The sequence below is a fragment of the Chanos chanos genome, chromosome 1, assembly GCF_902362185.1.
Source record: "Chanos chanos chromosome 1, fChaCha1.1, whole genome shotgun sequence".
NCBI lineage: Eukaryota > Metazoa > Chordata > Actinopteri > Gonorynchiformes > Chanidae > Chanos > Chanos chanos.
Window position 1 is genome coordinate 36,389,711 of NC_044495.1, and position 115,386 is coordinate 36,505,096.

A 115,386-nucleotide genomic window follows, 5' to 3' on the forward strand; every position below is an offset into this window, starting at 1 on the left:
AACCATACTGTCCTCTGCTAACAGAGACATTACTGGGTCTTACACACCTGCAGTGCACTACAGTGGCCCCTGAGCCTGGGGTTCTGTTGATGTAATCCCTGACGGTCCTTACAAACTGGATGAGAGACTGCGTGGTCTCCGGCACACCGTGGTCTGGCCAGACCGTGTAGTGGAACTGACGCACCACTCTGGAATAGCCCAGCTGGTCCTCCTGTCGAGACAAGGATGAAAAGCCCATTAACACAAGTACCTGTAATACAGCTGGAGAAGCAGTCAGTGCGGTTTTTGGTCTTTTATGGTTTTAGATCCTGGTTCAGCCGTATGTGAATGCGTCGATCACGCCATGTATGTCAGTCAATGAAAGATATCAGGACTCACGCTACAGATCTTGAATTCTCGGATCGTCCATTCTGGGAGTACAGACTCTGACTGCATCTGCACAATGAGGTCTCCGTAATACAGAGGATCCTGGTCAAACGGCCAGTAGTGGTCACATTTCACCTGTGTCAGACAGAAACATACCCACACAGTCAGTCTTCATGTCAGTCATAATACGCACTGATCAGCACTGTTTCACAGAGAACAAACCGTCTCTCTGTGGTTCTCCACTCACCCTCCCTTTCTCCACACACTGTGTCACCATGACAATATTGTGGACGTTCTGCTCCCAAACCATTTTCCAGAAGTCATCTTTGGTGCCGGGTAAGGGACCCTGAGTGGCAATGTACTCACGCCTGAAGTTGTTACCCTGACATATAATTTGGAAATGAAAAACATGGTGATCAAAATAAAGGCAGGCCAGATTTTTTTTTATTTAACTGATCAAAGGGGATTCTCTTTGAACGATGCAAAAAAATGAACTCAAATTATTCTGGAGATTTATTCTTACAGGAATGTAGCTGGCATTGATATAGTCAGAACAAGGGTCATCGTCCACGTAAGACAACTTCACTCTTGTTGAGTCATCTGAGACAGAGAAACAGGAGGATACAAAAGGCCTGTGACTGACTGGTAAAAAACTAATAAACATAAACAGTTCATTCCTTAATGCAAAACACATCCACTGTATAACTCTCTTCAACAAAAGTAACCTACAAAATCATCCCACATTACTGTTAGACTGTACTGCGTTTGGTGGGCAGACTTACACGGTAGTATGTTGTTGTAACGGTTCTTCCCTCTGTTCTCAGGCAGTAGGGCTGTGTCCAGTGGCTGGTTCCGACCCACGTCCTTCAAGTCCTGAAAGAAGTAAAGCCATTGTTGTCAAGACCTTGGACGAAACACAAAACATCTCACAAGACACAGGCTCTTGAAGAGAACATCCATACCTCAAACTCTTCAGAGAGAAGGTAGTTAGAGTCTGCTTGTAGTTTGGTGAGGTGAGCTTCAAACTGCACAATTTTGATGGGGCTTTAAGATGAAATATAAATGAATAAATAAAAACAATACAATACAGAAATGTGATGTTAAGAATAAAATAAAAATTAAGTGGAGGGGGCGAAGGACAGATGTTTACCTTGAAATGCGACGATTGCTGAAACACAGGGAATGATCAAAATTAATCAAAATACTTGTTTTCTCAAATACAAGATCATGCAATAAAATTTACAATATGTGTGAAGCTACAAAACAGCCAAGCAAATGATATCATTTACAGTGATTGTCAAATGTGCAAAAGTCTTCCGCGTACTGAGACTGCACCACACTGATCCACAAATACTGCCTTACAATTTACAATTTACAATTTACAATTTACAATTTGGTATTTGGCAGATGCTTTTAGACGCTTTCATCATTTGTGAACGATGAATAAGCTATTTACAGGAGGAGAGAGTGTGGGAAGTGCTGCAGGGTTGTTTAAGTGAAACCACATGAAAGAATAATGAGAGAACCCCTTATGGAGAGAGAAAGTGCTCTTACCCTCTGACACCCATGTGAGTGGCTGACGTAGGTCTCTCCCTCCTCACGTTCATCCTGACCACTGGCTCCTGAACACTATAATGATAACAGAGAAAGAGAGAGAGAGAGACTTACTGATGAGCTGTCAAACACGGCACACACCTTTAACAGAACACACAATGAAGAAAAGGGGTATAGATCTAGATTACAGGGGGGATGTGCATACAGAGGGTGGTGTTGCTGTGTAATGTACTCTCCCCATACACAGTGTTAAGCATTTTTAAGGAAGGTGCTCCTAAATAGGCTGTGGCACAGGGACTCACACTTTGCGGGCTTTCTGTCTGCAAATGAGCAACACGGCCACGCCCACCATGGTGACGATCAGGAACAGGCCAGCGCTGACCCCCTCAATGACCCCACTGAGAGGCTCTGTAAAGACACAGACACACAACGACACACAGATGAGACTTTCTACAACCCGATAATTCTGTTTCATACTGTTATCACTCCTGTATTAAAAAAAAACCTCTTGCACAGTGGCCCAGTAAACAGTAAATAAGCTGGGGGTATCATTTTAAAAACGCGATGTGTGTTTTCTAAAGGCACACATCATATCACACCTGCTTCAGTCACCAGAGGGAGGGACAGGAATGTGTCCGTATACAGCGGGGCAGAAACCTCCCCCTGTTCCTCATCGTAGAGCTGAGTGAAAGCACGTACACTAAGCCTGAGAGACACAAACATTATCAGCATCAAAACAGATACAGTTATTGCTGCCCCTAGTCGGGGTCCTCCCGACACAGCATCCATGAGGAAATCCAGAAATAACCACATGACCTGGACAAATAAACAAAAAACAATCAAAAACAAAACCAAAAAAACAAATATGTTCATTTTTAGAGAATGGCGTACTAGCTGCAATAGTGCTAAAAAAAAAAGAAAAAAAAAGCTTCATTTACACAACACAATGTTGGCTGATAGAAAAATACAAACCTGTTTTATTTTTGTTTTTGTTTTTTAACAATATTTGACCCTCTAATCATTTTATGACTTATAGTCCAGGTGTTAATTCCAGTAGTTAGTTTTTTCACTACAGCTGAAATCAAAATGAAATGCTTTCAGAAAAACAGATTAGCTCTCTGATATGGATAAACCATGATCTACCCTGCCATTGTTTACCTTGTGTGGGGATTACAGACAGTTTTGCCATGGTAGCTGCTTTATGAGACAAATGAAACCTGTGTTTTCTTGTGATCCTTTTCAAGTCACTGTCTTACAGTCTTCTGGGTCTGTTCTGACATGTTTTTTCATAACTGTCTGATAATGTGCCATCCACTGACAAATGATCTCTAACAGCTGAAAATGTCTTTTTCCAAAAACTACCATGTCAAAGCCTCTTATGCAGAAAGTCATTCAGGTCTTAAACTCTGCACTGCTCTGATGATAATAATGAACTGGTTCTCATCCTCCAAGATTTAGAGAGGCTTTTAGCAGTATGAGTTACAAAAATACTTTATATCATCTTCAACACTGACTGCTCTGTCTTATAATCGGTCTTGTTTGTGACTTGTATGCAACACATACATAAACAACACATAATATAACGAATAACAGACCAACAGAACAAACCTAGAGCATTATGACATCAGCGTTAAACCAAAGGAGAGTCCATGCTGAGTCCTGTCATTTTACCTGTATGCAGTCTTAGGTTTCAGTGGTCCATCACAGAAGACGGTCTGATCCTGGGTCAGGTCCTTGACTGTTTTCTGATCGGGACATTTTCCTCCCAAGCTGTCCATCCCGGAGCCCAGGTTGATATCAAAGCTCTGCATGCTGTTATCAGGACCCTCCAGACAGTTACTGGGGAGGTAGCTGGTCTGGTAGACTTTCACAGAACTGTTGGACTTGTAGTCCATGTAAGAGGGCAGTGGGTGATTCTGTAGGGGCTGCAGGTTTTCCTTGTCTGCACAGAGTCATATATTGGCGAAAAGATGCTTAATCCAACCAAAAACACAGAATACTGCTCAAAATGATTAATTTAATTTAATTACATTTTATGCATTCTTTCCTGAGTGACTGGACACCATATTCCTCTCAGCAAATATTTACAGTACTTCATACAGAACATGCTAGAGGATGACATCGTTTGGCATACCGTCAGACTCAGTCACTACGACGGTGAAGAATTTCACTGCTCCGTTGATGTCGCTGAACCAGCTGCAGTTAAATTTGAAGGAAATTGTGGATTTGGTGATTTTAGCTGCTTTGTCATTGACTCGAGTAGTAAGGGAAGGAATAGGGGGTCCTGCAGGAGAAACACAGCACTATGTGATCACATGATTCACATAATTCTTATCTTTGTTTAGTTCTGAGGTGTCGTATCCTGATGCATCTCTTGAGGGACAGTGCACGCTTGGGTTATCTTATGACTTTCACTGAGTGACTTGAGAGTCCTTTCACTGAGTTTAGAAAGCCTTGATGAGTAGATAAATGAAAGTTTAGCCTAAAAACCTGCAGATACACCATGCTACCAAAAACTGGAACAGGGTTTTATTTGGTGATACTAAGCGGATGGTAGTTAAATCTTGCTTTGGATTAGCATTTATTGGCAGTGGCTCCAACTCATGTACTAACTTTCTCAAAGTTACTCTTCTTTTCGTATCTGTTCAGTTAAAACAGCTTTAAAAAAACACTCACGATCGATCATGGTGATGACGCTCTCCTTCACAGCCTCACTGGTCATGCTGTCGGAGATAACCTTGACTGACACAGTGTATCGCTTGTGAGGCTCCAGCTGGGTGATGTGATACACGGTGCTCTCCCGACCCGTGCGTCGTGAGTACACCAGTGTGCGAGAGTCTTGCCTGTAGCACTCGATGGTGTAGGAGTCAAAGTCAGCCTCCGGGGTGCTCCACGAGCAGGAGATGGCTGTGGAGCTCTGTGGCCGACAGTGTAGACTCTGGATACGCTGAGGCTCTGGAGAAGAAAGACGTCACATGAAACTATTTTAAAACGCTGTTTAAAAGACCTACTTAGGGGTCGTCAGCCACGTCTCAGGGCTGATTGTCCTAAAAGTATTTAATCCGATGATGCAACTTAACCCAGAGTTAACTAATGAGTTATTTTGATTGGATCACAAAAAAGTGTGAACTGGGAAGTAGGTGAAATCAAAACTAGCTGTGAGAAGGAAATACACGACTGTTTTAGAGCACATTCAAAGTCTAGACCACTGTGGAAGTGCACTGACTTGTCCTGATGCTTTTGTAGATGGGTAGACTGTAGGTCGTGTGTTCTCCTCCAGTTCCACTGACAGTACGCAGACTGAAGTTGTAGAGTCGACCTGGGTACATGCCATTGAGGAGGCGGCTGCCAGACGTACGAGTGTGATAGGGGTTAAACACTGACAATTGGTCATTTGGGACCCACTGCAGGTCAAAGTCATCATAGTCAGTGCCAGCGGGCCCACTCCAGGTGATCTCCAGAGATGTGTTGGTGACGCCACCAAAGGAGAGCGATGCTGGTGCCAGGGGGTCTGTGCGGAAGTCAACACATATTGTACAAAAATGGGCAGGAACTGATTTGGTGTACTTATACTTACTTATACACAATTAGCACTTGCTTTTGTAGTAAAACAACTGTAAATTTATTCCAGAAGTGCTGTGCAATACATTAAGTCTGTGTGGAAGGGTCAATTCATCCATACATGCAGTCTTAGGAGACTGAGAACAAAAGCCATAACAGCATAAGTTATATTGTGTAGTGTTTTAATGACTTCAAGTATTTTCCTACAGATCTCATGAATAGAGGCTGCTATAACACTCTATTTCTATTAGATGCATTGATAACGTAAATCATTCTTCTACTTTTGCAAAGAAATCTCTCACCGGTCCGGCCTTTTGTGGTTGCCAGGTTGGTCAGATCTCCACTGCGGGTGAGGATTTTGACATTGTAAATGCGCCCTGGCACCAAATCCTGGAAGGTATGTTCTCTGCTCTCTGGCCCCAGCGTCTGCTCTGCCTGTGGGGAGTCATCTGGATTGTAAAGTGCCAGGGAATAGCTGCTAACCTCACCTACCGCCCACTCCCAGCTGACCCACAGACTGTTAGTCCTGTTCCTGCTCTTAGCCTGCAAGGAAGTCACTGCAGCTGGGACTGAACACAAACACAGAAACAAACAAGATTTGTATTTCCATTAGAAGTGATGTTCATAAAAATGCATCATGTGGTGTCATTTTAAATATTATTGCCTACGTGAATAATGTATTGTAAATGCAGCACCTGTTTTATAAGTAGTTATAAGCTTTACTGACTACATTATAACTCTTTAACTGCTCTGTCAGCCCATAATAATAAAGCATATCATAACACTTCTGGCTAATGCTGCTAATAATGACTACACTTGTTTATAAATGAACACTAAGGCACAACAATTGGCTTTAAACGAAGTCCTGCCATATACTAAATTAGTTTTCTGACGGACCAGTGTAGGCTACAGCATAAAACTGAACATCCAAAATGCTTAAAACCAAACAGGTTCCTTCCTGAAGAGGGCCAAATGACTGGCCGTGTAAATGGCTGACTTCTGAGACTTTTGTCACTAATTATAACCGTGTGCTGTCAATCAGCTTTTAGAGACTTATAAACTGTTTCAGAGGTGATCTGAAAACCCTGCAGACACATCAAGCCTTATGTCAGGGGCTGTATACGTATCACATAAGGTATCAAGAACAGTACCTGATGCAAGGACATTGGAAAGAAACTACGTATGTCCTTAATAGAGCAATAATGTAAGAACTCACCAGTCCTGGCCCAAATAGATGAGTCATTGGTTTGTTCACCACTGCGGGTCAGAACTACCATCTTGTAGGCGGCACCGGGCCGCAAGTTTTGGAAGGAGGATTCCCGCATGCTTGCCTCCCCGTTTTTGCGGTCGTGCAGAGTTTCATCAGCTTTGTAAAGGAAGATCTCATAACTATCAAATTCGCCCTCTGGTGGCGCCCAGCGGAAAGACAGACTGGTGGTGCTATTGCTCTTGACAGATAAATCATTCACAGTGGCTGGACCTGCGGCCAAAGAAAAAGACACTCTCACAGTTCTGTTCGTGTCATTCCTGCAACAGTGGGCCATACAAACGTTTTCTCCAACCATACACAAAAACATCTGCCAGAACTTCCCTAAAGAGTAGAAATAGTCAGTTCCACAATCATCTGCAATTAGAAAGAAAACAACAACAGGGATCTGGATCTCAAGGTGGAGGGTAGTTTAGCACCTGGCAATGAATTACATCAGATCGAATTAAGGGATCAAACTACGAGGAGCATACTGCTTAGGATCAATATCCAACAGGAATACAAGCTATGGCTTTAAACTCTACCAACAGATTCCAAAAATTCCACCAATGGCCCACCCATCCAAAGCCACAGTATCAGCACTGCTTTTTTAAACGGGTGGATGTTACATACATGTTCTCCCCTCAGTGGCAGCTGGTTCACTGAGGACCCCTCCACTGACAGTCTGGACCAGAACACGGTACTTCTTCCCTGGGATGAGCTGGTTAAAGCGGTGTTGGGTGGAGTCAGCGGGCTGGGTGGTGTTGGTGACCAGTGCACCTCTGTCGTCCTGCAGCAGGAGGCTGTAGCCGTCATATATACCACGACCACTCTGCCAGCTCACCTCCAAACTGCAGGTGCTGTGTTTGTTATCAGCATGTAGAGCAGTCACCGAGGAGGGAACTGACAGAGACAGGGGGAGAGGTAAAGAAAAGTGGGTATTTTATGAGACAACAAATCCATAGTTAGATAAGGTTTGGGTCAGGTTTGAATAAAATGGAGAGAAACATTGCAAACGGATTTCTCTGTATGTGTAACTTTTCCATACTGTTTTAGTGATTTTTTTTAACACATTTACAATGTTCTTTGTTTTAAAGGCTTAGAACGAGCCCCTATTTAAAGTTTGAATTTGAAGAGGAAACAACAGGTCCTATAGGCAGTGCTTATCCCACCACAGAAGTGCTTACAAGTTGCTGAGATGTTATATAATTATCCTCCCACCACAGAATCATTAAAGGGTTTTTGGTGAGCCAAAAGTAAAAAATAACTTGAATTTTCCATCCATATCCATTGTTCCTCACCTGTCCTGCCTGTGGCCGTGCTGTTGTTGTCCAGAGAGCCACTGATTGACTGGACGGTAATGTTGTACTCCTGACCGGGCTGCAGGTCCTGGAAACTCAACTCACTGACGTGCTTAGGGACCTGTCTGGTGTCAAGAACTCGACCCATTCGAGACAAGGACACTGAGTAACCGTCCACATCCCCCTGTCCGGGAGTCCAGTTGATCTTCAGGCTTGTGCTCTGTCCCTCATTGCTGACATGGATATTCTTTACTTTGCTGGGCACTAAAGAATAAAGTACAAACTTACTACATTTGACAGTAAATTACCTTGTAATAAGATTATTGCAATAAAAAATGTAAACTTCTAATAAGATGGTAATAAAGGTGGACTTGGTCATAATGTTGATCTAATACTGACATACTATATACATGTTCAGTGTTACATTATCAGAATAAGTCTTAAACCTCCAATGAACTTCCACAAGAGAGTAAAGAATACAGTGGTTCATTTTGTTAGTCAAAGGGAGATATAAGAATAGAACAACACTGATTTAAAAAGAATCTTTAAACACAGTGATTCATTGTTACATTTTCTTTCTAGCCCCTGTGTGAAGGTTACCTGTCCTTCCTTCAATGAACTCTGTCCTGAGGTTGGGCCCACTGAAGGTGGAAACAACAATCTTGTAAAGACGTCCAGGCGTGAGAGAGGAGAGGACGTACTCTCCTGTAGTGCTGCTCAAGGAGATGGGAGGGAACACTTTCATATCATTAAAAAGGAGCTGCACCTCATAGTGATCCACGTCTCCTAGAACAGGAGACCAGGTCACCCGCAGCTCCTCTGTGCCCCTGCTTGCCAGAGAGAGTGACCTCACTCCTGCTGGGACTAAGGAACAGAAAACAAAACAGGGACATGGATGTTATCCATGGTGTCAGCCAGATACAGTCAGAGTTTCAGAAAGAGAAGCTATTTATTCATTTCATGAGTTAAAATGTATGCCATTTCTCCAAGCAGAGTCCTGACCACGTTGTGTGATGGTTATTCAAAGGTATAACCATCGGGTGACTTCGTAATGATATGGTTTATGTTATTTGGCTCGGTCCTCCTTCAGTTCAGATGACGGACGTTAAGAATCGAATGGCTGACAAACTTAAGGGGAATAGAAAGAAAACTGATAAACTTTTTATCACGCACATGTTCTCCCATGAGTGCTCACGCTGGACTCGTACTTTCCGCTCCAGGTGCTGACGATGACAGTGTAGAGACGACCTGGCACCAGTCCGTTAAACACACACTCGTTCTGATGCTTAGGCACAGTCTGGTTCTGGTGGAAGATGTTGTTGTGTTTGATGGCCACCTGATAATAGTCAAAATCTCCTGCTGCATGTTGCCAGTACACTTTCAGGTAGTCGTCTCGTGCAGAGTGGATCGCTGTCGGGTTCTGCACAGTGGAGGGTTCTACAGATACAGAGTAAAGGAGAATTGGACGTTTACCATCTGCACACTTGACCAATTTCTTGTGACAACAGACCGTGTATGCCGTTTTATAATCTAAACCATTCTAGTCTAGAGAAAGGAGTCTCAGTTGCGAAGGAAGCTCAGATATCAGAAAACATTTGGTGTTAAGAGTTTAGGACCTGACTATTTCCTGACTATCTAATAGTTGGTTTTTTCTTCTAAGTTCATCTCTGTGTGTTGTGTCAAGAACACCTGAGTATTCATAAAATTCCACACAGAGTCGGGTTACGTATTGTTATCAAAACAGGATGACATCATCTTTGGTCATAGTACAGTGATTTATCTGCTTATCATTTAACAGTTTTATTAAATACTTCCTTCAAACAGTGTACCAAAATATGGGAAAGGGCAGACAACAGATGAATGAGGCCTACGTGTACGCTCCTGAACCACAGTGTGGTTCTCGTAGTCTCCGCTGCGGGACGTAATGGAGATGTTGTAAAGGCGCCCAGACACCAAAGACTTAAAGACACACTCGGGGCTGGACTTGGACACGGTCAGAGTGTGGACAGTTTTCTCATGGTCACGCAAGGCCACTGAGTAACTGTCAACATCGCCTTCAGCTGGTCGCCAAGAAACACTGAGGAAATCCATACGGCCATTGTTACTGACTGTCACCTCCCTAACAGCAGCAGGCACTAGGAGAAAAAAGAGAGGTGTGGGAGGGGGGGGGGGGGGTTATTGCCCAGTTATATAACAGAGAAACAGTAACCCATTACACTAAAAACCATTTTAATAATGTAAATATCATACATTTAACAGAATTACACATTTTTCATTGTTTTTCTTTTGTACATCCTATTGAAACACTTCTCTCTGCATCTCACTGAATGACTACTTATCAGAGAAGTTTGAACTGCAGGTTGTCAGGTCAGGAGTGATTTTAAACTTTTCTTCACCAGCATGTCCTACTTCATCTCTTTTTTCTGAGTTCCAGTGTGAAAATTCGGAGAGAAATATTTCAGGTACATCATAAGATCTTTGTTGATTTTTTTTTGGATATTCTACTTTCTTATAATATAAAATATTTTCCTCAAAGCTACATGTCACTCTTTGTAAAACTTGAGAGTTGAGCACAGACATAATTGTCAACTCAAAATAGTATAACATCCTTCCTTAAAAAACAACGGCCCAAACAGGAAGTCTTCATACAAAAAGACCTTGGCATTCCTGCTGCATACTCAGGGCTTCCTGAAAATTCCACGAACATTCCAGTTGCACTAGATAAGACTATTTTGGAATATTACCTTCTCAAAGCCCTAAACTTTCATTGCGTCTGAAAGTTTCTCTGTTTTTATGTTGAATCATTATTTCCAGTAAGATTGACATTACTAGAGATGTTTAAAGATTAGTGATTAGCATTTTTTTTTTCCAGAATGATCCGTTTCTGCCATCTTTATTTACCTGTGCGCCCTTCAGCCACAGTTTGTCTGGACGACTGGCCACTACTAACAGTGGTGACCACAACCCTGTAAAGGGCGCCAGGCTTCAGGGCCTGGAAGTAATAGGAAGACGTGTCTGTCGACACACTCTCGTTCTTGATGACGATGCTATCGTGGATGAGGAGCACCCTGTAGGAGTCGACGTCCCCTGGCGCTCCCTCCCAGCTGGTCAACAGGCTGTCTGTGCGGCCTTGGTTATTCACCTGTAGCTTGGTAACCTGTGCTGGCACTTAACATGCACACAAACATGTAACATTAGTTACGTACCTTATTTATGCATTTATGCACATCACATACACATCAGTGATTCATTTAATGAGTGCAGACTGCAAACGTCAAACAAACATCTTCAAGGAAGTCATCGTAGCCTGCATTCATCAAAGACATTAACACCCTCTGGCTAACAAACTCAAATACAGCTCTCATAGTAGTGTAACACTGCTTATTAATGATGTTTATACATTAAATTTACTCTGTGACATACCTGTTATGTCTACACACTGATTTGCAGTGCTGTCAAGGCTCTGTAGTGATTTATCCCTGTGTAATGCCTGAATCTTACAGTGTGGATTGATTGCTTTGGACTGGCAGTGACTGGAGTAAAAATCGGACGAGTTAACATTTCAGCCTTGTCAAGGTGCGTTTACTGAAAACTTGACATTGCTAATGTAACAATGCTGAGAGCAGTTTTACGAGACATCAGTCATGCAGTGATGTTCTGAACAGTTCTGTGATTTCTGCATTGTGATGATCTGTTTGTGACAATCTTTAGTGCAATTAAAGAGCCATGGAGCAGTGACTCTGTAAGCATGTGGTTTAGAGAGATAACTGCAGCGGCCCTAACATCAACCCAAGGGAGCTGATTTTGAATTTAACACAGATCTCAAATCTAAGATTATCCTCCTCAGGGCTTAGTGAGGTAGAGTACAGTACTACAAATTTTCTTCTTACATTGGTAAAACAGACAAAAAATCTATTTCACAACAAAAGAGGTGAATGAAGCCAAAGGCAGGTCAGCAGGAGAGCACTAATTCTGCTAAAGTGTCCTTAACTTTATAGTTGAGTGACCATTGTTGTCCACGATTACCCTCTGTTTTCAGAGACAGGTAACCGCAATAAATTCTAGACGTTTCTGGCCAGTTTAAAAACATGCAATGTAACGAGACAGCTGGTAAACAGAATTAACCTCTAACAAGAACATTACAAGATCTTTCGCTGGAAAATTTGGAAAACATGGTGGGTTTGGCACTGGTCAAGATTCTGCTAGTTCCAAAAAAACACTACAACAAAACTTACTGATCTTTCAAAAAGAGGCAAAACTTAAGATATCTGGCTGGCAGTCAGCAATAGAGGATAAAACGTTACACATTGTAAAGCTGATGATATACATGTCCAAGTGTGGCTACCATATGGCCTACACAGTGGACAAAGAGAGTGTCTTCCCTTTGAAGGTGTCCATCCGTATTGTTCTTTAAAAAAAAAAAAAAGTGCAAGGCTTTGAGAGAGGTACAGGGTCTCAGTCTGTTCAGTCCCAAACAAACAGTGACACACACACATACACACACACACACGCACGCACACACACACACACACACACACACACACACACACTCTCTATAGAAACCAGCTCTATGTAAAGGGAAACAGCTGCCTTTTTGCTGCTGTGCTGTTGGATACCTCTTTTGTTTACCATCATAGTAACCAATACAATAATGCTACGTGACTGGATGTGGGTGTGTGTGTGAGTGAGTGTGTGTGTGTCTGGGCGGAGTGTTGACTCACTGGTGTGTCCTGTGACTGAGATGGAGCTGTTCAGCTCCCCACTGTTGGTTGTCACGACGATAGTGTATCGGTGACCTGGCGTAAGAACGTTGAAAGTACATTCTCTCATGTCCCTGACTGGTGTTCTCGTGGCCACGACTTTGTCTCCGTCCTTCAGGACCACCGTGTAGCCATCCCACTCTCCAAACGGATGGCTCCACAGGGCACTCAGGGACGTCTCATCACTGTGACGGATGTGCAGCTGCTGGACGGGCCGTGGAGCTGACAGAGACAGAAAAAGAGAAAGAAACACACATAAGACGAGCAATGAAAGACCTGTTTGATAAAACAGTTTAGATTGTATTTTGGTATGCACTTACACTTTTAAGGCATGCTTCCCTTTTATCAAAAGTGGGTTTCATTAGGAAAACACAGAGAAGGGAAAAACTTTGACGAGGAAAGGGAAAATAAGTCTTCATAACTCGCCTCCAGTATGGTGGTCATTTTCAACTGCACAGTGTTACTGTGTTTACCGCACTGTTATGACAGAGTTGTAACCATAGTGACTGTATCTTATGAAAAAATACACAATAGGGATAATCGAATAGGAATTTTAAGTTAGATCAGGTAATGACATTTCCACAAACGTAAAGCGCTCAGTACCTAATCGTGCCTGGCAGTATTCCGTGTTGTGGAGTGAACCGCTCTCCACGGTCACAGCTGCCGTATACAGCCTTCCAGGGACAAGGCCCAGGTTACTGAAGGTGTGATACCGCACTATCCGGCTCACTGTGCTGTTTACTAGCGCGGAGGAGCCGTTGAACAACAGGACACGATAGGAATTCCATTCACCCTTAGGAGGATTCCACGACATCCTCAAACTCCTCTGATCATTTAACCCCACCAGCTTCAACTGGCTCACCTTTCCTGGCACTGGTGAGAGAAATTCAAAGTAATCATGGAAGTGATGTGAGATGGGGAAACAGGACAAAATTCAGTTTAGTACATCTTTCCTCTCATTAGTTGTCGCCATGAGACACCTCATATGCAAGATTCAAAAGATTCTATGGAGTATGTATATGTGAGTGGCGTTTACATATTCATAATATATATATATTTCATTTACATACTCATAACATGCACATGTGAGTCTAACTCACATATTCATATCATTCCTATATATACACATGTAGTGTGTAATAATTCACAGCTGTTAGGAGTACAACTCGCCTGTCCTGCCTGTAGCTTTCCTTTCTGTGATAAGCCCGCCACTCTTGGTCTTGACTGACACTTGATAGGACCGACCAGGTGTCAGTCCACTGAAGAGAAAATCAGAGGCATTGGAGGAGAGGGTGAAGGTGTGCCTAGGAGAAGACACGGACACAAGGTAGGCATCAACACCCCCCATGGCAGCAGTCCAGGTGGCCCTCAGTGTATCCTGACTACCATTGTTCTGCAGACTCAGCTCTGACACAGGGGCAGGTTCTAGGAGTAGGTGGAGGAAAAAAAAGTTTAATGGATTTGTCGTGATGCTTTATATTTTTGTATATAATTTAGACAATAACTACCTTTGTTAGTGCAATAAAACCTCTCTACAGTCTTTTACCGCTTGTCTTTACTCTGTATAGCACCAGACCTGTAATTAAACCCGTAAATAGTAAGGAAACACTTATCTAGTCTATTAGTAAGACCTGAACTGTATTGACTGCAAATTAGCAGTTGACAGATCTATCAGCCAATAGAGAAAAACTGCCCACACAGTTAGTATTGCATTTGTAAACTGTCTGCCAGACAAACAAGATCTGAATAAAGCTGGAGGGTATTGCATGTTCATTGTGGACTCTTCTCTGGATCTTACATCTAAACATTAAAGCAATTAGAAACAAAGGACTGAAGAAAACGGGAAGCAAGAGAGGTTACTCAGAGGGCACTGGCTATGATGGTTGAGAGAAGACCTTACTGGGGGTAGAAAAAAAAGGAGGGGGTGGGTGGGGCATGTCTGCTCCCCAGGATGCCTCACTTTGTCAAGAGGAGGGGCAGGGAGTGGACAGAGGCTGAAAATAATCTGGAAACAATGATAAACATGGTGGATAATGGTGGCGTTGGTGGTGGGGAGTGGTGGAAAATCAAACAAAGAGCAGGCCAGAGCAGAGAGTGTATTTGGCCAGACGTGTTCCTCTGGAGCCCAGTGGGACCTGACACCTGCAACTCAACCCAATGAGACAGAGAGAGAAGGCAAGGCGTGCCAACTTTCCCTCGATACAATCCCGTCCAGCCTGGCAGAGGGTATACTGGAGACAGTGCATATCTTGCCTGCCTCTTTTTCCACGTGTCCAGATAAACTAATGCCAGCAACTTATACGAAGAGAGGAACTCTGAACTGAACTGAACTAACAGTTAAAAGTTCTTGCTCAGTAATGAACATGCTGACGAACTTTAGAAATCTTTTTTTTTTTTCATGTGCAAAAAGTGAACCATGTCACTGTCACTGAATGTCACTGAAAACTAATTTTAGTATTCATAATTATAACCACATAGTCATCGACAAAAAGCTGAAAGAACGTTACCTGTCCAAACTTCTTTAGAGACTTGTGTTTGTTTCCCTCCAGCCTCAGTTATGACCACAGCTTTGTACAAAGTTCCTGGGATCATGCTATAGATGGTGTGGGATGTGACATTACTTTCTAGGGTGATGTTTTGAATGTGGGCTCTCTGGTCACTCAGCATCACCCAAAAACGCTCTACCCTCCCTGGGCCTGGCTGCCAGGAAAGCTGCAGGGTGGTGGAGGAGGCAGAGAGCTGTAGGCCAACTACAGCAGATGGAGCTTCAAAAACAAACATTAAGGAACATGTAAGAACAAAATATCTGGAAAGACATGACACACTCAAAATACTGAATACTGGGACCGGGTATAAGAGCAAAAGTTTTCCTTCAAGAATTGTTTGACAAATTAATTCCAAATCCTTGGAAATTAATTTGAGAGTAACAGCTTCAGCCATCCAGAATAACCATCTGGCTACAGCTGAAGGACAAAAGACACACACATTGGTGCAATGTGTACAGGTAGTCAAGGATGTTCAAGGCCTTGTTGAATATTAAATCTCTTCCAACAATAAAGCATCCATGTGTATTACTATAATTACTGCACAATAACTGTATAATTTGGCCGAACATGAACACTAGATGTGTCATTATACACCGTTCATTTTCTATTACGTGAGAACTTAAAAAAAGCCAACCACCCCGGTTTCCTCCCAGGCAGTCCAGCAGACAGTGCACATGTCTGGACCAGCATCCTGTTAGTTAAGTTGCTGAATCGCAGAAATCTCCAACACAAAAGTGCATCAGTGACTCACTGACAACAACTGTTGTCACAGTTGCTTTACCCTGACAATCAGAGATGTAATGTTTGTTTTTTTTTTTTCAATTTAACAGAAAGGTTATTACAAGTAATACCATTATGTAACTTCTTTAGGTCCTGAGAGAGAAATCCAGAGGTTCTGAGAACGGTGAGTAATGAGTATGACAGTGAGGTAAAGATTTACCTAAAGCCACAGAGTCTAGGACAGCTCTCGAGGTTTTGTTGCCAGCAACAGCCACTAGACGTAGGTCATAGAGGGTGCCAGGGGTAAGGGCAGTGAAGCCTGAGTAGGGGGCAGCGGTGCCCATGACCCGTGTACTCTGGGTGTTGCCAGTCACATTGTCCCTCAGGGTGAGCTCATACCAGTCCACACGCCCACGAGAACGAGCCCACATCACCCGCAGCCCAGGAGAACCAGCCTCATCTGGCTTAACCACAAGTCCTGCAGGCTTCTCCACTTCTACGAACAGACAAAACAGATACGTTTGGGACCCTGTGAGGTGATACGGTTAGCATGTCATAGCATTTGCGCTTGGTAAACCTGGCAGCACAAACTCATGCAGTCCCATAAAGACAAATTCTTAGTGGAAAATACAGATGCATGTTAAAGATGTCATACTATTCAGAGTCAAAAAAGGAGCCCTGGAGGTCTGGATTTCCTTTCTTTGTGCTGTGTCGAAGAGCAGTGATGGCCAAGATCAGGAGGCAAGATTAGATTGTTTTTGGTTCTTTGGAGAATGGAGCTCTTCTGTGGGAGTCTGCATGCATCTCTAGGGAGCAGGATACTTAAGGAAATGGGACAGAAAGACCAAACTCTGGAAAACTACATACTGGGGTGAGTGGCAAACCCTACGGCTCACTATTGAACCCTGACCCCTCCCTAATGGCTTCCTCCCCTGAGACTTATTCAGAGCAAACTGTCCAATCACATGTCAGGACCTCAAGAACATCTTTAACCTTAGAGGAAAGCCACTTCAAGGTTTCTGGCTTGACTCTGTCACCATAAGACTTAATTGCTCAGTTCAGAACTCAGATAGACATGGTAAGAGTTTAAGACACATCTCTATGTTGCTGTTATGCAACAGTTATATTTATTACAACAAGACATTTTGATCTGTTGATCCTATGACAATATGTAAGAAAATTACACACATCATGACCTAAAACAAATGATTATTTATAATTTTACAATATAATGCAAATTACTCTCATTAGCAATGCTCAGTTACATCGATTTATCATTCAACTGGCATTGTAGGAGTAACTGCGGGAAACATATCAATTTCAAACCCTCGCTGCGGAAAGTTCCAGGACACACACGATCAGAAAGGTTTGCGTGCCTCGAATGCAAGGTTCATGCTTGAACTCTTTATCTATTCTATCTGCCTCACCAAACAAAACATCGCAGCCTTCTGTATCCGTTAGAACAAAGTAACAATGAGAGGCGGAAATGGCCAGGGAAAGGGAGATCTTTCTGGAAACAAACACTTAAGATTAGATGCCCCTTATTGTTGGTGACTTCTGCTCTAGCACATCAGTGTCCATGACTGTATGCACACTTTCTACCTTTACCACAGATCAAGAAGAGAATACTTAAAATGAAGACAAACAAACATTAACATTCAACCTGTCGTAACAGATTTTCATCAGCTTTGCTGATTTTACTGAAAAAGTGAATATATGAGAGAGAATATTTCAGGGGAAACCCCCCACCCCCACCAAACAAAGGTCAAAATTAAAATTGTCTATGATCCACTCAGATGTGGTAATTTCATTTATCCTTATGACCAAAATTTTCCTAAATTTAAAGTTAAATGATTAGACGATTCATCGTAGATGATTCCTCTCTTTGATTCATAACCCATGATGTCATGCAATAAAAATATATTCCTACAGGACAGTCTTGAGACGCCTGTCAGATGACAGCATCAGTATTTTATGGAGTAAGACCACCACTTAAAAATTAGGCCAATGTTAAGTAATATTATAGACTGGATACTACAAATATTCTTGACGGAAATATTGGGCAACGTCTTGGACTCAAATCTCAGGGAAACCAGGTTAAAATACATTAATTCGACAACAGAGTATTTAAAACTTATAAACTTTGACAACAAAGTAATTCAAAAATTTGTGTAAGTCATTCTTAAAATCACATCATACTCCATAAGAATATACGGATCATTATTGCAACCCTATCATGGTACATTACAGTCCTGACATGTTTGAGGTAGTGATGTGATGTGATGTGATGTGATAAGAAGGAAAACCGTCAGCTCAAGCTTTTCAGCCTTTTTTTAGTGTCAACTATTAAGAAACAGTAGCCTGCTGTCTGAACTACGAACGTGTCCTACCTGTTTGCAGTGATATGTTGATTCGTTCCCCATCAGTATTCGAAATTATCGCCAGATGATATAAGGTTCCCGGTGTCAGATCCGTTATTGTGCAGGTAAAACTGTTGGTGTATTTTCCCTTTTGAGTACAGTTCGTCATATGAGAATCCCTCGCTCGATTAACCACAAAGAAGTTGCACAATTCGCCAGGTGTCAAAAAGTTCACTTGGGCATAATCCGTTTCTGCGCGCACTTGTGTTAAATTCACCAAACACCTCACAGCCTCGGTGGTTTCGGGCTTAAGAGGGAAAAGAGAAAAGAATAAAATCATTACCGAGTCTAAACAGATACATCCGAATGAATGGGACAGACTTACCTGCGCATGTGTCCATGTGACAAAGAGAATAAAATAAGCAAATGTCCATTCCAACATCTCGGGCTCATCCAAATTTGGTTTTGTTTCATATAGTGTATCGTTAAAGTACAATTCATCCAACGGGTTATCACCATGTTTTTTCGTCAAAGGTAAATCAGTCGCATTTTTAACCCTTGTATTTAAAGAGACGAGATGATATTTCTTAAATTCCACAAGTCAATCACGAAAATCGGGTACATCGGTGGCATATTAGGGATGATGCGGGGAGAACGTGTAACCTTCCACTCTTTGGATTCCCACGCTTCCATTCCGCTGCTGTAAACGGGTCTCTGTCTCCTGCCTCCTCTCGCACACTTCCTCAATCAACTCTATTCTCCTGAATTGTCAAGCGCTGGCTATGCGATTAATAAATGACACGAGTGCGTCCAAGTAACTCTGACAGGATGACAGCATCGAAAATTCGATACTGGACAACGTCACTTTTCTAAATATTTATAGTGGAGGTCATTGACCTACCAACAAGACCTGTCCTCGTACATTTGCATCATAAATTAAAACTTTCACTTAAATCAGTGACACTAGCACACGCAGTCCTTCAAACTCCTCAGACACCCCACCCTTCTTTCCTTCCTGCAGTAGACTTTCTCTGTTGCACAATATCTTAGATTTAATCGTGGATTTGTTTTAGCAGCTGATACTAGGCCAATATATGGGATACAACAGTCTATTTTCTCATTTACAAACACAAAAAGGTACCCAGACAAAGCCATTCAAAATTCGTCAGCACTCTTGTTCAGCTGAACAAGAGGTTCAAAGACATTAAGTTGGGTAGTCTCTTTTAACACTATGTAAGTCTATCTCCGTCATTAACAGTATATATCAAATATATTCACAACATATATAACATTGTCAATCAAGCTAGTAATGCTTTGTATGTGTCAAAATTAAACAGCCATTCTCTCACTTTATGTTTTGCAAAGGCATAACATTTGTGTGTAACTTTGCTACATCAGGATAAATAGTACAAAAAAATTCTAAACATCTTTTTTTCTCTTATGTATTCTTGCAGTATTTGCCTCAAAATCATGGATGGCATACTCTGCATAGAGAGATGGCTGTGGTAATATTTAGAGACAACTAAAAGCAACAACTATAAACCACACACATTTCAACAAGATTTCACTAAATTTTTGTTTGAATTTCTGTTAACCTCCAGTGCATGTAATGAATAGCCTTGTTTGCCACCTAAGTTGAAGAACAAGCCAACATTACAATTTCATGCTCCACAGTGAAATGTTGTTACAGACAAGACAATAATGATTCACCCTACAGAGTCAAAGGATTACATAAAGAGAATGTGTACTCAGCAATGCCCATTTAAAGTGCCTGATAAACCATTAAAACAGACTTACTTGTTTACTCACTGTAAAAATTACTGTAAGAGATACTAGCAGTAGTTGGCACAACGCAGGGAGACCCACTAGTGAAACTCACCTGTAAAGTAGTGAAGACTGTTGTAGGAATCGTTGTTGATTCTGTTGTTACAGTTGTTGTGGTAGTTGGGAGAGTTGTAGTTGTGGTTGAAGCCACAGTGGTTGTAGTTGCAGGAGCAGTGGTTGTCACTGTGGCAGTAGTGGTTGGCATTAACACAGTGGTGGTTGGGGTAAAATGAGTGGTCAGAACTGGGGTGGTTGTGACTGGTGTAACAGTTGTTGTTTGAGTTGGAGAGGTTGTGGTAGCAGCTGTTGTTGTGGCAGAATAGATGATTCTTGCTGTAGTGGTTTCTCTAGTTGTGGAAAGTTCAACAAGATTTATGGTTGGGGATGTTTTTGTTCTGATAAGTCCAATACTCTTTTTAATAGGCAATAGTATGGAAGAATTTTGAGTTTCTGTGGTTACTGCTGGAGCTGTAACTGTGGTTGCAGCAACTGCATAGGTGTTTGTCCAATTAACAGGAGGGTTTGAGAGATTTTGTGCCACAGTGTTTTTTGAAATTTCAGCCTTTGTGGGATCTACAACAGAAGTGGTTGCAAAAGTTTCAACTGACTCTGCTGGTTCAGTGAAGGAATCATCTGTCATTCCACCATCTGAAGTGGCTACGGTGGCAACCACAACTGTGGTTTCGAGAGCTACACCCGATGCTCCTTGACTGCTCTGTGAGGTATGGGAAAGCACTGCAGACTCTGACAGCTCCCCTGTTGAACTCAATGTCTCATAGGGGACACTCTGACCTTCATGAGGGGTTTGGGAGGCTGCTGAAGCTTCAGAGGTAGTATGGGCATCCATAATCATTTCTGTAGAGAGTTCAGTAACAGTGCTGTCTGTTATATGCAAGTGGCTACTGGTGTTTTCTGGACCAGGTGTGGAAGATGTTGACCTGGTTGTGAGAATTTTCCTGTCATGAATAGTTGTCTTTGTGGTGACAGGAGTCACTACGCTTGATTTTAAACCAGTGGTGGCTGTCCTCTTGGTCCTGGTTTTGACTGTATTACTGGTGTGAGTGACCACTCTGTTGTTGGTAGTGACAGGCACCCTCAGCGTAGTGATTTGTTCACTGGTTCTGTAAGTTTTCTGGGTCTCTGTTAAATTTGTATTCATAATTGTAAAAGAAGTTCTTGCTGCAGTGCTTGTCAGCGATGCAGGTACATGTGTGGTGGAAAATGTTTTGACTGTTGAAATTTCTGTTGTTAGACCTGTAAAAAGAAAGAAAGAAAGAAAGAAAGAAAGAAAGGGATTATTTAGATCTTACCATGGCAAAATGACTCAAACAAATCACACTTAAAAAGAAGCAGGAACAGAATCCAATGGCCTCTCAGCTTCAGATGGTGTCTGATAATATTTGACAACAAATATACATATATGTATATAATAGGTGTCATATTCATTGTCACTATTTGAAGTTGTATGACATTTATAAGATCAACTTTCACCAAATTTGTGTTTCAAGATATTTTCCCTGTATTGCATAGAGTGAGTTTCCTATCTTACTACTATGAATCGCAACGCTGCTCTCACTGGTCTGCCCAAAATTCATATGATACCAACTGTGCAGTAAAGGAGTTAGAGACATGACATCCCAGTCAAGTTTTTAAGGTTTTTTTGTTTTCCTCAGTTTGGATATCATATTAATGTGACAGCTGTTGAAATGTTGTCCTTAAAAGGTAATGAGCCTTCATGGGAGCAATCCATTTGTAATCAGACAGTTGTCACAGGAAGAATCTCTGCTTATGATACTCCTGTGATGGTTGACAGAATGAAAGGCCATGCACACAGCGCGAGGGATATTAACACTGAAAAGTATCATCCCCTGATTTTGTGTACAGAATGGTCAGAAAAGCCAAAGGGTTAGACATTTTTTATTTGTTTGTACTTTGTTGGCTGAAATGTTACCCGTTTCTCTTCTCCCCATGTTTGTTATGCGTGTTCGCATTACAATTTATGGTTTAGTAACACATTAAAAATGATAACACAATAATGCTTTTTTTCAGCCACATTGTTAGGAATGCTAAGAAGATAGAAAGAGGGGTTGCTTAGCGTGTTTGTCTCTTTATTTTATCTATCTGGATAGTTTTTAGAGGATTTTATCAGATTTTAAGAAGAGCTTAGCACAATTTACTTTGTACTCAGGTGTGATCAAATGCCATGCGATTTGTACCCATAACAGGACCAACCTAAAGATTTAATGGCAGAGGCTCTTGACAGGGCCAAGGTGTGGCGTTTAAGGCCCAAGCTAAGAGTCAACTGCACAAATAGGTATGTTGCTCAGTTTAAAATGATAACTCACCTTTGCTAGAACAGAGAGAGGACATCACAACTCTCCCATCAGGGTCGATTTTGTACTCCGTCCAGTTGGAATACTTCTGATCGAACCGAACCACAACTCTCTGGCCTTGTTTCTTCAGGAACATTGGCCATTTCGCCAAACCGAAAGTCCCCTTTTTGTCATGACATTTCCACGCGGGTGCGGTGTCACAGTCGTTTAGTGTGGCCAAACGCGCGTGGCGGGGCAGTGCGCTGCTCGTGTTGACCCACAAACACTTGGACGACTCCAAGTGCAAAAGTCTCATGTCGCTAGTCCAGCTCCATTGCTGGAGGGGACTGGTGAAATTACATGTGCCGACGATGACCACGCTGTTGTGCCTCGACAGACATAATCTTTTACTTGCGTGTGCGATAAGGAACCCATCTAGATTCAAAACATAACGCACCAGTGGACAAATCAGTGACGACTTAGAGTAACTGAATGAGCATCTGAAAGTAACTTTACAGATCAGACAGAGGCGAAGGACACAAAGACGTGATGATATACATTATTGCGGCCTCATATTATGATGATTTTATATCAAAGACTGGTCAGCTACAGCATAAATGATTGGTGTTAAATGGTATGTTGTTAATAGCACCCATGGTCTTGACGATACCATTATCAAGAACATTGAATAAATCGTCTTTGAACGAACTTGAGTAGACGCGTTCATGACAGAAATTATTTTACATATTCATATATTTTATATCATATTTCTTTCATCTTATGCCGCGCAATAATGTACAGATGGCTATGTCAAACTATTCAAACTTTACAGCCGTTACGCACCGATTGGTAGGCTAAACAGGATAAGTAACCGTTATCATTTCACTAATGTGGCAACATAAAAATTCAACATTTACACAACATCCAAGAATTTAAGTTTTTTCCCCCTCAAATACTTACTTGTTATCGAAAAATGCAGCAATATTAGCAGAACGAAAAGCAAGATATCCATTTTACTTGAACCAGAATCTGGTGTTCAGTGTATTCAGATGAGCAAGCCGAGGCGTCAAGGGGAAATGCGCTTTCAGAGGAGGAAAAAGTCAGTGACCAGCGCTTCCTTCTATTCAGTTGTTTTGCAGTTTCGTAGTAATGTCCCCGAAAATGGTGGTCATCCTTGCTGGAAACGCTCCCTCTTCGGAAATACCGAAGAGCATCGCAGATGGTCAAATGAAAATACTCAACACGTAACTTGAGGTGTCAGACAGAGGTAACCGATGTGCAGTTTATGAAACCGATACCAAAATTTTGTCAGTGGAAGAAAAAGAGGTCATTTTCAGGAAAATAAAGCAAACTTATGTTTATTTGAAATAGTCACTTAATCGTGCCGTCAACTAGGACATTGCATCACACAACAGCATTGTGCAATACAGAGACCTTTATTATACACAATCTAATGTAATAAACAAACATGGAAAAGTCAATCAGCAAACTCACATAAAAACTTTTAACTTAACATATTCACACATTCAAATATTATTTCTCCTTGTGCAGAGCAGGATTATGATGAGGTATTTAAATGAGCATCTTTAATGGCCTCTGTACAAGAGAAGTGTAGTGAAATGTGTTGTACTCTGTGCAAGCTATGGCCCAGTAAACTCATTTTGGTCATATGCTTCACTGCTCCCTCACACTGAAGAGAGTGGATCATTTAAAGTGTTTTCTAAAATTCATTCAACAATGGAATAATCATGGGAAGTGAGACAAAGAGGAACACAGAGAGTGACAGAGAGAGAGAGAGAGAGAGAGAAAGAGAGAGAGAGAAAGAGAGAGAGAGAGAGAGAGAGACAGAGAGTGAGAGAGAGAGAGAGAGAGAGAGAGAGAGAGGACACGCAAGGATTCCTTAGATTCAGAGAGGTTTAGCTATGCACTTCTGCTCTTTCCTGTCTTTATCTTCAGGATGAGGCTCTTGTGAAGGGTGATGGAGCAGAGCTCAGTCATCTACTCCCCCACAAGGGCCTTACCCCTGCGGAACACCTCCCCATCATCCTGTAGTTGTGTGTCGAGAAAGCTGGAGGATATGAACCAGGAGAGCCCACTCACTCACTCAATCACTCGCTCAGAGCAGGAGGCATCTCCACCCTGTTAACATCCTCCTGCTCCTGCCCCTGACACCCTCACGGCTTTGCCATTGCAACAGCCTGACAAAATGCAGCCAGTTTTTAATTGACAGCAGTCTAACAGAACCATAGCAGGTTTCAGGGACTTTTTCCATACATACAAAAAAATATATAAAAGATTTTGTGAGACAGATCAAAATGGTGCCTTCCAGTAAATTTGTGGACAGAGAAAATAAACTATATATATATGTGTGTGTGTGTGTGTGTGTGTGTGTGTGTGTGTGTGTGTGTGTGTGTGATTTTCACTACAGTGCAGACCATTTTGTAGTTGTGGAAACAACTTTGATCAAGCATGCCAACATCTAAAATCTAATGAGTGCGAGCCATTTAACTTGATCATGCAGGAAAAACACTCTCTGAGTCTTCAGTTTTATATCGTAGTCTTGAGTTATTGTAGCCACAGTAGAGCAGTAATCTTGATATAAACTTTTGAACAAGCTATATTGTTTCAAAGGTGGATTCTTTGCCCCTGGATTTTGTAAACGTGCCTGGTAGTTCTAAAATGACGACACACAGCGACACACCTTCTCCTGCTGTTGAGCTGGTTCTGTTTGTCCAGGTGAAGTCAAGCTCTCTGTAATCAGTTCTCATCAAACTCTGCAAGAAAGTTCTCTGGACCCGTTTCAGTTTCCAACAATCCGTCTTGCTTTTCATGAGCTATTTTATGTGCCCTTTCCTCCCGTTTCCTGTCTTCTTATTTGACTGGTCAAGTCCCCAAAGTCCTGCCAGTGTTTTCTGTCTACACTTCATCTTCTCTGCCCAATCCGTGCCACTCATCCAGACTCATTTAGGAGGAAGGAAACTGCCGAGAGCCAAGGTACTCATTAGGCAATCAGAGCGTGAGGAGACATAAAACGTTTAAACATATGCTTCCTCACACTGGCAACAAACAAAGTAAGAACCACGTGACGATACTTGGCAGCACAGTGTGTCTCCTATCAACTTTCTTAACACCCTTAAACCTCAGCTCTAAACTCTCACTCACAGGTCATATCTGAGGTAATATCTAACATCTGAGGAATTCTGGAATGGCAGAAGACACAGAAAACACAAAATGGCACCAGAGTGATACATTCGGAATCACAACATTTACAGGAAGCAAATACTATGTCAGATGCAAATAACACAGCACATATATTACCCTGGTTTCTTATAGGAGTTCCTGCCAAACAATATGTCTCATTATAGCTTCATTCTCCAAGTACTTTTTTTTGTTTTGTTTTGTTTTGTTTTTCTTGGTCCATCCTAGGTGTCAAGGGAAAGGAGGGAAATCTTTCTCCAGCACGGGAGGGGTGACTTGAATGATTCATAGTAATCTAGTCCTATCTCAGTATCACAGTCTCTTCAGGCCAGCGGACACACAGTTGAAGAAGTGAGAGAAACCCAGAAACATCCATTTCTATAACTGTTCAGCATCATGCGTTGTCATCGGCCCAATGAATCCATGAATTCGATAGTCCATATATTTTAAAACATGATCAAATCCATTAAATGTAGTTGAGAAGAGGTCTGTAATCCTCATCAGACGTGGTCTTCACAAACGCTCTCGAAACCATCCCACCAATTTAATTTCAAATCAACACTTACTTCTCTTCCCCTACCGTCAACTCTGAAGACATTTCCAAGTTATGAGGAACAGACAGACGCAAATCTAACGAAACTATAAATATTGTAAATACACTCCGACATGGTAACCAATGACTGGCCTCTCACAATAACCATAGCCATTGACCAATGGCCTCACTCCTTGTCCCAGCCATAGTATGTCCTCAGTGCATGCCTGTAACAGTACTTTCTTCATTGTTCTCCATCTTCAAGGTGGAGAAACTCCCAGCAGCCCAGTCCCACGGGTTTAATAAATACAGGGTGGGTGTTGATATTGGTGTAGACCCAACAAGAGTTTGGGCGTTCCCTCCAACGCCTATGAGAGTGCACTGAATCCATACTACAGTTGTATTTTTAGCGCCTGTGTTCTTGGTAATGCCCACCATTGTCTTAAGAAGTACAAAAATGAGGCAAGAACAAAACTGTTGAACTTGATAAATGAGTTTCATTGTTCATCATTCAAACTGCAGGTTCTTGGACTGCTTTGACACACTGTTGCCTCTTCATCCCTCACAAGATTATGTTTGTCTCGCCTGAGTTTATGTTTGCCTCACCTTTTGTCAGTTTTGTCCATATTGTGTATGGACAACATGAAACAACGTGGAATAAAGGAACAACATGTCAGAAACCTTACACACAGAAATCTCACTCTTCCTTCTTTACTGTCCCATCAGTATTATCCGTGCACTCAGTATTGCATTTCTAAGAAAGATCTTCTTAACTCTCTTTAAACTGAGTGACAGCTCTCAACCGGACAGTTAAAAAAAGATGCATTAAGACACTTACAGCAGAAATTACTAATCCCCTGTTATACACACAGGAAACCCACATTGACAACTGTTAGGCTTATGCATGAGCTGCGTTCTGACCTTACCTGAGACTGTTTCTCAAAAAATTCAGGAGGAGGAAACTACACCCACCACAGGAAGACTCACAATGTCAAACTCAACAAAACCCAGTCGTGCTAAGTCTATTCCTTAAAGACTGATCATGTGAAAAGAAAAAAAAAATCAACATGAAAGGTGGTGGCTGGCTCAACACTGAACTAATAAATGTTCTCCCATATGTCAGTGTCAGATTGGTACTTCTCTCTCTATTCATCAGTTTTGAAAAGCAAGGATCATAGCAAATTCTTCTGTTTCTGAAGTTTCTGTTATGTTTCTGAAACTGTTCTGTTTCTAAAAAGAGCTTTCAAAAAAATAACCTACATTGCACATTTTTACATTTCTAGAGAAAGAAAGGTGTTTTTTTTTCTTTCTGACTGATTGCTTAAGGACAGAGGCCTGCCTCTACTTTTTTGGTTTGGATCTTGAAATTAAGGTATGTGAATAAATAATAAACACCAAGGATCTGCATGGAGCATGCATCTACATGTAATCTTTTAAACATTTAAATGATCTGTATCTCTTGACCCCCAAGAGATACAAAAAAATTTTTTTAAATTCTAATGCAAGATGTTTTCATTATGGTTTTCGTGGAGTAATGATGTAATTCCCTCAACTTCCGCTAGATGTCCACTCCGCAGCATCCACAGAGAGGTTTTGACACGCTGCATTTTTTTAAACCTTCAGAAGCTGTCCCAAAAAAGTACCTCTTCTCCAAAAGTGGGATCAAATTTAAATTTTCCCCGGAAAAGCATTACTCGCTACTTGAATCATGTCATTTGATTTTGTTTCATGATTATCTTAACATTACCCTGTTAGAGAAACAAAGCAAGATTCACAGCGCCTAGGGAGTTGACACAGATCAGTCACTTAGGACTAGAACTATGACTACATCTATAGAACTAGAGCTCCAAATCCAGCATTTAAGGACGAAACACGTTTGACAATTATATGATGTATAATAATATAATTACTTTATACCACTCATGCACAGACAAAATGATCTCTTCTCACTCAAGTCCCTGTAATATTAGCACTACTGTCCTAATGACCTTAAAAGAACCTTTTAAAACCTTTTAAATGGAAAATTCCACCTCAATTCCACTGCTACAAAATGCCATATTACTAATTTCCAACAAGTGGTTGCGGCTAAAGACATAAAAAGAAGCCAATAAAGAGTGGCAAGCATTTCATGCCATTTATACACACATCTCATGAAATGAATTGCCTCTTATCAAACTCTCACTCCCTTTTATCGACTTTCTCTCCTTTTCTCTAGAAATTAATTGTCCCGTACTGCACACACAGGAAACATACACTGACAACTGCTACACTTATGCATGAGCTGCATTCTGACCTTACCTGAAACTGTTTTTCAGCACATTTAAGAGGAGGAAGTTACACCCACCACAGGAAGACCTGGTCCATAACCCGGTGACTATGAGGCCATGAATAATACGGATAAGTATTAAAGTTTCATGAGAGCGGGTTGACATCCACACCCACACAGATACGTAGAAGTGTATGAGTTTAAGTATGATACACTGAGGTATCTATATAATACAGTGTGGTGAAGTATTTGTTACTGATTGTACAACTGTTCATAACCATCTGCATGCTATCAATTCCATAGAACAGGATCATTTTGAGGTGCGTAGTTTTGTCATTTAAAAAAAAAATCATGTCGACAAGGCATCCCAGTTTCTGTGGTTTTGAAGTAGCTGATGCTAAGGCAAGGAACCCACTTGAATAGTTTTGGAATACTTCAATATGACTAATGTGGCAATATCTCCCTACAGGATCAGCTTAACAACAATAGACTTAAATAGAAGAGAATGTGACAACCCTGCAATAGCAGTTTGGCTGTCCCATCTACAGTCTCATGTCACGTCCATAAATTCTTTTGGGTCAGTACCCCTTTGATGTGAAGTCAGGATGCAGAGAAAGGGGGAAATGCATCTGGAAATGAGCTGGAGGAAGATGCACGAACAAACGTTTAAGCTCTGAAGTTGTGGTTGACGATGAATGAAATACATTAACCGGAACCTTCCTTAGCCTGCCTGCCTAATTACATAATCAAAAAAAAAAAACCCAGTACTGACAGGGGACAGACTGTTCCTTTGGAAAACCTTTTTCTTTTTTTTTCCTCCAGCGACCTTTTGTGGGGGGGAGCACACCTACTTTCACATGTAATGACCTTGACCTCCGTCCTCGCGGCACAACTATGGCGTAATAAAATACTTCCTTTGCTGTCTAATACTCCGACTGGGTTTGGCCACCAGCACTCTCACAGGAAACCTCCTGTCCTCCTGCAATCAGTGGCTTCCTCACTCGCTCTCAACCTGTGGCCTGGAGGCCTTGACTTCAAATGAAGGAGTCTGTCCCCAGAAGCCTGGGAGACGTTGGGAGTAAATGTATGCGTCACGTACTCCTCATAATGATTCCGCAGGTTAAGAACACGCCACATTGTTGAATAACACGGAAGATTTTTACACCCCCCTTAAACCGGCGTTGTGAGGATGTGTTTCACATAAACTTAAACTATCTATGAGTTTGTGCTAGCTGGAAAGGGCCACCACATTGTGTTGCGTAAGCTGTTTTTGTTCCGTATTGGTGCAGTGGTGTAATGTGTGGCAGAATTTCTGGGCATGACAGTGAGAAATTGTTTTTCTTTTGCCAAGTGAGAATATGATTTCCAGGTGTTAGCGATGTTAGAATGAGTTTTTGGGAGGATGGCGTGAGAGTATGGATGGATGGCAGGTCACAAAGAACATGGGATGTGGATGGGATGCCAGGACTCCACTGTAAGCTTGAAAGATGAGCATTCTGAAACCAAATGTACATACTTTTCCTCTTGTATAAATCAAGCAGTGGTACTTTGATTCTGAGAAACTCAAAATAAAAGTATAGAATAGTATAGTGGATAAACTGTACTTTAGCATTAACTGTCACATTGTATATCCCTGTAGATGTTTTTCTATGCTATAATACTCAGAGGGTGAAATGTACATCTCCTTCCCCTTTCTTGGATTGAAAATGGGATCAGATTTTGCATGGTTTGGATGTATGTTTTCAGGAGTACAGTGATGATTTATGTAAACAGTCTTTAGTATGTATATTATTCACACTTATCCGCACAAATGCATTTATAGGGGCAGTTGAAAACAGCAGTCTCTTGTGAAAAGTGTGACATGGCACGTGTTAATGGGTATAAAATAACTCCGAAACAAACTCTTTTCAACCCCATGAAATTTTACCCTGGAAAATGAACAGTCAAAAATGACTTGTTTTGCTTGCACACTACCATTGTCACATGTGTTGCTCATTAAAAAAAATCATATAAACCTGAATGTTTTTACAAACCCTTTTTTCTCATGTGCTATAAACGGCACTGTGAGATTAATTGCACATAACCAGATTCTTGGACTAAACTGTCTAATGAGACTATGTGATGTGTTCTGGCAGAAAGAGGAGGAAGGACTCCAGTATTCAGCGCACTCTGAAGACCTGGACAACTTACAGCATCCTGCTCCAGGAAGAGAGCTGACATGTAAGCCAACCCACCCTTTCCCCTTTAATCAGGAAGGCTTGCCCAGGCCAGTGGCCAGGGCCGGATAAAACTTATAAATATAATGGAGGCTCTGACTTAGTTTCTCTTGTTTCGCCCGTCTGACTAAAACTCTCTCCCTCTCTGGTAGACTGGAAATGACTATGGTCTATCAACAAACACAACATCAAGTCTGCAAGAGGCCCTCTTACTGGTCTAGTAAACCCAGTAAGATTAAACCAGTAAGAGGCCTTCTAACTTCATAACAATAAACCCAGTAAGATAAGCCTGGTAAGAGGTCCTCCAACTTCATAATAATAAACCCAGTAAGAGGCGCAAATGTCTATCCAGGCATGGACTGTTCTATTTGGTGGTTTTGAAAAGCGAGTGTTATTGCAAACTGCGTTTGATTTTGAAACAGAAAAGTGCTTGTCTCTCTCTGAGACCTCTCTGATCTAATTAATTGTCCTGGTCCTAAAGCTGTCTCAGCATTTTATCTTTGACCGCAGAACTTAATAACTGTGTGAACACAAAGCCTTTTTGGAGCTACATAAGAAATAGAAAAAAAAATTAAATGATCTCTTACTTTTGAGTAAAAACATGGAAATTTTGAAAATCAAAACCAGACAGTTTTCATAGTGGTTTTGGGGAAGTATGATGTAATCCCATCAGATTCCACTAGATGTCAACACAGAGAGGCTGAATTGTGTATGGGTTCAGTATTTTTTTTTTTTGTATAACTCCGAGATGTTGGCGAGAGAAGGGAGAATATTATGTGTAAGATCAAGTGCATCATTAGATATTATCCCGTAATCTTCTGATGATTACTTTTCTCACAAAAAGATATTACCTGGCTATATATTTAAATATACATATATATATATATATATATATATATATATATATATATATATATATATCTGAAAGAAAGAACTGACACACATAAGTCAAAGCAGCGCTACAGAATAGTTTATTACTGAGGAAAAACTAGAAAGATCCTGACAAAAAAAGTGTCCCGTTTGATTAACAGTGTGAGGTTGATCATAGCAAGGGTCCTCAGTCTAGTTCATATCTCCTCAGCCTACAGGGTTTTTCACTTCAGAGAGACAAATCTCACAAGGGGCTCCGTGGTAACTACAAACTACGTAAGCAAATATCTGCTTTGGGGTATGAGTATAGGAACATCTTCGACTAATAATTAAAACGGACCAGCTTATAAAGCCATATATTTATTGACAGACTCTATTGATAGACTATTGTGCAATCCATTCAGTGCTAAAAAAAAAAAAAAAAAAAGCCACAGAACCGTGGAACTGTCGCGCAAGTGAGCCAGTGTGAAATATATCGGCTGCAATTCGGTGACAACCTGAGTCTTTCCAATAAAATACCATCAGATGGCGGTAAAATACCAATGTTTAGTCAGTTAAGGTCCTATCCATGAAGTTAGAAGTGTTTTTAAATCTCTACCGGTATCATGTTTCTGTTTCAATAATTTGCATATTCATAAGATTGCTTATGAAGTCCCAACTACGAGAGAACTGAAAATACGCCATCCTCCTCATATTAAATTAAGACACTCATCATTTTTACAATAGTCATCTCTCTTTATTGGCAACATTAGTGGTACATGTTCGCAGGCTTCTTCTTTTCATGTGATCAGAAGCCTACTTGTCTACATCAACACACAAAGTACCACTAGGGTGGTGTTGACAGCGTGTGACGTCAATGAACGCGTCGTGTAGGTACTACGATGGGTTAAAAGTTGTAACGACACGTGGGTATCAAACTAGCCTGGGGTGTTCTCTAAAACAGAAGTACACAACGCTGACACCAACGTGCGCACTGCATCTTGAAGTCACAAGAATTATTCCTTAAGTGAAGAAACATGAAGATTTATTTTTGCACATTGTTACTTACTAATTATTTACTGCAAGGTATAGAAACAGATGACACTGCACGGATGGAGTTCCAGGTGCCTGACTGCCCATCCAGCTGCAGTTGCGACAGAGATGGCACGTTCCTGCGCGTGGACTGCGCCAATCGCGGGCTCACGAGTTTACCAGCAAATCTCAGCATCTTCACTTCGTACCTGTGAGTGTCCGATTCAAATGTCACCTTGCTCTGAGTGGTTTTCGTTCATTTTTCAAAAAACGTGAACAGTTTCAAAAGCATTATTGATTGTTTCGAAATTATATCGCAAATATAGTATTCTTTGAAATGCACTGATTTGTTTTTACAGTTAGTTATTATCTTTCATATTACGCATCGAGTATTCCAAGGCGTCTGCAATTGTACAGTGTAATATAATGTAGTGCAATGTAATACCTGTGTAGGTATGTATTGCTACATTGCAGTCTGATAGTAAGTGATGAAAATACTTAAGTGGTCATGCGTAGCTCACTGCAGATCCATACATGTAAGAGACTTTGTACTTGTAATGTTTTTGCATTCTTGTAATGTGGTTATCAGATACGTACGTAGTTGGGACAGCTGGCACAAACCTGAATGAACACACTTAGAAGTAAGCTGTGTGTTGCTATACTGCATGTTCCTCAGAGGTGACCCCCCCCCCCCCCTTCACACACACACACACACACACAGCCCCCCCAAACACTGATAGACATACATAGTTGAGGGAGCAGGGTGCATTCATTCTCATGTTATATAGAGTGTAGCAGCAGGAAATGAGTCCAAAGAGAAAACATGTGCTTCTGTGTTGCTCTTCATGTAATTTTTGACTGTGATTACTGTGGGATTCGTAACTGGAACTCTCTGTCCATGCTGCTACTGGTTTGGTAGTATTAAGATGGGTTTTGGTGCACAGGTGACATGAGCTGATCCCACATTTTCTGAAAACCCAAATGACGGTGGATATTCTATATAACATTCTGAAAGTTCATCTTCCATTGCAAAAATACTCACTGATATTCAAAGATGTATGCCATAAGAAGTGAAATGATGCTCAGATACGATGCTGATTTATGACATACCTTTAAAAGGGAGTAAGGCCAACCAGTGGAAGCTAGAGAGTGACTGTTGTCATGTAACCCATTGTATGTGTGTTGCACGTCAAATGTCCTATGCTGGTAAATGATTACACCACACAACAGAGACATGATTTTCACTGAAAATTCTTCATGCTTTATTGAACAGTATTTGACATATTTCATGTCAGCTTAGCGATGCACATGTTGTATGTATTCATTATGTAAGTTGGTTTAGATGAAAGCATCTGACAAGTGAATAAATATAAATGTAATGTAAATGTTGCTTTTTTTCAAATTTTGATTTTGGACATCACAGAGCACCACTTTGATTTCCACCACAAGGTTAAATGCCCCATTGAAATTTGAAGATGTAATGCTTTTTCTTTTCATTCATTTAAGTTACAATACAATATATGAAATGAATCATCACTTTTAGATAAACTGTATTGATATTAGAAGTCGTTACATGCAGCTATTCCAGAGAAGCATCCCTATGTAGTGATTTTTTCTTTGTCTCAAGCTAAAACAAGTCGTGCCTGAGCTAGTCTGACAATGATGGATGCATTTGGAGCTTTTAGGGCCCAGTGCCATCCACCTGGTCCATTCTCCATCCATCTGTTAGTCGTCCAATGGACAGGTGACTCTGCTTTACCCATTAGATGTCCTTACCAATCCATTAGCAATGTTTAGTTACACTGGGAAAAAGGGGAACAATACTAGCGAGAGCAAATACGGTTTGTTTAATGGAGATCAAGTCCCCAGTGGGGAAAAAACCCAAGGCCCAGCGGGTCGATTATCGCTAAAGAAACACTGTCACTCTTTTCCTTCCCATTTGTTCTCATGATTAATGGGACTACAGCGAGAAGTAAACATGACCTAGATGAGCCACTAGCTGGGCTACAATGTCAGTGTTAGCAGCTGTGTGAACTTCAACATAGCTTCTACATTTAAATATTGGAATCTTTCTTTTGTACGGTCGAAAGATCCTGCTCTCTGTATGAGAAACGCAACTGGCAATGTGTCTACGTCTGAGGAGAAATCTTTGGTTTGGTACGGATATAGCCAACTTCATCCACGTACAGGTCTATGAAGTATTTGAAGGTCATTTGAATCACAGTGTGTATCTCTCTGAGCTTGCTGCGACTGTGAACTGGTTCTTCTGGATATCATAAGTGCCACTTACTGAATTGGAATTTTTATTAAGACAAACGTAATCTTCTCCGCACCTTTCACTAACTCAGTCACGAGGTGAACTGGGCCAGAAAGAATAAAAAAAAATACACACATATTACTCTTAACTGCATCTGTATGGCTACAGGTCTGAATCTTAGTAATCAAATATAATCACTTGTCTTTGTGCATATCGTACATAAATTTTTGTGTGATCAAAAAATTGTTTGAATTCTTGAACTCAACGTGCTGCAGAGGTAACATGTTTTGTGGCTGTCAGACACACTTTTGCACACTTTTGCAACTATAAAATTGTCTCTGATTTTAGAAAGATTCAATCTCTAAAATATTTGAAGTACAGCAGTCAACACAGGGAAATGAAACCCAGAGCTATATGAACCATACAAAGGAGAGTGATATTAATTCCAGTATATGTGGTGTAAAAATGAAACACACAGTGTAGACAGGCAATGGAAAGCCTATGCCTCTATATGTCCACGTGCTGAAGAATGGCTCTTCCTGTTCGGATAACTGAGTGAAAGAAAAAGAAATCCAAGCTATCACATCATAAAAAGAGGTCTTTAACTCTTTCTTATTCTCAGAGCACTGAACAGAATCTGTGAGATTTCCTTCGGAAATACTGTAGATTCTTGACATTCATGCCAAGCAAATGGTTAAACCAGCTTGTGAGGAACAGGGGGTCTTTGTGAGGGTCGAGAGGGACAAGGGAAGGTTCTGCAGAAACATGTGTGTCTGTGCATGCGTGCGTGTGTGTGCCTGTGTGTGTGTGTAAGTGTGTGTATGCGTGTCTACGTGTCTGTGTTTGCATGTGTGACAGAACAATAAAGAAAGGAATAAATCATCGCTGTATGATCTAGCAGTAGGTAAGACATGTTGCATATAGCCTGTTTCTGTTCAATTCAAAATCTCAGAAAACCTCTTTAACAAATGCTCCACTTTATGAATAAGTATCTTAGTTTACAAACATACTTTTTGTCAATATACTGTCTATGATGCTATTGATTTTGTGGTACCAGATTTAGAAAAAAAAAACCTCTGTAATGATTGACAGTTCACTGTGCTGAACCTAATGGTTCTGTCAAACATCCATGGCAGTGATGTGGCAGAAAGGGTTAACTGAGCAGAGCAGCTTTGTTCAGGGCAGTAGGTTGCATGCTTGGCATCACGACACCCTGCTAATCTCGTTCTCAACTATGCACCGCCAAGGACGGCACGGGGGATTATGGCCTTTGATCAACACTTCACTCACTGTCGATTAGCCATGGGCTAAAATGGCATTAACAAATCTCTACTTGCATTTGACACCACGCTACAGCCTGACAACCTTCAGCCAGGCAGACTGGGATGGCTCCATAATTTTAAAGTACCACACTTTTTCATACAAATGTTTTATTTATTATCTCTCTGTAATTTTCTCCATGAAGGTTAAGTACTACTACAGCTACTACTACTATTACTACTACTACTACTATTAATAATAATAATAAAGAATGCTCTCTCAACAAGAGGTGCTGATTTCAGAAATTACTTGGCAAAATTAGGCAAAGGAGCTGCTTTTTTTAATCAAACAAAATTTTGGCCAAGATGCCTTTGTCTGGATGTGTTCACAAAAGACGAAGAGACCTAGCATGATACCATGTGTCACATAAACCATACCATTCATAGAGTGATATCACCACGCTCCCCAAATGTTAGTGTGTTTTTCCGTTTGTTTCAGCTCGATATTTCTTCACAATACACCGGTGTAATAATTGTTCATTGCCGAGTCTGAAGAGGACATTGGTATTCGGCAGAAATGGTGGTTCATGAGAATGTCAAGCGCCTGCAAACATCAAGCACCTCTAAACATCAGTATTTGTTATCCCTATTGGCAGAGATAGCATTAAGATTTTATCTTTATATATTTATAACACTGTAATGTTCATATATCTCCAATTTCTGTTAGTCTTTGGAGGTGATTCCAGTAGCACGTACACATACACATGTACATACATGCAAAAAAAAAAAAAATTTAAGGACAAACATTTTCAGGGTTGGATACAGTTTCAGTGAAATAGCCATCCATCCTCACAGACAGCTAAGCCCAGGGTTGTTGAAGCATGTCCTCAGGCCCTGTGGCTGAACAGGAAGTGTAGCTGTAGAATGAATGTATGGAATGAACAGCTGGAGAGCCCAGTTGTGGTGTTACATGTTAACAGGCTGCCTCTGTTCTGTCTCTCCTCGCCACAGGGATCTCAGCATGAACAACCTCATGACGCTGCCTGATAATGCCTTCTCCAACCTGAACTTCCTGGAAGAGCTGTGAGTATCACTTTAAAGTGTACACACACACACACACACACACACACATACACACACACACACAGAAAATACTAGATGTATGAATTAGTATATGAAATAGTCTTACCTCAATTTGAGCTGTCTCAAACTCTGTTGTAAAACACATCACACACACACACACACACACACACACAGAGAAAGAGAGAGAGAGAGAGAGAGAGACTCCATCTAGCAGAGCCACTGAAAACAGGGATCACCCATCAGAGACCACAGTATGAGGTGCGGAACTTAAAGCCCAAACATCCACATCTATCAGGCAGGGGATGTGTTACTGCAGAGTGCAGAGTTCACCTCATCTTAAATCTCAGCCCACAAAACTATTACATTATGTCCCCTGAGATTACTCTTCTGGCTAGGACACATTAACAGTGGCTTAGCTGCAATACGTTACATTAGAGAGAGCAGCTGCCAGCTAAAGTTCTGTAGTGAGTTAATTACGTCATTCTCATTCTCTGGGATCTATGAGATACTCACTAAAGGGGCAGAGGCCCTAAAAGGGTGTATAATGGAGGGGCTTTGCTACTAGCCTAACCTAAGAATGACCATTTTTGTCCGAAGGGCTTAAACCACAGTTTTAACGACTTATCACAACAAAATTTAAATAAATGAGAAGTTGCCTTTTAATGTGGTTGAGTGGTGTGTGTGTGTGTCTGTGTGTGTATGTGAGTGTGTGTGTGCCTGAGAGAGAGAGAGAGAGAGAAACAGGGATCAGTTTGTCCCCAATATACAGGGTAACAGAACCGGGATTGAGCCAAAACCTCTAAAAATGTTAAAATTAGATCGTTCTCTTCACTTTTCTCTCCAATAAACACCCTGTTAAGCATTTATGAGAGCGTTTAAATAAAATTCAGGATATTAAAATCTGGAGAGAACTGGCAAAAGTTACCCATAATAGATGAAGTGTGTCATTTGACCAAAGTCACGTGTGGTAATATTGTTTGAATGGAGAAGAGTCCTAGTTTTGTAGTGTTCATCCTATTCACAGCTTACACGTTTGTCAAGTCCAGAATGCTACGAGAACATTTAGTATTGCCGAAAGCACCTAAGAGTTCCTCAGCAATCAGTGACTAATCTATGTTTTGACAGTTTGAGGAGTGTTGAGGACAAATTATAACATGAGTTTCCTTCACACCCTGAGCAGTGTCTCTGTGGCTTGTCTGTAATTGTCATTTCTGTGGATGTTTCCCCCACCAGACGCCTTGCTGGTAATGGCCTGACTCACATGTCTGAAAATGGCTTCTCTGGCCTCCACAATCTCAAAGTGTTGTGAGTACCCATGCCCTGTGCATCCAAACAAACGTACACATATATGGACCAATAACCAATTTTAAAATATATGCTCCTGTTTTGAAATTATGTGACATGTAAACCAGAGTTGTGTCTTTACGTGTCAACCATCTTTTTTCACTTGAGGTACACTGTGAACAGTAAAAAAAAATCATTTAGTTTAAATTGGATATTTCTCCATCATGTATTTTACTGCATTTAGAAGTAGCTCTGGAAAGATGGGAAAGATCAATAATTATTCATTATTCAGCGGTTTCAAAGTTATTTTAATTTTACCTACCTGCTGTCACATTTAACAGCAAAGCTATGATTTGTTGACATTTCTCATTAAGGTTTTCTCCAATCAAAATACCATACTGGGTCATGCCTCCATACATGTCTTAAATTTCACCATGTAGCACACCTCCCTTTGAACTAATGAAACTGCATAATGAATTCCATATGGATAAGGGATCCTCCTTTGATGTTGAGCTCTATTTCTGTGTTTTGTTTTCTTCTATGTTTTTTTTTAATCTTTTGGTCTTACAATCATATCCTCATACAACTGCCCAGTCTTCTGTTATCTAACATTCAAATAAATACCCATATTAATGGAGACAGGATATATTTGAAGTAAGTACTTCAAGTCACTGTTTAACATGGAAGGAATATAATGCATAGGATGTTAATGTTAGCTTCCTCCTTTGGGTCTGATTAAAGCAACAGTGAAAGACCTGAGTTCACTGTTCACCGAACTCAGTAAGATTACAGGGAGCACATACAGGAGAACCCAATGTGGTCTCTCTCTCTCTCTCTCTCTTTCTCTCTCTCTCTCTTTCTGTGGGCTGAAATGTCTCAAGCCATGTCTGCTTTCCATCTGTATCTGCTTATTTCAGAAAACAGGTGGCTTTAAACCCAAGAAGATAAACTTAGAGATTTTTTTTTTTTTGTAAATTTGAATTGACTTGAATTTAAGTCTTATGACAACGCTGATTTACAGGTGTAGCAACATAATCAACAACCCTTGTTCATAAACAGCAAACTTTAAGCAATAAGTAAAAATAGAAACATAAAAAAAAACCATGTATTCATACTTGTGTGTACTATTCGTTGAATGAGGTGGCTGTGCTCCAGTCTGTGTTCATCTGATTTGTTTAGAATGCTTCAAAACAACCGGCTCACCCAAGTCCCAGGTGAAGCCCTTCGAAGACTGAAGAAACTCCAGTCATTGTGAGTATGGTGATGGTGGCTGTTTTCTCCTTTAATCATGTTTGTGTACCTCTGGAATGAGTGGGACACCTCAGCACCTGTGTGATTTATATTTGTATAAGTGCCCTGTCCCTACATTAAACAAAATGATTATTCTTCTTTCTGTGGTGTGTGTTTCTGTCAATAAAGCTGCGATAGTGATATTAGGTTCATTTGAGCACCTGTGTTGTGACTTGTTAACTTCAAACCACACTGATTAGGGTCAATCAACAAAATTATTTTGAGGATACCTTGTAATCTTTACCAGATGGGAAAGTAATTAAGAAGTAGTTCCTGTCTGGCGACGGTTCAGGCACTCAATGTAAATTTAAAGTAATCTACCAGCACCAGAAACATCCATCTCTCCTCAATGGAACTCACTATACTCCCGGCTCCCTGCAAACACACAGGGGAGGGGCCAGGTGAGATCCAGCATCTAACGCTAACAGCACTGAGAGCCTGTAACAACCAATCAGTGACAGCTGATATTTCCAACAGTGTGAAGTGTTTCCTATATATATATTCCTCACTTCCTTTATATATTTTGGCTCCCAGCTGCTGAAGACCACAGTGTATTGACAAACATGTTGTAACCATTATTTGATACTGTACTAAATTTTCAAGCGTTGCCCCCCCCCCACCACCACCACCTGCCCAGCACTAATGAGGCCACAAATAAACAGCATGTCTGTAAGTAAACGTGTCCGCCCCCACCCCGGTGTGTTCAAGCATTGTGTCCAAAATCCATTTGAATTTTAATAGCATGGAGGAGCAGCCACCTGTGCCACCTCCAGGACTGCTCTCCAGACAGGTTTACTTATAAAGACACGACCACTCCATTTGAGAATTATAATAAAAGCATGTTAGTGAAAAATGTTGAAGTTTCTATAATTTTTCACTGAATATCTGCATTATAACTAGTCTCAGACCAGATGGACATTTTTTCTTTATAGACAGTTGTCTAATTACTTTAAATGGAAATGCTGAGAAATATAAATTGTCAATGGCAGTTCTGTGGTAAAATCTCTCGTTCTGTACATCAGTCATATGAATTATATTGTGTTTTGCATCATAAATGATATAGAATGAGACCAAAAGACAGAGGTGGTTTTTGGGGGTTTTTTTGCTTTGTTTCTTTTTGTTTGTTTTTTTATCCCCCAATTTGTATTGACTTCACTTTTGAAAGAAAGCTCAAACTCAGCTGAATATAATATCAGTTGGAATAGATGAGGATACTGTGGTTTAGAGTTTATGAAGCCCTGTGGTATATGACGGTGAAATGAGGTTGGCGTTGTGTAGAAAAACCAGATATGTTTTTCCCTGAGGCTGGAAACAGGATGACTTATTGCATACTACAATATCTTCATCAGATCACCATGGAAATGTAACATGAAACAGAAAATTAATCAATTCTCATTTTCTTCATCAGCGCGCTACCCTTCAAAAGACAGAAAAAATATGAAACTGGGACAGGATGAGTTGACCAGAAAAAAAAAAAAAGGAAAAATTATATTTGAATTTCATATTTAATTGTTCTGAGTAACATATCAATGTTTTTGGTGAGAATGCTTCAAAGATTTTTTTTCTTAATCATTTATTTTGATTAAACTGGAAATACAATAGTTTTTTTCAGGACAGACATTTGTATCTTGTATAGATGATCTTGCTTGTACTGTGATTTGGTTTTGAACCGTTTGCTTTGATTGAAGTGTAGACAATGGAGATCCAGTTGGACTGAGAACTGCCCTCTGTGTGGAACAGCATAATTTAGGTGTGGTTTTGTGCCTAGTGCCTGATGAATAGGATGTGCGTATGAGAATCTCCGTTAAAGGATTAAAGTCCATGTAGCCTCTGCATTTAACCCATCCTAACACCACTGAGCACACACTATGAGCTAGGAGCAGGGGGCAGCTGCTGCCAGCAGTCTTTTTGCCAGTGCCTTTGGTCAAGGTCACTGACAGGAGTACTAATCCTAGCATGCATGTCTTTGTGGTGGGAAGAAACCGGAGCACCTGGAGGAAACCCATGCAAACACGGGGAGAACATGCATTCTCCACACAGAAAGGTGGGATGGACATGATTCGAACCCAGGGCCCTCTTGCTGTGAGGCAACAGCACTAACCACTAAGCCATTGTGAAGCCCACTTGTAACTTGTCGAGATGGTTCTGCTTCAGAGCCGTCATTAAATGATCAGGAAATTGAGAAAATCTGTCACAACCATGTTTGGAGAGTCTTGGGTCCGTTAGAAATCAGATGCTTATCACTAAACATAGGATGTTTCTCCTCACAATGTACCAACGTCTGGTTGACAGGAGTTTGGATGCCAACCACATTAGTGTTGTACCACCAGACTGTTTTGAGGGGCTCTCATCTCTACGCCATTTGTGGATGGATGACAATGTTCTGTCCGATATCCCGGTCCAGGCTTTGGGCAGTCTGACCTCTTTGCAGGCTGTTACCTTTGCTCTCAACAGGATCAGCCACATCCCAGACTCTGCCTTCGCCAACCTCTCTAGTCTGGTTGTCCTGTAAGTTACGCAAGTCTCTTTTTAACCTATGGTTGCCCATCTTTTTTATCGTTAAGAGAAAGACAGTATTCATTAAGTTTGATACATGTTTTGTCTACTCAGACATCTCCATAACAACAGAATCCACTCCCTTGGAGAAAGATGCTTTGAGGGTTTGGAGAGCCTGGAAACTCTGTGAGTCAGTCACTGTCTTGTTTTTCTGGTTTTGATCTTGACCGTGGTTTGAAATTTGGCTTTCACTGGTTTGCTCATCAAGGTGCAGCCAAAATTTTTTCATGTTCATCCTCCTCTGCATCTTTATCACCCTCACCCACTCACTTACTCACACACTGAAAACATTCAAATCAAGAGCCAAACACTGTTGGTACAAGTTTATGTTTTTACAAGAAGTTATTGTTGTAGTGTTTTAAAGCAGTCTGTAGTTGTTTACAGTAAAGTAAACACAGAATAGGCTGAGCTGTCAAAGAAAGAAAATATAACAAACAGTTCAGTAAAAACAACTGCTGAATTAACTTTGTAATTAGCATTACTTGGTGTGAAAGTATTTTTAATGCATCCTTTATTTAACTTTTACACATGCAAACATGCATATAGTCCTAGTAAGTGCCTGTACCTGGCCAGTACTTTAAGAAACAACAATCAACACACAAGACATATGCCAAACGAACACCGTTTAGAATGTGCTTGATTTTTGGCGTTCAACTATCAAAGACAAAATCATGTGTGAAAAATGGTCATAGAAGAATAGGCTTACGGTACTGTTGTGAGTAAACACAATTAAACTTTAATTGAAATCCTTTTGTTTTCAATGAATCACAGTGAGGTCATTTAATAGTCTTCTTGTGGTCGGTAGCAGTGCGTTCTTCTGCGTTGACATTATGGGAGTCTGAGAAGCATCAAGGTGAACCATGATGACTGCAGCACTTGAACCACTGGTACCCTTGGAAAGTTTGAGCATCCATAACTGAAAGCATGTGTAGATCAATGGCTGATGAGGATGATGCAGTAGTAAGCCAATGTTTTTCATTAGTCAACCCACAAAAGGATTTCCTAATTGACACCACTGTTTGGAAACAATCATGTCCTCGTATTTTTTTGGGTTTTTTTGTTTTTTTTCTCTGTTAAAAAAAAAGAGAAAGAAAAGAAAAGAAAACGAACTCTCCCTTTTATGTTTGCTTATTCTTGATCGGTTGTTATTCATTTGGTGTTACATAACCCGGAGCAAAAGAAGTCACCCATTTTTCACGATGTACACTGCATGACAGGAAGATATGTCTATGCTGCTGCTTTGTGTCCTCTCAGTAAATTGTGGTTACTAATGCAAAACTGTATGGGAAACAAACTATCTGGGATGTGGATGTCTGTGTGTTCTGTCAGGCTGTAACCAAGCTAAATTATTGCAGGCAGATTTACGTTACCTAATGTTTACAAACAGGAAGCTCTCTTAAGGGACAGCATATGTGCATTCTGGGTGGAGAGCACTGGGATTCTGTTTGAGACCCTACTTGACTTTTCTCCTGAGGAGGTTTTGTGTTTAAAGGAGCTCTCCTTTTCTCATTGGTGTGTATGTTAGTAGAATCACAGATTAATGCTCCTCACCCTAACGCTAAGCATAACCATAACCAAAATCATTTGGGCTCTTTTTGTTTTAAAAATATCAGGTCTATCTGAGTTTAAAAACATTTAAATTTGTAGGGTCATGCAAAATTTGGCAATAGTTGGCTTTTTCAAGTATTTTTAATTCTCAGTGCTCTGGTCCCCACAGAAACACATACGTACACACCTAAAGTAATTTGGTTCTTAAAGTTTCTGTCTAGTTTTAATTTAAACGTGTGTGCACATGATTCAGGTGAGGTAAACATTGTTAATCTGATTTTTGGTGAGTTGTGTGAACTCTTCTCAGGGAATTCTTGTGGTTCATGTCATAAACAGCTTGTCCCAGAACCTCTTCACATTAAAATCAATTCAATTTGTTCATTGTTTACTGGATTTTGATTAAATTATATATTTTCTTCTAACACAGGGATCTAAACTACAATAACCTTGTGGAGTTTCCTGTGGCAATCAGAGATCTGACTAGTCTCAAAGAGCTGTAAGCCCTAGCACTGCTGTCAAATGTATACACACATAGATGGTACCTTCTATCACACACTGTGTAACTCTACCACTCTGCATAATACATACATTCTGAGTATAATGTTGTTGTTTTAACATTCTGTGTTCTAGCGGTCTCCAAAGCAACAATATTAAATCCATTCCAGAAAATGGCTTCATCGGAAACCCTTCACTCCTGACAATGTAGGTCATTTAAACGTCACTGCACTGCACACCGGCCTGAATCTCTTTCTCTCTCTCTCTCTCTCTCTCTCTCTCTCTCTCTCTCTCTCACACACACACACACACACACACACACACACACACTCACACACATACATACATACACACAAACAAGAATCCAAACTTTGCTAAAAAAAAAAAATTGTCTTTTGAACAGGTCTCTTTGTAATAACCCCGTACAGTATGTTGAGGAATCAGCGTTTCAGCATTTGCCAAAGCTGCAGACACTGTAAGTGTCAAATGCTGCACTGAGTTATTTTTTCATCTGTCCCAAAAGACTGTCATGAAAAATAACTGCTTTTATTTGTTTGTAACAAGGTTATTCAGTGGAGCCACAGAACTCGTAGAGTTTCCAGATCTGACAGGACTGTGGAGCCTAGAGAGTCTGTAAGTGCTGATTGCTGACGCTGTACCCTTAAAACCATTTTTTTGTGCCCAGCAAAATACATAGAAACCTCATTAGTGGTATTGACAACCACCATTAACTATGATATTTGTTATATGATATTGTAGTTTGACTTCTGATGCTGTTATGTTTTTATTAAAATGCAACACGCTGTTAATAAAGCAATTATGTTCATGGACTGTTTCAAAAATCTCAAAGCCTCTCTGTTAATCTTTAATTGTTTTCAGAACTATCACATCAGCAAGCATTGCATCACTGCCTGATACCATCTGTGACAAATTACCTCTTCTACAAGTGCTGTAAGTGGTTTTGCGTTTTTTTCCCCCACTTCATCACTTTTATAGCTTTTGATGAAACATAATAAAGCATTTGCACAGAAATTGATTAATTTAAAGTATCCCTAGATATAACATTGTTTTATCCTATAGGGATCTGTCTTACAACTTGATTCAGCATCTACCCAGCTTCCAAGGCTGTGAGAGCATGGAGAGAATGTAAGTATTTTATTTCTTTTGTATTTGATCCAGCACTCTCCAGGCCTGTTAGGTACAAATTAAGATCCAGCACTCTCCAGGCCTGTTAGGTACAGTTTGTGACACAACAATTTGTGACTGAAGTACTGTTGGACACTCTGAAAAAAAAATGGTAATTGCTCCACAGTGATTTGCATCACAACGAAATACGAGAAATATCAGCAGGCACTTTCCAGGATTTAACTGCACTCCAATCCCTGTGAGTAAGTCTGAGAAACTTCAAGCCATTCATAGAGATTGCTTTCTCTTTGCGCATGTAGCACATTGCAAATCTGATATATGTTACATCTATGTGGTGGTAATACTGTTGTACCTCATCGTTTCTTCACAGGGACTTGGCATGGAATAAGATTCAGTCAGTACACCCCCTCGCCCTTTCCAATCTCCCCTCATTAATCAAACTGTGAGCAGCGTGTTTTCTCACTCTGGGTCGATCTGGGACTCTGGAATTAATAATAGTGGTAGTGGCGTGTGTGTGAGCCAACGGTAATATTCTAAAAGTCCTGCAATACATCACACAGTTAACAGCCCCTGTGATTAGCTTGTCTCTTTCGTCGTCTAGAGACCTGACGTCCAATGGGTTGTCCTCTCTTCCTGTGACTGGCCTGTCTGGACTCCTACATCTGAGACTGGGAGGAAATATGGATCTTCAAGAGCTCCTGTCCTCAGAGACATTTCCCAAACTCAGGTAGAGAAAACAAAAGCAGGGCAAATAGTAAACTTTTCTAGATCACACCAGCATTCTAATTCACTGGAGGCTCTCGGTTAAAGTTTCTGCATAGCCTGGACAGCAATTTTATGCTATCTACTAATTATTTGCCATGATAGAAATAATGATTAAGGTAATGCAACATGAATCATTGGTGGGACACATATCTGTTAGTTTTATGACTTGCTCAAAACTACAGAAAGTTTGGCTCAAAGCTTTATGTATTTTTTAAAGGTTATATGCTGACATAGGCAGTTTGTGTTGTTTTTGGTTAATTTTCAGAGTGGTGGAGATGCCGCATGCATACCAATGCTGCCCATTTTTATTCTGTAAAAAGTCATCTCCTACTAGTATTACAAAAGCAGTCATCAACAGCAGTCACAGTCGAAAGGAAACCAATCTCAGATCCATCCAAGGTATTATACTCCACACAACCAGTATTTTAGTATCGAAAGACTGAGGTGAACAGGTTTCAGAATTCACTGTCTCATTAATTAACCAAGAGATATCCATGACTTACTGGTCTTCAGTAAAATATCAAAGGCTTTTAGATGGCTGTCATTCTAAGCTCTAACTTAGCTACATCTGTACTCTGGTTCTGTATGAGGATGAAAGAAATGCACAAATGATCAGAGGAAACTCTAAATGTGTTCAGGTGACCATGATTCCAGAGACTTGTTCCCTCAACTTGAAGGAGACCTTTCTGTCCAGTGTTTCCCAACTCCAGGTACAGTTACTTGTAGTGATATAATACTACAAAACAGACACATCTAACATATATGGATCTTTTAACTGTAAAAAGTCTCTGATGTATGAGTCCAGACCAGCACTTTCAATTCTATCATACTAATTGCTAAACTTGAGGATTTTGGATTCTATCATTTATAATTGATCCTCATGCTGAACCCCTAGGCCCTTTTCAGACCTGCGACACTCTATTTGGGAGCTGGCTCATTCGCACTGGAGTGTGGACCTTAGTGGTCTTGTCCCTGGCGTGCAACACTTTGGTGGTTCTGACCATTATTACGTCTCCCACGTGTAAGACCCCTGCCAAGTACCTCATCAGCTTACTCTCTTCAGCCAATGCCATGACAGGTCTCTCCAGTGGGGTCTTGGCTCTGATGGATGCCATTAGCCTGGGTAGTTTCATGGAAGACAGCGCTTTTTGGAGGAACAATCTATGCAGGGTCACTGCCTTTCTTTCAGTCATGTCCTCTGAGGCTGCCATCTTCCTCCTGACGGCTTCTGCCCTGGAACAAGGCTTCTCCATCTGCTTCTCAAAGAGGTCGGAGATGTTCTGGAAGCCTGTCTCCGCCCTGTGTTTCCTCCTGGCCGCTACAGTAGCGTTTTTGCCAATGAGTGAATATGGAACCTTCTCCTCCTCCTCCTCCTCGTCCTCCCTCTGCTTACCCCTGCCCTTCATCCAGCACTCCAGCCAGGGTTTCAGTGTTGCCCTGGTGCTCATCAACTCTGGCTGCTATTTAGTCATGACAGTGGGTTATGTTCAGACATACTGCAGCCAGGAGAGGGGCTGGCTGGATGACTGTATGGACTGCTCCCTGATCAAGCACATCGACAGGCTCCTCTTCACCAACTGCCTGCTCTTCATTCCAGTGGCCCTCCTGTCCCTCTGTTCCATGTTAGGACTTTCCTGGGTGAGCACGGAGGTGATGAAGGTAGTTGTATTGTTGGTGGTACCTTTGCCTTCGTGCCTGAACCCTTTGTTGTACATACTGCTGAACCTCCATTTCAAAAAGGATTTTAACCAGGTTTTAAGGCGTTTTCACTCTCTTAAGAGCTGCTTAAGTCCCTGCCAGGCTTCTGCTAACTCAGATGATATTGAGAAACAGTCATGCAATTCCACACAAGTTCTGGTGACCTCCGTTACCATGTGCAAATCGAAGGATACTAGGGTGTCTCAGCAGACCAGTGCATGTTCTCGTAAAGCACAGACGGGCATTGTTAGTTTACAAACATGACTGTAAGCTTCTGCAAACAGACATTACCTTCTTTTGGAGATTTCAGGTTTATGCCAGGTTTTGCCATGTGATCCTGCATATAAAGGGATTGCCCAGAGCCAATGGGAAGCAATCAAGGCTTTAGTGCAGCGAATCAGGAGTGAATCTGTCAGCATGACAAGCACTTTTGGACTTGCACTAATAGAAAATGAATGGATATGAAGGGATGGACTGCTTATTATCACAGAGTTTCCTATACCAAAATTTTAACTGATTTCACATTTTCTTGAAATCAATAAAACCATTATATTGTGCTTTTCAAGGCTCTAAGATGAACATTATAATTCAAACATTGAATATTTATTGCCCTCTTAATGAGTTCATCTTCAGTTTGTTTTGGTGTAGTTTACACTGCCAGTCATATATTTTGATGTACATTGAATCAATTTTTTTCCTGTACATGAATACACCACATATCCTAATCTCAACCTATACTCAAAACAGAGTAAAATGTGTCCAGTAAATATACTCTGGCTGGGCACATTTAAATGAGGTACTTTAATGTGACTAAAACAGGGGCAGGATACTCTGGCTTGACCTACTGTATGTACCAGCTGTGAGAAAATCACGTCATATACACCACTGTCGTAGGATATCTGCAGTCTTTAGTGCTGGCAGGCACTTCTTTATTTGTCTATTCCCAACATTACATTTTTCCATCATTTTGGGATGTAAATTCGCAATTTAAAACATATTGCATGCACATTTGCAGTCATCATAAGTGAAATAATTGTATTGTATGATTTATATCCAAAGTTTTACTGAGGAGTTTGTGTTCATTGGCTGTATGTTGAAATGTGATTCTGTGTGACGCACTTCTCCAAAATGTTTCAAATGAGTGGGAAGAAATTATATTGCTTCAAATAACCAATATGGGAGGCAAAATGTTTTGTAATATTACGTACCACAGCTAACAGATTCAATTACTTTTTCCACCAGGTAAAACAGTTACATACACTACTCCTTTAAAACTAAAGCGGACACAAAGCAGACTCAGACACAATGAATACACATCACGCCAAAGTTTCTTTACAAAATAATTTAATAGAAACATTTCAAATACAAAAAAACAACAACAAAAAAAAACAAAACAGTGGTAAGATTATCATTCTTGGATCCTCCTGAATACTCTTTGATCAATATATAATTAATACGAATATGCATATATTTATATATATATACATATGTATATATATACACATATATATGTAGATACTCAAGACAAAAAAACCCCCAAAATTGCACATAACATTTATCTACTTATTGGAACCATTCCTCGACTAAAGGATGTGTTGTGAGTGCCATTTCTGGAACCTCAGACCAGGACGAGCACTGACTTTAACCAGTCTTTGCAGCAGTCTCAAAAAAAAAAAAACACCCAAAAAAACCACAGTGGACACTGATAACCCAAATAAAATACTTCCAGGTAACAGCCATGCTTTGTTTTTCCCCATGGCAAAGACATTTTTTTCCTCTTGGTTTTTTATAAGCACTTGAGAGATGTCGAAAAAAATCTTTTTTTTTTGAGGAGTCAATCTCTTCCTTGAATACACAGGAAAGGAGAAAAAAGACAAATGCATCGCTAGAAAGAAGGGATGAGGGAAAAGGTGGAGGAAACACTGTCTTCTTAAAAAACACTGTTGGTGTCAACATCGAGAGGGATGTCTTAGTCCATCAACTCAACCCCCCACGAGTGAACGAAAACGATTAAAAAAAAAAAAAGACATTAAATAAAAAGTGACGCAACAAAACGAAAAAAGGTAACATAAAAAAAATAAAAAGAGGAAATAGTAATATGCTGTCATTCGTCAAATCCATACTTACGTACATGATGCAAGGTGATTTAAGAGGCCCAGATACTGGACTGTCTGGAGTTCATAGTCTTCAAGGACTACCGTCCACTTTTTCTCCCTCTTTCTCTCTCTCTCTCCCTCCCTCTCTCTGCCTCCTCCCTGGTGGAGACACTGCATCGGGAGGTCTGAGAACTGGCCAAGTAAGTTAGCCTCCTGCACGCTAAGCTAGCAGATACGTATTGTTGAGGGGGGGGGGGGTTGTAAGGGGTAGGAGAGAGGTCAAATTGGAGGTATTTAATCTCTTTTAGGGGGTGGGGTGGGGGATGGAGGGGGGTTTAGGAGCTCAGTGATCCTTTCCTTCTGTTTTGCAGGGGCCTAAACTTAGAGGTTCACTTAGACTCACTCCCACCTCTTGGCACTTGTCAACAAGTTTTTTCAGTGTATCAGTTTTACCTCCTTCAGCGGCCTCAAACAGCAGACACTGTAAAAAGGGAGAGAGTGGGGGGGGGGGGGGGGGGAGCAGATGAGCATGCGTGGCTGGGCAGCCCAAAGCAATGAGTTCAAATCTGAAATAAGTGTGTGAGCGTGTGTGTGTAATTTTAAAAAGGTTAATTACATCTTTCCATAGAGTGGCACACAAGGGCAGCTTTTGGAGGGCTTGTTGATAAAGCCGCTGGACCTGAAGAAATGAATTAAAAAAAGAAAAAAAATGCACAAACACACCAGACCAAGGGACAATGAGTTAGTTCAGTGCTAGACAAGGACGGAACACACGCGCACATGCACACACACACACACACACACACACACATACACACAGAAGTGCGCACACACACACACACACACACACACACAAGCGCACACACACACACACAAGTGCGCGCACACAAGACAAAATGTCTATTGAGTTTCTAGAAGGGTTTTCCCGTGGCATACGCAAAACAGCAATCAAACGGACAAAAAGTTGTCATTCCGTCCCTCTGTGTGAGAGCCTTGTCCTTTAAGAACATTCTTACGGCACACTTTTTTCGTGCACACTGAACATATCCTGCTAGAAGGGGGAAAAAAGGCAACAGATTCCACAAAATAAAGACAGACAAATTATCGAGCAGCCAGATCTGGATGGAGATGGCAAGGTAAAACAGAGGGAGAACATCGGAGGCTTTTACGTATATGGCCCTGCTCTATGAAATCAGCTTCTTCCAGCCCACTGTTCCACTCACCTCAGTTCTTCCCTTTTGTTCCCTCTCAACAGCAATAGCTCTGGCAAGAAACACAGTGAAACAAGTCATCAGCCCAGCACACCTCTTCATCACCATCACAAATCACCACCACCATCATCATCATCATCAAGACTAACAAACATGAGGGGGGGAAAACTGCCCAAATACTCTGGAAAAAAAAAACAACAACAACTTGGCAACTTGAGGTTCTACATTTGAGATGCTGCTCGTGTTGTTCAGTGAGAAGTGTCCTTGACAGTCTAAACCGACGGAGGACTTACATTTCCCAGATGGCCAGAGCGTGTGGGACGCTACTGCTCAACATTTTGATTTGCAACTTAAGATGCTCAATATTGCCATCCCTCCACTCCAGCTGCAGCAACCTACACAACAACAACAACAACAAGCGACACTAACAGTCTGGGCATGACCACTCCTCTGCAGTACCATCACTGACTATTCACATCTCTGCATGACCTTACGAACATGTAGCATATGCAGGACTTGAGTTTCTAAAACCTTCTGCTAAATCCAATACAATTACATCAAACATGAAAGTAAATGAAAAAACAGAGTGAGTTAAGATGACAAAACAGGCATTATTTAAATAGGCAGAACGGTTGGATTTCCAACACAGGTAAGGATTGTTGCAGAAGCTGGGGCGGGGGGGAGGGTGTGAGGGAGGAACAGACTGAATTGAGGGGAACAATGTGTAACATGATTAGAGACCTGTGTGGCTATGGAGTACCTTATGGCCAGTTCAGTATTGGTGGACATGAGGTATCTGAGTCTTTCCAGGACAAGGGAATGCTGGGATTGAGGGAGACAGCCCAAATAGAAGGATATGACCTGCAAGGCACACAGCAAAGGGCTTCAGAAAGCACTATGAATGTAGAAATGTGATCCTTACACATGAAGACAAGGAAACGCACTTAAGACACGAGCATCCAACGAGAAGACGCGACGATGACAGATAGCCATGAAATTTGAGATACTTTTAGAGAATGCAAACACTGACTGGTTTAAGAAATGATGACCGGAGAAGAAAAGGATTAAGCCAACATTCTACTGTGACTGAGATGATCGGCCAGAAAAGCTGCTGCAAGACTGTAGCTAGAAGCTAGTAGGCTACCTTTGTAGCTGACAGTTAATTAGTTTGTCTTTCGAAATATTTCAATCTTTTAACCGAGCTTTTCCGAGTGCACCCTGTCTTGTTCTGCCTCAGTGTCTTCATAAATGGGAACGACTTTACAAAAAGAGGACCAAAAAAAAAAAAGATAAATATAGATGCAACCAGCATTTAAAGCATACGAAGCAATTACAGCACCATCCTGTGGTTCATTTTGATAGCTGGCCAAAACCTTACTCATCAAAATAACCACATTATTTTTGTTTTCCCTCATTAAGATAAACATTTTTTTTTTTTTTTGCAGCGCTGTCCATTTACCTTGTTGTGGAATCTGAAGCTGCTCCAGTACTGGGAGGTGCTGAAGGGCCTGGTCAGTCGGGTTGGCACAGTGAGCAGACACCTCTGGACCAGATCTGTAAACACTTTCAGCTCTCGGCCACCGGGCTGCGGCCCAACGATCTTACCACGAGTAAAGAGCAGATAACTGGGGAGAGAACCACAACAGCGTATTGGAGAGTTGTTTTCACCTAGGTTGTGTCTTTGGTTCGATGCAGCCTATTAGGAGTCTGTGACCACTCATCCCTAGCAAGTAGAGGTGTAATGGCTTTGTAGTAAAAGAAAGAAAAAAAAATCATGTTTCTATAGGTCCTTGGTTTAGTTCACAGTACACCCCCCACACACACACGTTGCTGATGTATAGGAGAACATTCCACACTGTTTGTGCTATCATTACAAATAGCACTAATCACAATTTACATCTTCAGGTCTGAGTACGCTCAATATTTTTTCAAGCCTAACAACGCTACAAACCAAACCGTAACCCTGAAAACTGAGCTACAAACCAAACCATGAATGGGCTGACCCATTATACTTCTACTAGCAACCATCAAAGAATCAACAGTCAGAAACTAGTGTCATCACACATCCTTCATTAAAAAGTAAATTTGCAGTTACACTTACTCAAGCCAGAGTTGATGTACAATCTCCAGTTTCATAATTGTGCCCAAAGCCCTTTCAAAGGCATCCACTGCTTCCCCAACACTGCCGTGAACAGACTGCCAAAGGCTAGGAAAGACATGACAGAGACCGTTTCAGAGAGGCTAGACTGGTTAAGTTCACAGAGAGGGGAACCATTTAACCAATGGCACGTCATCCAGACGTGATGTGTATGTGACTCCTGTATACTGTCCACCAGTCTAAGCAGAGCAGCAGTAGCATTGGTCTCACCAGTAGACGAGGTTCAAATACGGCAGCTGATTGCAAAGTTGACTGGCCAGTTCCTCTTTGATTCGCGGTACTCCTTGCAGGTCCTGCGAGTCGATTCCCAGGATGTGGCTAGAGAGAGAGAGAGAGAGAGAGAGAGACATGTTCAGTTTTCAGGTGGACAGCCTCCTCGTCACTGAAACCACACTGGACAACGTTAAGGACAGATACGGTTACCAGGAATCCACACTTTACCGCACTGGCAAACACCTGGAGCTTATCCTAATAGGTGTCAACTGTGTTCAACAGTGTGCAAAGATTTTTGTGCAGACGTGAAAGTTTGGAGATGGTACGACTGAAAACAAAACCTGCCTTTGGCCTCATTTATACTAGATTACAGCACAAGGCTACAACAACGGTCTGGTTACAGTGGAAAACACACAGACTCGTCTTCAACGTTTGTAAAGGAATTCGGTCTGAAGCAAATCTCAGAACACTGGTCCAGGTTCATTTCTACAAAGAATTTCTTAAGTGTCCTACACATGAAAAAAACCCAACATGTTCCACTATTCCAGGCCAAGTGAAAGGCACTGGTCTTCTGTGGGATATCAAAAAGGGCACATTTTCACTGTCTGTTCTGGAGAGTTAAGATCCAAAGACTTATACAGTAAACAGGCACAGGAAAGTGTGGCTCTGTTCTCTGGTCGATAATAGCATTGTTCACAGCCACTGTGTGTATGTGTGTGTGTGTGTGTGTTCTCGGCACATAAAGATGTGACTTCCTTTCAAAGTAAACATCCCACATTCATCACAGAGCTGTGCCATCAGCGCTCCTCAACGTTCTGTTTACAGAGAGGAAAGCCGAGCGATCCTAAAAGCGTGACGGAATTCTCCACTTGTCACAGAACGCAAACACACTAACTTCAAATAACAAAAAGACTAGAGAAGATTAACTAAACAACCGAGCGCGGAAACTTTTGCTGCGTGCACATTTGATAACATTTATTCGAATAAAAGACACAAAGAATGATTTTCTCTGCTGGAGGGTTTTTTTTTTTTTTTGGCTGTGTTTGTACTGTCGTGTACGGTCTTACCGAAGAACGTTAATGGGACACTGCTCACTCTCTGCGGTCTCGCAGAAAGACGTCATAAACTTGTGAAACAGCGGTTCCATGGTCCCAGACTTGTCCTGCACATCACAGAACACACACACACCAAGGGTGAATAATCCAATTCTCTAAGACTAGAGAGACAACTGTGGCCAACTGAAGCTAATCGAGGTAGATTCAAAACTAAGTCACGTAAGCGGTATCGAACAGGGGTTGCGAGGCATCGTACCTGAGCCACAAGGCACTTGCAGAGCTGGTAAAATATTTGAGCGTCTTGCGTGTTCTGAGAGAAGGCGTGGAGCCACACGGCAGCGGCTTTGTCCACATCTCCACTGCTCATGTGCAGGTCACTGAGAGTTTCCAGCAGGAGGCAGGGACAAGGAGCTGTCCTCAGCAACGTCTCACAAAGCGTCACAGCTTCCTGCTGTCTGCAGGTAACAGAAAACAACCACGAAAAAATATCACACCCCCAGAACAGGGCCACATAACACACCCAAAAGCAATACAACTGCAGAGTAAAATTCAGCTCTTACTTTCCCAGCGCCTGATGTAGCTTGATGAGGTTTCTGTGAAGAGGGAGACAGGCCAGAGTTCTCTCCCTCAGGGTCAGACTCCCATCGGTACAGTGCTGGACTGCATCTGAGGTAAAGAGAACAAAGACGTATATAAACCTATCGATCATATATAACGCTTATATAAAAACATACACAGTCCTCTCAATCAATTCATTATCAATTTCATCAGGGTTAGTTAACTTTATCAGATGTTAAGTCCCGAGACGCACAGTATCCTGCTATTTCTGAACGGGCGGAACATGTGCACATCAGTGAAGTTCACCGACCCTCGAACAAGGCCATGAGCTGATCCGGCGAGGTGCGGATGTCTTGGGACGAGTGCCAGGGGAAAAGGAAAGGTTCAGTGCAGACAATCCTAGAGGGGTTAGAGTTGGCTGGGTCGTACAGCGCGGAGGGGAGGCTGCCAAATTCCGTCACGTGGATGTAGCACAGCCAGGCCAGGCAGCGGTCTGACACTCTCAGCAGATCCACTACCCTCCTCTTACTGCTAGACCTCAAGGCATCCTAGCACAGAGAGAATGTGTGAGTTTCATCAGAACTAATTAAATGACAGTTTTGACAGACTTAAGCCATAAAACAACTGAGCTTCTGCGGGTGTAACAGAAAACATTTAATACTACTGAATACTAAACCCTCTCTCTCTCTGTGTATATTATATATATATATATATATATATATATATATATATATATACATACATACATACACACACACATATATATATATAAAATGTATTCAAGTCTTACAGTAGATCTAAGCCACAAATAGTTTGCTTGCATCTATTTTTGATGACTCTTGACTACAATTACCAAATTTTATCAGTTGGCAGGTTCAAGATAACAATAAAAATCTGGTGGATTTTGTGACATAATCCGTCCAGCTAAAGCTTTTCTCGATCAGAGCTTATGTGAGGAGCCTGATATTATCTGACAGGCGCTGACCTCCAGTATGACCAGGGCTTTCTGTTTCCTGCCCGTGAAGAGATTCAGCTGCACGCGGTACAGCAGAGACTCCAGCAGCCGAAAGGAATGGAGCTCAGGATCAGTCCTCTCCGCCTCTCCCACCAGGTACTGCAGCAGACGCTCACACACGCTCTCCTTCCGCTCAAACGTGCTCTCGATGTTCAAGTACTGCAAGAGAAGGACACCATTTTGATTCTAAATCTAAATTATGGTATAAATTCTAGGATCCAAGCACTAATTGGCCAGTGGGAGGCAAAAAATAAATGGTCAAAAACTGATCCACAGTAAGGAACAGAAAAGAAACTAAAAAAAAGAAGTCCAACCCTGTTGTTGCACAAAACCTTATAAAAAAAAAAGCGATGAAACTTACAAAAAAAAAAAGTACGCACAGAAATGCATGTTACTGTGATATTTCATGAACTGCTGAAAATGTATAAACTTCACAAAAAGAGCTGCAGTAGTGCACCCTACTGGTTAGTCTTTAAATAAGTGGGCATGAGGAGGGCAGAGTAAGGGCTGAAAATGTCACAGAAGACAGACAATTTATCCTGAATTCATCAAAGCCATCAAGCAGCTTCTACATCTGCTTCAAAAGGTGGCAACTTTGCATGATACAGAACAGGAAAGTGAATATATATGCATATTACACAGTGTTTTTCAGCTTTCCAATGGAAATATTTGTCCTCATTTGAGAGCACAGCTACATTTTGGTGAATTTTTATGTTTTTGACATTTTGTTTTTGGCTTTTTTTTTTTTTTACATAGAAATATCAAGATTTGCTGTGTTGTTGTGGCTCCCTCCAGTGGCAACTTGGACTCAACAGACAGAGACCCAGCCTTTGAATATCCTTACAAAATTACATTAAAAACCAAATATGTGTTCAGATCTACAGCCCTTTCTCTGAATCTTTGAGTTTTCAATGCAGACAATACAAGCATGAGACTATATATTGCCACTGTGGGGCCAGCTGCAGTCATTTTTCATAAGACTCTCTGAGAAAATGAGGTTCTGACTGTTAAATATTTCACCAGTTTTAAAGCTATAGCCCAATATGAGGCATATAGGTCAGGAGAAACATGAGACTCTTGATCTAACCAATAATCATTCAGTAGGAGTGTGCTACTTTCTTCTGTAAGGTTGAGTTAAGAGCAATTCTGGTTCGGTCATCAGCCAGAGTTAGTGTGGGACAGCCACTCACGGTCCACCAAACTTCGTAGTCCGGTGCATGGTCCACAGCCATATCACACATCTCCTCCACCTCCTCCCTGGTGCCACGTCGGGAGAACAGACTGAGGTAGTGACACCAGACTTCCGGGTGGTCCTGGTTGTCCTCAAGCGCGCGTGACAGCGTGTTTAAGGCAGCATCTAAACACTCAGTGGGCGTGCTAAAGGAGGGGGGAGAGAGAGTGACACAGAGAGAGAGCATTAAAGCCATGTGTATAATAAAATACATAATAAAAACACATTTATGGCATCCGCCCAATTTTTTTTCCATACTACTATATTCCTTTAATCTGTTCATTCTTACTAAACATCAGAAGTGCATTCAGCAGCAGTCATAAGAGAGACGACAGAGAGGCCTTTTGAGAGCTTCTGTGCTTACGTTTCTTTCTGACTGAGGTATTTGAAGGCCAGTTTGATCCACAGCTGCACATCTCGAGGGCTCTCCAGCACGCTGCTCTCCAGGTTGGAGATGTCGTCTGTTTCGCTGTCAAAGTAGCGTTTATCGTCCTGAGTCACACACGTGTCCAACGCAGCCCAACTCACCGAGCAGCGCTCGTCTGTAAACACACGAAAGCACCGATGAGTCCGTATGATTTTTAACAGAAAGTGCGGGTGTCTCTCTCGGAGGATTCTGATAAACTGATAAGGCTCCGAGTGGCCGTGAAGTTTCCGTGGTGTTGGTTCTGACCGTATTGGACGGGGGTAAGGCTGTCCTCCGCGTCCTCCTCGTTGTCCACTCCACTCTTTACTTTAGGCTTCTGAGGTTCAGGTCTCCATTTTCGTTTCTCCTTATATGTGGTGTAGGGGGGGACTGCAATAAAGGACAGGACGTTTTTTTTAAGCCTTTTTTTTTTTTTTACTTTGACAGAGGTTACCCACCACGAGAACCACTGAATTGAGAACTAAAGGTTCCATTTGTAATTAATTAAAAAACTAACACAATGTTGCTACTGTAGAAACCACCCCAATTCAAATGCAATACACAGAAAACATGAATTTATCTGTATGGGGAAAAAAAATCAAATATATGCCTTATATGTTGACAAGGGACAGTGAAGATGGTTCTTACTATGGTTTAAGCTCTCATTCACTTTGCTGACAAGCAGAACAGCCTTTTGGTCCATTCCCATCCGGTCCTTGTTGGCTCCAAACAGCTTTTTGAGGTATTTTTCTTCAAGGGGGAAGACAAATAACAAAGTTAGCCTTGGAGAGAGTCTGTTGCCATGGCGCATCATGAGTTTTGCAGATACAACGCATCATTTCAAGAGCAGGGGGCAGGTACCTGTAGCACGACTGATCTCATTGGTGGAGCTGTTCTCTGAGCAGCCGATAAGAGGAAGACTATAGGACAGGATGTCCTGAAATAACTGGTTTCCACTGAAAGTGCAATTTCTCATGTGCTGCCTGGGAAAATAAACAGAGGTTAAATTGCATTGTACAACGGAAAGACAGTGAAACAGAATGTTGACAAGCACGTCACCGTGGGGACATACCATTTACAGTCGTCATCATTGCACGTGCCCGTCAGGTCAAAACGACAAAAACACTTTTGTGCGTCAATGACGTTGCTAAAGGAGACGGAGCTCAGTGATAACTTCTCCTTGGTCCGGAAGTAAGGGCTGAATCTGTGGGGAACCAAAATGAGAAAATGTGATGTCAATGGAAAAAATAAACAAACAAACCCAAGACTGTTTACATACTACGAAGGAACATCAGAGAGGGTACGAACCTGTAAGATTTGAAAACTAACAACGGACTGCGATATGGTCCAAAGGAAACTGGTTTTAGATCTCCACGGTTCTGTGGAACTGCCATCGGGTCAAAATCCACTTGGAAAACCTATGACAGGACCAGAACCACAATGATTGATCAAACTGGTAGCACATAATGGTCATTTTCTTCAACCTAATTTCACCCACAAGGTTTTTTATTCTTTCGTATGCAGCATTCTGTACCTCTGCATATGATGACTATGTGTTTATAATCACCATATCTTTTCCAGTCTTTCATCACAAAACAGGCAAAGTGCTTAAGAACCTTACAAACCTATCATGTGCTAACAGTAATGTAAAATAAATCATATCTGAGCCTCTAGCACATTATTAGGTAACAATTCCCCTAAAAATCACGACACACAATATTCTGTTAACACACACACACGCTGCATTCAATTTAAGAACAGCCATGCTAAGCAAAAACTCAATTATTATCTAAGGAGCTTTACCTTTCCACTAGGGGGCATGGTTTCTAAGGCTCCCTGTAGTGTGCGTAATTCATCCTCTAGGAGCTTCCCCAGATTTGTGGGCTGCTGGTACCTTCTCTTCAGGTCTTCCACATTCAGCCCCAGGAGTAGCTCTGGGAGGCAGGCTGCAGGGGCATCCCCTTGGGTGGGTTTACCTGGACCCTCTTTGGCCAGAGCGGAGGGGACTGGCGCAGCGGGAGCTTGGTCCGAATGTCCAAGCTTTGGCTTGGTGAAGGATCCCGACTCTCGGAATGACCGGCGGCGGCTACCGGACCCGGTCGCAGCGACGGCGGCGCCGGCGGCCGGGAAGAGCTCTTCCTCCTCAGCCTCGGTGTCCTCGCTGGCCAGGGTCAGCTTGTCCTGAGTCAGGTCGTGTAGAGAGGGCTGGGACAGGGGGAAGGAACGGGAGGGGGGCTGGGGCGCGGCTTGGCGGGGTTCGGCCTGACGGAGAGCCTGGGCCTCCTTCAGTTTCTGGATCTTGAGCGCGTATTCGGACTCCAGCTGCTGCAGGCGTTTTTTCTGGGCGATGAGCTCAGCATAGTGGCGTTCAGAGCCCACTCTGGGCGAACCCTCAACTCTTAGCAGTTTACTAGGCTGAGAGACCAAAATGAAATTTTAGTTTTTGACCAAAAAGAAACTCAAGGAATCAGTCAGGTATTCTAAAATAACAAGCTTAATGAAAAATGTCTAAAAAAGCATCATAATACAAATGATAATTGAATGGGATAAAAAGCAACATTACATCTGCATGTTGTCCATGTACGTGAGCAATTTGGGCCACATGTCAAATTTATCATTATAAAGTCTTGTCGAGTGCATGAGCAGGATTAAAATTTGGGAAAGCCCTGTGGTTTTGCAGGAGGTGGGCAGGTGGTGCTTACCGAGAGAAGAGAAGAAGCGTTCTTCCGTTTGTGGCCGCCTGTGTTTGCCTGGACCTGGGCCAAATCTCGCTCCAGTCGCAGAGCCTGGTTCTTTTTCAAAGCCACACGATGCTGAACACGGTGGACCTGCAGGAACACACACACACACACACACGTAAGTGCCGAGTCTTCAGACGTAGAAACGACAAACTAGCTTTGTAGATCTTAAGATCTTGAAAATGTATGTCCCTGCTTTTTATTAAGAGGGAGATGGGACCCATGGCATGTGTGAGCAGACAGTCTTCACAGTTTACCTTGACTGATGAAATAATCTAACCGTTGACCTTGATCTGATGAGATAATCTAACTGCTGTTTTAATAATAGAGGAGAATTCCTTGCTCTTCCAGTTAATGATAATTCTGTTTACCTCGTTTGCTCAAATATTTGCAATTTCTCTGTATTATCCTGGCAATCATATCTGGGATGATTTTAATACCTTCACGGTTCATGCACACTTGCAGAATCTGCATGTATGTCTTTAGTAGGAGACGCATATCTGTAGAAGATTTAAAAATCTTATAATGGACAGAATTCTCTCAAACAGAACAACTTAAGTAAGTAAGACCAAAGAGGCAAGATGAATAAAAAAAAAACCTTGTCGAATTCAAAGACTGAATGAAAAGCCAAAGTGTGTTTTGTGCCAGAAAGTTTTTATCTGGCTAAATGTTAATATGTCAGACATTCATTTGCTGACCGCAATTATACTGTCATACTGGCAAGTTGAATTGCCCTTTGCTGGAACGCGTTCATAAAGCAGACCTAACATGACTCACTGGTAATCACTACAAACCAGAGGAGGAAACAAAACTGGACAATAACGGCAATTCTTTTTCCACTGCTGCTGCAGCTTCCTGTACTTCACATTTTGTATGTGTTCAATAAGGAATGAGTGTCACTTATCACAATGAGTCCCTATCAAATTTGTTGTCATTAAAAGATTCCATAAAGCCATAAAAGCTCAGGCCTTCAGGATATTCCATACTATTTTGGATCTGTCCATATTTAAAATGCAGAAAAATATCTGACTACAATCCACTATGTCCCCATGTGCTCTCAGCTTCCACTCACAACAACGCTTATTCAAAGTCAAAGTATGCGATTAAAATCAACATGACATTTTGTGTGCTTGTACAGCGTGGTGAAGCCGACCTGTTCCTGAAGTTTCTTCAGCAGTAGTTTGTTGGCGTTGACAATCTTCTCTGAGGCCAACAATTGTTCTTTGAGCTTTGCCACTTTAGCCTCAGCAGCTTTTAACGACTCCTTCTTCTTCACCTCCTGCTGGAGGAGGTGCTTCAGCAGCTGTTCATCTTTCTGGAGATGCGCTCTGGAGAAAAGAGAAAGGAGGGAAAGAAAAAACCCAGACGTTTCATTGAGTAAATGTTACTGTGTCCTCATCTCTGAATGGTGAAGACACATCAAATATATGGGAGAGGCATACCTAAAACTGCTTTTCTGTAAGTTCAATCAATTCACTGCAGCAATTTTAAACTCCCTGAACAATAAGGGCTATATTTGTGCCAAACAAAAATGAAATTAACAGAGGCATTTTAAAACTATAAAAATGTAACCTTAAGCAATTTTATTTAACGATTTTTTTTTCAGAACAGAATTGATTTCATGAGGCAGTGTGGTGACTCACTTGTGTTTGATTAGTTTGTCTTCTGCCTCTGCCAACTGTAGACTGGCAGCTCTACCAGCTGCCGCATCCACCTCAGTGTCGGAGCCAATTGGAGAGAGGACGCCCACCACCGGGCTCAACTTCAGGACCTTCTGTTTCTCCCGACTACAAAACCGATGACAAGAATGAGTAAGAGCAACGGAAAACTTCCCATTTCAGCCATCAAAAATCCCCACTGTTCATGATTCATGCAAACCATTTACAAATATACAAACGTTGATACAGAACTGGTCTGTTCACTTGTAAATCATACCTAGCTATTTCCTCTTTGAGCAGACGATATTCAAACTTCTTCTCGTCGGGGAGGGTATCTGGAGTCTTGATGGGGTTGTTCTCTTTTTCTGATATGGATCCTTTGGGTTTGGCTGCCTAAATCGTTAAAAAAAAAAAAAAAAGACAATTTACTGAGTTACCTCCACCTCATTCAGACCTTAATGAACATTCTGTCAAATTAGCATTAACTGGTCTAGATGCCATTCCTGCTAGAGAGCAGCTGGACTGTTAGTGCCGTAAGCTCCTCAGCAGATGGTTCAACAAGCAACAATAATTCAGAGGTAAAACGTCATGTCGCCTGCCTTGTTTTGCAATGCTTCACTTCAGGTTGTGCTGGCTGCACTGCACGTCCCTTTCAACATTTAGTTTACTGCTACACAAGCTCTCTCCACAACACACGCACACACACCTCGGCTGTTCTCCGGGCTTCTTTGATCATGGATTCCAGCCCTCCGAACACATTCTGAATGGAGCAGGAGGCCTCTCCGTCTGAGTCGCTGTCGTCAGAAGCATTCAGACGCACGACCACAGCTTTGTGCTTGGGCAACTGCAGCACAGATTTAATGTGACATTTAAAAAAAACAAACAGTTAAAACAGGTTAAAAAAAAACAAACAGTTAAAATAATTACGATATTTACGTGCCTGTTATACGTCGTGTCCTAATGACGCGTTTTATCACGCTCTGTGTTATCATTGTTCATAAAATGCTCCCTCAGACTTACCATCAGCGGTGGTCTAGGTGCAGGGGGCCCACGTGTGAATTTGTTGGGGACCCGTGTTTGGGGGACCACCGTGTTGAGGTTGACGGCGGTGAGGTTGCTCCTCGGTAGCACTTTAACGGCAGCTTTCACAGCAGGAGAAGGAGGTCCACTGTTATTGGACGTGTCCTGTAACAATTAAATCAGTCACGCCAAGTCAAACTCAAGGTAATCCATCACTCTCAAGTCAAACTCCTCAGAGCAAAACCAAGCTCTTCTAAAATAACAACAGAAAGGATTTAAGAGACCACATCAGAGTGAAATTTACAACAGCACTGCTGCAGTCATTTCCTACACAAGGGCATATTCAAGATAACTGGCACGTGCTACCCAAGCCAAAGTTTATACCGATGAAATGCCTTCAATGGGCAAACAAATTCCTTACTACTCAGCTCATGCTCCCATCTCTGAGTTAAAATGACTCTTATACTATGACACTGGAGGAGAACAGGAGGCTCAACGGACAATGCCCTGTCTCTGTACCTCAGTTCTGAGTGCTCTCTTATTGGCCAGTGACTTCAGCAGCTCCTCCCTCAACAGCATCTCCTCCTCTTCTTCCTCATCAGCAAAGGGGGGTTTGGGAGGCTGCTCGGGTTCATCGGGCGGAGGCAAAGGTGGCAGCGGAGGAAGAGGTGCTGCTCGGGCGAGGGTGAGAGGGTCCAGGTACTGCTGAGGGGACACAATCCATTTTATGACCACATTTAACTGCTAACAGCAGTTGCTAAATTATACATGAATCTTACAAATTTCTAGACCCTAAGAACCAGTCCATTGTTTTGTCAAATGTGGATAACTGGCATACAAATAGCTCACTGCCTGAGGAGAAAATATGAGGGAAGTCTTAATGTATTATAGAGAAAAAAAAACAAGGAGGGGAATTTAGTTCCACTCATATATGGAAAAGATATGTGTACTCTGACCGTTCACACATTCTGAAAGATAAAGTGCTCGGTAAAACAGGATGAAGAAGCTCCACTGACCACTGTGAGAGGAGACACGTCCATAGAAAATGCCGGAGCGTGAATGATATATGCTGATGCATCAGTGGAGAAAGGATCATGTGCAGGAGAGGCCGCTGCAAGAGGAAAAAATGAAACAAACATTTGAAAAAAATATGTTCTCTTCTAATCCACACCACTGTGTTGTCTGAACCTAAAAAAAAACCCACACTTCACATCCAGCAGGGCACAGATATCATTTTGTCTTCACATTGTTGTACTCTTTAATTATGAAACTTACAGGTGCAAGAATAAACACACTGTCTTTAAAGAAATTCTGCTCCCTTTCCAATTCAAACTTAGAAACAAACCATGTAAAAAAAAACAAACAACAACAACAAGGTCAGGGTACCTGGTGAGTTGGTTTCACTGTCTGTTTCCATGGCAACTTCATCATAGTTATCATACTGGTAAAGGTTCCCTGAGTTATCAACTCCCTGTTTGCTCAGGGACTTCCTGTGGTCTATATCTGCAGACTGGAGGAACAACAGTGTGTGAGAACCACTGGCATCAAATCCAAAGCTATCACAGCATGAACCAATCAGCAAAATCAGACACTATTCAGACAGCTGAATGGGTCTTGGCACATCTCTGCAAGACATATAAAGTTAAACTGTTCAACTGTTCACAAGGACTGTGAAACATAACTCACAGGAAAATGCGAATGGCTTCTACAGGACCAAATTCAATTGTGAGCTTTCTTCAGACCAACAGAAGACATTAAAACCTTCATTTGGTGCACACACACACACACACACACACACACACATGTTTTGGCATGCTCTCTGACCTTGCTGCGGGAGCGGTGTTTGTTGCCGCCCACCAGTTTCATGAAACGGTTGTATTGCTCATCCTGATTGGACAGGTCGCGGATTTTGCGGATCTCGTCCTCCCTCTTTCTCCTCTCCTCCTCTTCCTCTAGCCTGCGTCGCTGCTCCTCCTGCTCCCTCTGATGCTGCAGCTTCCACGTGTGCACCTGCTGCTTCCGCCACGCCTGCTTACCCGCCGACCCTGGATACAAGAGTAACCGTCCAAGAGATGAACCCGGCATAAAGTTCACTAACAATCCACTAATCTATCCTGTAATAAAATCACTGCTGTGATTGATCTCGACAGTTCAGGATGGTTCTCATCACGAGATGCTACTTAATCCTCATTTTTAAGTGATGTTGCTCTAAAACACAGGCGCTGTGCTGATAAAACACAGATATCAGCTAGAGGTCGGGCATGCAAGATGGTCTGAGCTCAAGACGCATCCGACTCACAACTACAGATCAAAACCTACGAATTCTGATTTATCAGCTATTCAGTGTAGACTGAAATTGAACTAGTGGTGCAGGCTGGGTTAAACATTCTGGTCTTCTGACTTTTTGCAGGTGTACATGTTCACGTTTAGTGAAATCACATGATGTGTATACATACACCTCAGCATCTTTCATGATGCATTATCCGACATTTACAATGACTACCCGATCTTGACTAATATCCATCAGTTACATCTAACAGACGACACGCAAATGACAAGACTCCTTATCACTGTGTGCTGACTCATGAGAATCATAAGCCTATTTATATAACCCCTGTCATCCTTCCTGTCTCACTCTACACAGCTGCTCTCCACACACAGTGGCCTGAGAGCAGGAGCTCATTTCAAAAGATTGTACTGTTCCCTGCCCTCTAAAACACCAAGATACCAATTTGCCTGGACATGTGTATCCAACAAGACATATCTTCAAGACAGAAGAAACATAACAAAAGGTAAAAACCAAAAGCAGTCACAACTACAGCACTGACGAGGCTCCTTAGCCGAAGTGAGATGGTACAGTGAGTTGAAGGTCTTACCTGGGCTTGCAGTTTTTTTCCCGGGGTGAGTTTTTGGCCCGAGCTTGGCAGCGGCTTTGCCCCTTCCCTGAGGCTTGCTGGTCAATCCAGCTCTCGCCCTCTCAGCTGCCGCGGACCTGGTGGTCATTTTGGCTCTCTCTGGAGGAGTGCTGCTTTTTTCCTGGGAGGCTTTGGCCTTGGTGATTTTCTCTTTACTCTCCTTCATCACCTGCTGCTCCTTCTGCTGCCATTTCCGACTGGCGGACTGCAGGGCCAGGAGACGCAGCTGTAGCTCCGAAAGTTCATCGTCGTCATCCTTTCCATTGACCTGCCCGCCCCCCCCAAAGAAATAAAAACTTTTTATAAAAAAAAAAAAAAGGTCACGTCTCTCCACGGCAAAGTCACCCGAAAAACTAAAGACAAAGACAAAACTACAATATCTACATGATCCCTCACAATGTTTCCAGAAAATTCAGCACACGAAAAATACAGTAACAAAGTTCCAGGTCCATAAGTTCCTGAATACAGTGACACCAAGAGCAGCTCTCCTCTTGGACATATAGATAAGGGTAAATGGTACATTCCTTTTTGGTAAATACCAACCACTCCACTCCTGCAGGGACTTGACATTTAAGCCCTGGTCTTACTTTAACCTGGAACATTGAGGCCTTACCCTGCTCATTCCTGACACATTTTCACTCTGACCACATGCATATCCTGAGCCCCTAACTCTAAACACAACCCTGAATCCAGACAAAAAAATCTTACTTCAAAAGGTTATGACTGTCTCTCTTGCTCTCACACACACACACAGATACTTTTTCAAAGACGCGGCACAGGTTGCCAGCCTCCTGCTAAAATATACTACCAACACAACTCATACCTTTAGGGGAGTGCCATCCGATTCTTTGCTCACACAGGATATATTCATGTCAGATTCGGACTCTTCTTCATCATCCTCCACTTCTAAAGATCAAAACAAGTTAATGTTGTAAGACAATCACGAGCTTAGAACACAATTGATTGTAGATGTAAAACTCACTGCATTATGAAACAAAAAATGTTCTTATTCAAATAATTCTGATGGTTTTCTGAAGTGACACTGTGCATTATTACCATGTGCCGTTTTTCAGAGCGGTTACAAATCAGTACCTTTGTCCTTTTTTAACTCTTCTTCTGGATCCATTTCGTTCTCTTTTTTCTCGCCCTCCTTTTCCTGAGGCTCCTTGTCAGTTTTGGCATTGAGGGCGTCCATTTCGGCAGGCCTCAAGAGTTTCTGCCTCAAAGGTTTGAGGTTGAAAGCCTGAAAGACTTTTTTCTCCGCCTTCTCAGGACACAGAGGCTCCGCTGTAGCTGCCTCATTCTGAATACTGCCCGTCTCTGTTGACGGTTCTAATGTGGTAATACTCACGGCGGCCTCCGTCTGAGGCGACTCGTCGCTCGGCTCCAGTGCCATCTTCTCTTCTTTGCGGATACATTCCAGTTCAAGCTGAATTTGCTTGTATTTCATGAGCAACATCTCGAAGCTCTCATCTTCTCCGTTTTCAGGTTTAGCTACACTGTGTACCGGTTTTCTTCCCTGAGCTCTGCCAAACAGCTTCTCTAGTATCAAAAGTTAAGGAAAGTAAAACATCAGATTTTCATACAACTCATATTTTCCAAAAATATGCATTCGGCTCGTTAAAAATCCATATACTAAAACTAATGATCTGAACACACGTGTAGAGCTAAACATCAAAACCGGCTTGGAAAACATATTGTCTAAAATCCGTCAGAGGATCCCCCTGAACAGCACTGCAAAGTACACAAATGGATCTATCTAACAGAAATGAAGGCTTTTCAAATTTCCTGATGCTTCACGCAGGCAAGACTGAAACGCTGGTCATTGGTCCCCCTTTGCATAAGCATCTTTTTAGTGATCTTACCCTACATTTTGACAACTGCATCATCTCTCGAAACTCTACAGCCTAAAACTTTGGCGTGATTTTTGACTCTAGTCTCTCACTAGTCACTCATCAAAAGCACAACTAAAACTGCCTTCTATCACCTCCGTAATATTGCTAAAATTAGGCCCTTTCTAAGTGTGGCTGATGCAGAAACCATTGTTCAAGCATTTGTCGCATCTCGGCTTGATTACTGCACTGTTCTGTACTCTGGTCTGCCTGCCTCTTGTACCAAAAGTCTTCAGCTGGTTCAGAATGCTGACCAGAACAAGGAAGTTTGACCACAATACACCTGTCATGGCTTCCCTTCATTGGCTCCCAATTCATGCAAGGGCAGATTTTAACGTCCTCTTATTGGCATATAAAATTCTACATGGGCTCACGCTGGCCTCCCTATCCGACTTAATTACAACCTATAACGCTCTTTGCACCCTGCATTCTCAAGATTCTGCATTATTAGTCGTTCTAAGAGTTAAAAAGAAGTCCACTGGCTACTGAGCCTTTTCCTACCGCTCTCCCTTCCTCTGAAATGGTCTACCTACCTTTGTGGTGGATATGTAAAGCCCTTTGAGACTACAAACGGTTGATACTGGGCTCTAAATAAACATGTATTATTATTATTATTATTAAACAAAATATGCATCATTACAGGGGCCTACTGCAACATATAGAATCACATTTCACTATGAAATTCGAAGTTTTCAACTCATCAGGGCTCTGGGAATTTTTAACTGATACAGTAGTTCTTCCCATCATTCTCACATTTTGCTTCTCAGTTATTCATTTTCCCACGACCTTTGGTAGAATGTACAAAACTTAGCAAATACTCTGAGAGCTCATGTGAACATGACAATAAATTTCTGTCGTCTGCTTAACACTAAACACTAACTGCAGTTACTGTCACGTTGGTGCCATGTGAACGGATACATAAGTTCAGTAATGTGGGGTGGAGCTCACTGATTGTATCTCCATATAAATTTATGTAAGCAGGATTGACAGTGATTTTAAACTTGATTGTTCCCCACTTGCAATGTACAGTGTGACAAACCACAGAACGATTTACCAGTGTGAGGAAATACTTTGACATGTTTCAGTAAATAAGAATAAGCAGTACTCTTACGTGAAACGGGTATTATTAATAAGAAACCAGCGACACTAACACTGGATGACATATGAATATTCATCTGAGAAAAGGCTTCGGGTCCATGTGTAGGATGACACGCTTCCTGCTGGCAATGGGGCGGGCGTAATTTGCCTGTTAACGCAACTGTACAAAGGCTGGACTGAAAAATAGGCATCAGAGAATGACATGTCAAAATTTGGAGTACTTGCCACATGAACCATTTAACATGAACCAAAATAAAAAACAACAACAGCTTAGTATGTGAAAGGATACGTTTTCTCGTGGGAGAGTCATTTCTATTAGCATGATTATCTCCAAATAAGAAACGACCCTGGGGAGGCCTTCCATTCTCTCGCCCTACCCCACCTCCTCTCCCCCAGTCCCCTCGTCCCTCGTTTGATTTCCCTCGATACTTGAATCTACCGAGGGTGTTGTGACTGCGTTCCCAGAAGCTTGATCGAGGACTCGGGTCACAACTCTGCCCTGACTGTAATCGGTCCGGTCCACTGGGTCCAATCTGTTGCCTATGACAAGGGGGAAACGGACCGTGCAAGGGAGTTGCGCGATTAAACGGCATCATGGCACGAAAGTCTTGAGCCGGACCCATAATAGGAATTTGATTTCGAGGTGCTGATTTCGGTTTCCGTGAACATCTTATGGAGGAGCCAGTATTCGTACTGCTAGGCCTCATACCCTGCTCAGAGAGCTGTTTTTCATCCGTTTCATCGTCGCATATTTCCCCGTCTTCGAGCTCCCCTTCCTCCCTCGGCGATCGACAGTTTGAATTTAAATCCATTATATTTATCTACGTTAATGATCGTGTTATATAAAACTAGCGACAATTTCGGAATTTATGAGTATTATGTACGTCTCTTCTCTGACTAGCTTACACACAGCTTCTAAGCTGCTAGCTAAGCAGCTCTGACTGACTGTGACGTTATTTTCTCCTTGTACCTTTCCCTATTTGAGTTCTCGCTGTCGCGATATTTTGCATGTAGGTTCCCTGCAGAGGAAATTACGGTATTTTCTAACGTTTTGTGGTCCAACAGAGAAGCAAATATTTATAAACAATAATACTAACACGTTCTGTGATATAATTTCGAATCATATCGGTTGGAAATGTTAATTTTATATTTAAGAGGACATTTGTAAAAGCGTGTTATGATGATTTAAGGACAACTGAATTGTGCTTGGCTTTCCCTGAACATGACAGTGGAAAGTTTGCTCTTAAACTCACTTATTCATTACTTCCCTCATTTTAACGGTAGTTACATACGATTTCGGATCACATATCTTTAATAACAATTCATCAAACTCGTCCGTGATTATTTTAACACTTTAACACATATCATGCTTGAAGCTGTGATATTTATATGTCCTCCTGCCGTTTTGTTCCATCCTTAAATTGTTTACAAGTTACCCATGCAGTGCCACAGTGCATGTTTTCTACAGTAATGAACTTGTCCCATTCCAGCATGACGTAAGGGACGCCATTGATAGTGTACGTGAGGATATGTTTAGCCACAAAGTGACAACAAAATATTGAGCGTGTTTCGTGGGCCGAATTTCGTCTCATCAAATCCTTCTGAGAAATTTTGCCCTTACTACGAAAAATTAAAAAATTAACAAGTAAGTCAAATGCGTTTCAAACAATTCCTCGACACTTGAAAAGAATTTCGTCATGGCGTCGGGAAGAAACAAATCCCTCACTTTCAAAGTGGTCCTGTTAGGAGAGGGCTGTGTTGGAAAAACATCTGTTGTTCTACGATACTGCGAGAACAAGTTCTACGACAAGCACATTACAACTTTACAGGTTAGTGAAACCAAAAAATTAGTCAGGCATCCCGTCTTGAGTCTAAATATGTAGCTGCGCAGTCTCACTAAGGAACTTATCTTCTACGGCCGCTGCTTCTGAAGGTTTCACAATGCGTGTTGATATGTCGTTGAATCTGAGTAAAATATTTATGTGTATCTATTTTAGAACCAAATGCGGGTGCAGGCATGGGCACATAACACAGGAAGACGAATGTTTTCAAAAAGAGTTTCAGCAGTAAATTAACAAACGTTAACATTTATTTATTTCAGCATCCAGAATAACTACGTCGTAGTTCAGAACCATATATTGAAAAAAAAAATCTTCACAGATTCGTCGGATCTCGTCATGACTCGTGACAGTCAGTCAGGAGTTAGTTTTTTTGACAAGCGACGCTTGTAATAATATGCTAATAGAAAGTTATGAATCATTCTCACTGTGTACAAAGCATTTTTCACCGTTGTTTGAAACTCTATTTTGTCTTGACCTGCATTCATTCTTGGCAATAAGCCGTTTTAAAGAATTTTACTTTATCATTGAGTGTTTCATCCTCACATCACAGCTTACATAACAATTTATTTGCATTGTTTTAAATTTGCCAAATGTACAACTGTTTAGTCTATGTTTTTATCTGCCTTAATTTACATTCCAGGCATCTTTCTTCACCAAGAAGCTAAACATTGCAGGAAACAGGGTGACTCTTTCAATATGGGTGAGTGACAGTCCATAGCTGCATATTTTTAGGCAAGCCTTTGTATCCCTTGCTGAGTTACATTTCTCTTTCTGAAGTTAAACTGCATTATATCCAGAATGATGTGATTACAGAATCATTCAGTGTGAAAACTGTTGAAGAATTTTGCTACAAAGAGAAATCACCTGGATCCATGTCCTACTTATTGGGCTTTTAAAAGTAAACTGCAATCAGACTATAATATAGATGTTACACGTCACACTTCATGGCATTTGAGACTGTAGCACTTGAGTGGGTAGGAGGGATACTGTTTCAAAATCTGCAATTTTGCGCAGTGCTGTCCTGCCACCCCTGTTCCATGTTAACCCAAATTTAGTGTGTAACACTTTACAGTGGTCCTTTTTGGATGTAAAGTTTCATCTCCGTTGTGCTTAATTATAAAAAGCGCTTTAATAATTAGCATTATGAATTATAAATACATAATTAGTTATAAAATTAATACTTAAATTATTTAATTATAAAAGTATTTTTAAGGGGTGGCCCGGTGGCGCAGTGGGTAGCACTGTCGCCTCACAGCAAGAAGGTCTCGGGTTCGATTCCTGGCCGGTTTGCTTGTTCCCTCTGCACGGGTTTCCTCCGGGAGCTCCAGTTTTCCTCCCACAGTCCAAAGACATGCAGGTTAGGTGAATTGGCGACATTAAATTGCCCCTAGGTATGAATGTGCGTGTGAGTGTGTTTGTCTGTGTGTCTGATGGACTGGCAACCTGTCCAGGGTGTTTCCCTGCCTTTCGCCCTATGAACACTGGGATAGGCTCCAGCACCCCCCGCGTCCCTAATCAGGATAAGCGGCTTAGATAGTGAGTGAGTGAGTATTTTTAAGTATTTCCCAGTATGTTGGGAGGAAAATGATCAGTAGTTGTTCAGCCGAATTTGAATAAATTTGCATGTTGGTTATTTTGATTAATAGATCTCAGCAGTTCTACCACATAACCAAACCATGTTAAAAATGATGACCACATTTGCTCTTGAATCTTAACATATATATGTCTATGGATTTTATCGTTGAAGATTTACAAATAAATCTCTAATAAACGAACACTTTCAGTATAGTAATTGGCATGCGTATCTGATTTTATGATTAAGCACATTTTCTTTCACATAAACATAACAAAATTTTTTTAAATTACTCTCATTCAGATTTACACATAAGAGAAAGCAGACCTTTTGTGGACATATTCTGTTCTGTGTGTTAGTTTTATACATTTTTTGTAATTATTTTGGTATTTCTGGTGTGATTATTATTTTCGTGTTCCGCAGGATACAGCAGGTCAGGAAAGATTCCATGCTCTCGGTCCCATATATTACAGAGACTCCAACGGAGCTGTTTTGCTATATGATATCACAGATGAGGATTCATTTCAAAAGGTACAACTACAGTGTATATTTTCTGATGCTTACCTTACCTTGGGTTTTGATTTGCCATTTTTAACCTGCCCTGGTCCTGAGTACTGATATAATTAAATAAAACAATATGCTTGAGTTACAGCAATATGAACAAAAATCCAGATCAGCTGTTATTATTGTCATGAGACAATTGATATGAATCATAACTGGGGTCCACTTTTAATTCTCTTAAGGACAAAATGCCGTCATTTTGTAGTGGTTTGCTGGGTTCATTACCTGTTTTCCATTCATTTGTTCATCTTGTAGGTCAAAGGGTGGGTAAAAGAACTGAGAAAAATTCTGGGAAATGATATATGTCTTTGTATTGTTGGTAAGCAATTTTTTGGTGCAGTTTTTCCTTTTTGACTAGTTGGCCTGAATTCACATACTACTCGCTAAACAATGTCTAACACAAACTAGCTCGTTGAAAAAATGTAAACAGTCAATTAAACGCAATTGTTGTATTTCTGTGCATGTTTACAGTATATTTTTTCAAAGTGATTCACACGATTTACTGTATCTGTTTAAATAAAGTGTTCAACTTAAATGTATATTGCCCTTGCCATTTTATTCTTGTAGGCAATAAGACAGATTTAGACAAAGACAGAAATGTTTCAGCACAAGAGGCAGAAAGGTAACTGTTCAAATTTGTTTTCAAACTAAATATGTGTTTTTTGGATTTTTTGTTCATTTTGATAAAATGACTGTAAATCACAGAGACTGGACATTTCTCTTTACAGATACGCTGAGTCAGTTGGGGCAGAGCATTATCACACATCAGCAAAATTAAACTTAGGAATTGAAGAACTCTTTCTTAACCTGTGTAAACGTGAGTCCTCGTTCTGCTACAGTGATATTTTTGATTTCAGGAACCTCAGTATCTAATTAATTACATCACATTCAGTTCCTTAAGCTATGAAAGAGAACTGTAGAGGCCACACTCATATTTTCACAACAAACTTGTAGATCATAGTACTTTATTGTAGTCAGTTCAGTTTTGATGCCACAAAGTAAATGTTTTGTCCTGTACTAAAATTGACAGGAATGATGCAGGTGGCAATTGTGGACGAGAGGGCAAGAATAAACAACGTCCCTTATTCGGGAACTGCTCGACGTAGCTTACAGATTGTGGATGCTGAGCCAGAAGACTCCGGCACTTCCTCGGGGACGTGTTGCTCCTCAGGCTAGCCTGTGGTCTATAGCTGACTCTTGTGTTCTCCATTACAACAGCTAACCTCCTCCTTACCCTTTGTGGAAAGCTCCTCTTATGCAGTATGCTTAACTTTTTGGATTTGTTGAGCAAAGTAAGTGTGACCTGGGAAATTGTTTAGTATGACCTTTTTTTTTTTTTTTTTTTGCATTTAACGTTAGAACCGCTAATCTCTGAAACAGGGCACCAGTATTACTTTTGTTACTTTTTCAGTCATTCAAAGTATTCTACTTATCTGTGTAGAATATTTGAACTTGAAATACGTCACTTTATTACAATTATTTAATTATTTATGCTTTGAAGACAACATTGAAGTAACCTTTTTGGATGAAATATTCGTACACATTGGTATGATTTTTGTCTCTGTTTCGAAGGATGGAGCAATAGAGGAAAAAACATGTCATGCTTCTGCCATTTTGTGAGTCTTACAAAATGCAGGTTAGAAAATGGTTTATATGCCTCACTTATGGGAACTAAAATGACAATAATAACCATACTGTAAACAGAATTGCAACAGCTGTATTTATTTTAATTACTAGAATAAAATGTATTTTAGTAACAATAAAATGTTTAATAAACAATATGTTTTCCTCTCGTTTTTGCAAATGAGAGTTCTTATGCAAGAGACTTGGCTGTTTCCAGTAATCATATTCGTGGAATCTGTTTTCCCAAATATGGACATGAAATATACTGTCCATTTTCCTACACCCTGAGGAAACTGCGTTCATGGTACTACCTGAAAATCTAACATATTCCTGCAGTTCCATTGAAAGACAGTGGTGGTGCTGTAAGCACTGTTTGCTGTGGATGAGTATTTCCTTTGCATGCGCGTTTTTTCCGACTACTTCCGGGTCTTGTTATTTACTCTCGGATTTGTTTAGTCGTGCAAAACGGTTATTAAACGGGGCGAAATTCGTGTTTATATCCAGTGCATTCACAGAGACAAATTATTTATATCGCTCTTGGAGAAAAGGATTGACAAATGTAAAGAAAACGTTTTTTGATGCCATCCAAACTTGGTGACAGAAAAGGTTTTTAAACTTTTTGGCTGTTTACGGTTGCTGATGGGACATGTAGGCTGCTCCTTGTTGCAAAAACAGATAGTTGTCAAACCTTCTATTTTTTATTATCTCTTCTTCTCACTGAAAGTCCTTATCAGACTCTGAATACGGAAATGAAGAGGTCGGCTAGGTCTCCGCGCGCCGAATCAACTGTGCATGCGAGACCTGGACCAGCAGTGAGACGTCCTGGACGCAGGGGTAGACCTCGGCATGGCACTAAAAAGATTGCGGCTGTCGAAATGTGTGAGAGTAGCTTCAGTGAGAAAACATCCGGGGGTACACCAGATACACTGCAGCCTGATGTTACACGGGACGTAGAGAAACTCGGGGAAGACCGACCAGCGAGCACGTCAAAGCAGACAGGTGAAATCATAATGACGTGTGGTTGCATCCTTCAACCTTAAATTATTTGCATATGGTCAGTGCTGTAGCTTTCGTATGTGGTGTGGAAAAAATGGGCATGTCAAGCTTTTATACCTGTGCTCTTTGTGCGTGAGTATTTTGTGTTTGAATGTTTATTTAAAGTAAAGCGGCCATTCACTTAATTGTCTCTTCATTTAAATGAAGTCATATTCTCATTTTATCGTTTAAATATTGACTTTGCGATTTGTTTAGGCTCTGGTCGACTCAACACCGAATTCTGCCGTTTATGTCACGGAAAGTTTTCAACTCGGAGATTACGGCAAGCTTTCGACAACCTGCAAGGAGAGTCGGTTGAACTATATAACCATGCAGAAAAGAGACAATCCGAGTCTTCATTACTATTCTGCTTAGACTTTCAACAGCTTTTAGGCGTGCCGATGCACCGTGACCCGCGACTTTCGCAATTCATCTGCAAGAACTGTCACGCTCAGTTTTATAAGTGCCACAGCATCTTGCTTGCCTTTCGACAGAGGGTGAACCTCACGCCCTCAGCGCGGGATACCAACAGAGACAGGTGAGAAATAAAACCTGCCTTTGGCATATACTCTTTGGACCTTAAAATGAAAAACTTAAGTACTTGTATATTATCATTTATAGAATGACAGTCGGATTTCCCTGCCAGTGCACGCTGATCCACCGAATTCTTTTATTTGCTGTTATTTTTTGCTTCTTGTTTTCTTTCAGGGTTACCTCAGAATGGTCACAGTCGAAGGAAGATGTTGTCTTGACCAGTAAGTTCATGAGTCAAAGAAGGACAAATTTACAAATGCAAATAATTAATTTCTACATCTGAATCTCAAATTCCTTCCATTTGCCCCTTTCTTTGCAGCCCCCATATCTTCAGACCCAAAGTGTCTCCACAACCTGGTGTCTTGGGCCCACCACCATGCAGAGGGCTGCCGTGCTTGTCCTGACCTGAAAGAGGTGCTGGAGGGGCAGTACTGGGGTTCGGTCAGGGCGGTGTGGGGCTGTGTAGATGGACACAGTTATGTGATGGACACGAATGCCACTCAGCCAAGGGTAAACCCTGGGCACGCTGTAAGTGGAGCTCAGTCCACAGGAGGAGAGAGATCCAGAGGAGAAACCAACCACGAACACCAGGCAGCAGCCAGGCTCAATAACAGCTCCACCTCCAGCACAAGCACACCCACGGCACATCCTAGTCAAGCTGCCACCCCTCAGACCCAAAATTCTGCTCAGAGTGACCTCTCCACTGTTGGCGCTGATGGTGAGAGGCAATGTCATGTGCTGTACTGAAAGATCATTGCTTTGAAAACATTTTGCTATTCTGTGTTCAGATTGGTTATTTCTTAGTTACCTTTCTGAAGACAGTTGCACTGTGATGATAAAAGTGAAGTTTCTAAGACTGGAGCACAGAAGCTGTTCCTTCGAGTCCTTTCCTTTAATGACATTGCTAAGATGTGAAGCACAGAGGCTTTTGCTGTTGTCCCTAGTTTCCACTCAGATGTTGGTGGTCTCACGGAGCTGTCTGTTATTCCCATTTCCCAATCAGGATTACCACGGAGTGAGGAGATTCCCTCCCCTGTGCCTGCTCATCCTGTGGACAGGCCAGAGGACAGTGACCTGTCAGACAGGTGAGATTACCACAGCAGAGCCCAAATGGGTTCCTTAAGTGTCTGAATACAAAATACTTTTTGGACACAAATCTAGTTCAGATAACCTTAATTTTTTTTTAGGGTCTAAGCCTCAAGTTCTTCTGCTACATTATTGCTGTTGTTAAATTTCAGGAACTTTTCCAGTGAGGATGAGTATGAGGACAAGAGGAAAAGTGCATCATCTGACGACCAGGCGGATCCGTATCCAGAGAAGAGGTAAAGAGTGACTATGGTTGGGCATGGTGTTGAAACTGGAAACGATTCCAGAAAGTCAGAGCAGATCAACCAATTAGAGCACATTCCCTCCTGATTTCTGTCTGTCCAGAACCTCCCCGAAGAAAAGCGCAAGAGCGGGTAAGAATCCAACAGAGCCCAAAGTGAAGAGGAAACCTGGACCCCAGCCAGGCTGGAAGAAGAAGATCAAGTCAGAACGGTACAGATGGATTTCAGGTTCTGTGGGTAGACGGGCGAAATTGTAGACGTTTGTGTGGTACCCAGAGGGCTCTGCTACATTGGTCAAGGATGACTGAGGCATGGATCTGGAAATAACTGTCTATTTAATGTGGCTTGTCTTTCCATCAGAGAGGAACTGCCTAACATCTACAAGTGTCCTCACCAAGGTTGCACTGCGGTCTACAGAGGAGCTGATGGCATGAAGGTCAGGACCTACAACTCTGTTCTGTATGTGTGTGTGTGTGTGTGTGTTAAATGTGGCTTGTTTTCTTTTATGACTGAGATGGGCATATGTGGGTTTCAGAAACACATAAAGGAACACCATGAGGAGGTCAGAGAACGACCATGTCCACATCCTGGCTGTAACAAAGTCTTCATGATAGACCGCTACCTACAGAGACACGTCAAACTCATCCACACAGGTAGGGCTAGAGAAACCGTGGTTACCAGAAACCAGATAAGTAGGGTATAATGTACGGCGAGCCGGCCATTATCACAAAATAAACCCCTTCAGGGTGATGCAGGACCCTGACGCGAAGCAGAGGGGTCTTGCATCAGCCTGAAGGGGTTTATATCGCTATAATGACCAGCTTGCTGTACATTATCCCGCTTATTACATGGTTACCTACTAAAGAAATCAATAATTTGACACAAAATATTGATGAAATTATTATTGATTTGAAAATGATTTTACTGCTAACGTTAAAAAAAGGTCCATAGCAATGGTCTGTTATACGTAGCAGCGGTCTGCTATACAGAAATAACAGACCGTAGAATGCCGTAATTGACCAATCAGAATCGAGTATTCAACAAAGCCGTGTAATAATGTAGGTTTAGTGTTATGTTGACCATCCTGTCTGTTCTCAGAGGTTAGGAATTACATCTGTGACCAGTGTGGACAGACCTTCAAACAGAGGAAGCACTTGTCCGTTCACCAGATGCGACACTCGGGGGCCAAGCCACTACAGTAAGTTCTTATAAGACCAATAACATGTGGTGGTAACATTGGGGGAGGCATGATGAGTTCATTTTTGTTTGTTTGTTTGTTTATTTATTTATTAGCAGTGGTAGGACCAATCCTTTGGAATAAAGGACAAGCTTTTATGCCCTTTAGCATGTTCAGAAACCTGTGTTGCTATGGCAGTGGAATTTGTCCATCTACTGATGGTTATTCTTTACATCCAACCCTCAGGTGTGAGGTGTGTGGGTTTCAGTGCCGTCAGCGGGCGTCGCTGAAGTACCACATGACCAAGCACAAGGCGGAGGCTGACCTGGAGTTCGCGTGCGCGCTGTGTGGTAAACGCTTTGAGAAAGCACACAACCTCAACGTTCACATGTCCATGGTGCACCCCCTAACCCAGGGGGGCAGCATCGACAGTGGACCCATCCCCGTCCCCCCGGACTTAGACCAGCAGAATCCGTCGGCCAGCAGGCCCTTAAACCAACAGGCTCCGGCCCACAGATCCGACCACGCATCCGAACCCCCCCGAACTGTTCCAAACACATCAGACATGGACTACATGCTCGCGAGTCTCCAGTGAGCCTGTGTAGAACCTGAATGTGTACACGTGACAGTGATGCCTAAAACCGAAAGACTTGCTGTGACTGACATGGTCTCTCTTGAAGAAGACAGCATTTTAAAAAGTACACAGCACACCCAGGGCCTTTAATAGATCTTCAGCAATCTCCAAATATATTACAATGTAAAGCTGCAGTTCGTAATGTAACATACAGCAGTCGTTCAGCACTTGGCTTTGGCCGTGACTAAGAAAGGACTGTTGAAGTGACAGTTACCCAATAAGTTTACTAGTTATGAGACGGTAAAATGTGTTTTTATTACATTTTATTTTACATATCACTCTGACATTCTTGTGTTATTGGGGAGTAGGAGACTATTAGAACTTTTGGTGAGACTGTTATGTGTTCTGCTGTGCAGCTGTAATGGCAAAAGTGTTCATATGTAAATGAGTTTTAGAGTACAATGGCACTAGAAGTGTTTTCTGTTTAAAGTGGCACTTCTTTGGTCTCCCAACCCAAAATAAATATTTGAGACTGAAGTTCACTGGACCAGCAGAATGACAGTAAGTAAGACTCCTTCCTGTCCCATTGTACTGGACAACGGTTAGGACATGTCATTTCTAGAGAACATTCTGGAATACGCCTATCCTCCAATCAGAGGAAATCCAGGTCTGGACTGAAATCAGGGCTGAGACTGGAAGGGTTCAGATGCACAGAGAGAGCTGCTGCTACTTCAGGATCCAGTTCTCCACACGCTGCCTCCAGCTTTGGGGAAAAGGAAAGTGGATATGGTCACTCGGTAACAGGGAAACGTCACAGACAAACAGTATAGTGTTCTGCACTTATCGATGCTAATGGCAGCTAATATGCTAAGCCTTACCTTCCAGTTTCCTGCATTTAAAACTACAAGGTCAGGAAGAAAATACAGATGGGTCATATAGTGGGTAATAGTTATTGGCAATGCCCTCATGTGACTGAGGAAATCTGCTGACTGTTGGGAGATCATAGACGTTAGATGTAATGTAAGCGTGTTGTTGTGAGATTTGTAATGAACAATAAATATATGACCTCAAACTGTACATGTATTTTTGAGTGTTAACCTAAGTTCCTGCTGTGGGCATCTAAGGACAGCATGACTATATATGTATATATACAGAGAGAGAGTCAGTTTTACCTGGGCTCTTATGTTGTTTGTGAGACAGCTCTGTGGACTCATGGAGATGCTCTTCAGCAGAACTTGTTTGGCTTCAGACAAAACCTCAAACACATGCACCTAGAGCCAAAAAAAACAACTCATATTAGTTTTAAGATGGATGTATGTATGTATAGATTGGAGTGGGACTCGGTGCTGTACTGTACAGCCCAGGTGAGCGTACCTGATGCGGCGAGCTGTCTGTGCGGGGACTCGGAGTCTGTCCGTCCAGGAACAGTTTGAGAAGAGCGGTGTAAGAGAGAACTGCGGTGGAGATAAACCCAGGAACCCTCACTGCTCTGCTCAGCGTCTCTGTGTCCAGTCTGGGGATCAAACTGGGGGAAACAACACCAGAGCAGATGAAAGAGTCAACGTTAGGCAAAAGACAAAAGAGCTAGCGTTATAGATACATGTGTACACATGTATCTTGGACAGCATTCCCATATTGTCAAGTCCCAGATTAGCAGGAGCAAGTCATTCTAATAAGAGTTAGAACAGATATACATCTAAATGACTACAGTGCATTCAAAATCACCTGAAAAGAATTAAACCAAAAAAAAAAAAAAAAATCAGGCCAGGGTTTCTCAACACTGATACTCTGGCAGTTTTGTTAACTTTCAAAAGGATTTTATAATCCTCTTAAAACTCACTAATCATGTTACTGTAATATGAGACCTATGATTTTCTCACCTGTAGAAAGCCAGGGGCATCAAACGGATGAGTTCATCAGTTGTTATCATGGTTATAGACTGGTACTGATTTTGCTCTTGGAAAATAAAATAAAAACAACTAAATCAGCATCTTTCATGGTATTGCAGTGCAAACACAAACAGTGCCTACGCCATGCATGCAGGCAGGCAGGCAAACACAAACAGTGCTTACACCATGCAGGCAGGCAGGAAAACTCAGCACTGAGCTGTGAGTGTAGTGAAGCTGGTCACACCTGAACTCCGCTGGTTGAACAGTATCAGCCAATCAGCAGAGTCCACGAGAAGAGCCAGGATGTCTGTGCAGCACTGCTGAACACGCTTCACGCACCGTGTTCCCTATGCAAAACATGAAAATTAACACAAGGCTACATTCAACGTGTATAAGAATCTCAAATAATGTTATGAATTGGTCTGCACTTGGTGTCAGCTCTCTGTATCTGTACTGGTCCATGTCATCTACTGTTGTACACGGTGAACATGTATTTAAACGAAATGTTAAATGTGGTTTTATGTGTGTCCATCCCTGGTGCCTGAGCTGTGTGCAGACTAATGTGATACCTGATGTTTGAGGTAAGATGAAAGGAGGTCATTAACACAGAAGAACAGCAGATACAGCAAGAGCTAGAGAGAGAGAGAGAGAGAAAGAGAGAAACACACACATGTAATTTAGCTGACAAAAGTAATATATTTTCCACAAAACTATATTTGTATTTACAGCTCGGGTGCACCTGTAATTGATGTTAAATGATGCTTGAAAGACACATCTGAATAGTTTTCACAGATTTGTTTGACGTGATGTACGTGTATGGCATTGATGTTTAGCAAATGAGCATGCACTTTCATAGAAATGTTTGTGTAAAAAACAAGAAGAGATTAATTATAGTTCTGCAAAAACACGCCAAAAAAACCCCCCACATAAATCTTTCCTTTGGTCAAAACAATCAAGCAATTTCGTCAGCCTTGAATGTGTTTTTAAAGGAGTGCATCAAAGTTCTATAACACAAAGCACATGTCAAAAACTGGCCTAATCCACAGAGCACAACAGACCCTCTGTGACAGACCCACGTGTTTCTGGTGACTATTTACCGGTGTGTGCTGCTCTGCTAGCCGCTCCAGACTCGTGTTCATGGCCTCAGTCTGTTTGTCCTGTCTCTGCCACTCACTGTACACACAGGCAGCCAGGAGGAGTGGAGGACCAGCGGGGACCGGAACCATCAGCCCTCTGACCAGCCTACAACACAACCACTCAACCGTGTCAGTGGCTCTGTGTGCAAAAGGTGCAAGACAGCCGTTTTTAAACTGATCACTGCCTCAGGTTTTTGTGAGGGTATGTGTCATATGGGTGTACCTGTTATGCAAGGTTGATTTGCGGAGAGATTTTGCTAGGAAAGGTCTGCCTGTGTGTGTGTGTGTGTATGTGAGACAGATACAGAAGAGAGAGAGAGAGAGACACACACAGAGACAGGGTGTTTTACCTGCTTGCCCAGAGGTAACAGTCAGCCACTAGCTGCAGCTGCTCAGGCAGTGTCTCTGCTCCAGTCAGACGACTCCAGTGACTGACTACAACAGGAGAGAGGCGCAGCCACCAGTGCTATCACACACACACACACACACACACACATTAGGCCACTGAATATTTAACGCATATTAGTAGAGGGATGATGAGTGACATTAATTTGTGTGTCTGTGTCTGTGTGTGTGTTTTGTACCCCAACAGAGCGCAGTAACAATGGACACAGGAGGCTGAGCTGAGACATAGCCCTGTTCACGGCACCCGTCGACGAATCACACGACAGACTCGCGCTGAGCATTCCCTGAGACGAGAGAGAGAATTTGTGAGTGCGAGTCTGATTGATTCATAGTCTTTTTGCCATTGGTGTAAGCTTCAAACTCACTTCACACACTTCATCGATAACACAGTCATTGATTGGCTAAGATACTATCACCCACCCCACACTGATAATGCTACTGCTATAGCACATGCTAACAGTGTGACAAGATTCTCATGAAGGTGAAGGCAAAGCCATTACACAAGAGTCAAATCTTGTTATCTGTCACGAATGTTAATCAGTCAACACCTACTCGGAGCAAGTGAGCAGTGAGATGGTAGTCCAGGACACCCTCTGGAGAACACACTAGCCTCTGAGAGATGATGGGTAAATGATGAAGAAAAAAAAAAAAAACGTGAGAATGAAGCATTTTGAAGCAGGTATGTGATTTGTGTAGGTTCCTGTTGATTAACAGAGGATTCTGTGAAAGGTGATTAAATGTTCACCTGACTGTGGTTTATGTGTTCCAGCAGCCTGTGATAGTCCAGTGTCCTCTTTCTTCCCTCTGTCTTTACTGTGTATAGCACAGCAGCAGGGAGCGCTAGCACAACCCTGTCACACACACACACAAACACTGTAGGTATAAATGGTCATCTCTGTCAGACACACACACACATACAGACTCTTCACATGAACTCAGATTACAGGATGTTGCTACAGCAGTTCCTTCCTGCAGTGAAGATGTAATTTAAGACCCTGACACACACACAGACGCACACACAGACACTCTCTCCCTCTCTCTCAACAGCTCATAAGCCTTCTTCTCTAATTCTCATTAGCAGAAATGATGGCAACACAATTTCATTATATACAAGACAGATAGCTTGTGACTCAGTGTACCTGTTAAAGGCATAGAGACTCTGCTGGAGTGTAAGTTCAGGGCTTATGCTGGTCTGGTCAGGTTTTACACAGCATCTCTGAGTCACCAGGTCTAAGAGGAAATGTCCCTCCTCCTTTCCCATCCCCTGGCACTGAACACTCAGCTCTCGCTCACACACTAGCTCCTGTGGACAAACCAAATCACAGAGACAGAGCTGAGAAACAGAGCTAAGACAGATGAAAACAGAAAAGTCTAAAAGGGACAGAATCAAACAGAATAAGAAAGAAGTGCTGTTGTTACCTGTAGCATAGAGAGGATGTCTGGCAGACAGGTGTCTCTGTGTTGTGATCGACGGTGAAGGATCTGAGGGGTGTGTTCACTGTAAATACAATTTTACTATGATCAGCTGATCATCTCAATGAACAGAATTTAAACACACAGAGCCTCCATATTTGTGTGTGTATGTGTGTATGTGTGTGTGTGTGTGTGTGTGAGAGAGAGAGAGAGACACTGACCCAGTGTACAGGTCTATGACAGCATTAATGATGTGTGCACACATTGTCTTCAAGTCTCCTCCACATCCTCCTTCATCCACATGAGGAGGAAGGTACTGCTGCTGACATGCCCAACGTTCATACTCCTGCCTGGAACACACACACACACACACAAACACACACACACATACATCTTTAGCTCCCCTTCATCACTGTGATCCTGTATGTTTGAATACATATATACAGAAAGTCAACTTCATGCTCATGTGTGTCGTTCACTGTGAATGAGTGATCAAACATGTCTTGCTATACCTCTCTATGTCAGACAAAACATCTTTGCCTCGTTCCACTCTGACCTCTACAGCTAGCCACTCTGGGAAAGAAAACTGTAACAGAACAATACCTTAATACAATCCATCCCTAATATCAACATGCCATTCTATACGACATCACACACAGCTTTCACAGTAAGCCTGCATTGTGAGGTCCATATACACAATATCTGAAATCAGCTGCATTGTAAGGCCCATAAACACAATAGCCAACGTGAGCATGTATTGTCCTGTTCGAATGAGCCTCTCTCACGTGGTAGTCGGGGAGTTTTCTGAGGGAGGACAGAGCGGGATGTCTCCACAGCTGCAGAGCAGAGTCCCTCACAGTCATGTCAGAGTGAGTCACACTGTTCCACACGTCTGTTTTCTCCTCCTCCTCCTCCTCCTCAGCACACACACACTGCCCACTCATGTCTGTGCGAACCTCCGGTATCAGCCTGGGAATGAGGTAGAGCAACTACACACACACACACACACACACACACACAGAGAGAGAGAGACAGAAAAAACACAAACAAGCAAACAAATCAGAAATAAATAATTACATGTACAAATACACATACATTGCAAGTAGCGAGTCTAAGCAGGGTTGCTGGGTCAGATTTCAGTGTGTAGCCAGGTGGAATAGCAAGATATCAAGTTTTTGCTATTGATGACCTACTGTTGTTTTTCCTGTAACTGGACACCAAGTCAACACACCTTGTTTTGAGACAAATAAGCCATTCAATCCGGAGCAAGTGAGAGTGAGAAGTGAGGGTTTTGTACCTTTTTACAGAGGCTGTTGGGAATGAAGTCACACCGGCCGTCAGGGTGAGGAGGACCTTTACAGAGCCCATAACACACAGCAGCTACACAGAACCTGAACAAGAACAAACACCATTCACTCGTGAATACACATGTTCTCATCGTTCCAACATTAAGAGCAACCCAGAGAAAACAGGGGTTAATTACATGATCCCTGCAGAGACCCTTTTTCTTTTTTTTGAGAGAGAGAATTCAAAAACACCTACACACTAGGGCCGTTAAAGGGAAGTTTGAGTTACCTAGGGGTTCGGGGTACTGTGGGAAAAAATTGATTTTCATGGTATGGTAATGAACTCAACTGATGAACTCTACTGTCTGCTGATCCTGTTTTTTTTTCCCCAAAACACAAAACAAATACCTTAATGTTTAATTACTTCATGAGTTAGTGCAGCATTTTTGGCGTTGTGTGTGTTTCTGACATAAGATGACTGTGCAAGTCGCTGAAGGCTGTGTTCTACAGAGATCCGATTGTAAGGAGGAGTTCTCTCTCTGGCCCTGTTTACACCTTGCATTAAGATCCGATTTTGGTGATCCGATCACAAGTGGACGGCTCTAAGTACATCCGTTTACACCTGGCTTTAGAATCTGTGTCTCGAATGACCACTTGAGATCGGATCTCACTTCCCCGCTCTATATGCAAATAAACACGTAAATCATTTCCAACACGTTACCCCTTTCACTGAATTTCACTTTTGCTTTTTTTAATTAGAAATAGTGCTAATGACATATGAGATGTCAGACGAATTTGGTGATCATTCATCGCTGTTTTGGGACATTAAGCCACGTTAAGCTTTTTCACGTTAAACATTGTCGTTTTTAAATCGGCGGGAGGCATCAATGCACTCTCTGTGCCTAGTCTGTCGGAAGAAGAAGAAGAAATCAAAACTATATCCATTTTGCCTGTTGTTGTTGTCGCACTTTAATATGATGCCGTTGGCGAGCGAATGTGTGCATATGCGAATGAGTTCGTATTTCCGCGTAAGCAGAGGACGTCAGTTGAGTAGGCAGTCGTTCAATGTGGTCAAGTTTGCATTCGCGTTTACACTGCGATAAGAATGTGGTCACATGCGGTCCAGACCACCTCCGAATGTGGTCTGAGTGATCGGATCTCGATGCGACCTAAATGCGCATTGGATGCGTTTACACCTGTACGTTTGAGCTGTCCACTTGTGATCGGATCACCAAAATCAGATCTTAATGCAAGGTGTAAACAGGGCCTCTGTAAAGTGTGTGTAAAGTGTCTGTCACTCACCTGAGACTAAAGCTCATGTCAGTGTGTGTGGAGAGGGGCAGGGCACAGATCGGAACCTCTGGTACAGTACAGACACAGTGAGAGGATGGAGAAGTCCACAGCTCCACCTCAACATCACACTGAGCCCTGCACACATGCAGCTCTGCTACCAACGCAGACAAGCCCAGGACATGTGCTGTGCTCAACAGCTCCCCCTACAGACAAAGTCAGACATGTGCATGTGTATGTCTTTGACTGAATAGAGACTGAAATGGGTTGGGATTATCTACAGTTTAAGGGATGAACGTGGGAGAGTAAGGGAGGGAGAGAGAGAGAGAAAGCAAAAAGTGAGGAGACACGCCGCTGATACAGTAAATATTTCCCGATCCAGTCAATGGGGATAATCAGGCATTGTAGACATGTCACCTTCAACTTCAGCGCCCACAGCCCTAATTTACCTCAATTACTAAACCACTCAATCAAACTCAGTGAGGGCTTGGAAACTGGCTGATAACTTGAATCAGGAGAAGTGTAACTTACTGTGAGATATGTGGAATGAAGGGATCCCTCTGAACCGGGGATGTAAGCCAACACGGGAAGCAGAGAGAGAGAGAGAGAGAGAGAGAGAGAGAAAGGAAGAGAGAGAGAGAATGATACCTGGTTATGAAGTAGGTCCCATACTCTATGCAGGAGGGCAGTGAGCAGCTGTCTGTTACCCAGGAAGACCTTCACATACTGGCTGGCCCATGAGCCCTGTCTAAGGGACATAGCATAGAGGAGATGACACAATAACATAAACAACAGTCTATCAAAGCTCAAAAACACTGACCGATGCACCACTGACCCAAAACCATCAACCACAAGACAACTCCTATTGTGCTTTATGACTTGAGGAATCTCAAAGCACAAATCTCTCATCTCATGTGACCGCAAAAAAGCTGAAACAGTTAAAAGCTATGAATGATCTAGAACAATCTTTGATATTAAACTACTGACAGTCAACGCTTACTACTCAGCTCACCTGTCTGGAGAATTGAGTCTAGATGCAGCCAAAAGGCACTGACAGAAACTCTGCAAGACCAAGTCAACAGCCTGGAGAGACAGACACACCAAAAAGAAACAAAGCAAGACAGGGATAAAGAGAAAAGATGAACGTTATACAGGTGGTGAAGTAACTTTACTCACACTGAGAAAAAGCTGACAAAAAGCTGATTGTTAGTGGGCATTAATTTCATGTGTCAATTTAGTACTCTTCTTTAATTACACTGAAATTCCTCTCAGTGTGGTCAGGAGCGTCCAGGTTGACTTTGACGACTGTCTGTCCAATCACTTCTTCAGGACGCTGCAGGAAGAGATCATCCAGAGCAGCTGAGACTCTGGCCAGCTGGGCTGACACATCTGGAATATAAAGGACTGAGTATGTCATGAGTTCTTAAGCGTGTGTATGTGTGTGTTAATGTGTATGTGTGTGTTAGTCTGTGCGTGTGTTCACCTCCATCACTCCATTCTGAAGAAAAGAGAGCACGCAGCTTCTCCAGCTGTAGCTGAAGATTTCTTTGCGGGTTTTCATCAGATTCCACAGAGTCACTCACACCTGACAATGCAGACAAGCAACATACAGATCAGAAAATCAGGAAGAGCAGGTCTTAAGAGTTCTCTATTTTATCTTTAATACAATTCTCCTATCACATAAAACTATTCTAGGAAGAAAGAGACAATGAGTGAGATTGAAGCACAAAAAAAAAAAATAACTGAGTGTTAGTGGTATATTTACTCACCATCTTGCTGCCTCTGTTTCTCTCTCTGACACGACTCCAAATAGGCAGAGTACAGAGACGCTGGAATCTTCTCTGCCCTGAAGCGAGAGGAAACAAAGCCACCTGATTACACCACTGCACTTATGTAAAGAGTGTGTGTGTGTGTGTGTGTGTGTGTGTGGGCTAACAAAACATGGAAACCTACTTTCTCAGTGCTTCAATGAAAGTCATTCTGGCATCAGCTTTCACAGGAAGCTGGAAAACAGGAGGTCGGAGAGAAAAAGACAGCGGAAACGGTGAGAGAGAGAAAAAGAGAGAGAGACAGAAAAAGGAAGCCAGTGAGTGTCAAAACTGGAGGTCATTCAGATTATAACAGCGTTTTAGAAACAATACTATACCCATAACATAACCTCTCAATGAAACTGTGTGATTTCCACAACACAACTGGTCAACTGCCAAAGTCGTCAAAATCTGATCACAGTGTCTCAGGACACCAGCCCTATTCTAGTCATGAACAGTGATGAAGAGGACCTGAAATGGACCAGGGCTGTAATGTAACCTTACAGGGCTGAAACCTCACTCACCATCCGCGGGACCAGGAGGGCAGGCAGAAAACGGGACATGAAGTATGGCCTCCTGAAAATGCTGAAAACACAACACATATATAATAGGGAGTGACCAGGTGCTGTGTCTGTGTGTGTGTGTGTGTGTGTGTGTGCGTGTGTGTGTGTGTGTGCGTATGCGCGTGTGTGTGCGTGCGTGTGTGTGTAAAGCTGGTACCTTGCCTCCATAACAGTGGCTGAGATCTTTCCCGTGGTTTCAAAAAGAGAGACAGCTTTTTCAACATCCTGCTCTGCCTGACACTGAGGCTGGGTGCGAGCATCACACACACAGACACACACACACACACGTACATGCACACACACACGCACAGAAAGAGAGAGAACACATAAAACAGTTGATGATAGCAGAAACAAACAGTGAACTTAATGGTCAAAACCAGAGCCCTGCCCCAGAGCTGCTCCAAGACATTTGTGTTTACAGTAAACTTTACCGACAAGTAACAAAGCACATGACTCTAGAACAGTGAAAATCTATATATTATGCCTACACTGATAATGCGGAACTGAAGACATGCATACACACAGTCCACCACCAGGGGGAACCCTACCACACTTACTGGAGCTGCTGCTGATGTTCCAGACACATCCTCATACATCCCCATCTGCTCCACTGGGACCTGGACAGCAAGAGAAGGAAAGAGAGACAAGGAGATTATGTTACATAATGTGTGTGTGTGTGTGTGTGTGTGTGTAACAGAGAGGGAGTCCAGGTCACTGAGGACAGCTCTTACTTTAAGGTCAGCCAGTCTGGTCCTGGCAAGGGAGACATACTCCTGAAGGAGCACACGGTGTTTCCCAGCAATGTAAGGAGGATGCAGGATGTGCACCTGAGCAAATCACAGAAAGAGGAGTCAGAGAGAGAGACAGAGAGACAGATTTCATCATTTGTATATTTTCTCAGATAGACCTTTGGATGATATATAATATATTGTAACCTTCAGGTACTGCGGAGGGTCAAAGGGCACCAGGTCTGACAAGAACTTCAGCAAAAATACTGTGGATTTTTTGCTGTTGCTGTGGTGACTGTTGGCCCCTCCAAAGGATATCTGAAAATAAAAACACTCTGTCAGAGAGGTGTGGTCTCTGAGACGAAGGAGGTGAGGAAAAGAAAAAAACGACACAGGGAAAAAGGCAGAGAGAGAGAGAGAAAGAGAGCGGGAGGGAGAGAGAGAGAGAGAGATAGAGAGGAGAGAGGGCAGAAGAAGAAATCATCACCCCAGACGGAGAGATGAAAAGAGAGAAAAAAAAAGACTGTTCTCGAGTTTTCTATGTGTTAAAACGGGGGGAGGGGGGGGTGTTTAGCCTGGGGTTCATGGCAGCACTGTAGGAGGTTTGTGAGACTGTGACTAAAACATCAATGTCAAATTAAATTAACTTAATATTTAACTTAACATTCAATTCACTTAACAGATGTTAAGATTTCAAAGATGTATTTGGGGCAAATAACTTGGGTCGAAGGGATTCAGTAGAGAAAAAAAAATGTTACGACCCCCTGTATTAAAAGATAGAGAAAAAAAAGCAGGATGGGGAAGACAAAGAAAGAGATCCAGATGAAAGTTAAGGGAAAAGATATTTTTCCTCTAATTTTGGATGTTAAAAGTAGGATATGGAAGTTTTGATCTAACTGCTCTGGCAAAGAGTTACATCAGCCCTACCAGTGAACTAAACTGAACAAAACTGAAAGATTGTGTAAGAAAGAAAGAGAGAAAAAAGTCACAAGAGAAAAAAAGAAAAATGCCAAACATGCAAAGTGACAGAGAGAAGGAGAGACAGACACTCACCTTAAACCAGTCGCTGTAGGAGGGGAAGACAGCGGGACCCTCCAGGGCGGCGTGGCGTGCCAGCAAGAAGGCAGTGATCATACTCTCCAGCTCATAGCTCTGAAAAGCCGAAGTCAGCAGTCTGGACAGGAGCTCTGTAAAACACACAAAAACACACACACACACAGACACACATATACCTTCATCTTAATAATGATTTTTCTTTTCTTTTTTTTTTTTAAAGTATTTTCAACAGCTGCCTCTGACCGGATAAATGACTCACTTATAAAACGGCACTGACCAACTGGAAACCAGAGGGTTTCCAGTTCACGTCCCGAAGTGGGCACTTGGAAATCCATTAGTAGCTGCTGTGGGACACTTAACCTTGAGCTAAACGCTTAACCCAGTGATTCACTCCAGGGCACTACACACCCCTGGAACACCTGATCCAACATTCCCCTCAGAGAAGCTTAGCCAATCACAAACCCACTTTCAGTGAGTCTGATCTGCTTAAATAAAAATAAATGTGCTTGAATGTCACAATGAAGATTCCATGTAGACCTGGAGAAGTTTCTCTAGTATTGGTGTCAGTCATTAAGAGAAGCCAGTGGCGACACACACTGCTATGCATCAGAGTGAGTGTGTGTGTGTGTGTGTGTGTGTGTGTGTGTGTGTGTGTGTGTGGACACTAGTAGAGATAGGCCTGTGTGTGTGAGAGACAACCCAGCAGTGTGGAGATGTAGGTGTTCGTGGTTTATGAGCGTGTTTGTGGTGAGAGTGCGTGTGTGCGTGTGTGTGTGTGTGTGCACCTTTCAGGGAGGCCTGAGTCTCTGAGTGGTAGACCAGTAGTGTGGAGACATAGGAGAGAACATGCTGCCAGTTCACTTCATGAGTCTCTAAAATCTGCTGCAGCTGAGAGAGCAGCTCCTCCATACTGAAGAGTACGCTCAGCTAAAGAGAGCGAGAGAAAAAATTATCACAGTCGATGCTTTGGCAATACATAGTCAATTAGACTGGACAGACTAATAACATGGCTTAAATTTCAAATGAATTCAATTGGAGGAAAGAAGGGGGTGGAGACAGAAGAAAGGTGGGACTTTTACCACTCTACTGGCAGATTTATTCATACTGACAATGCCCCCAAAGGAATGGTTTGTTTTATTTATTTATTTTTCTGTCCATCATCATGTTCTTACCAAATCTGCAGAGAGAAATTAGATGCACTCTGATGGGTGTGATAGCAAAGATTAAAGATGCTAACATTAGCATCCCCCGTATACAGGAACAATGAGAGTAATGAGACTCCAGTTTGGCCTGTTCAATTCTTAGGCTCATGCACTCCCATTATCTCCAGATATTGATGCTCATTGTTAGCATTGTGAAAGCTACAGCCAGAGGATCGCATTAAATTTGCATCACTTTTACATAAGGTGCGAACATAAGGTGAAAAAGATCTTTATATATCTCCTACTGCATCAGTAACGTCTTTAGCAACCTTGTATGCATTCGAAGGAGGAAAACCACAACTCAGAAAACAAGAAGAGATATTACTAAACCAACAAGATCCTTTTGAGGGAACCTTAAGAAGCCAAACCAGTTGCACGAAGGTGATCAGTAGTAACAGACCGTGAAAAACCACCTCCTCTAACATTCAAGACCATCTCATATTCACCTTACAAAAGAGGGCAGTCAGCGGTGGGCTGGACTTGGCGAAGCTCCATTCACTTTGCATAGTGATGGCATCAGACACTGTGGAAGGTTAAGGTACAGTGAGAGGAAGGCCAGGTCAGAGGTGTACAGAGAGACGTGGTTAGAAGAGCACGCAGGAACACAAAGCCTGTCCACGCATCACGTCAAGCCTTTGACATGACTTAGTGCCTGGGGGTTTGACATGACTTAGTGCCTGGGGGTTTGACATGACTTAGTGCCTGGGGGTTTGACATGACTTAGTGCCTGGGGGTGGGGTGAGGTGCTTTTTCTGTCGTTATTACCTTTGAAGCGCGGCCGGTGTGTGAGTACGACCGTGAGGGAATGTGTGAAGAACCGGCGCAGGGAATCACTGGAGACAGACACCCCAAAACACGAGGTCTTGTACACGTGACCCCTGCATCGCATGAAGGTTACACTCCTGTTAATTAACATCTGTTCCAATACCTTTTACTAAACACAGCACCACAAACATCGTAGAACAGTCACATATCACATGTGTGTGTGTGTGTGTGTGTGTGGTATTAAGATATACATATGTATGTATGTATAAATATAGATATAGATACAGAGATATAGATATAAAGATAGATATAGACAAAGACATAGATATAAACATAGATATAGATATAGATATAGATACACATATTTGTGTGCTGTTGAGGAGCCCACCCACCATACTTCAACTGCCGGTTTCTCAGGTTGTGGTGCCTGTTTGTCACCCAAAGAATCCAGCAGCCCTAGATTTTTTTGGGGGTGAAAGACATAAAGTAAAAATCCAAAAGAAAGTTACAGTTCACTGTGGTATACCCCGAAACCCATAGAGCACACACTGCTGTCAAAAATAAAACCAGACCATCCAGCATTTTAATTACATCTCCACCCTGCAGAGGAAAGGTTTGTTTTATTCATGCACATTAAAACTCTATGGAGGGGAAAAGGAGAGAGAGAGAGAGGGAGAGAGAGAGAGAGAGCGAGAGAGAGAGAACTGCACAGACAAACAGAGAGAGAAGTGATAAATAGCAGAGTCACTCACAAGCGAGCATGCTGTCCAATACAGAGCAGCAGAGCTGAGAGAGCTTCCTGTCAGAGCCTGCCCCGCCCGAGTTCTGGGATTCCTCAAAACCGATCCGCACGAGTACAGACAGCACCGCTACACACAACACAGAACAAGGACTCAGGCTACAAAGCAGTCATTAAATTAGTGCAGACAGTATCACACAGCATGACTGTCTCCAGTCCAAACGAATCAGCCTGATGTGATGAATATGCCCCCACTTTATGTACACCTACAGCATATCCACCAGTGAGGGACAGAAATTTACCCACAACAGTTTAAAATAGTTCCCTCACACATTCCTAACAACTGTACAATACAGAGAACATAGAATGAAAATAAATATGACCATTAGAATAGTGAGACAGCACAACTAGTGTAGAACATGTGATGGATAAACACTAGCAACATCCTAGAGGATAGGAAGTGAAACAGAAAGTATGAAAGAGAGAAAGAGAAAGAAATACAAAAACATACGGAAAGAATCAGAGAGAGAGAGTGAAAAAAAAAAAATCATCTTACTGGAAAGAATGTGTTTTCTCATTTCCTCATCTTCCTGTTCTGTGGTTGTAAAATCACACAAAGTCTGCAACTGTGTCCTCAGCCATGTACTGAATCTGCTTTCACTGGAAACAAACAAAGAAAGAAACAAACAAATAAATAAATGAATACACATGCACATTTACAGCAGATGGGCAATGCAAACGCATCTGAGCCCAATACTCCTCTATCTTCCACTTCTCTGTCCTTGCTCCCCTGACTCCAAAACGGAAAACTGACTAGATTAATGGAATCATGATGAAAATAATTAAAATAATGCACAATTCAAGCTGCTTCCAGTGACTAATCCAATTAGAATATTCACTCTGTAGTATCAGGACATCCCATCAGACAAGCAAGCACATCAATACACACTAAAGAATGACATAACTTCTGGTTAAACTGTAAAGAGTCTTTACTTGGTGAACTCAAATACATGATTAATCTGCAGAAACATCTAACACCAGTGAGATTTGTTGCCAACCTGAATCAATCAAGCTTAAAATATGATTAATGTGCACTGTTCTGGCGAGATCAATATGATTGACTGAGGAACAACAAAATTAAATTTTACTTGCGCTTGGCAGTATTCACACATTTGACGTGCTGTCGTACCTTTCCAGCATGTAGTCCAGTGAGAGGATATTCTGAGAGTGAACGTGGTACACCACTTCCAGTTTAGGCTGTTTATAGGTATTTAGTCACCAAAAAAGTACAAAAAAAAAAAAAAAAACCACACACACACACACACACAAAAACATAATTAGTCCTCTCTTCACAAGTTCTTCATAGAAACATAGTCATCATTCAAAAAACAGCATGTACAGAGTAATTTCTTGACAGGGTGTAAAAAAAAATGCCCACAGACACACCTGTCTACACATCCTAGTGGAGGCTTCCCACTGATTTTCTTTTCCTGTGACTAAGGGCTGAATTCTAATTTTTATTCTAAATCTTACCCTAACCAGGCACTTTGTTTCACAATGGGACCAGTCAAATGTTTCCATTAAGTCAGATATACATACACATATTCTTATGGAGACACATACACGCACACACACACACACACCTGAACTCTCCAATACTCTTGGAAGAAGAGCTCCGGGCTAAAAGCTCCCACAGACAGGAGTTGTCGAGCGGACTGCAGTAATGGATACAGCCTAGCCTGGAAAGAACACACACACACTCCTGAGGGCCATACACATACATACACAACAGACTACACAGAACACACAGCCATCAGACTACAGCAGTATGTTATCTAATCTTAATGAATGGTTAAACCAACTGATAGTGACCATGTACATAGTCAGAGAAAATTAAAAACATACCCAACAAACACAATTACCAAAAGTTTAAACTCTTAACAACCAAACACAACTAAGGAAACAGTGACGGGGTATACCCTCTGAGTGCAGTTAAGGAGAACACTGTCTCTGTCTCCCTCCACATGTGCTGTCAGCTCCAGGACCCTCTGTGACACCACCCTGACGGAAAGAACCCCGACTGGGACAGCCAACTCCTCCGCCTGCCGGGACAGCTCATGCACTACACAGACAAACAGCATTAGCAAAGAACGGCAATAATAAAGAGCAGCAATCGGAGAGAAAGCAGCATTGGTAAGGCTTTAGCAGAAAGAGCATGAGCCATGTAAAGCAAAAACAAACCTCAGTATTGCTATAAAACAGCTTTAACAAAGAACAGCAAAAGCTACATTCTAGTGCTAAATTAGATATAATGGGTCCGTTCACAGATCAGCAGAAGCAGCAGCTGGAAAACATGATCTTTCCTTTAAAAAAAAAAAAGAAAAAAAAAAGGAAAATTATTGGCCACCACAAGCATCTCACCAAGTAAAGAGGCTCCAGCCTCCAATATGGATTTGTGACTTGGTGTACCTTGAAGTCGTCTCTCACCATCACAGCTGACTTTGCACACTTTAGGGCTCTGCTGCAGAATTAGGAGACTTAACGTAAGTGACAGAAGACACAGACCGACAGAGGGTCACTTAAATGGTCTTTGGAAGAGACAACAAATCTTCCTGACCAATCTGGGCATGTTCTTTTTAATTGTGATTCAGTACTATAAAAATTGTGGTTGCATCCAACAATACTGCAACACAGGCTCCCACAGCATTCAGTCTAAAATCGCACACAAGCTGATTTTAGTACCCACTGTCTTAGATTGTTCTCAGATTGATTTGTGTAGTTACAGATAGTCAGGCATTTGTGTAACATCACGTAAAAATATAATCCTTCTTATGATACAACTGACTCTCAGTATATTTATCTACGTGGGTATTTTGACTAAGGAGGAATTGCAAAATTTTGCAGTTAAGATAGTTCTACAACAGTTCTAAAATTTCACGAGGAATCCAAGACCGTATTACACTTCCATACTGTTGTCCTCTGACCTTCCCTCTCTCCATCTTTTTCACCCCGAAACTTACTCCCACTTCCTGAATCAAGTCAGAAATGTTTTGGTGTCTGTTCAGCAGCTGGATCGCCGCTCCCTGGAGCTCTTGTTCTGTCTGCAGCCTTGGTCTCTTCCCAATGCGACTTGCTAAGAGAGTGTGAAGAGGACGTTCTTAAATCCACCTTTCATATGATTACATAACTACATTCTCTGTATTTTTCTGTCCCTTTCATACTATATTAAATCTTATGGTGGTCGCACAAAACATTTGCAAGATCAGGTTCATGCAAGTGTCACACTGTCAGTCTTCAACTCTGACTTACCGACAAGAGACTCTAAAGTGCTTCTTTGGGTGGGTCGTAAAGTATTTGATGTATCCAGAGACATAGTGGGTTTCGTCGGTTTCTTGCCTCAGGTCGCTCACATTATTCCGTAATTTGCAAATTAAGCAGTCATGGTAGCTTTAGTCACATTAGTTAGCTCAGTAGGCTCCGATGTAAACAGCACTTATTACAACTACAGACAGAAACAAATTACTGTTTAGCCAACAGGTTAACTGTAGAGGAAGTCCGGTGACTTTCTTTTAATAGATTATGTATGCTTTTATTTGTTTGTATGACATTGAAACTGTGCTATTCTAGCAATGTGACAAAAGAAACAAGCGATAGACTAAGCGGTGGACAGGCCGAGTTCGTTTACCACTTCCTTTTATGTATCCTCGCGCGCCCCCAGTTTGAAGCTCTCATTGGCTTGAAGCTACTTTTGGAAAGCCAATCGGCAGCGTTTCTGCAGATGGCTCCACCAATCCAGATGTTAGATAGACGAGCAACAGGAAAACAGGCTTGAGGTTCGCTCAAGACAAAACATCCCGGTTCAGTCAACGGTAAAACAAAGGTAAAGAAGGGTATACCTTTAAGCCTAGCGATGAAAATACAGTTTTTTTTTAATTGAACTGAAAATTTTAATGGTTGCAATACCGTGATGAATATGTCAGTAATTAGGTGGATACACATTTGAGTAACCCAAAGACCACAAGAGACTGGGCAGTAGCCTGGAATTTAGTTTTCGCTGGTGGCAAGCAGCAAGTATGCAGGCAAATGTTGTAGAAAAAAAATCGAACTCTACAGAGAAGATATGGGACCAACAGATCAATGCATATTAACGGCTTGCAAGGCTATCGTTTCTCTGTAACTGTCCCTGTGCCATGTACTGGCAGGCCTACAACTCAAATGTTGTACCATATAATCGATTCAGTGACGGTAGCAGGGGGCAGCTTGTTCATTAGAGTGTTTTCATGACATGGTACGCTTCCCTGAATAATTGTGTAAGGCCCATAGTGTATTGCTGCCAAACCCCAGTTTTGCTGTAAACCTTTCTTTACACCACTGATAACAAAAGTACTTCAATGTAACTGTAATGAGTTATGGTAATACTAGCTTTGATGTGCTTTCATACTCGTTTAAGAAATCTATATTGAGCCCCTAAAATGTAATTACATCTCTCAGATCCCTGTATGTTTTGCATATTATCTAACGTAAGGATTTCTGTGTGCGATTCCTTACGTATTCCTGGAGGGTATTCCTGGGTGGCAAGGCACTGCAGCAGGGAAACCTGTTCTCAGGAACTGAACGGATCTCATTAAAAATTCATACAAGCTGTCTCTTGAATTATTAAGCAACTTTCCTCTATTGTGGCATGAATCCATGGCCCAGGAAGTGTAAATACTGGTGCAGTGACATAAGAGGCAGGAAGCTGCATTATTCTGTCATTGGGTAACAGACATGTGCTGACTTTGGCCGATGACCTGGTAAACCTCGAGTAGGAAAACCGCAGAGTCTTCAGCAAATAGGAACTCCCATTTGTTCATCATTGCAAAATGAACATGTAATTGGATATGGGTTCTTTTCATCCTTTGTTGTGAAACCTTCAAATCTCATGGGGTGTTTGTACTTTTCCATGAAGGACTTGCTGGAGACAGACATCGTATTAATAAATCTAAGACATATTCAACAGAACTACATAAATGTCATAAAACCACAGCCACACTCTCAAGTCATATTAAGTATGTGAGAGTGATTGGCACTCTGTAAATACATTCAAATGGAACTGGAGTCTAAATTTACCCTACACAGCAGGTCCATGTCATTTGTGGGGGGAAGTGAAAAATTTGCAGTTAATACAACTAAAAGCAACCCAAATGCCAACTGATGTTAATGGCTCTGGAGTGAAGCAAAGCATCCTCTCTAAGGAACTGTCTGATTATTATTGTATCACTAGAAATGTTATGGGAAGATAAACGTGTTTTACGTCATTACTTTCAGATCATTGTAACCGGGCAGAGAAGAACAGCACATTAAGGCAACAACACAGGCGTTGCAAGACAGATATTAATTTGATATAAACAAATGTTGAGGATAAAGACACACAACGCATTCCCTCATTCTGTCCTTTAAAATGTTCATTGAATACCCAGTTATAGTCAACCAAGCCAGGTGTGGTGATTGTGAACACATAACTGATAACAGACCAGCTTCAACCAAACTCATAATTCATGAAGAAGTACAGCAGGATGGTATCTCCCTAGCAACATCGCCACATTTCAGGCAGGCCAGCCATGCTATTTAGTTCGAACAACTGAGGAAAGAGGCCAGAGGGAAACGTAGCAATCTGCATTATAATCCGCACATATTAAAGCTAAATCTTTTAACTCAAGTTGAAACAAAAGAGTAACAATGGAAAAAATGCAATCTTACTTTTAGGATATTACAGGATAAATGGTTAAGCTACACTAAGACAATAATTCCTAATACAAATATGGATTGAACTCTATATTGTGTATAATTATTTAAATTGGTAACTACACAATGGCAAAATGTGCTTTGAAAGACATATGACCACACACTAAGCATGAAATGATGAAACAATACTAATAGTCATGTGAATTTTGATAAATGTAAGAAATTTTTGATGTCATGGTTCCCTGTGCAAATAAAGTTATTTGTGATGTGTGACTCATCATTTCCCAAGCTTCCGGCTGGTTTTGAGCAAAGAGAACATTTGAGAATGATAAGACTATCACTTGTTCTGACTTGTTTTCATACTGTTAGTGAATGGCCTCTGTGTTGATTAAGCCCGATATACCAAGTTAATGAGCTGAACCCAGAGAGCAACATTCCACACGACTCCCTCACATTCCACAGTCAACAACATGGCTTAAGAAACATTATGGTCCTCACTGCGATAAAAGCAAGCAAAGAACAGAACCTGTAATTGAAAACAGGCAATGAACTTCTCCCTACATTTGTGAACCTCATGTTCTCCCTTCCACCCCCCTTCCTTTTTTCCAGTCATTGTCCTTTTCTCATGCCAGACTTCACATCCTATAATCAGTACTCTGACTAGCTCCTTCACACTGTCTGTTAATTTCTCACAGTTCCCCTCTGTCTCTCTCTTTTCTCCCTTTCACACAGACACAATCACACACATGCTCCTACATAACCTACAAAGAGCAACAAAACATGAGTCACATACTGCTATTTTCCAATCTGGACTATGAACCTTGCGAACTTTGCAACAAACGAACAGATAACTATTGACTCAAACCAGTGCTTTGAATGAGGTGCAACAAACAAACAATCATTGAAGACAAGGGGTAATAATATGTCAGTGAGCTTTGAATTTAGATAAGGATGTAGGCTATATAAAAATGCTGGGAAAGGCACCAACAAGGTCAAGATTCAAAATGGTTGAAGCAACAGGCATATATGCAAACAGGCCTCTGTCCACTTATTTAACAAACAAAACCTCCCAAAGACATGTACAAGTAAAAAAAAAAAAAAAAACTTCTAGTATTCCAGGCAAAATCACCTTTACATCGCTGCCCTGGTAATAAAGGTTCCATTACATTTCATGTTCCATTTAACTGAAGACACTTAATGCTTTTCAAAAATGCATTTATTTATGTTTCAACTCTGTATTATTCAAGTACATGGATTCTCAAACACCCTCCTTTGAATCCAGAGAGAACAATCAGTAGCATTCCTCTTTGAAACACGATTCAATTCAAGATCCTGTCTTAAAGACAAGCCAAGTCCCCTCAAACAGGTTCCTCCCCATTATACACAGATCATTTGTAAACAGGATACAAAGTAATTATTTCAATTACAAAAAGAAACTTTTTAGAAAAATATCTTTGATAAGTATTTCTCTTCTGTTTTATTTACATAAGGTTCTTTCCGGTAAAACTGGATTAAAAATAGGGAACTAATGGAACACCACTCAAGTGGACTGGGGGAAAGGCCTTTGGTTTCAGGACACAAGAAAAATACAATGACAAACAAAATATATTCATTCATTGTCCACCTGTGCAGTGCGACTGGCTGATTCTATGTCTCGTCACCTCCTGTTCTGTAACGGTTGGTCCATCCGCTAACTGGACTTGAGGGGGTGGGGGGGGGGGGGGTCCATAGCGACAATCAGGCGTCGATCCGGGTGGCAGGAATTGGTGGGCAGAGCCGTTGGCGGGCGATGTGTGCCAGGACCAAGAGCAGCATCTCTGAGGTGCTGCTGAGGGCCACGATGAAGGGCGCCTGGGAGGCATAGTCAGCCTCCTCACGGCGGAAGGACAGTTGCATGACGGCCAGCGCCAAAAGGCTGTTCTGAACACCCACCTCGATACCCACCGTCTTCTTCTGGGGCCCCGGCAAGCCGGCCAGCCGCGCCATACCGAGGCCCAAAAGCAAACCAAAGACAGGCACAGTCACGCCGACAACCACGATCCGCGGCTGCACGTTGGCAAGGATGGAGGCCCCCATCTGGTAGGCCATGAAGATGCCGCCCACGATAAGGATGAAGCTGAAGGGCCGAATGAGCCCCAACAGCACGCGGGTGAGTCCTGGTAACCGTACCTTCACCAGCATTCCCAGGGAGATGGGGATGGCAATGAAGAGCAACGTTCCCAGGATCTTGACGAAAGGTACGTGGAGCGCGGCGTGAACCCCCAGCAGCCAACCATAGAACGCCGAAGACAGGGGCATGGCTGCCGCCGCAACCACCGTGGAGACCAACGTCATGGAGATGGCCAACGTGACGTCTCCCCCCAGCAGTAAGCTGTAGAGGTAACCTCCACCACCTCCAGGGGCTGAACAGGTGATAACCAGGCCCAGGGACAGAGCCTTGGAGAGGAATGCCATCCTTGACAGGCCATATGCATACAGAGGCATAACCAGGAACTGCCCCACCACACCCAGGAGCAGAGGAACAGGCCTCTTAAGCAAGCCCCGCAGCACTTCTACATCAACCTTGCACCCAAAGGCACACTTGTTGATGAAGATGAGAGGCAAGAGAGCAAACAGTACCGGATTCTCTGAGAAGTGGGAGAGCCCACCCGACTGTAAATGCCGGGTGGCAGGGTCATCGTCGCCAGGCGCCACCCTGATAGAGAAGTCGGTCCTCTCCTCGATAACAACTGGTTTCGAATTTTGGTCCAAATCTAGTAACTGGATAAGCAAAGGTGCCGTACCAGCGAAACCTGACCTGATGCTGATAATGTAACTCCTTACCGGTCCTGTGTGCCCGCTGTCTGTAACGTTCAAGATGGAGAGAACATCGGTGTCCAGCGAACGCACCAGAACCGTTTGCTTCCAGCTCTCCCGTCCTTTCCTGTTCGCGGAGCTCCGGTACTGACTTGAAATAACAATCACACCCTTTGTATTCTCTGGAAACTCAAATTCCTGTGAAGTTCCGTCTCCAATATTCAAATACCTTCTGTTGCTGTCAGTCGTCACATTTACTCTGCTGCTGTTTGTTAGGGAACTAACTGCCGTCGTTTTGTCCGCACCTCCTTTTACCAAGAAGAGACAACAGAATGCTAATATCGTCCTCATCGTTTTGACGGACAGGGGGCAGAAGGGCGCTACAGAACGCTTCTCCCCCTGTCAACGACGGCTCCAGCCCGTCTGCGTTGGTATTCCTCTCACCGCACACGACAAAAACTTCTTAGATCCTCTCGTACAATCGCTTCGTCGATAGCCGCGCCCGGCTCATTTTGCCTGGTACACATTTGACTGTACCGACTTCTTGCTTCCTCTTTATACAAGAACTTAGACATCACCCCGCCCCATTCGTCAAAAGCTGCTATATCCCGAACTGTTTAAATCACATAGACTATCAGATAGAGCCCAAATATGTCTATCGCGAGAAAGCGGGGCTGAACGCTTACCCCTTTTGTCTGTTTGATTGCAGCTGTCATCACCACAGCTTCTCTCCAGTCCCTTTCTCTAGCCTCATTCACTTGCTAAGCTTTTCGCTAATCCAATCAGAGCAGCCCAACGCGTTAACTCTCTAGGTCCCTTCCCGAATAAACGCCCACGTCATATGAGAGTAATCAATAGGGTGTTCCTGGTACAGACATATCGCCCCTACACGGATCCGCTTTACTCAGTCTACGGTTCCAGTGAAAATAATTCTCTCAGCGCGAGAGGCAGAGAACATACGAAATCATGTATCAAAAAATATTCCCAAAATATTATCCAACGTCCTCCAAATGTTAAATAGTTAGCTATGGTGGTTGAATGCAGTATTTCAAATCATTTAAAAAACGGCTCATGGTAGAACATGAAGCATTCATAGATCAAAGTAATTCTGTATGTGCGATGTTGAACAGGTCTTTAAAAACAGTTCAGCTGTGGGTTGTTGAGGGATTTGGGAGAATTGGCCTTTTATGCAAGAGGATTTGTGCATCTAGGGCATACAGGCCTTTTTGAGACAATTAGAATGTTTCAGGTCTCAGCCTGTTTGTGTGTATGTGTGTGTGTGTGTGTTGGGGGTTTATTGGGTACAAGGTCATTCATGACTTGGTTAGTTTGCATATGAAACAGTTTTCCACAACCCCATGTTTAATATATGTTTAATAACATTCTAATTGTTTACACTTTCTAATTTCATTGACAGTTACTACAACCTATCAAGGAAACCTGAACATTATTTTGAATAGTAAAATAACCTCTGTAACACTGATACAAGTGTGGGAAAAACAATTAGTACTATGCTGAACAAAATGTGCTGCCTGAAATATTTAGTATATGTCTAGTAGCCCATAGCATACACTGCTAGCATTAACAGTGTCCAATTCCTTGTATTTGTATCAGCCCTTAAAAAAAACCTACACAGAAAATAATGGTTTTGAAATGTGATACCTCTGAAGAGTGATTTTCCCTTCATCAATATTTAAAGCTTATAATGACAGACAGAATATGCTTGATTGAAGCAAATCTTTTGTTTCTGTGAGATCCTTTAAAGAGATCCCAGTTTTCTATAATGACACTGACCTTTAACAGGCCCTGGTAATAAGAGCATTCATCTGCTGTACCGTGGTAAACTTTGCCATTTGACTCAATCAGCGAGTCCAAGACAGACACTCACCACATTTAAACCCAGAGAAGCTGACTAATGCACGTTTTAATGCGCCCTGTTGACGTTAAATAAGGTGACAGCTGACTGTAAGTCATGAGGCAAAGAGGCATGTTTACGGTTTCTGGTTTAACTAGTATTTCCTTCTTAGACCTTCACTAGTCATGACTGGTGGGGGGGTGGTGTGGGAAAAACCTATGTTCATCTTTCTGAGCTTTAAGGCTGTGTGTGACTCATGATCATCTGAGTCTTCAACATGATCTCTCTAAGCATGTCTGTTGAAATGAAAAACTACTGTTTATTATTCACCGGGATAACTGAAGAAAGGGCACACAGCATGGTAACAATGGTTAGTGAGTTAAATTACAACTACACTTCAGTGCTTAAATCAGAGAGCTTTTATTTATGTATTTGTGACAAGATAAATATTACAAATAAAAAAACAGACAAACAACCCTGCCAATTTCAGATAACTTCAGAGTACAAATAACCCTCCTACATGACATAGGGAACAGAAAAACAAATATACCCTCCCCCCAAAAAACAAAAACAAACAAAAACCAAAAACACAAAATACATCATGGCTGCTGTAGCCACATGGAGGTCAGCTTAGGATTGCTAAAGACAGGGACAAGACACCCTTGTTTCCATGACAACACAGCACTAGCCTTTCTCTGACTATCAAGAAAAACACTGAGCTTGTTGCTCTATTATACAGTGAGTCTCGTTTTTTTTCCCCAAACCTTTCATTCAGGCACTGAGGGCAAGCACCTACACAGGCATCTGCATCAGAGTAAGGCGTGAATAATTATGAACACAGCAAAAATAAGCAGGCAATTACAATTATAACAAAAAAAAAGAGACGAAAAAGAAAAGAAGAAAATGGGTTATTGGAATACAGCAAAAAATAAAGATACCATTTCAAATCACTGATTTAACCATGTGTCAAAAATAGACATGTTTTTGTTTTTGTCTTCCGTCCCACGCAGCATGCACAACTGATTGGGAGATTATATACTTCTACTTTTGTGACACGAGGGAGAAGGCAGGTACCACGTGGCGGTATGGAGAGTGCATACGCCCTCTGTGTTAGTGTTGTTAACATTGCTAATCGATAATCTAACTAAACGGTCGTGTTCCTTATTGATTTGAAAACTGACACACGTCTCTGCCATGATAAAGCATGCTCTGTCACAACCCCGACATTCCTGCCATCTGCCTGACATCACACGCCTCATATCTCCCTTTTCTACCTTAGCAGGTGTGCAATGATTCAGTTAACATTCTGTCCCATCTCACTCCGTCTCAGGGTTCCTCAGAGACCACACCTAAAACAATAAGCATTTTCAAAAAACTAACTACAGTCGAAACGTAGACATAGGTAGAGATATGACCATTAGAGCAAACACCCGAGAAGTCACCTCAAAGCAAAATCCCACTGCCCCCTCAAATTATATCAATACGTCTACTATTAAATGATTTAGTTCTAGGTATTTTTGTACACTTTGCTTTAAAAAAAAAACCAAAAGAGTTGGCAATTGTTTTTATTATTTTCTCTCAAAAGAGGAACTGTCCAGCTAAGGCTTAGATACTGAGTACGGTTCACAGAGCCCGCAAAAGAGAGGAAGTTTTTTTTTGGGGGGGGGTGATCAACTCTCTTTCACATAAAGGATAGAATAAGAGATTTATGGGAGGAAAAGAGAGATAAAGAGCAGGTCAGGGACAAGACAAAATGGAAGGAGAGATTGTTTTCAGCAGAGAAGATTCGAAGTGTGTGTGTGTGTGTGTGTGTGTGTGTGTGTGTGTGTGTGAGAGAGAGAGAGAGAGAGAGAGAGAGAGAGAGAGAGAAAAGACACCCACTCAGACAGTATTTTCGGCAACACAGACGAGTGTGTATATAAATAGATGTGGCTGGGGGGTGGGGTGGGGTAAAAATCAATAGCCTTGTCAGGTCCTCAGAGTAAGAAGAGTTCGATTCAATCACAGAACTCCATCTGCCCTCATAGTCTGTGTCCAAGCAGCAGTCCATCCTGCCCCCTCTCAGGGAAACAGCCTCAGAGACGGGCTCAGTTCCGTAAGGCAGCCAACCTAGAGCCATAAGATAAAAACGTGCATTAGTGTCAGAACGTGTGTATGTGTGTCTGAATGATGAAGAGTGTATGTTATAGACCTCACCCCTCAGATGGTATATCTGAGAGAAAAGTCTCTTCAAATGATTGTCTTTGGATGAGTATTTTTGTAATGTACACAGGAAAAATTATGTGTTGTGAAATGTACATGCAGAAATACTAACAAAAGTTAGAAAAGAATTTCTGCTGAGTCCTACCACCTGTCAATGCCTTGGCTTTTAGTGTGAGATAGAGAAAAAGAGAAAGAGAAAGAGAAAGAGAGAAAGAGAAAGAGAAAGAAAAAGAAAAAGAAAAAGAAAAAGAAAAAGAAAGAGAAAGAGAAAGAGAAAGAGAAAAAGAGAAAGGGAAAGAAAGACAGAGAAAGAGAAAGAGAAAGAGAGAAGTGCATCTGTGAATTTGTGTACCTGCGTGAGAGTTGATCCTCCTTCTCCTGAGAGCGTGACGAGGTCTCCCCAACGGAGGTGGCTCCGGCTGGCAGCTGGCTGAGCTGATCCATCACCTCCAGCCCGCTCTCCTCCGCTATTTGAACGATGAGGTCATCCACCTGGTCCTGGGGCGTGGTCAGGGTGGTGGCCGAACTCATCGAGTCCTCCATCACCTGGACACGGTTTGCACGTCAACACGTGTCACGGTGACACCAGACGTTGCAGAAACAAATCCAGAGAGAAGAGTGGAGGAAGTAGACACAGCATCAATCAGAAAAAAAAGGAAGCGTAATTGTGAATGGGTGAAGAGAAAGTAATCATGAAAATAATGAACGGTTTCATGCAATATAGAGAGATTTTCTCTGACTGTGTGGCACTCACCGAGGTGTGCACATCCAGATTCTGAACCTGAGTCTCAAACTTGTCCATGACAGCTGACACCTTCTGCAGGTCCATGGAGTTCAGAGCCTTGTCTAGAGCTTTGGTGACCTGGGTCATGTTCTTTGTCACCTTGACAATACAGACAAACAAGGCTGGAATTGAGCTGGAGGCTAACAAAGACCCAGAAGACGACAGAAAAGCCCAGGGAAGAGCAAAGCCATCACACGAACTAAACTATAAAACTAAACCACATATGCTGAAAACGGTTAAGCCGAGGCAATTGAGATATGCTGTGGGGCAAGTGGAGCTGTGGGGCAAGTGGAGTAATTTAAAGATCTTAAAGATCTTAACTGGGTGTCTAAAGCAGCGTCATGACTTTAAGGGAAAGATTGGACACTTACTCCCTTCATGGTGACCGCAGTCTGGACCTTGGAAGCCACAGCATCTACGCGAGAGGCCATTCGGAGCCAGTTGAGCCCCTCATTCTTCTTACGGATAGCATTCTCCGCGTACACTCGCGCACACTCCACATTCTTCTGCTGGAGGGCCTGAAGGACGAAAAAACATTCACACACTCATGCAGAACAGAATGTTTCACAATTTCTCATGCCACAGCGTAGTGTGAAACCAACACACCATAGCATTTTGCACAGATTTGCGCTAAAAAGCGAATGCTTTTGAGTTTGTCTATTATGTAGATCCACCTATTCTTTTTATATATATATATATATATATATATATATATATATATATATACATACATGTATTTACCTACTTTGACACATGTCAGCGAGCTGAAAGGCAAATTCAAACTCAGTATAGAGCTGGAGTCTCTCTCAGCTCTTATCGTGATGGCTTGCTGCCCTCTACAGGTCAGTGCGCAGAATTACAGACAGTAACATGACAGAGCACTATCTCAGCTCGTCCCTGCAGTCTCACACCACTGACTTCAATACATTGCACAAACACCTGCCTCACACACAAAACCCATGGAATGAGAAGGCCTCTACATCTAAGAGGCCAGGAAAGGAAGAGAGGCAGCACAGGGGGAAAAAAAAAAAAACAGAGCGAGTCTGTGCTCAGGTAAAGACGAGTGATGACTACAGCATTCTTTCAACCTTACGAGACGAGATTTCATCATGTCGACAGCTCAGACAGTTCCATTACTTGACTTTGCAGAGTCATTCTTAATTGTAATCCACAGTCAGATCTCTCTCATGTCTGTCCATGTGCTTCTTCATTAGCATAACTAAGACAACCTAATTTACATAAATAACAGCACCACATGGTAAGCCATTATTATTGTGTTCACTTTTGCTTATTTTGATTCTAAACCAAAACTGTCACTCAATCCTATCGTTGTCTATCTGACAACAAGACAATGTATTTCCATTAAAACACGTCAAATATTTTTGCTTGACGGCCAAAAGCAATGGCTTAACTTTGACATAAATCAGTCCATCTTGAGTTTTAATGTAAGGCATCTACATTGGACTGTTCGTAAGAACATATCAGATGAAACAGTCAGCAGACACACAATCATATTTGATAAAGCACAGCTGTATGAGAAAGCACAGCTATGCAGAGTTGACTGATAGAACTGCCAGACGAATGTCTGACTCATGAGACAAAGGAATGCAATTATCATTTTTCTTTATCTGAGAACAGATGTGAGCTTCAAAGTCTCAGCTAAGTAGTTGTTTTCTTTCTTTCTTTCTTTCTTTCTTTCTCTCGCTCTCTCATATTCCATCTCACCTTCCTGAGGTCAAAAACATCTCTGCCCAACTGGAGGGTGTGAAACACCAGTGATGTCATCACTAGCATGACAGGAGTATTGGACTATGGCTTTAACATTTGTCTCTTTAGAGGGTACATTTATCCTTTTGGGCTCATTATAATCTTTACATACTGTACATTTATTGGTACCTAAGATGATTCTACAACCAAACTTTATATTTTTGGCTTTTAGGGCTTTACCTAAGCTCACACAAAAAACTACAAAGATTTTCCAGGCCATCAACCCAATCACTGAATTTCCAAATAAACTGTTTGTGAGAAGTTAAATGTCTAAAAAAAAGAGCCGTTTTTGCCAGTGCAGCGTCCTCCATATGGTCCATAGACTTGCTGACAGGAAGTGGACTGTCTCTAAGACAGCAGATTTATTTCTTTTCCCTCTGTCAGTCAGTAAGGTCTGTGCACTGATATGACAGAATCTTTGTGCCCCACTCTGTTACTCTCTTGGCACATTGTACTTAATTTTTTTTTTTTTTTCAATTTTTCAAAGTGTCCCTTCAAAAGAGGTTTGAGTCCACATGGCAGGTACATTTTTGTTTGAGGGTGTAAAGAACAACTAAACAAGGGTACTTTTTGGTCATCTGAAATATTGCTTCAGAAAAATTGTACTGACAAACTTAATTACAAGGACACAACTGGGCTAAGATGAACTTCCCATATTAAATCTGTAGCAAATTTATTCTATGTCCATAAGGACACAGTCAAACAGAAAAAGACCTAGTCTACTTGTACCAAACTGTATTCAAGTGTATATGAATTAATGTTTTCATTGTCAAGGTCTACTTCACACCAGACTGAACCTATGCACAACGAAGACTACTGTCTTTGTACTGTTGAGTACTTTGTGATAGAATGATCAAAGCCAAAAAAAAGAAAAACACCTTACATACACACTGATCAGACCACACCCTCTGAAAAGTGCATCTGTAGTATCAGTCATGTCACCATTCATGTCAGTTACTAAGTACCATCCAGTATTCAATTACTCACGGCACACACAGATGGGTAAAAGACAACAATACCATTCAGCTACCTTTAAGCCTACTGATCACAGCACAGATGGTCTCATCCAGTGAATTCTCTGGAAAAAAAGGCCTACACCTCATCAGTTAATAAGCAACCAAAGAAACCATGTCAAAATCATTACCTATGACAAAATCTTCACCTAGATGATGACATCAGCAACACAAAGGTGAAACCACACCTTGTCAGGAAGTAGACTCATTTAAATACACTTAAGGTGCATCCGAATAGTCTTTTTTGCTTAGGAAGGTTCCCAACTGAGTGAAATTACCCAGAAGTATCTATGTGGAGCCCATGATAAGAGCTGTTCCAATTCTCTAAATGCTACAGAAAGGTGCTTCAATCTCCTTTAGCATAGGGTACACTGGACCATCCTTTATGAAAGGAAAGGAGATAATTTGTACCAAAATTCTTTGCAGTGGCAACATTTAAAGCGTTGCACCACTTGCCCGTTCACGAAAACAAATGATTATGTGAATGTAACACTAACCGCTGGGCAGCGTCAAGCGTATCCTTGATGTGACACAAAGATTATTGGCTGAAGTTTTCTCATTTAATGATTTGATAGATAGATAGATAGATAGATAGATAGATAGATAGATAGATAGATAGATAGATAGATAGATAGATAATAAGTAAATAAGCAACATGACAAAGTGATGGTGTTGCTCAAAAGATGTATATGCTCTCCAGAAGAGAACAGTGTCTAAACAGTTTTCAACAATTTCTGACTATTAAAGGGCTGCTCACGCAAACTGCGTCGTGCTCATGCATTCTTACTGAAAATCTTAACAGAAAACAGTTAAAATTCACAATATAAACTTAAATAATTTACTAACAATTTTCCAACTATTTCTGATTGAGAGTAAGTCTTAGTAGTGAAGTACAAGCATTAGTAATTGCAAAACAAATTAAATTCTATTTTCTAAAAATGGATCTGATCAACATGACCAACAATGGATATAAGATGTTTACAGCCAGATGATGTTTTTAATTCGACATGTTTGAAACTTAAGAATTATGGTATGTACAATAGTAAATTTGTAGGCCTAACATGTTATGCCTGTCTTGCAGAAATGTAACAATAATTTTCATACAATCATACTGGGATTCATGTCGATAAATATGAGTGAACAGGAGGGTGAGCAACCATTCATTTCACTTTTGTGATTGGTAGCCTATATGCCTTTTTTATTTCAAGTCCAACCGTGGCGATGAAGTAGCATTTTTCACTGGGTTGTCCATGCCTATATAGCTTGCATGAAAAACACGGTAAGAACACACGGGCCAAAGTATCTAAGATGCGCTTTTAGTAGTCCATCTTTGGAACACGGGTGGATTCTCTTAGCACCGCGGTTGTCTTTTCCTAAGTCCTTATGAATTCTCCTTCCCACCTTTCCTTAACCTCAGCACGTTTTCCAACGAGGTCAAGGAAAACTGGTTAGGAAAGGACTTATGACGTAATCTTTTTGACTATTCGGATGCAGCCCTAGCCTAATTCCCTATCCACCTCAAACGTTTGCTCGAGTACATTATGCATGTTCTTTAAGGCACTTTGGGACGTGACTGGGAAAAGAGCCATTTTACAACTCCTTACCTTCTTAACCTTAGCTTGCTCTGCTTTCGAGTCCTTCTCTGCCTTCTTTGCCAGTCTCTCCAGTTGTTTGGATGTGAACTGAAAGTCGATACAAGACAAATGTTAGGAAAAGAACTTCAGTCATGCTCAGCACTAACATGACAGTGTCATAAAGTAGCTGGCTTACACGGTCACTCTTAATAATTCGTACGACGAAACACTTTTACAAGATGATCCCTTTTCTGTACTTACCTTCAATTGAAAGAGTGTTTCTGCGGAAGAAAGAAAAAATAAGAAAATGTGAGTAATCTCATATGAAACACTCCTGTTTGTTCCCCAGTTAGAGTACAGTTTACAGTTAACATACTTTACATTGTGATTCTATGCTGGACGTCACTTTATTCATTTAAACTCAAAGACCACTCAAGTCACTGACATCACTTCCATAACAGAAAATAGAAAAACAGCAACAAACAGATTAACAGTCATATTATCCAAGAAACAAGCTACTGTCTTCTAGATGCACTACGTCACAGGCTTCGTATCAAACAGATAAGCCATACTGGCTGGTTGAAGGGTGGAGATGAGATCATGAGTTAATTTATGTATTCACAATAAGTGACGCATGAATTTATGTTATAATAGTTTGCTCCAAATGTCAACTTTTCAATAAAGTGAAACATCGAATAGGCTATATGTCAGGCTGTGTCGTCAGTAATCAAGGCATCTACAGGTTCCGGCCCAGCTAATACCTTCATTTCTTTGACAGCTATGGTTAGCTACTGTTGCTCTACTCGCAGTAACTAACGCTCACAGCTGGATAGTTAACTATCGCAAACACTGAAAATTAGGCCTGGACAAAAGTCTAAAACGCACGTCAGGAGCCGCTGGTAATATATTTTCAACAACTTTTAGTCAGCAAACTAGCTAGCTAACAAATTAGGTTAGACAGGTGAAAACTACTTACTAGCTTTTTGGCTAACGATAGCATAATCTCGATAACATTTCAGTTAAACATCGACAAAGATCTGAAGTAATGGTCTGAACTAAGGAATAATGCTTAAGTATCTTACCATCCATATTCGTTCGTTCGTCGTCGCTGCCGACTTTGTGGTTGCTAAAGACTACTCCTTTTTGTTATTGTATACAGCTATCCCTGTACCCAATTCTCTTCCTGATTCAGAACCTCAGTGAGATCACGTGTGATAGGCGAGCCCGTACTATTCCTGGCGCCTGAAGTCACCGAGGAATCATCCATTAATGTCTGTCACGTGATGAGGCAATAACTGTATATTCCGGACAAGCTCCAACGCTTAAATGATTATTTTCACAAGATATCGTTACCAGGGGTGGACAGTAACGAAGTACATTTACTTGAGTACTGTACTCAAGTACATTTTTCGAATATCTGTACTTCACTTGAGTGTTATTTTTTGGAAACTTATGACTTTTACTCCACTACATTTGAAAGACAAATACTGTACTTTTCACTCCATTACATTTCTATGAAGGTTCTCGTTACTCATTACTTTTAAGCTTAGCTGTGAAGTTAGCGGACGAATTTTCTTTTCTAAAATGCGATAGGCCATGTTGTTTTCGTCACACGAGAAAAACCAATCACAGTAAAGTACTCCGGTGCTGTCGGTATAGTGCGTGCCAGAGCGGCTCTGGTGCGTGCTGCATTTTTTTTAACAATTGCACTTGGCAGTTTTACTGATGGCTGTTACTACGTCAGATAAAGACAAAGGTTTCTCACCAGCGCACCCATTGCCATATCTTAAGTCCATGTCTGAGATTTTTGAAATCAACTGGTTTTCAAGCTAACTGCTTCCCGTACGCGTTTGCGCTCTGTGTTTGCCTAACTTTTTTCGGAGGTACTGTGATGCAGTGCTCACTACTTACTTACAACCATATTCGCTGCAGTAGATGAAATGCGACTTGAAAATCGCGATTAATATGTTTGTGTGATGAAACTGGTGACAGAGGCAGACCACAACTGCTACTGTTAACACATCTTGTGAACACGTACGGAAACCATTTGGGGCATAACACCGGGTCCTGTGTGAATCCACTGCTAAGGCATACTAATAGCTTGCAAAAATGCTGAGTTAACGATACAGACAAAAGTCCTTTCAGAAATACATGTTTTAATCTTGACAGATAAACATAGTATTATTAGTAAGGTCACGCGAGGGCAGTGGATTCACGTAGGACCCGGTCCCAATAAGAGGGGTATGGGGGGGATGGGAGGTCGTCCAGCTGTTTCACATGTCAGGCAATGCTATTTAGTTAAAGTAAAATCAACCTAGCCTACAACATTATTACGTATTTATCCTTTTAAGGCCAATCCGAGTTAACCCAGGGCCTATTTAACCGAAGCTATATACTGTCTTTTATAGAGGCAGCTTTCGATTCAACTGTGTTTCTGTAGGCTTTGTTGCATATTCCACAAGCTTTTTGTTCTACAGGTTCTACAAGCAAGTCAGTGCATTCAATAGGTTGTTTCAAAGTCATCAGGCTCTGTAAATGCATTGTGGCAACAATACATCGTGTTGACATTAAAAAGAAAATGTGCTTTTGAATACTTAAGTATTTTTAAAAGCAAGTTACTCCAGTACTTTAACTCAAGTAAAAATTGAACTGAACAACTTTTACTTGTATCGGAGTAATATTTGACCAGGAGTATACTTTGACTCAAATAATGGGGTTGTGTACTTTGTCCACTTCTGGTCGTTACCAATTTATTATAAAGTTAATGAACTGAAGTTGCATCTTAAATGTAAAGTAATTATTGTCTGCATAATGTAAAAGTAAAGCAATAAAAATGATTTATTCAAATATTAGCATAAAATAAAGATGTAAAAAATCTTATAAAACAAGTTATGCTCCTTAGTCGCCGAAGTCTGTGTCACACAAGTGCTTGAGATATTATAGTTTTGTTACTTGGTTTCAATAAGAAATCTTTGAGTGTTAGTGACCCATCAGATGCATATGTGTACATACATTGAAATAGTAAGGGGAGGGGTGATTGAGCAGGACAAAGGGAGGGAGGAGGGAGAGACAGAGAGAGGGAGGGTGGAGGGGAGTGAAGGAGTGGCCGGTTGTATGAACCGGTTGTACCTTCTCACTGCAGCCAACAGTAATTACAACCCATGCATGGGCATGGACTGATGTCTCATCAGACGTTTTGTATGGGGAATGGGGTCTGCTGCAAGCAAACAATTACAAGATTCAGGTAAGAGAGATTCTTTCAAATCAAAGACGAACAAGTGTCTCAGATTGAAGACTAGCTGGTCAAGAAAGGTACAAATGACTTGCCAAAATAAACTTAAGGTTTTATGGGGAGCATTCAAGCTTCAGAGAAGTTATACTAGTTTATTACATTAAATAATGATATGATGATTATAATATCAGTAATCTAATTACTATGCTTACATATTGGACCATATAATTATGCTAATTACTATTTAAAATCATACCATATGAAACACTTTTTAAAAATACTGTTCTTGTTATTGTTGTCGTTTAAGGTAAAACAGAGAAGCCTTGCTCATGAGCTTTTTACGGAAATCAATAAACATTAAGAAAAACAGTAGGAACCCTAAAAAACTACAGCGTTTTTTTTCCAGATTAATTTGCCATCAAAGAAGTACAATTACACTAATCAGCAATATTGTGCCCAATGCTCTTAAAGCTTAGCACAATCCAATTTAGAGGTGATTTCATTTCAGTGTGGCATTTCCAAGAAATGTAAACAACATGTCGCACATTTGGCCACCGACAGTTTCACCACATGTTTTTTATATAACCCATAGCACAACAAAGGTGTATTTAATAAATCCATTACA

The 115,386-nt window shown here is 41.7% G+C and overlaps 8 protein-coding genes across 8 annotated transcripts in view; 3 read left to right on the plus strand and 5 right to left on the minus strand.

Moving 5' to 3' along the window:
* The window catches only part of ptprbl (protein tyrosine phosphatase receptor type B, like), a 22,658-nt gene extending 3,407 nt beyond the window's left edge, over window positions 1-19,251 (minus strand). The window contains exons 1-29 of the mRNA XM_030767040.1: window positions 18,800-19,251; window positions 18,445-18,721; window positions 16,275-16,550; window positions 15,296-15,553; window positions 13,959-14,213; window positions 13,392-13,661; window positions 12,750-13,010; window positions 10,930-11,196; window positions 9,900-10,163; window positions 9,202-9,465; window positions 8,629-8,892; window positions 8,029-8,292; window positions 7,361-7,630; window positions 6,698-6,961; window positions 5,784-6,050; window positions 5,147-5,431; window positions 4,597-4,875; window positions 4,055-4,204; window positions 3,592-3,862; window positions 2,520-2,626; window positions 2,223-2,328; window positions 1,921-1,995; window positions 1,517-1,534; window positions 1,329-1,410; window positions 1,149-1,239; window positions 890-966; window positions 614-748; window positions 379-501; window positions 48-211 (exon numbers count right to left, since the gene is read on the minus strand). Of these exons, the coding sequence (XP_030622900.1) occupies window positions 48-211; window positions 379-501; window positions 614-748; window positions 890-966; window positions 1,149-1,239; window positions 1,329-1,410; window positions 1,517-1,534; window positions 1,921-1,995; window positions 2,223-2,328; window positions 2,520-2,626; window positions 3,592-3,862; window positions 4,055-4,204; window positions 4,597-4,875; window positions 5,147-5,431; window positions 5,784-6,050; window positions 6,698-6,961; window positions 7,361-7,630; window positions 8,029-8,292; window positions 8,629-8,892; window positions 9,202-9,465; window positions 9,900-10,163; window positions 10,930-11,196; window positions 12,750-13,010; window positions 13,392-13,661; window positions 13,959-14,213; window positions 15,296-15,553; window positions 16,275-16,550; window positions 18,445-18,721; window positions 18,800-18,856 (5,741 nt within the window). The 5' untranslated portion in view covers window positions 18,857-19,251. The remainder of the gene's footprint in view (window positions 1-47; window positions 212-378; window positions 502-613; window positions 749-889; window positions 967-1,148; window positions 1,240-1,328; window positions 1,411-1,516; window positions 1,535-1,920; window positions 1,996-2,222; window positions 2,329-2,519; window positions 2,627-3,591; window positions 3,863-4,054; window positions 4,205-4,596; window positions 4,876-5,146; window positions 5,432-5,783; window positions 6,051-6,697; window positions 6,962-7,360; window positions 7,631-8,028; window positions 8,293-8,628; window positions 8,893-9,201; window positions 9,466-9,899; window positions 10,164-10,929; window positions 11,197-12,749; window positions 13,011-13,391; window positions 13,662-13,958; window positions 14,214-15,295; window positions 15,554-16,274; window positions 16,551-18,444; window positions 18,722-18,799) is intronic.
* A 13,472-nt stretch (window positions 19,252-32,723) lies between these two features.
* LOC115821984 (leucine-rich repeat-containing G-protein coupled receptor 5-like) lies at window positions 32,724-48,288 on the plus strand. Its single transcript, XM_030785692.1, has 18 exons — window positions 32,724-32,854; window positions 37,171-37,242; window positions 38,476-38,547; window positions 39,706-39,777; window positions 42,109-42,324; window positions 42,427-42,498; window positions 44,348-44,416; window positions 44,551-44,622; window positions 44,819-44,890; window positions 44,980-45,048; window positions 45,295-45,366; window positions 45,496-45,561; window positions 45,728-45,799; window positions 45,932-46,003; window positions 46,163-46,288; window positions 46,592-46,725; window positions 46,965-47,036; window positions 47,222-48,288. The coding sequence occupies exons 1-18, from the start codon at window positions 32,724-32,726 to the stop codon at window positions 48,286-48,288; spliced, it is 2,598 nt and encodes an 865-aa protein (XP_030641552.1).
* A 1,287-nt stretch (window positions 48,289-49,575) lies between these two features.
* zfc3h1 (zinc finger C3H1-type containing) lies at window positions 49,576-70,154 on the minus strand. The gene is made up of 35 exons (XM_030770168.1): window positions 69,578-70,154; window positions 67,391-67,840; window positions 67,122-67,204; window positions 66,260-66,566; window positions 65,208-65,428; window positions 64,770-64,893; window positions 64,400-64,494; window positions 63,903-64,088; window positions 63,384-63,548; window positions 63,070-63,207; window positions 62,641-62,756; window positions 62,349-62,492; window positions 61,859-62,033; window positions 60,670-60,795; window positions 59,771-60,382; window positions 59,276-59,385; window positions 59,040-59,171; window positions 58,829-58,950; window positions 58,616-58,717; window positions 58,235-58,357; window positions 57,926-58,103; window positions 57,521-57,707; window positions 56,301-56,489; window positions 55,626-55,863; window positions 55,318-55,423; window positions 55,014-55,212; window positions 54,770-54,864; window positions 53,700-53,807; window positions 53,433-53,537; window positions 52,791-52,956; window positions 52,092-52,192; window positions 51,625-51,726; window positions 51,344-51,383; window positions 50,737-50,799; window positions 49,576-50,601 (listed from the first exon to the last, which is right to left on the minus strand). Exons 1-35 carry the CDS (start codon window positions 70,098-70,100, stop codon window positions 50,464-50,466), a joined length of 6,069 nt encoding a protein of 2,022 aa, XP_030626028.1. The 5' UTR covers window positions 70,101-70,154; the 3' UTR covers window positions 49,576-50,463.
* Window positions 70,155-70,930: 776 nt separating this feature from the next.
* Window positions 70,931-74,590, plus strand: LOC115808718 (ras-related protein Rab-21-like). The gene is made up of 7 exons (XM_030770180.1): window positions 70,931-71,117; window positions 71,770-71,829; window positions 73,126-73,233; window positions 73,519-73,582; window positions 73,831-73,885; window positions 73,992-74,080; window positions 74,294-74,590. The coding sequence occupies exons 1-7, from the start codon at window positions 70,986-70,988 to the stop codon at window positions 74,437-74,439; spliced, it is 654 nt and encodes a 217-aa protein (XP_030626040.1). The 5' UTR covers window positions 70,931-70,985; the 3' UTR covers window positions 74,440-74,590.
* A 1,045-nt stretch (window positions 74,591-75,635) lies between these two features.
* On the plus strand, window positions 75,636-79,694 carry znf276 (zinc finger protein 276). Its single transcript, XM_030785804.1, has 11 exons — window positions 75,636-75,885; window positions 76,138-76,459; window positions 76,630-76,676; window positions 76,775-77,173; window positions 77,459-77,540; window positions 77,694-77,777; window positions 77,887-77,994; window positions 78,144-78,219; window positions 78,319-78,436; window positions 78,882-78,981; window positions 79,207-79,694. Exons 1-11 carry the CDS (start codon window positions 75,636-75,638, stop codon window positions 79,553-79,555), a joined length of 1,935 nt encoding a protein of 644 aa, XP_030641664.1. The 3' UTR covers window positions 79,556-79,694.
* A 116-nt stretch (window positions 79,695-79,810) lies between these two features.
* Window positions 79,811-98,667, minus strand: fanca (FA complementation group A). Its single transcript, XM_030785925.1, has 41 exons — window positions 98,592-98,667; window positions 96,799-96,971; window positions 96,284-96,335; window positions 95,794-95,936; window positions 95,458-95,553; window positions 95,004-95,071; window positions 94,371-94,474; window positions 93,828-93,944; window positions 93,468-93,531; window positions 93,076-93,188; window positions 92,743-92,833; window positions 91,894-92,030; window positions 91,106-91,239; window positions 90,260-90,370; window positions 90,056-90,151; window positions 89,882-89,941; window positions 89,482-89,570; window positions 89,286-89,346; window positions 88,907-88,956; window positions 88,723-88,799; window positions 88,437-88,538; window positions 88,209-88,342; window positions 87,966-88,036; window positions 87,602-87,701; window positions 86,966-87,159; window positions 85,675-85,768; window positions 85,163-85,213; window positions 84,890-84,963; window positions 84,599-84,727; window positions 84,384-84,462; window positions 84,104-84,267; window positions 83,710-83,815; window positions 83,144-83,195; window positions 82,910-82,994; window positions 82,521-82,665; window positions 81,993-82,055; window positions 81,668-81,770; window positions 81,415-81,490; window positions 80,909-81,059; window positions 80,707-80,790; window positions 79,811-80,297 (listed from the first exon to the last, which is right to left on the minus strand). Exons 1-41 carry the CDS (start codon window positions 98,665-98,667, stop codon window positions 80,187-80,189), a joined length of 4,080 nt encoding a protein of 1,359 aa, XP_030641785.1. The 3' UTR covers window positions 79,811-80,186.
* Window positions 98,668-100,743: 2,076 nt separating this feature from the next.
* On the minus strand, window positions 100,744-103,047 carry slc10a3 (solute carrier family 10 member 3). The gene has a single exon (XM_030778515.1). The coding sequence runs from the start codon at window positions 102,683-102,685 to the stop codon at window positions 101,276-101,278; it is 1,410 nt and encodes a 469-aa protein (XP_030634375.1). The 5' UTR covers window positions 102,686-103,047; the 3' UTR covers window positions 100,744-101,275.
* A 3,008-nt stretch (window positions 103,048-106,055) lies between these two features.
* On the minus strand, window positions 106,056-112,702 carry chmp1a (charged multivesicular body protein 1A). Its single transcript, XM_030777630.1, has 7 exons — window positions 112,612-112,702; window positions 111,791-111,810; window positions 111,560-111,637; window positions 107,547-107,693; window positions 107,146-107,274; window positions 106,744-106,937; window positions 106,056-106,298 (listed from the first exon to the last, which is right to left on the minus strand). Exons 1-7 carry the CDS (start codon window positions 112,616-112,618, stop codon window positions 106,277-106,279), a joined length of 597 nt encoding a protein of 198 aa, XP_030633490.1. The 5' UTR covers window positions 112,619-112,702; the 3' UTR covers window positions 106,056-106,276.
* Between the last annotated feature and the right edge of the window lie 2,684 nt (window positions 112,703-115,386).

Bases quoted from the DNA above. Each gene is read 5' to 3' on its own strand.
- chmp1a (XM_030777630.1), bottom strand. The intron at 111,638-111,790 runs GTAAGTACAGAA...ATCGACTTTCAG, and splicing joins AAACACTCTTTCAATTGAAG to TTCACATCCAAACAACTGGA. The intron at 107,275-107,546 runs GTAAGTGTCCAA...TGTATTGTCAAG, and splicing joins CTGCGGTCACCATGAAGGGA to GTGACAAAGAACATGACCCA.
- LOC115808718 (XM_030770180.1), top strand. From the start codon at position 70,986: ATGGCGTCGGGAAGAAACAAATCCCTCACTTTCAAAGTGGTCCTGTTA. The intron at 71,118-71,769 runs GTTAGTGAAACC...TTTACATTCCAG, and splicing joins AGCACATTACAACTTTACAG to GCATCTTTCTTCACCAAGAA. The intron at 73,234-73,518 runs GTACAACTACAG...TTCATCTTGTAG, and splicing joins ATGAGGATTCATTTCAAAAG to GTCAAAGGGTGGGTAAAAGA.
- zfc3h1 (XM_030770168.1), bottom strand. From the start codon at position 70,100: ATGGATTTAAATTCAAACTGTCGATCGCCGAGGGAGGAAGGGGAGCTC. The intron at 63,549-63,902 runs GTACAGAGACAG...TAATTGTTACAG, and splicing joins AGAGAGCACTCAGAACTGAG to GACACGTCCAATAACAGTGG. The intron at 62,493-62,640 runs GTATGATTTACA...TCGGTTTTGTAG, and splicing joins CTCAAAGAGGAAATAGCTAG to TCGGGAGAAACAGAAGGTCC.
- znf276 (XM_030785804.1), top strand. From the start codon at position 75,636: ATGAAGAGGTCGGCTAGGTCTCCGCGCGCCGAATCAACTGTGCATGCG. The intron at 76,677-76,774 runs GTAAGTTCATGA...CTTTCTTTGCAG, and splicing joins GGAAGATGTTGTCTTGACCA to CCCCCATATCTTCAGACCCA. The intron at 77,541-77,693 runs GTGAGATTACCA...GTTAAATTTCAG, and splicing joins GACAGTGACCTGTCAGACAG to GAACTTTTCCAGTGAGGATG.
- LOC115821984 (XM_030785692.1), top strand. From the start codon at position 32,724: ATGGAGTTCCAGGTGCCTGACTGCCCATCCAGCTGCAGTTGCGACAGA. The intron at 32,855-37,170 runs GTGAGTGTCCGA...TCCTCGCCACAG, and splicing joins AGCATCTTCACTTCGTACCT to GGATCTCAGCATGAACAACC. The intron at 47,037-47,221 runs GTACAGTTACTT...CTGAACCCCTAG, and splicing joins CCAGTGTTTCCCAACTCCAG to GCCCTTTTCAGACCTGCGAC.
- fanca (XM_030785925.1), bottom strand. From the start codon at position 98,667: ATGAACAAATGGGAGTTCCTATTTGCTGAAGACTCTGCGGTTTTCCTA. The intron at 90,371-91,105 runs GTGAGTGTCTGT...TTTTATTTTCAG, and splicing joins CCTACAGCGACTGGTTTAAG to ATATCCTTTGGAGGGGCCAA. The intron at 80,298-80,706 runs GTAAAACTGACT...TTTTCCCCAAAG, and splicing joins CAAACAACATAAGAGCCCAG to CTGGAGGCAGCGTGTGGAGA.
- slc10a3 (XM_030778515.1), bottom strand. From the start codon at position 102,685: ATGAGGACGATATTAGCATTCTGTTGTCTCTTCTTGGTAAAAGGAGGT.